At 31.9% G+C, this 112,191-nt stretch overlaps 5 protein-coding genes and 1 pseudogene across 8 annotated transcripts; 4 read left to right on the forward strand and 2 right to left on the reverse strand.

Moving 5' to 3' along the window:
• Positions 1-4,577: 4,577 nt before the first annotated feature.
• On the reverse strand, positions 4,578-13,911 carry LOC123214253 (annotated as a pseudogene).
• Positions 13,912-24,697: 10,786 nt separating this feature from the next.
• Positions 24,698-37,593, forward strand: LOC123214646 (2-carboxy-1,4-naphthoquinone phytyltransferase, chloroplastic). Of its 2 annotated transcripts, none has more exons than XM_044634557.1 (12): positions 24,698-24,855; positions 24,944-25,053; positions 26,129-26,384; positions 34,278-34,381; positions 35,194-35,265; positions 35,376-35,514; positions 36,166-36,272; positions 36,354-36,453; positions 36,547-36,585; positions 36,679-36,789; positions 36,887-36,952; positions 37,191-37,593. In XM_044634557.1, the coding sequence occupies exons 2-12, from the start codon at positions 24,956-24,958 to the stop codon at positions 37,323-37,325; spliced, it is 1,227 nt and encodes a 408-aa protein (XP_044490492.1). In that variant the 5' UTR covers positions 24,698-24,855; positions 24,944-24,955; the 3' UTR covers positions 37,326-37,593. The 2 variants fall into 2 exon arrangements, with proteins under 2 accessions (XP_044490492.1, XP_044490491.1); XM_044634556.1 differs by having other exon boundaries at positions 24,703-24,855; positions 24,951-25,053.
• An 8,109-nt stretch (positions 37,594-45,702) lies between these two features.
• Positions 45,703-48,308, forward strand: LOC123215136 (40S ribosomal protein S6-like). Its single transcript, XM_044635207.1, has 6 exons — positions 45,703-45,850; positions 45,976-46,040; positions 46,448-46,505; positions 46,598-46,706; positions 47,165-47,437; positions 47,824-48,308. Exons 1-6 carry the CDS (start codon positions 45,845-45,847, stop codon positions 48,060-48,062), a joined length of 750 nt encoding a protein of 249 aa, XP_044491142.1. The 5' UTR covers positions 45,703-45,844; the 3' UTR covers positions 48,063-48,308.
• Positions 48,309-59,863: 11,555 nt separating this feature from the next.
• On the forward strand, positions 59,864-62,452 carry LOC123214934 (14-3-3 protein 6-like). Its single transcript, XM_044634962.1, has 4 exons — positions 59,864-60,424; positions 61,519-61,641; positions 61,843-61,959; positions 62,070-62,452. Exons 1-4 carry the CDS (start codon positions 59,939-59,941, stop codon positions 62,127-62,129), a joined length of 786 nt encoding a protein of 261 aa, XP_044490897.1. The 5' UTR covers positions 59,864-59,938; the 3' UTR covers positions 62,130-62,452.
• A 24,989-nt stretch (positions 62,453-87,441) lies between these two features.
• On the forward strand, positions 87,442-88,362 carry LOC123214947 (vacuolar iron transporter homolog 4-like). Its single transcript, XM_044634978.1, has one exon. The coding sequence runs from the start codon at positions 87,500-87,502 to the stop codon at positions 88,175-88,177; it is 678 nt and encodes a 225-aa protein (XP_044490913.1). The 5' UTR covers positions 87,442-87,499; the 3' UTR covers positions 88,178-88,362.
• Positions 88,363-101,954: 13,592 nt separating this feature from the next.
• LOC123214209 (dicarboxylate transporter 2.1, chloroplastic-like) lies at positions 101,955-107,540 on the reverse strand. Of its 3 annotated transcripts, none has more exons than XM_044633980.1 (5): positions 106,620-107,540; positions 105,790-106,103; positions 102,998-103,446; positions 102,502-102,629; positions 101,955-102,307 (listed from the first exon to the last, which is right to left on the reverse strand). In XM_044633980.1, exons 1-4 carry the CDS (start codon positions 107,442-107,444, stop codon positions 102,514-102,516), a joined length of 1,704 nt encoding a protein of 567 aa, XP_044489915.1. In that variant the 5' UTR covers positions 107,445-107,540; the 3' UTR covers positions 101,955-102,307; positions 102,502-102,513. The 3 variants fall into 3 exon arrangements, with proteins under 3 accessions (XP_044489915.1, XP_044489916.1, XP_044489914.1); XM_044633981.1 differs by having other exon boundaries at positions 101,955-102,332; XM_044633979.1 differs by lacking the exon at positions 101,955-102,307 and having other exon boundaries at positions 102,374-102,629.
• Positions 107,541-112,191: the final 4,651 nt, after the last annotated feature.

Below are 112,191 nucleotides of genomic sequence, written 5' to 3' on the forward strand. Positions count from 1 at the left end.
GTATAAACATGAATGATTACATTCAATTAATTTTTTTCCTTGTCAATCAATATATATAATCAACAAATATACACTTACCTGGAATGCAAGAGGGAATCTGTAGATGTCATATTTAAGCATGTCAGGCATTTGACAGAAGCAAATCCTATCACTCGCTTGAGACATCAATTTGAACATCATTTCTTACACCGAAACACCTCATGGGTAAGAATTAAACCTTCTAAGTGATCAACCAACTGAAGATACTTCAGAGATACCTTCTTTTGTCATTGATTTCCCAGTAACACCATATATAGACAAATAACAATACCATTTTGATAGCATCGATATCGTTATCCTCCCATGGCCTAGTAAGGCAAACACACTCTAAATCATAATATTGCACCTTCTGACATCCCTAAAAATAGGTATCTCGAATCCTATCTCTGGATTTGCATGGGATATATGATGAAAGTGCAGTGATCTAACTAAATGACAAGTCGGTCATGAGAGCAAACTCAAATTGGCTGAATCTCACATCAACCTTATTAATCCTAAACCAAAACTCATCTCTGCCTAAGCCTCGATATAACTATCGAAGCAGAAATAAGTGCACCAACATTTCACTGAACCTGGTGTCTAATAATCGAAGGAGATAACCAAAGCATGTCCTCTCAAACAACCGTAGTTGCTCCAATGTTAATGTAGATCTAATATTTGATATGGTGGTTTGTTGGACACGACATGTAACCTCTGCTTGAAAGAGTCGTGCCTCATCCCGAATACTTAATTCGTTATCGTAATTTTTTTTTATAAGAAATTTCCTGTTAAAAAAATTTGAAGTTTATAAGAATTTCACAAAAAAATTGATATAAAATCAGAGACAAAAAAATGGTACATAAAATTCAAAAACTACATATTGAAATACCCAAGAATAAAAAAAATAAAAAAAGCGATCTTAAATTGTAAAATTAAATGGCGAAATACCCTAAAACGATAAAAATAAAAAAGCTAAACTAAAATTTAAAAAATACATATCCAAAAGCCTTAAAATGAAAATTTTCAAAAAATATATCTGAAATTAAAAAACTACATATTGAAATACCTTAGAATGACAAAAAACCAAAAGATCGATCGAAATTTCAAAAATTACAAGTCAAAATATCCTAAAATGACAAAAATAAAAAAAGAAACTTGAATTTTGAAAACTAAACGTTGAAATACCTTAGAATGATAAAAATTGATAAATCAATCTAAAATTCAAAAATTTCATGTCGAAATATTCTAGAATAACAAAAATAAAAAAATTGAACAAAAATTTGGAAACTACATGTCCAAAAACTTTAAAATGATAAATATTTAAAAACAAACCAGAAATTCAAAAGCTACATGTTGAAATACTTTAGAATAACAAAAACCACAAAATCGATGAAAATTTCAAAAATTACAAATTGAAATACCTTAAAATGACAAAAATAAAAAAGGGGGACCTAAATTTTAAAAATTAAATGTTGAAATAACGTAGAATGACAAAAACTGATAAATTGATTTGAAATTCAAAAATTACATGTTGAAATAACCTAGAATAACAAAAGTTGAAAGGTGAATAAAAATTTGAAAATTGCATGTCCAAAAACCTTAAAATGACAAATATCGAAATACAGATCTAAAATTCGAAAACTATACGTTGAAATACTTTATAATTATAGAAATCAAAAAATCGATCGAAAATTACAAATTGAAATACCCTAAAATGACAAAAATAAAAAAATGGACCTGAATTTTGAAAACTAAATGCTGAAACAGTTTTAAATGGTAAAAATTGAAAAATCGACTTCAAATTCGAAAAGTATATCAAAAAATAGGCCTAGAAAGCACAAAAATCAATAAACAAACCTGAAATTTGAAAACTGCATTTTGAACCCTAAAACGATAAAAACATACATGAAATTCAAAAACTAAAGGATGAAATAACTTAAAATGATAAAAACCGAAAAATAGATATGAAATTCAAAAAATATATCGAAAATCAGCCTAGAAAGCACAAAAATAAGGAAATTGACCTGAAATTTAAAAACTACATATTGAAGTACCCTAAAACAGAAAAAAATGGATATGAAATTTGAAAATTAAACGTTTAAACAACTTAGAATGGTAAAAACTGAAAAATTGATCTAAAATTCAAAAATTACATCAAGAAAAGGCTTCGAAAGCACAAATATCAATAAGCAAACCTGAAATTCAAAAACTACACATCGAAGAACCCTAAAATAGAAAAAACGATCGTAAAATTCAAAAACTACACGTTCATAAACCCTATGATTGAAAAATATCAATTTTCCCTCTTATATATTTTTTACTCTCTCACAGGTCCTATATTTTTTCTTTGACCCCTCATCAATTTTCTTATCCCTCATAGGTATTATAGTTTAAAAAAAATTATTTTCCCCCACCCCTCAAATTCCCTTAGGTTCCCCTAGCACCGCCCGAGTTTACTATTTAAAATACCTCCTCCCCTGTGGTTTCCCCCGATTCCTTACTGTTTCAAAAATTGCATTCTCTCCTTTCTCATGTGGCATCATTCAAACACAGTGTCCCTTGGGGTGGATCTTCGACAAATCTAAGCTATGTTCTAAACAAAAATTGTCATTTCAGCCTCAAATTTCAAGAAAAATCGAATCTACACATCCTATAATACAATAGCTCTTAAACAATTCAATCAAAACAAGCAAAAATCAACGCATTTTCTGCATTGTTCAAAACCAAACCCTAAACATTCAACACTCAAAATCTTCATCAAATCGAAATAATTCTAGCAATAAAATGATTCAAACAAAAATATAGATGATGTACTAACCTTCTTTGCCATTTTCGTCATTAGAAAATACGAAAAATGTCAAAAAATTTCCTAAGAAGAGGAACGATGCTGAACCCATGGGAGACTCGAGATTTTTTCTGAATTTTAATAGTGAATTCGAGGGAAATAGGGAGGAAATAAAATTTTTTTGGTTATATATAGGGGCATTTTGGTCATTACAACGAAATAGGACATTTTTTGCTAAATCTAAATTTTTTGGACACTTTTACTTAGACTCCTATTGTTTAGTCGGATTGATTTTATTTCCCTTCTTTAATAGAAAGGTAATAATAATATCTAAATCGGTTGTCTCCTGCTATGAGATGTAAAACCTCTCTCCAATAGGGTGGTTGTACTTGAAAAACATATTTTAAACGTATATTATTAAAACTTTAAGCATTTCATTTCCTCATCCAATAATTAAATCCAACCAGTAAATTTCAAATCCAAACTTTAACAAAATCAGCAGAAATGTTTAAAAAAATTTCTCAAACATGACAATAAAATAGTGTTTAAAACATCTAGTGTTTCTTTGTGAAATCTAACAATATGATTGTCATTCAAACATCAAATATTCTTAAGACATAATTTAGTCCCTTCTTGCCCTCGTTTGCATCTCATAACCTTCACTTGCTTATTACCCACAAAACTAAGAACAAATGGATGAGTACTAATCACTTGATAAGTAGTTGATTATTTTGAACCTTAAGTCATAGACAATATCTAACCTTAATCTTAAAACATAAACATGATTATACATTTTTACATCACATCTAACCAGTATGTCATTCTAGCATTTAAACATACATGATGTGATGCAATGCAGGTGATGTGGGAAAATATTTTTCTTTTTCAAAATTCTTTTCTATCCATCAATCGGATTGAATTGAAGCACGTATTCAAAACCAAGTGGCCAAACGAGCTACAATTTGCTAGCGGTATTGGCATTTACGTGATGTCTCACAATTGTATCCATTCATTCAATCCTTCATGATCATGTCTGCACATCATCACTGCCCCTCTTAAACTAGAGGCGTGCACATAACTTAATTTATTCCTAGACTACATCAAACCTATAAAATTATATATTTAGCAATCACTTTTTACTTCTATTAACAATATAATTAATAAATAGATTTTAATTAAACTAAATTAATAATTTTTTTATTAATGATTAATAATTAATCACTCGCTTATTTATCCTCCAATTATTAAAACTAATTATAAATTGTTAATGTTTGATAGATGACAGGGAGTTAAGAGTTATTTTGCACATCATAAACGCTTTATGTTATTTATGAAAAACATTAAGAGGTTTAAGGAGATTCTCTTATCCATTATATATAACACCATAAAATTAATATAAATTCAAGAATAGTAAACAAATCCTTAATTTCAGTCGATGAAGTCAACAGATTTGGCCGCTTTAAAAAATTTGAATATATAAGAACTACGAAAAATTCTTTATGGACATACTGAAAGTCAGTCAACTTCAGAAATTTTATGTGGAAGATGTAAGAAGCTAAAATCACTTGTCACGGTGAAACTTAGTACACCATTTCATAAACACACTTATCACTAAGTTAAATCTTGAAAGAAGGAACAGTTCTACCTCAATAAATACTAGTGTAAAGCTTGCAGAGTGATATTAACTTTTTAGCCTCCGGTAATAATGAATTCAAAATTGAAGTACATTGACAAATTTTAAAATATATATGCATTTGATCAAGTGTATTGATGATTAGTTTATTGCAGAGCATACTCTGCGAATTTCCCCGTTATTGCTTGCCTTGATACCAATGTTGCTCATCTTCACCATGGATCTTCCAAACTCCACATTGGATCTTGATCCTTGTGAGAAGCATTGAACATGATTTCTAGTTGAAGCATCAGTCCATAACTTTTGATCAGACTCTGGTACACCTCTACCATTCCTCAAATTTCCAAAGAAAGATGTATCCAATCTGGCAGGACTGCCAGTGTCTAATGCAACGCGTGTAGAGGCATCACCATTTTCTGGACAGAGAGCTCGAAGTTGAGGGATAAATGTTGGATTACTTGAGGGATCAGCATTGTAACAACCCTGGTCTAATAACCCGACCCACTGTTAAGATATTGTCCACTTTGGACATACAGTCCATCATGGGTTTGCTTCTGGGCTTTGCAACCCAAAACGCGTCTTAACAGTTAAGGAGCTCACAGGCTATTTAACCAATCAAATTCTCCCACCACTAACCAATGTGGATACATAAACAGACCCAACATCTCTCCCGTGCTTTATCGATGTGGGATTCACCTAAGGGTATCACATACACCCCCCTTACAAGACTCAGCATCTTCGCTGAGGTTTACCCCACCATCGCTCAAGAGGACACGCAGAGCTGCTCTAATACCATTTGTAACAACTTTGGTCTAATAACCCGGCCCACTGTCAAGATATTGTCCACTTTGGACACACAGTCTATCATGGGTTTGCTTTTGGGCTTTGCAACCCAAAACGCGTCTTAACAGTTAAGGGGCTCATAGGCTATTTAACCAATCAAATTCTCCCACCACTAACCAATGTGGGATATATAAATAGAACCAGCATCTCTCCCGTGCTTTGTCGATGTGGGATTCGCCTAAGGGTATCACAAGCACCATTTCCAATTGTAGTGAAATTGTAGAGTCTATAACGGAAGAGTAGGCCACCTGAACTACCTATGGTGTGCCCTCCTATTAATTATTAGCAAGAAAAAAGTATAACTAATACGTTAATTATTTGCATGAATTGGATTAATTAATGTTAAAGGGTAAAATGAAAACGTAAGACAAAACACACCATTTAACTATTGGCGATATTTTGATAACAAAAGTCGAGGGCTTGACTTCTGGAAGGCAATACTTGCTTCACTTTTCTTTCAGTTCTTCGATTCAGACTTCTTCCACTTCACTTTATGTACAGTGATCGAACGGTAGGCACAATTTGAGGAAGTTAGAGATCAATGACAATTATTACAGTTAGTTAGTTGATCTTTGCTTGTATAAATATTGTTGTAAAGACTTATTCTTTTCTTGAATGAAAAACTTGAGGTATTCCAATTAGGGTTTGAAGCTTTTCTTTAGTTTTTGTTTCGATTCAGTTGTTTTCTCATGGTATCAGAGCTCTTTGGCTCACGTCAGATGACTAATCCATTTTTTACTCCTGTTTTAACGACTTATGGTGATTAGGAGAAAGATCTTGGCTCTTATTCACGATGTTATGGTGGACATCTAACTCATGGTGGTTATGAGTTTCAAATGTCATGGAGTACAAGTTATCCAATCTCCAGTCTTTAACCAATCAGCCTGAAACTCTCAAAAAATAACTACAAACATTGGAGAGTACATGTTCTTCACTCGGTGGGTGCTCATGACCTAGAAGAACACCTCATAAGTCTAGTTTCTTGCCCTTCATTCTTCATTATGGAAAAATCTTTGGATGTATTAAGTGAAATAAGGAAACGAAATGAAAAATACTCTATATGGAAGAGGTTTGACAAAATTTTGCTAAGCCAGTTAATGGCTTTTATTTCAGAGTCAATGTTTTCCCATGTGGCTAGTTATAGAATAGCTCATAAGGTTTGGCTTACTGTTAAACATTACTTTGTTACAAAATCTAAAGCTAGGTTGCTGAGTCTTAGGACTACACTGCAAACATTGAAAAAAAGGAGCCTCAGTGTTCATGAGTACATTAGGAGAAAGAAAGATATCTTTGATGCCTTAGTGTCTAGTGGGCAAAGTATTGTAGAAGAAGAGCTGGTGAATTACATAATAAAAGGCCTACGTCTAGAATTTGAACCAATTGTCATGCATATAATGGCAAAGATGGATGGATTAGTGGAGAAATTGAGTTTACAAGAACTTAAACTGATTCTGCAAAATTATGAAAACAAACTCAGTAAAATTCCTTATGATTTTAGTCTTCGTTTTGCTAACTTGGTAAATCAGCATGCTAAAAGCTTTAATGAAGGTACCAATGCAGGCTCTTCCTTTATGAAAAGGGGTGTGAGTGGTCAATTTTTAAATAGAGATGGTAGTAATGTTGTAACTTTTGGTGGGGCTCTGGGGTGTGAGACCTGGTGGGCCTATGAAAGGATATCCTGGTCTAGGAAGAGGTAAAGGTCAGTTTAGCAACAAGTTTATATCTATCAATTTCATAGTAAGCCAGGGCATGTGGTGTTGCAATGCTACCATAAGTTTGACATTACCTATATAGGTCACCCTTAATCCTACACTGGATAGTCACAAGGTTATAATCAATACCTTGTTATAGCCCTTCAATTCAGTCAAGCATCATATAGCTATACCAATCACACACACAATTTTCTCAGTTTTTTCCTACTTCACAGAATCACTTTAGCCCTTCATTTCACTCTCCTTCCCAATCTTCATCCTTTATTGCTTAACCCACTACTTAGTTAGTGTTTAGGATTTTTAGAGTGTCGATAATCGGTAACACAACAGAAGTTAAAAATTTTTCAAATCAAACAATCTTAAAAACTCTAACCAAGATACCTGTTAAACATATATTTTTGAACATATAAAATACTCATAGGGTATTTTAGAATTTATACCTACATTGATGACTCTTCCAAATTTTCATGTAACCTGAGATTGAACGTTATACAACCCTCAAAAGGCAGCATCTTAGTATCCACACAGAGTACAAACACAAGAGAGGCAATCCAAGTAAAGAGGATACTAATGCTCTTTCTTTGGACCAATGTGTTCATGAGAAAATGAGAGAAAAAACGAAAAACTTGCGACTAGGGTTTTCTATCTTTTTAATTTTATGTCATTGTTTTATTTAAAGCATGTTTTATATATGTGCAGGTGTCCATGTATGGCAAGAATTTCAACCAAGCCCGACACTTTCAACACACATATGCAAGGGTGGTAACACAAATAGGTTGTTGAACATATCTTTAAGTCTTGCATGGTTGGACAAAAAGGACAATCTTTTGTCCAACCATGACATGCTTTTTATTTTCTATGGTGCTAGTCAACACCATGCACACCAAGTTTACCTTGGTCAAAACACAGTCAATTAGGTTCTTTAGCCCAAATGGGTTTTTCAATAATTTCTCTCTCTCTCCCTAAATACCAAGATTACCACCAAATAATCTCATCTTTGGGTGCAAATCAACCCTTATATGCATGTAACCTATAAGTTCTCTATTAAACCACTAGTCTCTAGATTTAGATTGAATTCAGACATAAACCAAGTTAGGTCTAGCAAAGTATCATAGCCACTTGGATGATAGAATGTCGAAGAACATCTCTTCAGTTTTTACAACATCACAGTTACTTACAATTTAATCCTTTTATCAATCAATATCTCTAAAAATTGAGACATAGAAAAGTATTTATCTCATTAGTTTCCTTGATATGAACCGATATATATCAATGATTAACATGAATTAGACTACAACCTCATCTCACTATGGGCACAGATTCAAGCTGTCATGGATACCATTCAGTATTCTCATATGAGATATTTTCTCTTGTGCTCATGAGTGACAAATCTTTTATTGATCAACCATAGTTTTCATGTATCTCACGATATGGTCGATTACTATATTTATAGTTACCTCAATTACAATGACATAGTAGATAGCGTCAAACCATATTGATTCTTACATAAGATAGTTTGGCGACCTCAAATCAAATGATCACATGCACTTGTGGTGTTCAGAGAATTTATTCCATAGACACTAGAACAACCATTTATATGGATATTTTCTTGTCGAGTCAATCCAATGAACACTCTACAATATGCACCTATATATTGCATCAAGTTATTTATAACAACTTTGATATATGAGAATTGTTGTCTCTTTGGTGGAGTCATTTAATACTATGATAATCTAATCATCATCACATGTGCCCTCATTCATGGTAATGTCTAAATTATAAACGTTTCTAGAATGACCACTTAATATGTACATAGGGTTCTCATGATTAGTTGTTTGATCTCTTTATCACAGTTTTACCATTCTAAAGACATTATTTGTATAGTCATATAAATAGTCAACATATGAATTGAATAACAATTAATCCTTTTATTAATTATTAATATAAAATTACATCAACAAATGTTAAATTCAATTGGCTCTAAGGCACCTACCCTAATATAGTGAATCCCCACTCTAGTGTACAATGGTCAATTGTCAAACCTAGTTTACAAGCTCTTGTTGCAAATCTAAACACTATTGAACACATGAGCTAGTATATGGATTCATGACCTCTGATCATGTGACTTCCCAAATAGAGTTGCTTGTTGTCAAGGAAGACTACACAAAAAATCAACAACTTCAAGTTAGAAGTGATGAGTGCTAAAGGATATCTCATAAAGGTTTTACCCTTTTAACTACCTTTTTAGCCAATAAATACCTATATTTGAAAGATATCTTATGTGTGCCTAGAATCACTAAAAACTTGCTTAGTATTTCTAAATTTACCCATGATAATATTGTAATTGTTGAGTTTATAAGTGATTGTTGTCTTGTCAAGGATAAGGACACTAAGGTAGTATTGTTGCAAAGGATTCTTAAGGAAGGGTTATATCAGCTTCAACCTGTTTTTATTGTTCCCAAAGCTATCAATTTTCTGTCAAGTAGGGTTTGCGGATTTTCAAATAATTACTCTACTATTTTGAATAAGCTTCCACATTGTATAAACTTGGCTATGCATGTTGATAAAACTAATGTTTGTCTTTGGCATAAAAGACAGGGTCACCCTTATGAAAGAGTCATGCAATTTGTCTTGAATGCCATGCATATCAAAGCTAATTTCTCTAATTCTCTTTTTTGTAAAGACTACCATTTTAGCAAGCACAAACAGAGTCATTTTTCTAATTCTAATGCAAGAGCCTATAGAGTTTTAAAGTTAATTCATAGTGATTTATGGGGCCCTACTCTTATGATATCAAAGGAAAGGTTTAAATACTACTTGCATTTTCTTGAAGATCATTCCAAGTGTACTTGACTGTTTCCCTTAAGAAGTAAGAGTGAAGTAGGTCAGGTTTTTAAATATTTTCATAAACTTGATGAGAATCAGGTTGAGAAAAGACTTAAAACCATTTAGATTGACTTGGAGGGGTAGAGTTAAGAGCTCTTGTACTTTATTTTCAGGAGAATGACATCCATTTTAGAGTTTCTTGTCCTCATACTCATCAACAAAATGAGAGGGCTAAATATAAACATAGACATATAGTTACGTTAGGCCTAGTGTTAATATCCCAAGCTAGTTTACCTTTGTCTTACTAGTGGGACTATTTCCAAACTTTTGTTTGTCTAATTAACAAGATGCCTACTCCTATTCTGATCAATGCCAATCCTTATCAAATCCTATTTAATAAAAATTCATATTATTCTTTTCTAAAGGTTTTTGGGTATGTTTGTTTCCCTTTTCTTATGCCCTATAATAAGCATAAGTTTGATTTCCCTACCCAAAAGTATGTGTTTTTAGGTCATAGTTTACATCACAAGGGTTATAAATGTCTTAGTAAATCTAGAAAGATTTTCATTTTTGCATCTATCAAATTCAATGAAACAAATTTCCCTTTTAAAACAAACAAAGGTTTTGCTAGTGTCTCTTTTTAATTTTTTCTTACAAAATGACTTAAGCAGTACTGTTAATAGCCTTGATTTTTCAGTTATTGCTAACTCAATCACTACAAGTACTCATAATTCTCAATAACTAGTTTCATTCACTAAGCAACCTTCCTTCTATTAATATCTCACATACTTTCACCTATGAATCTATATCTACACATGTTCCTATTCTTCCATAATCAAATTTGCCTATCCTTTCATAGCCTTTTATTCAAGCCATACCATCTCATACATTTTCACACACAAGTCCAACTTTATCACTACCCATACCATCCTCACATAAACATGCCACTTTTTAGTCAGAGGTTATTGTTCTTGCTAGTCCAACTTACACAACTACTATATCTAGGCATATTTCAGTGCATCCTATGTTAACAAGGGCCAAGATAGGTCATCTACCACCCTATAGGACATTTTCCTTTGTTTTTGATTTTGTCATAAAAGAGCTTACTTCAGTCTCTAAGGCCCTTAGTTATCCTAGTTGGTTTGAAGCCATGTAGGCAGAATATGAAGTTTTGGTCATAAATCAAAGCAACATTTAGTAAGGCATAAGTGGGTTTATAAGACAAAGTTAAATGTAGATAACGGTGTGTAGAAATTAAAGCTAGACTAGTGGCCAAAAGGTTCTAACAAATTGTTGGCATTGATTATTTGGATACTTTCAGTCCAATGGCGAAGGCAATGACCATTCGGGTGATTCTCATACTAGTTATGACTTATAAATAGACAATGCATCAAATAGATATCAATAATGTTTTCCTTAATAGAGAGTTGTAAGAGGAGATTTATATGAGCCAAGCTCAAAGCTTTGTAGACAATAGCAAACCACAGTATGTATACAGGTTGAAAAAGGTTGTATATGGCCTAAAACAGGCTCTCAAGGCCTGATATGATAAGTTGAAACAAGCTCTACTTGGCAGAGGTTTTGTGAACACTATATCTGATTCGAGCCTTTTTAAGTTAAGTACTAAACATGTGATTGTGTTTGTGCTTATATATGTGGATCACATCCTATTGACAAGATTAAAGTTTGCTTATATTCAACCACTAATTAGGGACCTTAATAGTTAGTTTTCATTAAAGGATTTGGAGGAGTTAAATTTCTTTTTAGGCATTGAAGCTCATAAGACTGAGCATGGGTTACACTTATGTCAAGCCAAGTGTGCCATTGAGTTATTAGTCAAAACTTAGATGTTAGATGTTGATAGCTGGTTCAAACAGTGCACAGGGGATAGTAAACCCTTTTGTAATCCCACATTGTATAAAAGTAACATTAGAGCCTTATAATATTTTACTATTACAAGGCCTAAGCTTTCATTTGTGGTTAACAAGCTGAGCTAGTATATGAAGGATCCTACTCTAATGTAATGGCAAACATGTAAGAGGGTGTTAAGATACATCAAAAGAACCTCTAATTATGGGCTACTTATTAAACCTATTTTTGTTTTTACATTAAAAGCTTATGCAGATGCAAATTAGGCAAGTAACATAGGTGACAAGAGGTCTAAAAGTAAGTATGCTATGTTCTTTAACTCCAATATGATTCAATAGGGCTTAAAAAAGTAGAAGGTAGTGGCTCTCACTTCCATAGAGGCAGAGAACAAATTAGTAAGTTAGGTGGCTATTGAAATAGCATGGTTAAAAAGTCCTCTGTAAGAGATTAAAGTTTCTTGGTTCAATACACCTATAGTGTGGTGTAATAATACAAGTGCAGGGCATTAAGCTTACAATACTATTTTTCACAGCAGAACAAAACATATAAAAATAGATGTACACTATGTTAAGGAACAAGTAGCTTGGAGTGGAAAAGGTGGAAACACAAACTTTCCAAACCATGATGTGTTATGTAACATCAGTATGAGATTATTTAGCTCAGGGAGGATTTATTAAGTTTTCACATGATTGAAGAATAGTGTACTAATTGGAGTTGTCAAAAGTAGTTACTGATAGAAGGAGGTGGTGGTATTGAGAATATTAAGGAAGGAGAAGATTGGTGGCCAATCAAGCGTTGAGGTGTTTGCCATCTTCCTTCTCAATTTCTTATCTTATTTCTTCTTTTCTATTTATGCTTTATTATATGATTGGGTGTGGAAATCTTACATGTTAAATGAATATTACCAATATGGTATCTGAGAGAGGAAGCCTCTAAAATGACTATGTTGACTCTTTAGAGAGTTCAAAATTGAGGGAGGAATTGTTTGAGTGTTGTTTTTTCCTTTTTGTTATGAATGGTTGCAATGACGGCATTATTGAGGTAAAGTATTGGTGATTTGTACATGTAGATGCAATAAGTGGTAGTTTGTAGTTTAGTTTGTGTTTTGATACTTGTTGTGAGCAAGCCAAGCACACTGTACCAAAGTGCTAGCCTTGAGGGAGGATATTAAAGGGTAAATGAAAACGTTGCGTTTTGTTAACTATTGGCCATATTTTGATAACAAAAGTCGAGGGGTTGACTTCTGGAATGTTGTTTTTGCTTCACTTCTCCTTCAGTTCTTCCGTTCAAACTTCTTCCACTTCAATTTATACATAGTGAGTGAACGACAAGCAAGATTTGAGGAAGTTGGAGATCAACTATGGTTATTTAAGTTGACAGTGTTGTAAAGACTTATTCTTTTCTTAAATGAAAAACTTGAGGTATTCTAGTTAGGGTTTGAAGCTTCTCTCTAGTTTTCGTTCCGATTCAATTGTTTTCTCACTTAAGTTACCTTTAAATAATTTATGAATGAACATAAATTCTTACCAACAAGGGTAACAAGGTATTGGGTATTCAGACCAAAAGCTGAAAACTTTGCTTTTTGCACTTCAATGGAGTTTGTGGCACCTGGCAAATTAGCAGTATTAGAAGCAAATGAGACCCGCCCATCTTTGTGGCCAGTAGGTACTTGCCAACTTGGTCCATTTGTCTGCATTAAATAGTAAGAGCTTAGTGAGTTTTCGTTCAAACAAAAGAAGGAAATCCACAACCACAAACAAAAAGTTACATGGTAATTAAGTTACGAGAACCACAGAATCTCGGGCAGCTAATGTAAGAATATCAGCACAAGAGACAGCATCAGGACATACAGCCTCAAGTTGTGCCTTGGCATCATCAATAACTTCGTATCCTCTCAATGGGCTATTTGGTGGGGCAGTTCTTTCAGTATTAGGTCCATCAATAAGAATGGAAGCATCACAACCTTCAACAAAGCAATCATGGAAGTGCATTATCAACAATCCAGGTGCAATTGTTGGATTTGATCAAACATGAGCTTCGACCTTCGACCTCACAATTGACTCAGCTTGAGGACATGTACTCGTGTAAAATCCCACTCTTGCGCTTTGTCTTTGGGCTAAGGTAGCAGCCATGGTGAGAATGACAAAAATAATGAAATAACATGTTTCCACAGTTGTTGAGTGTGGATGCCATAGTCGCCGGCGATTACAAAATGTCTTCTGCATTTAATGAAGGATGAAAGGTTCATAATATGCATGCTAACTATTTCAAAGAAGAATGAGTCTCTGCCATTTAAATCAAATGCATGTTTTCTTTTGAATTACAAATTATTATGCGTGATGAGATTTATCTGCACCATCTTGTGCATAGAATTTAGAGCTTTGAATAAAATAAATTACAATTAGGACAATGAGAATTAGTTAATCAATAATTTTTTTATAACACCAAAATCTTAACGTGACAAACATAATTTATATTTCTAGCAATAATCAATATATCGCCAATGTAAATAAGAAAATAAATGCAATAGCAATCATTTAGAATTTTAAAGTACACATAATAGTCATACTCACAACCGATAAAACTAATAGTTAACATTAAAGAGTCAAACCTCTTGTACTATAATATATGAGACTACTTCAAACCATAAAGTGACTTCTTTAATTTGCAAATTATATGTTCTTCTCCAACTCACTATGCAGGATAAAAGCTTAAACACCCAACTTCAATGTTGATAAAACTCTAATTGTTCTATGTCTTGTTCACCAGTTTTGCTAAGCCCATATATTATTTTTTATTTTTTTTTCTCTTTGGTTAATATTGTCATGGTTTTGTAGAATCTTTGGTAGTGATTTTCTTTTGTACATTAAATCAAACAGTTTGTTTGTATATATTACTGGTAATTTGTCTTATAACTTTTATTTTTATTTTTATTGATTTTTCGTTTAATCTTGTTAGTCTTTCTTTTTTCTTTTTTCTATTTTTTTCCTTCTTCTTTTATTTAATCTAGGGTAAATCTAGAACTCAATATTCTGATGATTTTTATGCATTTTGATATATTTGATATTGTTTAAAATTGAAATTTTTTTTTTTTTTTGGGTTACAATATAAATTGATTTGTTTCAATTATTTTCTTCTATCATCTATTGACATTTTTTTAAGGTTATATAATTTGAATTGATTGATCATTTAGAGTTGCATTTCTTCAACCTTTTCATTGAGTTTATTATGATTAAAAGTTACAAGTTTTTTTTTTTTTTCCATTCATGTACGTTTGTATATAAATTCTAATTAATTAATTAAATATATGTTTTGAAAGAACCTAAACTCATGTATATTTCTGATTTTGTAAATTTTTTTTATTTTCAATGAAAATATAAAAAATGATTAATATATATATATATATATATATATATATATATATATATATATATATATATATATGTAGGTATCATCAACAATTAAAATAAAATAAAAAGTTATTATTGAAAATACCATAATAATTTATTGATTAATTTATTTGGAGCTTTTGTGTTATTTGCAATTGTCATTATAAACAATATTATTTAATAAAAATATGATTTTTTTGAGGTTTTAGTGGCAATCGCAAATGACAGTATAAGTTATATTCCAAGAAAAAAAATTATTTTCATGTTAATTTTAAATATCATAAATAATTGTCTTTATATTATTTAACTTTTAGTATTAATTATTTTATACTCATACTGTCGTTGCAAATAATTGTTGTTAAAATTTACAATGACATAAAGTACAACAACATTTATTTATTTGCCAATAAAAATATTAACATTATTTATAATACAACTAAAATTCCAAAAAACAAGTCATAAAATGGCTATCATATTGTAGAGTAACTAGAAGATTAAAATATTTTATAAAATAAATATTAAAATTACATATATATTTGTGTGTGTGTGTGTGTGTGTGTGTGTTTGTAAATTAAAATTTTAATTATATTTTTTTTTAAGAAGAAAGATGATTTGTCCTAATAATAATATAAGAATGGTGGTTTGAGAGATTTTTTTATCACTCTACATCTATTTTTATTTGTTAGAACACATGATCGACAGTTGGATGTTAAACCTACATACTTATCTTTCGTTTGACAACCTTGCTTAACTCTTTATATGGCTAAGGATTCTTCAATAATCTACCTTCCAATAGTAGGCAATACTCCAATTCCAATCTCTTAAGTTCTTTCTCTCATTGATTAAATTTGTGTATTATGAAAGTTGTGTGAAAAAGCCTTCTGCTGAAAATGTGATTCTTTACATAAGTTTTTAATGATAATTGCCATGAATAGACATACACCCTTCATGCATGATCATTCAAAGTAGTTTATCCACTTTAAATCGTGTTCCTTTTTCTCCAGAGCCAAGATTGATCCAATAACTAACAATCATGAACAGTCATATGTCTTACATGCGTGGTGCAATATCCACAACTATGTCCAAAGGTATTTTAGTGTTTTGACCTTTCTTGTGCCCATTTGTGATTAATTGATTAAGTATTTGTAGAAATTGAGATGCACGGTCGTGTAAGTAAGCCTTACACTCGTGTATGTATTGACAAGGGCAAAATGGTTTTTTCCCTTGTGATTTGTGAAATTTGCTTAAATTTAGAAGGTATGCACACCCTTACATAGCCAGCACGTTTGAATATTGGATAAGGAGCAATTTTGCAATGATTTCGAAAACTACCATTTTTGCATAATAGTATACATGACTATGTATGAAAAGTACACACTTGTGTATTGCTAATTACAGTGAAAATAAAATGAATTCATATGTTTTTTGGTTCACATTCTCATCAAATTTTCTAGAAAAAGTGAGAGAGTCGTGAGAGAGCCAAGGAAGGATTTCAACCAAGGAAAACCATTAGAGGTTTGTTAGGGAAAGTTCTTACCCTGTAAAGACTTTTGCACCATTGAAAGAGAGCTAAGTTCAATGTCTCTCTTCTCTCACAAATTCTGGACATTTTGTTCGAATTCTAATGATTTTGGATTCATATGGATATTTTGGTGTTATTAGTATTGTGTGTATGTGTGTGTATTTATCATCGATTGGTATTCTTAGTATAAGTTTGTATATATTCATGATTATTATTGGAATTGATGAATTTGGATAACAAGATGTTGATGAAAACTATGAACATAATGATTTATGAATGGCTAGTGATCTAATTTGTCAATAAAGATACGTTAAGTAAAAGATCAAAATTTAAGTATGGCTAGAAGTTAGAATTCTTATCATCTATGATTATGGTGTTAGGTGAGACTATGTAATTTATTATTTTATGAGTTGTTGGTTGAATAATATTGTTTGATGTGTCTACATATGTTTTAGTCAGATTCAGAGACTTTGATTTGTGTTTGGATGATTTGAAATACAGTTGTAAGTAAATTCGTAATTTTGGAAAAACAGTGCTACAAGTACACATGGTGGTGTGGAATTGGGAAAAATAGTTCTTGTGTGTGGCTAATTCAAGTTTGTGTACTAGGAGAGAGAATACCCCTATGTGAGAGGAATACCACCCTTGTACAATTAGGGAAAAATGAGAATGAGGTTATATGAGATAGAGACATGTAGATACGATTATGGTAATGACTCTTTTACTTCTGTGAGGGATGAATGTGAGGAAAATAAATTATAAGACCCTAATGAAAATAGGTTATGATAGAAACCATTGTAGGGGTGCTAGACTATGTGGACGAGGACATGAGCCCTGATCGAAGTGATTTTGAGTCAAAAATATCAATGATGTACCATCTGATTTTTACCACCAAGTTGTGTGTGGAGTGTGTGTTCTACCAAGCTTAGTGCAACGTGGATTCGTTACTAAGTTATGTGTACTTGTTACTAAGCTAATAGGAGTGTGACAGTGTGATTATGTCACCGAACTGTGTGTTATATGGCAATGAGAGCAATAGGGTTAGTTTGTGTGATCATTTATGTGACCTTAACCCTAAGCCCAACCAGCACCTATATAAGGTACACTATATAGATGACTTCGAGGATTTCACATGCTTCTATCAAGTGTTTGGGATGTCAACATACATGTTGGGTATGAGTCATCAACGATGATGCTAATTGTGAAATTAGCCATAGGATGCCAAATTACTAAGATGGGCGTTTAGGATACTCGGGAAATATCTATAACACTGCAACATAAATGAATACAAGACACTCAGGAAATATTATATGATATTATGTTATATGTTTACCTACTTATTGAGTGTGTTTAACTCACTGTGTTCTCTTTTGATTGTGCAAGTAGATTTGTTAAATAGTAAAGTGGTGAAGGAGGCAAGGGTTATCTTAAGACATTGCATAAGGCTAAGGGCACCTTCGTCATTTACATTTATGAGATTTACTTATGTTTGTCTATGCATTAACCTTGGGATTTGGACCATTATGCATTTATCATTGTAAACTTGATTTCAAATACATTGATTGAGTTTGGATTATTTAGTGATATTTATTTAAATGCACTTTTGGGGTTGTGGTTTTATTTATAATAGGTGTTATGCATTTAATTATCACTACAAATGTTTTAGAAATGTTTAAAATAATGTGTCTCTTGGGGTACATATTCTGGGTAGGAATATGTATCGGGAAAGGGTTGTTACATATGATGATTTTTCAAGCCAAATCATAAACTTGTCTCTTTCACAATTATTCACTTGACATGAACGACTCCTAATTGATAAACCTACATTCCAAAATCATGCTTGACCATTCATCTTCTTAAAATTTCATATTTATATATATTAAGATCTATATTTATTTGAAGAAAAATACACATGGTAGCCATGAAGTGGAGCAGGTGGTAGTTTCAAAGTCTCCTAGCCTACCACAAATAGAATAAACTGATGGAACTGATGGCAATAATGGAGTTGAAGTAATGCTAGAAGAAGACAAAATAAAAGAGAGTGGAAGGGCAACAGTGGAGGAGCAGAAGAATTTGAAGAATTTGGAGGGGAGTTACAAGTCTCATAAAAATCTACATGGTAGCTTATTGTTTTATTTGGTGTGTTTTTGTGTGAGCTAGTTATAGTCTTTTGATATACTTTGTGTGAGGGAGTTGTGGTATTTTGGTGTGTAATTTGTGTGAGGCAATTTATGTTGCTATTACCTAAAAAGTTTACATTAAATCTTAGATGTAAACTTGTTTTCATTGTATAAAGTTAATAAATTTATATTTACATAAGCCATTTTAAATTACAATTCCAATGTATATTTCTACTATATACATTATTGTGATTAATTAAGTAGTGTTGTTGCTATTTTGTTGTGATCATTCATGTTGGGTTGAGTGGACTATTAGGTGGAAGCGTTTTTAGAAAATAAAGTTGAGTTATTGCTAGAATTATATGTTTGATTGTTAGAGTTGTTAAAGAAATCCTAGGTACGTATCAATTGGTATCAAAGCCAATGACAAGAATGAAGGTGAGGGTGGATGAAATGGAGAAAGAGCTAGACATTGTGAGAGAAAAGTTGGATGGACTTAACAGGAGACTAAGGAAGGTGAACGAAAAAATAAAAGGCATCCACAATAGACTAGAAAATGTTGAGAACAACTTAGAAATGTTAAAGGGTTATATATGCAAAGTGATGAAATTATTAGTGTTTAAAGAATCTAAAATGACCACCAAGGTGAAAGCACCGATAGAGCCCCAACCATTACCATCCTAAACAATGCCAATGGGAGAAAACATCCCTCCATCGTCCATGAATATTAACCAAATGAGGTAAATTGCCTTCAAGAGGACATGATCGACAAACAATTTAGTAAAAATCAATGTTACTTTATTTATCAAAAGTTAGAATTATCGATGTTTTTGGGGGAAAATCTGACAAGTTATACTTTCAAGGTAGAGAGATATTTTTTAGTAAACTAATTAACTAAACAAGAGAAGCTAGCTGTAACGATGGTGTGCATAGATGACAAGGCCTTGAGTTGGCTTCAATAGAAGGAGAATAAACAACTGTTTAGAGATTAGAATGACATGAAAGATGACCTACTTTTGTATTTCCAATCGATGCACGATAACTTTGTTTTGGAGGAGCTAATGTTGTTAAAACAAACTGATAACATAAGGATTGAGGGGATGAGAGCTAAGGTCAAGCTTTTCTGGCCAGCCACATTAGAGGAAGCCATGTCTAGAGTAGAAAAGATTGAAGGGAAGAATTATGTCTTAGAAGCACAACTTGGATTGTTTCTAGGTTGCCTATACTCACGAGCCTAAGTCATGGACCTATTCCATCCAACCCACTTAGTAGCCACTCCAAATCCAACCCTAAACTAGGTTATTTCATAGAACTAATCAATTGGCCCAAACACTAAACATTCACTACCCATGACCTAGATTAATGTTGTGCCCATTTCATCAAACCCAAGAGGCCCAACCCGAACTAAACCCAATATTTTAATACATAACACATAACTTTCTCTATTCTAGAAATGAAAATTGTTGGTCTACTAGTATGAACCACCCAACTATGCTGCTAATAGCTTGGGCATGTCAATGACTACTCTTTCGAGAGACAAAAACATTTGATGACTATTCGATAAGGAGTTTCGATCAAGGTTGGAGAAAAGTATATGTTTTAAATGTGATGAAAGATACACACTAGGACACTGGTGCAAGTTTCAACAGTTTTGGATTATGGTGGCATTGGAGAAAGAAAAAGAAGGGGGTGAACTAAAAGGCAAAAAAGATGAAATCATTCCCACCAAAAAGAAGGAATTAGAACTCACCCTAAACACAAATTTTGTAGTTGGTCTAGACTCCCCTAAAACCATGAAATTTGTAGGAGATATAAAAGGAAAAACAAATGGTAATCTTACTAGACAATGGCATAACTCACAATTTTATCTCTCGAAAGCTAGTGGAGAAATTGGGTCTATGCAGAGGATGTTTTCGTATCTAAATTAGGAACCTCTCTGAAGTCTATAGTTAGTTTTCTAAAGATAAGGGAAGAAGCGTTTTAGGTAAAATTAGAAGAGTGAAGTGGCACTGAGGAAATTTCTAAACGCTTGTTAGAACAAAAAATAAGCATATCACTAGAAGAATTCAATGATTTTTTCAAAGAGCCAAAAGGTCTTCTACCCAACAGAACCCTACAGATATCCATATTATCAAAGTAATGATATAGAAAAGATAGTATAAGAAATACTCATCATAGGGATTATTCAACCAAGCATAAGCTCATTCTCCATTTTGGTTTTGGTAGTAAGAAAAAATGATGGTAGGTGGAGGTTTTTTGTGAATTATCAAGCCTTAAATAAGGTGACCATACTAGAAAATTTTCCAATTCCAACAATCAATGAATTAGTGGGAGTCATTATTTTCAACAAGTTAGATTTAAAATTAGGGTACTATCAAATTCGTGTTAAAGGGAGGATTTGGAAAAGACAGTGTTCAAAACTCATAAAGGCCATTACAAATTTCTTGTCATGCCATTTGAGCTCTTGAATGCTCTTGCAACCTTTTAGAGTTTGATGAATGAACTATTTAGACCATATCTACACAAGTTCATGTTAATTTTCTTTGATAACATTTTGGTTTACAATAGACAACTTGACAAGCACTTGGGGCATTTACAAATGATCTTTAGTTTATTGAGGGATAAAAAATTAGCAATAAATTTTAAGAAATGTACTTTTGGATAAGACCGAATCAACTATTTGGGACATATAGTTTCAGCTTATGAGGTGGAAGCCGATCTTAGGAAAATTCAGATAATGAGGGAATGGTTAATATCAATAAATTTATCAGAATTGAAAGGATTTCTAAGCTTAATAGGTTACTACCAAAGGTTTCTCAAGGGATATAAAAAAATTGTTGAATTGCTCACTAGACTACTTAAAAGGAATTATTTTAATTGGGATGAGGGAGCCACAGATACTTTTGAGAAATTAAAGAAGGTTATGACAATTGTACTGATACTACGAATGCCAAATTTTTTGAAAGAATTTATGGTTGAGATGGACACCTACAGTTTGGGTTTGGGGGTTGTACTGATGCAAGAAGGATGTTGCATCATTTTCATCAACAAGACACTTTCCAGAAATGGCAACATTATTTATTGGGTCATCATTTCAAGGTAAGAACCAACCAAACGAGTTTGAGATTTTTGAAAGATAAGACAATTTTAGGGAATGATCAATAGAAATAGGTAATGAAGATGTTCTGGTATGACTTTGAGATTCAGTATAAACCTAGATGTGAAAACAAAGTCATCGATACTTTGTCACACAATCCTAACTTTGAGAGGGAGATAAGAGCACTATCAACCACAAGAATAGTGGGTCTAGAAGAGATCGATCAGGAAGTAACCAAAGAGATAAGCTTAGAGGAGTAATTTAAGACCTACTAAGTAACTTGTTAGCTCATGAGGGGTATGAATTAAGGAAGGGCAGGTTGTTATACAAAGGTAAGGTAGTTTTGTCAAAAAATTCAGTGTACTTTCTGAGATTTTTAACTAAGTTCTATTCGTCACCATTTGAGGAGCATTCAGAGTTTTATCACACTTATAAAAGAATATCATCAATATAGTACTAAAAGGGGAAGAAGATCAGAAGACCAATATTAAGAAATTTGTGGCAAAGTGCAATACTTATAAACAAGTAAAATATCAGGTTGTTACACCAAAAAGGCTGCACCAACCATTACCAATACCCGACAAGGTGTAGGAAAACATTTCAATGGACTTTGTAATAGGTTTACCAAAAATACGCATAATGAACACTACATCGGTGATTGTTGTTAGGTTAATGAAATACAATCATTTTTTTCCCTTAAAACACCCCTTTACAATTAGAGAAATAGTGTTATTATTTGTGTGTGAGATAATGAAATTGCATGGGTACCCCCGTTTAGTTGTGATAGATCAAGATAAAGTGTTTTTGAGTTTATTTTGGACTAAAATATTTAAAGCAAAAAACACTATTCTTAAATTCAATTCAGCATATCACTCTCAGACTAATAAGCAAACAAAGGTGTTGAATAAGTGCTTAGAAATGTATCTATGGTGCTTTTGTTTTAGGCAGCCTCGAAAGTGGCCAAAATGACTCACTTGGGTTGAATATTGGTAGAACACTACCTACTATAATTCTACAGGAATGACTTCGTTCAAAGCATTATATAGGAGAAATCCACTGGTATTGCTAATGTTGGTGGAAGAACAGTCTAAAGTGGAAGAAGTCAACGAGCTCATTCGTAAAAGGAATGAGGTACTTGATGAATTAAAAGAAAATCTCCACAAAGCCTAAGAAAGGATGAAAAAAATTAGTGGATAGGCATAGAAAGGAAGTACAGTTTGAAGTTAGGGATTCAGTATTCTAAAAAATTCAGCCATACTGTTTTAGGTCCTCGGCTATACATCCAAATGAAAAACTCAACCCACGTTTCTATGGGCCTATGAAATTATAGAAAAAGTCGAAATGATAGCCTACAAATTGGCCCTGCTTCCATACGCTCAAATTCATCATGTCTATCACGTATCTCAATTAAAGAAAAAAATTGGACCAACAATTTGTAGTCATCCCTTACTTGATTGCTTAAATGAAGAGCGTGAGCTTGAGTTAAAACCATCTGCATTATTAGACTACTGTTACTCCACGAAAAAGGAGCTAGAAATCTTGGTCAAATGGAGGAACTTGCTGGATTTTGAAAATTTATGGGAGGCCTTCACATCATTTAAATAACTCTTCTGTCACTTTCACCTTAAGGACAAGATGTCTTCTATAGGAGGGATAATGTTAGGACCCATATACATGTGAAGAAAAATAAGAGAAATTAATTATTTTACTAGACATATAACAAACTTGGAGTAGAGTAGGTAACAGTTTCGAAGTCACTTAACATACCACAAACAGAAGAAACTATGGTAATAATGAGGGAGCTAAAGCAGTGCTAGAAGAGGACGAAATAAAAGAGAGTGGAAGGACAGCAGTGGCGGAGCTGAAGAATTTGGACGGGAGTTACAGGTCTCATAAAAATCTGCATAGTAGCTTATTGTCTTCTTTGGTGTGTTCTTGTGTGAGCTAATTTGTAGTCTTTTGATATACTTTATGTGAGGCAGTTGTGGTACTTTGGTGTGTAATTCATGTGAGGCAGTTTGCATTGCAAGTACCCAAAAAGTTTGCACTAAAACTTGCATAAAAACTTGTTTTCATTGTTTAAAGTTAATAAAGTTTACATTTACACAAACTATTTGGAATTATAATTCGAATGTTTGTTTTTGCTAATACATTGTTATGATTGATTGAGTAGTGTGGTTGCTATTTTGCTGTGATCATCCATGCTGGGTTAAGTGGAATGTTGGGTGGAAGTGTTGTTGGAAAACAGAGTTGAGTTGCTGCTAGAAATCTGTGTTTAATTGTTGGAGTTGTTGAGGAAATTCCAAGTGCGCATCAATATAATTTAAAATAAAAAATGATCAAAATACCTTTGTAACATACCTGTGGTGTTACATCCACCTTGCATAGAGGTTGTGTGTCACAATTCAAAAAAGCCAAGGGTCAGCCTTAGTTTGTGTATAATCTAATGGGTTTCCCAGAACTTTAGTAGGTATCAATCTCTCATGTACATTTTTTATTATTATAAAATTTCAAAAGGTTTTTTCTTTTTAAATTGACTATGTACCATTGATTTTAGATAGAGAAGTCTGAATTTAATAAGGTTAAGCGGTGTTAGGGCTTTCATATGAAAATAAAATTGTGTTTAATTAAATTAATTAACCGTACTTAATAGTCATTAGTTTCTCAACTAATTTTTTATAACCCCAAAAATTAGTTAGGTTAATAAATGTCCTTATTATTATGGTATTAAAAATTTAAAACATGGTGTGATTAATTTTTATTATCCCTTAATTAACATTAATAACTTTTGTCCTACACCATTAAGGTTCCTTACATTTTGTAACTATTTCATAATTATGAAGTTGTTGACATTCATTAAAAGGAGGTTATTTTAGTAAAGTTGCAAACCGATTTGGATAGGATTTAGTGCAGATTCTGTCTGCAGATTACAGTTGCCTTTAGACAGATAACAAGCTCCATGACCCTTGCCTTTGCCCGCTACTCTTATGTCTTCAGTTAAACCACTCCTTCTATGGGAACAACTTTAATCCTCCTTCAAGGTAAGTTTTTTGCGCATTATTGCCTTCGTAAATGCTTTTTCTCTTCGTATACAGTTTCATTTTGTTCATTTTTTGGTTTGTTTCATAGATAACAGTAAATATGTTGCTTCCATTGGCTACTTCCTTCTCTTTCTTTGGCCATGGGGCTGCTCCCAACAAGCTCCATCACTTCTTCATGAACCAGAATTACATTGAAAGGTGGGTATAGTTTCTTTCTTGCAATTATAGAAAATGTAGCATGTACTTGTTCTTTCTTATTAGAAAATTAAATTATCTGCAATTAATTGGGACAAACTGGTCATAGTTCAAAAAAGTTAGTTGGAATTTCCAAAGGGACTGATAGGTCATTGTACAAATATGACATTAGTGTTCAAATAGTTTTCTTTTTTTTCTAATTGCAGTTGGATGGCATGAAAGGAAATACAGAATTCACTGAAAAAAATTATTTAATTCCAAATTGAAGAAATATAGACTATAGTATGGCGAAACAAGGGAAATGATATGAGAAATCAAATGCGCATGAAAATGCTCATAGAAGTCCCTATTTTATGCATTTGGTTGGGATGATGGAGGATTTGTGTGTGAACTTGTTCCTTTGTGATCCAAGCTCTCTTCTGTCCACTTTAAAAGAAAGTTCTGCTATAGAAATTCTAGCATGTTTCATTGTAGGTGATAATCCTGAAAAAACTTAGTTGATAATGTTCATATATCATTGAAATGGTTTTTCAGTATGAAAAATTAATATTATTCTTCTAGAGCAGTTGTTTTGGGTTCTTTGGTCAAAATGATTACCCAGAAATATGTGCTGAGCATACTACCAACGTTGAGAATAATTTTTTTTTTTTAAATAAAAAGAGAGTTTACTACCAACCTTTGTTTGCAGAGAACTTTATATTATGACTTCAGACCTCCCAATTAGGAAAATTGATTTTGTGATAGTTAGGCAAAATTTTATTAATATATTGTAGTGGTATAATGAACTGTTTCCAAAAGTGGGAACGCTGCCTAAACAAAAGGGTTCTGTCCAAAACATTTAGATATTTTAAATTTAGCTTGTATAAAATCATCTCATTCATTTGGATTTTGATAATGCCAATTGTTTAATAAATTTAACATGATGATGGTTATATGCTACTGATACATGCAAGAGTCCTTGGACTTTGAAAATTCTTATTCTTATTCTAGGCATACTAAAATTACATGTGTAGCTGTAGAGAGACAAGGGTTTTTATTGCCTGTGTTTCTTTGTTCACTTGAATTGTTTATTTTGCAGGCATCCAATACCTCATTTTTCTTCTAAACAATCTTTACAGTCCTGTTTTAGTACTCAAAAGTTTTTCCAAGAGACTCATATAACGCAAGGAAAATTCAAGCAGCTTGGCCGTCATCTACAATATCATTCCCAGAGTCAAGGGGATTACTCAGGCAATATCCAAAATGAGGAAAAAGAAGAGGATGTCTCGAGAGCAACCTTGATATGGAGGGCAATTAAGTTGCCTATTTATTCTGTCGCCTTGGTTCCACTTACAGTGAGTTTTCTCAACACTTTTAAGTGCTCTCTACTTAGAATTTGCTTTTAAATTGCTTAATGGTATGAGTTTGACATCACAATATTTACTAATGTTACCAAGTTAGTCAATGATGGCTTTGCTGTAGATAAGAAAAAAGACTATTAGTGAAGTCCATGGTTATGCCAGTGAACACTCCACTAGGAATAGGTGGTGGTTAGAGCAGACCTGTGAAAACCACATTTTCTGGTTTATACCTCTAACAGACCTGACAATTCCTTATGTAATTTCTCATTTCCTTCCACATGCATTTCCAATAGACCATTGCCGTAAGCTTCTTAATAGTTCAAGGAAACTCAAGTTGTAACACCTCAAAACTAATATAAATTTACAATAAAAATTAGAAATTTCTTAACCAAATAAAGTCCTAAATACACCATTTTTCTTTTTCAACCTCGAAACATTATGGCAAAATAATCGTCCTCAAAAGAAAACATACAACCAAATGGATACTAATTTTCTTTTATTCAGTCTCCTCAATTCTTTTTAACTCCTTAATCCTCAATCTCTAAATAGTCACTTACACTCTATGTCAAAATCTACTCTACAAAAAGTAATGACAAAGAGGTGAGTCATTAACTAAACGTAATATATATATATATATATATATATATATGCAAAAACATTTAATTCAAATACTAACAAATAAAGTCAAACGAAATTAGATATTTTAATCATGTAAAACTATGTATAGATACAAAATATATCTGAACTTTTCATATACCAATCTCAAAAAATATTTTAAGACTCATGTCATGTAGTGTCCCCTGTAATCTTGGTGACTCAGTTAAAATTTCAGAATCAAATATCACCTATAATTCCAGTGACTTGGCCGAAATTTCAGAATCAGATGTCACCTATAATCCCAATGACTTGGCCAAAATTAAAAAGTGTGCACAACATAACAGATAATCCAACTAAATCAAACTTATAGTTTCAGATTTTGGAGCAAATATTCAAAAATTATGGACAATGAGTCAAAACTTACATAAATAAAAAATTCCAAATCATAAATGAAAAATAAGTTTTTGTTCTCTTTTTGAAAATGTATAAAAAAAAAAAAATTCTATCTTGGTTGTTGCAAAAAAAAATTTATAAATCAATATCTAATAAAGTAAAATTTGGGTAAAATCAAAACATTTACAGAAATATTATATGACTTACGAAAACACTTGGACCTAAATAAAATAAAATATCTATATAACTTACGAAAATATTTATATAAATTTTTGGTTTAAAAGAAACATTTACGAAAATAGATTATAATTTATAAAAACCTTTATATACACATAAAACGATATATTTATATAACTTACAAAAATATTTATATAAATCTTTTGGTTTAAAAGAAATGTTCACAAAAATATTTTTTTCTTTATGAAAGCATTTGTATATAAACAAAACAAAATATTTATATAACTTACAAAAACATTTATATAAAAACAAAATGAATTATTTATACAACTTACGAAAATATATACATATTCAAAAAACGAAATATTCATATAACTTATGAATTTATATATAAACGAAACAAACTATTCATATAGCTTACAAAAACATTTATATATACACAACGAAATATTTATATAAGTTATGAAAACATTTATATATAAACAAAATGGAATATTTATATAAGCTACGAAAACATTTGTATTAATGTTTGGGTTTAATAGAAAATGTGTGTAAAAATATTTTATAACTTACGGAAACCGAAATTTTCATATTTGACTATCATGTCCAAACATATAAGGTCAAAAATTAAACATTTATACACATACAAAACGAATAGTTTATACTTATCTCCATTAAGAGTAAAGATCTACGCAACTCTTATATGTTCTAAGCTATCACGCATAACCTTTTCGAATCCTAATCCTAATCACAATTAATAAATTGAGCTTGTATCAATAACTCTTAAAAATCTTCTTAGATTCCATTGAAAACCTCAATTCAAAACTAATTTCGCAAATTTTAAAAGCACCCAAATGAACAACCCTAGACCTAACTAACCCATATCTACATTGTATAACTTTTGTTTCATGAATTTTATAAATTTTTATACAGACTAAAATATTACAAAACTTGCTAAGGACAATAAATACATATAAATAGTTTACCAGAAAAATATTCAACTTTAAGGATATAAAAACTTCTCAAGAATTTACTTTCTTCTACAGTTAATGAACATGTAAACAATTTTCAAATTTGATAGCTCAAGCTTTTAGTAATTTTATAAAATTCTATATAACTCAAACAATTACGAAATTTTGCAAAAATAAACTTAAAATATTGATGGTTTAAATAAAAAAAATCAACCTAAAAATAATTTAAAAAGCCATGTAAAACGAATTTCTTTCACAAATCTTTAACACTGTAAAAAATGTTCCAGATTGGATACATAATCTTGTAACAATTTTAATAAATAGCATATAATTTGTAAAATTGTGAAAATTTCCAGAATTGAAATAGACATGATAATTTATTTATAAAAAAATTATTCAAGTGAAAAATAATTTAGAAAGCTCTAAAAACTAAATTGTTTTTACAAGTCACAAACTCTACCAAATAAATTTCAGGTTTAACACTCAATTTTGTAGCAATTTCATAAATCATATTTAATTAGTAAAATTATAAAAAATTCCAGAATAGAACTAAACATATTAATTTTTATTAAAAAATATTCAACTTGAAAATGTTTAAGAAAGCTATAAAAATTCTAAATTCTTTTATAGATCACAAACTCTACCAAAAATTCCAGGTTTAACACCTTAAGATTCTAACTAATTTTATGTAATTTTTAAAACCTTGTAAAATCATTAAAAATTCATAAAATGGTTAATAATACTCTATAACATGTTAGATAAAACTTTTGGAAATTTTTTAAAATACTCTAAACCAGTAATTTAAATTCACAAATTTAGTATATAAACAAACTACTAAAAATTCCAGCTTTTTTATAAAATTTAATTGAGCAATGCTATGTATACCTATTTTTGGTACACAATTATATACACAGTGATGTGTTATTATGTAATTAGGTGATTTTAAAACATGTGTCATCATATGATAAAGAAACATCCAATCACATGATAACACCTCATCTGTGTACACAAATTGTGTACCAAAAATGGATATACATAGTTTTATTGAATTTAATTAATATATAAAATAAAACTGAACAAAATATATATGAAACTTTTTTTTTTAACAAATAGATAAATTCAAAGGTAACATAAACATTATCAATAAAAATCAAAAAATATTATATATATTTTCTTTTGTTTATTTTACAAACTAATATACCACTATCATGAAACAAATAATGTACAATGCAAACTAGGACATATTATATTCTACAATAATACAATTGAAATTAGATTCTAAAATAAGACTCTAATCCTCGAATCAAATATTACATATTCACATGAACAATGAAAATACAGAGATTTAGTACGAGAAATTATTCCGACAGAATTGTTTCACTATTTCAATCCCTTTTTCAACATTTTTTTTTATAAATTAACACTCACAATCTCTCTTTACTCTTCCAGAATGCTTGAATTGGTTGAAATAATAATTTTCTTTTTTTTTTTACATAAGTTTTCAAAAGGTCACTTAATCTCCCATTCAATGACAAATATTTGGTAAGTTGACCCTTATCCTCCTAATTAATTAAAAAAATATCTTAAAAAAAATTCAAAACTTATGTTATCTCCTTTTAAAATTCAAATTTTTCTTCCAAATAGAAATCCTTAATTTTTCAAATCTTTAATATTAAAAAATATCTCAAATCCTTAATATTCAAAATATCTCAAATCCTTATACCAAACAACATTTATCATCTAAAAAAAATGAAATAACAATAATAAATAATAATGGCAAATATTGGATATTACATGAGTGCCCTCCTACTTTTGAGCCATGGAATAAGGCCATAAGTTCTTGCTTAGTTCTACATTCTTTCCCACTATATACTTACCTTGTCTTTTTAATTTCTTGTGATGCCAAGTGTAGAAGTTGCGGGAAGTGGGGCCTTTTTTCTTAGCTGCAATGATTATAAAGTAGGTGATTGTCACAAGACCAAGTATCTTCAATTCCTTGCAGCAAATCAGAAGGTAGTATCATAGTAATTAGATTGTTGAATTCATGGTCAGGAAGCCTTGAGAGGGCATCAATTACAATGTTCTCTTTGCCTTTCTTCTATATGATTTCATAGTCAAATTGCATAAGTTTTGCAATCCAGGTTTGTTGAGAGAGAGTTGTAAGCTTTTGTTTCAACAAGTATTTAAGACTTTAGTGATCAATCTTTATAACAAAGTGTTGGCTTATTAAGTGTGGCTTCCACTTCTTAATTGCAAACAAAATAGCCAGCATTTCTTTTTCATAACACAAAGAGCAGTTGATTTTTTGGAGAAAGAGCCTTCTAAATCCTCCTTGCATAAGGATGGCTTCTATACCTCCTCCTAAAGCATTAGTCTCTATCAAGAACTCCTTGACAAGTTTGGTAGAGCTAATACTGGAGTAATAGCCATGGCTCCTTTGAGTTTCTCAAAAGCAGACAGAGTTGAGTCATCTCACTTGAAAGAATTCTAGTTGAGTCATCTCACTTGAAAGAATTCTAGTTGAGTCATCTCACTTGAAAGAATTCTAGTTGAGTCATCTCACTTGAAAGAATTCTTCTTGAGTAGCTTAGTTAAGGTTCTTGCAAGTTGTCTGTACCCTTTGGAAAATCTTATGTAATATCCCTGTGATGAAAAAATGTTAATAATTAATTATGTATATAAATATAAAATCCAATTTACAAAACAGTGAAACACAGCCGTAGATTTTTACATATACTGATAAACAATAGCTTCAAAAACTACACATTGCACAAGATTTTTACATATACAATTAAAAAAAAATTACACTCTACACAAGAGATAAGAATAGAAAGATTAATCAAATTATACTCTGCACAATACTGTACAGTGTATAGTGCATTCAATACTTTATTACATCTTATAGGCTTACAATTAAAATTGTACATTGAACAAGTCAAAAGGATTACACTCTGCACAGTACTATGCAGTGTACTGTGCATTCAGGCTCAACACATTATTACACTTTATAAGATTACACAGTACACAATATTAAAAGGAATGGAAATAACAGGGTAGATATATATATATATAAAATCACAATAAATTTTACATACATACTATTACACAACAGGCAGCAACAAATATATTACTAAATATTACAAGCTCAATGATAGACATTGTTTGTATTTCACCGATGAAAAATTTTCAATCCTGAAAATTGTCGAAGACTTGCTGGAAAATGTTTAATGTTAACGAAAAATATGTATAGTTGTCGGATTAATGTAGCAATCCACCGGAGAAACACTAAAGCACTGGAATATTACAAAAATTTGTTGAAATCTTGTTCAGTTGATAGAGATTTAACAGGGGAAATGGATGAAAAAACACAAGGTTAGCTGCCACAATGAATAAACTGTATATAAGAGTGATATAATTTTTTTTTAACTTATATTATATAATATTAGGGCAAGTTACGAAGCGTGCTTTGTAACCACTTTTTCCATCTTCTAAAATGCCAAAAAGCAGTGCTTAAGCTTGGCTTCTGAATTTCCTGTCACCTTGCACCTTTAGAAACACTGAACCTGTTGCCTTGAGCTGCTTCACACTTAAGCGCACTTTTAACAACTATGCTTTCAATGCATGCTTCTAACCTTCAATTGTGAACAACATTCTAAACTAATCAAAGTTCCATAAATTATCACCTTATGTAGCTAACCAGTGACACCTAGTATCAAATCATAAGTTTTAAGAGGTAATATGTAAGCATCAGTGTGGAAAGTTTGCTCTCGCACTCTCCATTTAAACTCTTTACATAAGAACTTGCATTGTGGATTGTTACAGTCCACAAACATTTCCTCAAATGCAGACAAGTATGACAAAATATTTTGCCCATAAGACTTGGTCTCTCCAGTGTAAGTAAACATGAAGAAGTTGTGCAATCTCCTTGCCAACTCTCCTCGTTTTGTTGAAGACTAGACTTAGTCCACAAAGCAAATTGGTTATCTTCAAATTAGTTTTGCTACAGACTTGGTCATTCAAGATTGTAGGACTCGGTTGATATTTTAGTTTATCCTTTTTGTACCGTTGCCTTGCATGCTTATGTAAGGGGGCAAGACCTATGAATAAAGCGATGTTTTTCCATTCCATTTTATTTACTTACAATAGATGTAACTACTACGTTTCCCTTTCCACAGCAGATATAACCACTACACTTCCTTTCTCCATTCCAAGATAGCTCGTTGACGATTTGCTAGAGTCATAGGGAGAGGCCGAGGTGGTCAATTCGATAGTGACCATACAGTGTGGTATCAAAGCCGAGCATGGCCAACAACATGCAAAATTCTGATTTTCACCGATTGGAGCAACAAATAGCAAGCTTAAGTGCAGGATTGGAGCAAGTAATGAAGCAAGTGGCAGAAATATCTGTAGTCAAGGAGGAAGCTTCCACTAGTAAGCCTAGGCCTGGCCAAGGGTCTTCCAATAGAGGAAGACCTCACAGAAACTTTGCTCCTAAATTCGTATACCAGAAACAAATCTCTTTTGCTCTTTTCTCGTCAAAATCCCAATTGGTCATGGTCCCAGTGGTCTTGTCAGGTGGAGTATAAGATAATTTGTGTATACTTTATGAAGGAAGAAGTCCTGCTTTGGAATTTAATTTGCTGCCTTGAAGGTTGGTGACAATGTTGGGGTTGAAACTAGTGTAGAGTCTTGAGAAGCTAGGCAAGGTTATTGTTTTGGCTAGGGGTTTGAGTTGATCCTTAATTGCAGCTATATTAATTTGTTGGAGTTTTGCAAGAGAATAAGCTTTAGTTGAGGACTTGGGTTAGAACATCATAACAAGCATTTGGAGTGCATCTATAAATCCAAAAAGAAAAAAACTAGGGTTTGGTGTTCACGAATTCTAGCTCTTGGATACAATTCATCAAATGCATCAAGGTATTCTTGGAGGGAACTTAATTGTCTTAAGTTTCTAAAATCTGACAAAGGATCGTCATATGCATGTGATTCAAAATGGGAGCTCAACATCTGTATATATTCTTTCCGCTGCAGAGAGGTATATCCCCTGGTCTTCATGAAGCCTTGATTCCATTGAATTGTCTTCCCTTCCAAATGCAGTGCAACCAGATTGACCCAATTCCCCTTTGCGGGGCCATTAACTTCAAAGAAGTACTCAGCTCTTAAGAGCCAATTGTTAAATCCTTTTCCATTAAATCGTGAGAACTCAATCTTAGTGCACCTTTGCCATGGCATTTTCTGGTTACAGATCTCAACTGTGGGGTCATCTTCAATCAATTCTGCAACCCTTTTTCAGAAAGCAGTTCAGTGTATTGAAGGCTTAGGCCTCAAAATTAAGTTCTTGATTTCTCTAATAGATTCCATTCCTGGAGTGATTGTCGTCATGCCCTAGTCACAAAGCAATTCAAGCTTAAAAACTAAGTAGACTAACTAATTGCTAAATGAAATCATCTTATTATAAATTGAAAGCATTAAGAGTAACGTTTTGCTAATGCCTCTCATTCTCCTGTCAACCCACCCAGTTGTTTTCCTTTTTCAATTCAGTCTGCAACATTGATGTGTTAAAAGATATATTTGTGTAATTCCAAATTTAAAACTACTGTTGTTTGAGCATGACTGGAAGCAAACTCAAGGAATTTTTCATTTTTCATTCTATCTAGTCAATATTTTGTAATGTCTCTTATCCTGTGTCATCTGGGTGATTCCACCCAAAAGAAAAAAAATTATGGTTCCATAATTTTTTCTTGGACAGGTAGGTGGTGCAGCTGCTTATTTACAGACAGGCATATTTTCAGCCAGGCGTTATTTTGTTCTCTTGGCTTCTTCTGTTCTTATCATAACTTGGCTCAATTTAAGGTGACCTTTTCTAATTATTTCAAAGTAGATATATGATGGTTTAAATCTGATCAGGTTTTACCTTGCATCTGAGACTGAGAAGCTAATTTATGTGTAATGGATGCATGTTGATGATTCATTTGTGTTAATAAAACAGAGATTTTTGCTGGTAGACCTAGGAATGTCACAGTATATCTTGCACGAGTTACTATTTAGGTTGAGAGGCCAGGCTAACAGGCATGGAGTATAGTAGATTTTAGGAGTCATACGTTGTTATTGTCAGCTCAAACAACTGTTTTTGGGTCTACTGTGTCTCTTAAGTGGAGATCAAGTTATGGCTGCTTATATGAACAACCATCCATTAATTAGGAGCTTCATTCCTCTAATATCCACAATGGCTTACATAACTCTTCCTAGGAACCAGGTGACATAATTGTATTCCAAGACAGAGCTAGATCCTCTGGGACCTCAACTCATAATATTTTCAACGTTTTGTTTTGGAACTTGGTGAGAGGATGTAATAAGCCAAGAAATGCTTGCATTGAGGATACTCACATGACCATCCATTTGTTGCTAGCACCTTGTCATATTTTCCTCATTTTCTTTCCTTTGTTGTATCTTCCTCCTTCTAGACCAGCCACATTTCTAAAGTTTTTTCACTTTAATAAAATAAGTGCATTACAACTTGAAGATCAGCTAGGGGACTTCTGCTCTGGTTCATCCTATATCTTTTATTGCAGCTTTGCCTAAATTTTCTCCTTGTCTTTATGGCAGAACTGTTTCACTATTTTTCTATAAGCCATTAAATTTGGTGATATGTGAACCATTGGCAGCAATGATGTTTATGATTTCGATACTGGAGCAGATAAGCATAAGAAAGAATCAGTCGTAAACTTGGTTGGCAGGTAAATCTTTTAAACATGTCGTTATGTGGTGTATAACAATTTTCCCCAACAGCTACTTTGATTAAAATTACTAACATTTGGCCATTTCTGATCTTTAATTTATGCAAAAGCCGCATATGGACCCTTCTCGCTGCATATTCACTCCTTGTCCTTGGCTTTTTTGGGCTCACATGGACATCTCTGGACGCAGGAAACATGCGCTCCATATTATTGCTGACTTCTTCAATTATTTGCGGTTATATCTATCAGGTACACAAACATATTTTGGCATTGGGTAAAATTGAATATCTTTAAATTTATACTTATCTGATTGTGCAGTATAAATCTTAACAACATTACTTCTGGAGAACTGAATCTCAGATCTGTTATAATTTTCTGACACCTGAAATGTCTGATTTGTTTTTTGGGTTGTACACTTCCTCCTGATAGTGATTGAATGATAGAAGTTGTTTTTATCATAAATTTAGATTTGTGCCAACTTTTTGTTCATATGAAATTAGACTTTTTTTCTGAGTATCATTCTCTATTGTTTAATTATTCAGTTTTGTGACCCCGAAATTATTTTTTATTTCTATTATTAGCAAACATTTTGTTAAGCTGTATTTTGCCCTTGATCATCCTTATTATGCTGCTTGAATCTTCTGCAGATATCTCAGAAGCTGCATGCTCTTTTTAAGTTCACCTCTTATGCTGAGTTAATGTGTTACATTTGGCTTCCCAAATAGTTTGACGTTGAACAAATTGGATGAAACAAATTGATAGTTTCTATTTGAGTCACTATCCTAGCTTTTAAAGCTTTCATGTCAGTGAAAAGAAAAAAAAATCTTGACAGTCAAACTAATGCAACTATCCATGAAAAAGACCAGACTTTCATAACTTAAAACGTTGTTCTTGTTGCAGTGCCCACCATTTCGGTTAGGTTATCAAGGACTGGGAGAGCCCTTATGCTTTGCTGCCTTCGGCCCATTTGCGACATGTGCTTTTTACTTATTGCTGGGGAGCACAAGGTCAAATAGTTTTTTGATAACATGACTATAATCACAGATTTATTTTCTCATATTGGATATTGATCTGGGTAGTTTTGACAGCGAGATTCACAGTATTCCCTTAACTGGCACCATTCTTTCAGCATCAATCCTTGTTGGTCTAACAACTACCCTGATTCTTTTTTGTAGTCACTTTCATCAGGTAGTTCAGTTTCTTTTGGTTTTCCAAATTTCCCTTCCTAACTCTAGACTCCTTTGATTACTGATATCAAATGACATGAATTTTGTAGCTCAGATTGAAGGAGATGCGGCCATAGGAAAAATTTCCCCCTTGGTGTGTGCGCTTAACTGTCTCAATGATTTTGAAAGTGAACAGAAGAAAAATATGAGTTCTGTTTATTTGATTTGTACTTCTATTTGTATGCAGGTGAGGCTGGGCACTGAAACAGGCTCAAGAGTGGTGAAAGTGGCAATTCTAATGCTTTATTCTCTTTCTTTTGTTCTTGGTCTAAGCAGAGCTCTTCCTTGGACTTGCATGGTAAGTTAACATGGAAATTGGTGAAATGTCTCTCTAGTGCATTTAGTTGTATTTCTTTCCGTGGTTTTGAATCTGACCTTTTTTTTTTTTCTCCCAGCTTCTATGTGCCATGACCTTACCCATGGGGAAACTGGTAGTCAATTATGTGCAACAGAACCACAAGGTGAGAAGTAAACTTGTGCAATGATACTGGAAGGTTGAGTTTTCAAAACCACTTTCGCATTCATCCTTAATCAATTACAAATCACTCTTGTGAATATGCACACCTCTCCCACTAGAGGCACAAATATGTGGTGCTATGATCAGAAAGCATATGTACAGTGACATCTGAACTAGAAATCATAAAGATGTCATTTGTTGCTCTGCATTTTCCTCTTGTTTATAAGAACTCATATTTGCAGGACAAGGGGAAGATGTTCATGGCAAAGTATTACTGTGTACGATTACATGCTTTATTTGGAGCTGCCTTAGCTGCTGGGCTGGTGGCAGGTAGAATGCTCATAAAAACACAGGTACCAAAGCTTGCATTGCCATGAGTTATGGTAGATTCCTCAAACGTTTTGATGAAGGAACCTGAATAATTAAAAGTCAGAACGTTAGTGAAGTAACAAGCTAGGTAGCTGGGTGTCTACAGCAATAATCCTCTGCATATCAATTGAATGGTGAGGGAAATGAATGAGTTAAAAAAATGTTATTGGGTATTTTAGGGAACATGATATGTTGACGATTACTTAAATGTATTATATGAATTCATTTAATATTTCAACTTAGATATGATTTATTGTATATTAGTTAATTAACTCATAATGATGCCCCACCGTTTCGCTTGTACAAACACCTTCATCTTCTCAGTCTTCAAACTCCTGGTACGCATTTCCATTTTCATCTCATTAATTTTAATATCCAGAAAGAATATAAACAGAAAAGGTGCTTTAACAATGTCCAAAGAAGAGTGACTAGACAGTAACTTCACATTTGTATTAAATATTAAGCACAGATTTGTGTTTATATTGAAATCAAACGGTTTATTCTAGTAAAATTAATAGATTGATAGAAAAATAAACTTTTCAAATTTAAAGAGTGAAAATATTTTGTCTCATCAAAGTTTCATTTGGCCTATATTTCTTGTTATTGTTGTTATTGTTATAGTGTGAAGTTGTTGATTCTTTACCTTGTGTGAAATTGTTATATTAACTTTTTTGAATTATATCCAATAGGAAAAAAAGGATTCTATGTAGCCCTTATCTCACATACAATGGGTTTCAATCCTTATTTTGTAAACAATTTTAAGGGAATATATGCAGAAAACTAGGTATGTTTGTCACTTATTTTGTAAAAATAAGTAACACACAAATAAAAAAGTTAATTACACATAACCCGTCTTTCAATAACAATATATAAAAACAAAAAAAAAAGAAAAATATTCGGGGTTTCATAAAAGTTTATCAAAAATTCAAAACACCCTTTATATGTTTATTGAATACAAAAATATTCGGGGTTTCACGGCCAAACCATCCAAATGGAGGTTGTGGATACCAAATAGAAACCCCAGAACAAGAAAATGCTTCTTTTTCTATTCAAAGATACCTGTAGATTACAAAACAACTATTTATATATGAAAATAGAATTTATAGCTGGCAATAATCCTAATGAAAAATAACACTTACTGTAAAATTTTCATTTCATCACCGTTGGATTGATGTCTCTGAGTTGAGAGTTGTTATTGAAGAAGATAAATAGAAGAAATCTCCAAATCTTCCTTTGTATTCATTCACAGCACTTGAGAGAAGACATGTTACCAAAATGGTGAGTTTTGGTAACTCATTTTCAAATAGAGTACGTTTTTAGTTTATGAACTCACATCCTCCCTCAAGTCTGAACATAGTGATTGACTGACTTGCAAGAAGAGCATAAACACTGAACTAAAGATTGTTATCACAAAAAGAAATATTACTAGATTTTAATCTTGTAAGGTACATTAAGGCTTCTTGTGGTCCTCCCTTAATTTGATAGATCATTTCTTTTACCAGATGCTGCTGTTTTTTTAATTGCCAGTGACATGCAGATCACTATAGTAGTTGAAACTCTTCCCTCAATTGTTGAGTTTATATCTTAGAAACTTAGATCTTGTTGTTGATAATAGTTGTGTCAAAATGTCAGCGAACTGAAGCTTCATATTTGGTAACTTCTCAACAATTGTCGCTTTAATGTAATTAATGTACATTTATTTTGATGTGGTTTGTTCAACTATGAAATACAAGATTAAATGCGAGGGAAGCAACACTCTTGATTATCACACCATACCCCAACTTTGTCTATCCAATAAAATTTAACTTCTTTAAAAACAAGTTATTCGACTCTATATTCAATGGAAGAAAGTGCTACCACGACTTACTTTCTTTAAGTCCACTAAATAAAGATTACCACCAAAGTAAACACAATGGCTACTGGAGGACTTTCTATCACCCACATTTCCTGCCGAATCAGCATCACTATAGGCTTCAAGTTTTGGTAAAGATCAAGATTTTAAGATAAGACCATGCTGTAAAGTTCCTTTAATATATCATAATCCCTTTTTTACAAACTTTCCACTGTAGCTTAATGGGAACCTTGAGAAATTTACTTAATTTATTCACAGCAAATGAGATATTTGACCTAATCATAGTCAAATATTGTGATGCTCCTATTGGGTTTCAATATAAATTGGCGTTGTCAAACAATTCACTATCCTCAACATATAATTCAACTTACGTAACCAGTGGTTTGGCATAAGGTCATGCATCCTAGGTTTAACTAACAAATCTTATGCATATTTGGACTGCCCCCAAGTGTAAACAATTCCCAATTCTATAAGCCTCGAACCTAAAGAAATAGTTCAACTCACAAAGATTCTTTAGGGAAAATTAGAATTCAAATCAGTCACCAATTCTTGTATAAAACTAGAATTTGGTCTTAAGAATAATATATCATTTACATAGCTAAGAACATAAACCACACACTCTTTCTCCTTTTAAGATAAACAAACTAGAATCAAATGTTTAGGATTCAAAACCTCAATCATTTACAAACTTCTTAAGCTTTTCAAACTAGGCCCTTAGCTTTTGTCTTAAGTCATAAAGTGTCTAAGTAAACTTGCACACAAAATTAGGTTTCTCCTTATCTATAAAATCTTCATGTTGTGACATATAAACATGTACTTTTAATTCACCTTTTAAGAAAGCATTGTCGACACCAATTTGGTGTATCTTCCAATTGAATGAGATTGCTAAAGAGATGGTGATTCTAATAATGTTCAGTTTGATTAAAGGGTGAAAGTTTCTATATAAAATGGGTGTTTATTGGAACCTTTTAACTACTAATATAGCATTTGATTTATGTACCAAACCATTAACATTATATTTTATCCTAAACTCGCATTTGTGACCCACTACATTTGTAACCTTGGTAAATGGCACTAACTCCCAAGTTTTATTATTAATCAAAAAATATATTGTTCTAATTGATGACTAGTTAGAGCTTCTTTTACAATTTTTGGATCATCTAACCATTCAATCAAGCTAAAATTATAAAGCTCTTAGGAAGTGGTAAGTTTCATGTTTTAGATATTGCATGTTTGGGAAATTTTTTTTTTTTATAACAAAAAACTCTATCTGGGCCAGACCACCCTTTCGAAGTGGAACCAACCATACCAAGTAGGTTAAACTCAGGTTTAGTAATCAACCTCACAACCACTAAACCAAGTAAGTCAAAAATTTAATTTTGAAATGTTACCAGAGGACACTTGAACATATATCTTATTGTGCATGAAGTGTTATCTTTTATCACTCAAACTAACTTTTGCGTGCACATGCTTGAGAATGATTATTATGTAATTAATAATGCATATATGATCAAAGTGAGTAGCATCTTCCCTTGGAGGGCAGAACCCCAAGATAAGGTGTTACAAATGTGTTCTTGTAGTTACACATGTGGGATTCAATCATATGAGTTTTAAAGTTTTATGAGACCCACGAAAACATGATTTCTCATGAGATTTTAAGGATATGTTTTCTATAAGGTTGTTACAAGGGAGCACATGTGAGATACTTTATACACATGCCCAAAATAAGGCACACCCTTAATTGTGATGTTATGACAATCAAATACTATTGTGTATATGAAAAGGAAGACTACGAGAGCTATGTTACTCATGTGGCTAGGGTGTTAAATCTTTGTCTCAACCTAGTCTAATCAACATAGTTATCATAGTTTTTAGCAAATGTTTTATGATAAAGCTTTCACTGAATTCTAAAATGTTTTTTAAGTCATGCATTACATTTCATATCATTGTAGTTTGGGTCCATAAATGCACTCTAGATGAGGATTTCATAAGATATGAATGTAAGATGATATGTAAGAAAATGAAATAAGAGAAAATGAATGTAAGGTCTAAGGTCTCCTACTTAATGAGTGTTTATTACTTACCCCATTTTCTTTAATGTTTTGTAGGTAATAAGTAAATAACGATTGTAATAATATGAATTAGCAAAGGTTTAGAATGAGAGGATTGTCTAAATTAATAAGATTTAGTTCCTATTATGTTATGACTCTTAGTACATTTATGCTACACACACATTATGAATGTTTTCAATGTTTGGGACATTTTCTGTGCACTTCTATTTATGTGAATATTAATGATGTTGATGTTATGATTTCAATAAATAAAGACTATTTCTATTTCTGCAAATTAAGTTTTATTCATGCTAAGTAGTTAAGAGTGCTAAAAATTAATGTCTCTCTTCAAAGTTTAGTCATCTAGAAAGGGGCGTTATGACTTGATTATCCTATTTGACCAAAACTTTTTCTCATAAGCCATAAGGACCACCAGGAGAGAAAAAAAAAGAGATAAATATACATATATACAAAAAGAGATCTACAAGAAACACACAATCGCTAACATTATCTCTTGTAACCATCTTTTACAAGATACACTAAACATCAATTAAGAACTACATTAACATTTCGATCATTGGGTTAAACTATATTAAAAATCTTGAATTTCATCTATTTATTTTCTTGTTTCATATATATCTCATCATAATAGACATCATGTCTTATCATATCCTAATAGCTTATGATGTAACCTAACTTAAGCAAGACTATGAATTACATACTTTAGTTGATGATCAACAATGCCACTTATTGATAACTTAGACATCTAAAAAGAGTTGATTCAAAAATATATATCTTTTGAAGCTTGCACCATGGCACAACATCAGGGCACCATGCATGTTGGCACACACCTTCTGTGCCACTGCCCAGGCACCATGTGCAGCAGCCATGGCACGGCATCAAGCCACCATGAAGGCACACCGTGGCACCACCATGGGGGCGGCTGGCGGTGGTCATGGTGGCGGCAGGTGGTCGTGGCCGTGGTGGTGGATGGTTGGCCATGTGGCGGTGGCAGCAGCAGGTGGTGGCTGTCGTGGTGGCCGCAAGGTGGTGGGTGCGTGGCGGCAGGTGGTCATGGCCGTGGTGGTGGAAGGTTGGTCATGTGGGTGGTGGCAGCACATGGCGGTGGAGGGTTGGCCATGTGGGCGGCGGTGGGTGTGTGGCGGAAGGGTGGCGGGTGCGTGGCGGGAGGTGGCCGTGGTGGCCGTGGTGGTGGAAGGTGGTGGCGGTGGAACGTTGGCCATGGTGGTTGTGGTGGGTGCGTGGCGGGAGGTGGTGGCGAGCAGGGTGTTCCTGCACGTGGGTGCTTGGGTGCTGGATTTTCCCACCTTGTGAAGCAATCTTTAGCGACCTTTGAAGAAATAAATTTGGGTGGTGCATTAAATGTAAAGACAATGGAGGGGTGGTGGAAATGCCTATGTAAACATTGCTTTCTACATTTGATACTTACACACCCTTCTCTCATTTTGATACAAGGAATCCTCATCTTTCACTTATTATTGAAAATTTCTCCTCCATTTCTTATACTTCATCTTTCTCTTTTCACGTTTCGATTCTTAGTTATTTAATAACTTTTACAACATGTTATCGGCATCATCTACTCATGTGTCTCTTAATACCATTAAAATTTAAATTATGTTGTTGTCATGTTTGTTAAATGTAAACATGGACATTATTGTCCAGTTTACAAATTACAAACCGTAAATGTTTAAATTATATTGTTATCTCATTTGTGTGATGTAAATATAGATATTTCAATTATGATATTGTCATTTTTTCAAAATACGAACCATAGATATTTCAATTATGTCATTGTTTCATTTGTATAATGTAAATATAGATATTTTAATTATGATATTGTCTTATTTACAAAATACAAACCATAAATGTCTCTATTATTATTATTATTTTATTTTTTATTTTCCCATTTGCGAAAAGCAAATTATGATTCTTTATATTTATATAATTATTATCCTATTTAATTTTTATTTTCTCGTTTGCAAAAAATAAATTATGATTATTTACTTTTATGTTATTATTATAATCTTAATTAATTTTTATCTTCCCATTTGCTAAAAATAAATTGTGGTTATTAACATTTAAGTTATTATTATTATTCTATTTAATTTTTATTTTTCCGTTTACAAAAAACAAATTGTGGTTATTTACATTTATATTATCTTTATAGTTATTTCACACAAATTATAATTGTATCCTATATACAATCTAAAGTTTGCAAAATTTTAGAAAAATATGGATACAAAGTCTCAAACATCCTCAAAACTAAGGTTTTAAATGTTATAATTTAAAACTCAATGTTCTAAATATTAATTAAAAAACTAAAAGTTGTACAAATATGTGACAAATATGAATCTAAAGTTCTGACACAATAATTTTTGTTTAATTTCATTATTTTCATATCATAATTATAACTGTATTTCAGTATCTCATTTTGATATTGCAATCTATATGGAACTCCCTGAAATATTTAAATTGCATAAAACAAAAGGAGTCAATTCAAAAGGTATATACCCATTCAAGTTACAAAGATTATTACACAATTAAAATAATTTAAAAGAATGTGAAACATTTGACTCAATGAATACTTGATAAAAGAGAGTTATGTGAATAACTTTATATATTCATATGTTTTTATAAAAAGGTAATAATCGAGATTTGTTATTGTAACAGTATATATTAATAATATGAATTTAATTAAGGCTCTTAAAGAGCTCTAAAAAACAGTTGAACACTTCAAAAAGAAAATTTAGATTAAGGATTTAAGATAAATAAAATATTGTCTTGATCAATAGATTTAGCATAATTCAAATAGAATGTTTATTTGTCAATCAACGTATATTGAAAAATTGTTAAAATACTTTAATATGGATAAGATTTATCCTTTGAGCACCCTAATAGTTGTTTGGTATCTTGATCCAAAAAATGACTTATTTCATCCTAAAGAAGAAGATGAAAAATACTCAATTTTGAAATATTATATCTTAAAGTCATTGGTATCTTATTATGTTTGGTCAAATGTACTAGACTATATATATCCTTCAAAATAAATTTATTAACCCGATTTAGCTCTACACCAATTTGTTGCCACTGGAACAAAATCAAGTATATACTCTGTTACTTATATGAAACTAGAGATTTGAGATTATTTTATTCTATCAGTTTTCCTAAAAATCCTAGTTTGATTAGATATTTAAATATTGGTTAGGCCCACTCATAGATAAGATATGTTTACATATAATGACATAACAATATTAAGACATTCCACTAAACAAACTTTAGTTATAACATCTTTGAATTATTAAGAAATTTTAGCTTTCTGTAAAGTCAGTCAAGAATTCATAAATGGTTATAGTTTGTCATCCATCACATTCGAAATACATACAGTTTTCCTTCCACAACAAACACTTCTTCTATTATATAAAGATAATGTAGCTTGTATTACCCAAATTAGAGGATGATACATTAAAGGAGACAAAACCAAACGTCAAAGTTCTTTTACACTTATGAGTTCTAATAAAGTCAAAATATTGATGTCAAACAAATGTGATGTAATGATAGTCTTACAGATTTATTCACCAAGACATTATCGACATAAAAAGGGCGAGTATTCATCAAAAGGGGAAAATTTTTTAAATGTATATTATATTGGACAAAATATGTACTATATTGATAGTTTAAATATGTTCAACCCAATTTTACATAACATTAAATAATTATATTTTTCTACTTTGGTATTTTATCCCATTGGGGTTTTTTCCACCCTTGAAGAAATAAATTTGCGTAGTGCATTCAATGTAAAGACAGTGGATAGGCGGTGAAAATACCTATATAAACACCCCCCTTTGCATTTGATACTTACACACCCTTCTCTCATTTAATACAAGGCATGCCCACCCTTCACTTATTATTGAAACTTTCTCATTTGTTTCTTATACTTCGCAGATTTAGTGATCGATCTCACAACTATTGAACTAAATAAGTTAAGAGTTTAATCTTCATATGTCATTAAAAAAAACCTGAATCTATGTTCTCTTATATATAAAATGTCTTCTTTTGTCACTCAAACTATCCATTAGAGGGAACATCACTCTTATTAGTCATTACTTATTATCAATTTATTACAAGTTTGTGCTTGGTAGCCATCTAATAAAATCGACCCTATGTGTTAGTTTGAGTGGTTTGAAGCGAAAAAGTCCTCTTGTGAAAAATCAAGGTTTAAATAATATGAGTTTCATTCCTTATGTGAAAATATTTTAGCCTAACTAGCTAAGATCTGAATAGTTAGACACAACATAATGAAACCCTAATTTATCCAATATAGTAATTATGAATCTAATTACTGTATATTAAAGGGTTTTTTTGCCTTGACAAAATCGGGCAGGTTTATATAAATAAAAAAAGAAAAAAGAGCCATCTAATAAAATCTAGGGGCCTTTGGTAAGCGTCATAATGGAAGATATAGACCGCCCAGTAGTGAAGGCCCATGAGCCCAGAAATCCATCTATAAAAATTCATATCAAAAACCCTAATTTTACTCTAGAGGTAGCGCTCGCTGCAGCACCACACCAATACCAACACCAAGAGCACATTGAGTTGATGCAATATGAAGGTTCTTTTTTCACTTCAAATCAGCCTTTGTTTCTCACCCCCAATCTCTGCTATCTTTTTTTTCCTGCTTTTAGTTTTTCAAAATTTAAGATGTTTAACATTAAAAATCGTCTGTAATCTCTGCAGTTTAATATTGCAAACCCCACCACTGGCTGCCAGAAGAAGCTGGAGATTGATGACGACCAGAAGCTGTGAGTTTCATGCCTTTATACCCTTTTTTAATTTTTCATCTTGTTATTTGTAGTGGCTTATTTCTGTGTTTCCGAGTAAGAAAACTTTGCTTTATAATGATGATTGTAGCCCCATGTGTACACTCAATAGTTTAATTAAGGGCAAATCATGTATAAGCCCTATTTTATGTTCATTCAATTGTTGAAAATGGATAACGTCAAGTATTTTAAGATTTTATATCTCATGTTGTGGAGCGTTTAAATGCTATTTTGGCATTTAATCAATGGGTTGGTGATGAGGCCCTTATATTTTCTTCTTAACGTATGGGTTTCCTAATAAACTTTGACACACTTTACGAATAATTTATGTAGTAATTGATTGGAGAAAATTGATACTGATATTAATTGAGTGAAATTTTGATCTTCAGCCGAGCTTTTTTTGACAAGAGAATCTCCCAGGAGGTCAGTGGAGATGCTCTGGGCGAGGTATGCACTTAATATTGTTCATTCAGTTGTTTAAATTTGGAAATATATCCATAATGGATGTGTTCACCCATACAAAATTTCCTGTTTGACAGGAATTCAAGGGCTATGTTTTCAAAATCATGGGTGGTTGTGACAAACAAGGATTTCCAATGAAGCAGGGAGTGCTGACTCCTGGTCGTGTTAGACTCTTGCTTCAGAGAGGTGTGTAGACAGGGGAATACCTTGTTTGGTTGGGTTGAATTTGATCATAACATTGGCTAAGTTTGTCAAATAATGTAGAGCATTTAATCACTAATATGATATAAGATCTTTTGTTGTAATTGTTTTTCATTTGTCTACAATTAATTTTCTTGATATGGCTTCTGGAATTTTATTTCTGCATTATTTATTATTTTTCTTGTACTAGTGCATGCTGCTCAACTTTTTTGAACCATTCATTTAGATCTGAAAGATATTTTATAATAATGTGAGAACTTTATTTCCATGACCTGATTATTTCCTATTGTTCTTCAAAAATTAACATGTTTGAATTTCTTTGTTATAACCCTATTACATCCTTAAGTTCTTGTGGTCTAGCTTGGGTATGAGTATTTTGCTCTGTTTCTTTGGGTTGAAATTTACTGTTGAATGAGCTGATTTACCTCCTTCAATTTAAACAGGAACCCCATGCTTTAGAGGGTATGGAAGGCGCAATGGAGAGCGTAGGAGAAAATCTGTTCGTGGATGCATCGTTAGTCAGGATCTCTCTGTCTTGAACTTGGTTATTGTTAAGAAAGGCGAGAATGATCTACCTGGATTAACAGATAGTGAAAAGCCAAGGATGAGGGGTCCAAAGAGGGCATCCAAGATTCGCAAGCTTTTCAACCTCTCTAAGGACGATGATGTTCGCAAGTATGTGAACACCTACCGAAGAACCTTCACAACAAAAGCTGGTAATGTTCATTATTTTATTTATTGTATTTTTTTAATAAAAAGATTCTAGATAGAATGGTTGTTAGCTTTTTTTCTTTTTACCTTGAAATTAGCTTTTACTGCATAAAAATAATAATATTTCTGTAGTAATGGTAAATCTACATTGCATTTGAATCATTTAAACACTGTCAAGACTGATGGTTAATGTGTGGATAAATTTGAGGTTCTATATTTTTGGTTCTTTTTCATTTTGAAATAGTGATGGCCATGCAATGACGTGTATGGTAGCTGTTTTCTTGTAATATTATTTTGTTGATAGTTGTGGAGCTGAGTTTTGATAGTGTGAATTAAGTGATGTGGTCTCTAACATGAACTGATTGTTATTTTCATTTGTTTGGTTTGGCAGGGAAGGAAGTCAGTAAAGCTCCAAAGATACAGAGGCTGGTTACTCCGTTGACACTTCAGAGGAAGCGTGCTAGAATTGCTGAGAAGAAGAAGAGAATCGCAAAGTCTAAGGCTGATGCAGCTGAGTATCAGAAACTTCTGGCCACTAGGTTGAAGGAGCAGAGGGAGCGTCGTAGTGAGAGCTTGGCAAAAAGAAGATCCAAGCTTTCTGCTGCTTCAAAGCCATCTGTTGCTGCATAAACCGATTTTATGCTTTCGGTGATCGTATATGTCACTATTCAGTTTTTGGTAGTTTTCCAGCTTGCTCTGAAAGTATTTTAGCAAATGTTGGCATTAATTTTATGTTTCAGAAGTCAAATGTTGGTTCAAATATTTTGTGCTTGCTATTAGGTTAACCTCTAGTATACCACCTTTTGGTTTGGAGTTTAGTGCTTTGGGGGTACCTTTTGGTTCTACAAAATTGATATATCTGTTTTTGGTGACCAACATTTGATCTGTTTGGATATGAGCCTTTGATTGCAATATTTAGCTTATGAATATGAAAGATGAATGTGAGGATTATGAATGATACCAACTCGACCTAATTCCGACAAAGACTGGGTGATTGGCTGTGTAGAGTAATGTTATGCCTCTAAAATTCTTGTTGAGATTAACTGATGTATATGTTGTGTGTTTGTTTACTACGTATGTATGTATATTCTTGTATGGAGGCTTTGGTAGTAGTTATTTTTATCAATAAAATTATATGAATAAATAAGTTGTATGCACATATTTATACAAATCGGGATAGATGATTGGTTTCTTGCAGAGGTGTCAATGAGCCGGCCCAGCTAAGTTAGCTCTGGCTCGGCCCATTAGGCTAATGAGTTGGGCCTGAAGCCCAAACAGAAATAGGTTTTTGGGTTAGGTTGGCTCATTAATATATAAAAGTCTAAGGCTCGACTTATATAATAATGAGCCTTAAATCGGATTAGGCTTGAAGTTGGTCGAGCTGGGTTTTAAATAGGTAGGCTTGACCCATTTAATCAATATTTAAAAAAATTTATTTAAAATTTTTAAATACAAAATTATTTTTCAATTATTAAAATCAATGATAGTATTTCGAATATTTTATTTATAATCTCTCATTTATGGTAGAGGAATGTTATGATTACATGATGAAAAATATTATAAATTGATAACATAATATAAATAAATTAATTTACATATTGTATAAATTATAAAACATAAATAAATATATAATATGATAATATACAAATAAATTGAATTCATTTGATACTTAATCCATTTGTAATATTTTGTAATGATAAAATAAAAATAAAATTATAAACATAAAAAATTATTATTTTTGAATTCAGATATTTTTTTAAAGAGAGTTGATGAAAGAAAATGAGATTGAAAATATAATGAAATAATTGAGATTGAGAGATTTGTAAATAAAAGTAAAAATGAAGAAAAATTAAATAGATTTATAAAGACAAAAAAAAATTAATTAATTAAATTTTTTTTTTAAAATAATTAAAGAGGCCAAGGTTTTTGCCACATGGCAGAAGGAAGCACACAAGGTAAAAATAAGAAAAAAAGATTTATTTTTATTTTAAAATAGTATTGGGTCAAGTCAGATCAGTCTATAGACTTAATATTAAAGCTAGAGGTCTGACCCAATAAGCCCATGGGCCTAGTGCGGCACGTTACAGTATCATATCGAGTCTTTTTGTGTCGTGTTTTTTTTTTATGCTTCGTGTTTAGCCTCAATTTGATCTGGCTCAATTTACGCGTCTAGTTTTTTGTATAAGTTTTTATTCAGCTAATGGAGATGGATGAATAAGAATTTTTATGCTTTTAAAATAAATAATATCTACTGAAATAATTCCAGTGGAGGTTTCCATGAAATAAGCAGCTCAAGCAAGACGACTTCTGATTGTACCCACCCAAGCATAGGATTTTAGGGAGGAAAATCAAAATGAAAAAAAAAAAATGATAGAAGAAATATATCACGAAAATTTGAATGGAGGTTTATTTAAGTAAGAGATTCTTTTAGAATAAAAAAAGTAGGAAAGTTATAACTTCACTGGTAAAACTACGTATAAACCATATGTATCAATTTGTATATAAAAGGTATTATATTACTATATAATTAAATAATTTTAAATTAAAAATAAAATAATATTCGATCATATGACGATTTGTCATCGCCTTTAAAAGAATTAAAGCTATTACATTCTCGATTTCAAAGGATAAGTGCATAGGCAATGGATGAGCCATCTCTTCTTCACCATAGGAGTATGATGTTAGAGTAAATGCTCTAAAGTCAATTGTCAAAGACTAATTTTTTACTTCCATCCAAATAATGTATCATCTTTAATTAATAATAAAGTTTTCAATTCGTCATTAATTATTGCATATATATATACACACACACGTATACTTAAATATTTATGATGAATGTCCTTAGATAAACGAGGTGATTAACATATAACTTAATTGTAATATGTTCTATCAAGAAGTGTATGCAGCCGTAGTATTATAAAAATCAAGAGCACAAATAAACCTAATTGAGTGGTAGCGAAAAATCTTTTTGATGTCACCCTAGTGTAACACATAGGTGTAATTGATTACATGTTTACTAGATTGACATGTTAGAGGATTCCACATAGATCATAACCTTAGTGTTCTTGAAATAAATCATTTAATAGATAGTAATGCATATAATCCTTAGGTTTGAGATCATTAAAATGATTTGTTTACCAATCAGTATAGTTTGACACTAACCTAACGTAACTTTTTTCTTAGGGTTATCAAAGCAGTAGTTCACTATCGAGAATTATAGTAAGGTGTGGTAGATCAAAAAATGATTTATCACTCCTAAGTATGGGAGAAGATTTTTTGTGTTGTTATTTAACAAATGACTACAATCAATTAAATATGTGGTTACAATGGGATTAAGGTCGATGCCCGAATCAAATAATACCTAGTGTTGCTTCAAAAGTCAAATCATGAAGTCAAGGAAATTAAGGTAGACATTATTGATGTGTGTCAGTCTTGATGAGATACTAATATGATGAAAAGATTGATTGCATAATAATTATGCCATTGAAAGGTGTAATCATTTTAATATTAATTTTTATTTAGTGAGGTGACCATAATGTCTTATTAGAAACTATTTATAGTTCATAAATAAAAATATGATTAATTGTAGATTAATCGAGATTTTATTCACTAGTAACTTACGAGAGAATCTATGGGTCAAACACAATAATAAATTGTTTGTTATGACTCATGAGGTTAGCATTTATTACATAAAGAGTGAGTCATCTCGGGTTTTTCTTGAATGTGGTGAATTTAGGTATATGTTGATGTGTCATAATATTTGGGAAAAAATATTAGACATATTGTTAAGTCTAACTGAAAGAATTCAAAAGTTTAAGGGCCAAAATGCAAGTACCCAAATGTTAAGGGTGGAATCGAAATGATTTTATAGCATCCAAAAACATATAAAAAACGGAAAATTATAAATTTCTAGATTAAAACCTCATTGCCCTTGGATCAAGGGTATTATTATACGTATGATTTAAGGAGAGATTACGTAATACCTATATTGAAAGACTTCATCAGGTTGACACATAATTGAAGGAGAGATTACGTGATACTTATACTTATCCAATTTTGCTTCCTAAGTCAAAATAACAAGGCCCTACTCCAATAATATCTAGGATTAGGTTGGATCAAGTCCAATAATAAATGATCATTACTTTGGAAGTTAAATTATAAGGGCAAGAGGATTTAAGATTGACACTAATTCTGAGTCTTAACCTTAATGAGATATTAGTTAATAAAAAGATTCAATTGTATAGTAATAGTACTATTAAAAGGCAAAATTCATTTTACGATAAGTCTCTATTATTTAGGTAGACATATGGTTTTGTTAAAGGTCGTTTATGGTTTATGAACAAAAGGATGGTTAGTTGTAGGTTAATCGTAAATCTATTCATTACTAATATAATAAACCCCTTATGGGCCACACATGATTGAAGGTTATTTGTCAAGATTAAAAGTTTTGTGTTGTTATAAATAAAGTGAATCACATCTTGTATGATATGATGTTGACCTCTATTAATGGGTGTTACATGTTCATTTCCTCATGAATGGATTTAGAACACATTATTGGATCTAGTTGTAAGAAATTATGATATAAGGCCAAATGGTAATAACTTAAAAGTTAGGGGCTGAAAGAAATTGACCTATAGTTGACAAACTAAATTTTTCATATAAATCAAATTTTTGTTATTAAACTAAAATGCCTAACCAACCAAGTGATTGAAAGAAATAATATTCTCTCTAACTTTTCATCAAATTCATTCAACCTAGGCAACAAACTATCATTTGTGCAAACCCCATTCAACTTTACTATTGTTTGTGGAGTCTTGGCACCTATGTATGGATGAATAGGAGCCTCGTTATTTTGTGGAGAAAGTGTGAATTTATTTGGGAAAGATCTCAAAGAGGCAGGGCCTCCAATCAAAGGTTTGTCCTAAATCTTTTTCATTTTAAGGTTTCTTTATTTAATCTTTCATCCTAATCAATAAGAATTCGGAATTTATAATATTATAGCCCTTTATTCTATTGTAATTTTTGTCATTTGGGCTTATGGGATTCCTACACTAACTTATGAAGGTGTCAACATATCCATGTATGTGCTCCCTAAACATTGCAAAAGTATGATGCAAACCCTCAAAAGGTGGTAGGCTCATACTGTTGTTGATGGAGCAAGGTCTGTCTTAACCTTGTATGTGGGTGGTAAATCATTATCACCAATAGAAAGACCCGTATTCAGAGATGATGGTAAAGATGTCAAATGGGCCTTGACCATGCCCATTTAGTTTATGGTGCATGTGTACCACTGTTTGCCCTTGTCTAACAAAGTAGCTGCCAACAAAAAGTTAACATTTTTTTGTTCATAGTTATCCATTAGTTAAAATTTTAATATTGACCTATAAAATAAAAATAAATTACTCATGTGGAGTCATTTATGACATCTTCTTTGAATATGATGTTGACATCATCCCAATCTAGAACATCTTTAGTGTGCCACTTTAACATTTAAGGTATCACCATAAGCAACCTCATTTTTGCCAAGTCTTCCAAGGATTCAGTTGTCTTGTAAGTCCAATCCTACAATAAAAAAATATTGTTAATAAGAGAAACTTAACATATTATTACATAAATATACATTAACAGAAATAAACAACACAATTACTTGGAAGGTTAGTGAAAACCCTATTAAACTATACGAATGCATGAGGGGGATCTTCCTTTGGATAGGTTTTACCTTCTTGAACAAACAACTAACTGAATCATTGACGGATTTATATATCATTTTCCATACTCGTACACCTAGCAAGTAGAAGTTAAATTGTTACATCCCCCTTCAAAAGGTTTTACCCTCCAAAAAGAAGTATGACTAATATTGATTATAAGAGCAATCTTTTAAATAAAAATGAAAACAATAAATTAAATTTATTAATAAAAAGACCAAAATACCATTTTTTTAAACACTGCAGAAAACGTTCAAAAAATGTCTCTATTACAAATAAATGAAACACTCACAATTCATTGTAAATCATCAAATATAAAATATGTTGAAAAACATGAAATAGATAAAAATATAAATTGATATAAACACCCTCAGCTACCCACACCCATCAAAACCTTACACTACATGCATCACTCAGTCTTATTTCTTGCAAAACAAACAAAATAGAAAAATGTCAGTGATAAACACTTAGTTTGTAATAACATGAAATAAACTTTTATAGTTCCTATTTTGTCTTTAGCCTCGATCCACGATCTACAAAGTCAACATTTATAATTACAAATAAATATTTTACCCTCAATGATACATGTGGGTCTTACATAAATCTATGTGATCGATGAGTTGTAGCACCTCCTTAGTAATCATCCCATGGTTATCTATACCCAATAATTTGATGTGTATGAAATAAATAAAGTCATTTTAATAGTGTCGATATAATTGACTGATGCATTATTATTGAAATATGTTTTCCATATCTTTTGTCGGCTAAAGCAAAAGGATAATGTTGCATCTCGATTTGATGGTTGAATTAAAGTCCCATCATAAGGACAACTTGTATGGTTTGAATTTGACATCAACCTGGTTCAATCTAAACCAAAACTTCTAACTAGAGTTTTTCTTGACAATCTCTCTCAACCAATCGGAATATACTACTACATTATTGAATTGGGTCTCGAATAAATCTAAAAACTTTATAAAACACATAATTTTGAAAAGTTTCTTCTACACATTTGTCAAGGTCAATCAAATCTTAACCATCACATCACGATGGCCCTTTGTCATCACTTGCACTTTAAACTAATGCAATGCTAGAAATCTCTTAATTCCAATGAGTAATTCATGTTTTCTTTTATGATTGGAAGCTACATTATATACCAAAAATATAATAAATCGATTAAAAAAGGACCAAAAATTTGAAAAAAAAATTACAAAATACTTATGCGAAAAATATTAATTACCCTCAAACAGAAAAACATCAATAACCCCTTATAAAAGAAAATATAAAAAAAGTCCCACCATGCACATCATACATACGTGTAATTACATGTTGAAAAAAATCACTAACCTTTAATATGTGTATTACCCATACTTGAAAAATATAAAATAATAATTATAATTAAAGGGTGCGTGCATGCATAAAGGCATGTGTGAAATCTTAAAATGGTGCATCAGCTTCTAAAAAGGGTTCATGAAAGGGTACAATAATGCTGAAAGGGTGCGTGAAAGGGTGCAGCAACGCTAAAGGGGTGTGTCAAAAAGTGCGGCAATGCTAAAGGGGTGCATCAAAGGGTGTGTGTTTTTTCGAAAGGGTGCATTTTTCTGAAAGGATGCGAAAATGTATGAAAGTGTAAAAGGGTGAGTGAAAATGTGAAGGAGTGCGTAAAACTATGAAGGGGTGTGTAAAAATGTGAAGGGGTACTTAAAAATGTGAAAGGGTGTGTGAAACAGGTACATAAAAATACAAACGGATACGTGAAAATACAAACGGGTGCATAAGAATACAAACAGGTGCATAAAAATACAAACGGGTGCATAAAAATACAAATGAGGGGGGCGTAAAAATACAAACGGTTGTGTAAAAATATAAAATAGGTACGTGAAAATACAAATGGGTGCGTGAAAATATAAATAGATACGTAAAAATACAAACGGGTGTGTCAAAATACAAACGGGTGCATTAAAATATAAACGGGTACGTGAAAATATAAAAATAGTGTGTAAAATATAAAAGGGGTGCGTAGATTATAAAAAGATGTGTGAGAATATAAAAAATATATATTATATTATATTAATAATATAATATAATATATATTATATTATATAATAATAATAATTATTATTATTATTATGCACCTCTTCATAGTTTTACGCACCCCTTCAGAGGTTAACGCACCCCTTTCAGAAGCTGACACACTCTTTTAAGATTTCACAAACCCTTTTTTGCATGCACACACCCCTTAAGAGAATGACACACCATTTTACGATTTCACGCATCCCTTTGGAGTTGACGCACCCCTTCAAAGTTGATGCACCTTTTTACGATTTTACACATCCCTTTACGATTTCACGCATCCTTTTCATATTTTCATGCACCCCTTCAGAGTTTCATGCGCCCCTTCGCATTTTCACGCACCTTTTACATTTTCGCACATTTTTGCATCAGCTCAAAAAAACACACCGTTTTATGGTCATCATTTTGTAAAGGTATAAAAGTATATAAATATAAATTATTATATCCTAAATTAATTTATTTTTCATCTGTAAATCTTATTTATTACGGAAAAATTAAGCTTAATCCGTATACTCTGAAATATAAAAGTTTAATATGTGAAAACTGCTATAAATGAAAAGAAATAAGATGAAAGGTATTTTTGGAATAAAAAATTTCATTTACTTAAAAAGGTAAAAGTTGATAAATCTTGCCAAAAAAGGTTTAGACGGCAAATTCGGTGCCAATTTTAATTAATTTCCCGGTAAATTATGGTTAAATTTATATATTAAAGAAACGCATGTTAATATTTAGACTTAATAGTTCGTATCATGTCAATTTAAGTTTTATATCATAGATCTTTAACTCTAATTTGATCCGATTTAAAAATGTGTCAAAATGTTTTAATCCTACCCCAACTCTTTAATATTTGAAACAATTCGATCTGACCCAAATTGACTCAATATTATCTCTTATTTTCACTCTTAAAAGTATTTTATGGTATTAATTATTTTACCAATTACTCAAACTTACTATTAATAAAACACATAATATAACATTTTGTCTTATTAACAAATATCTAAAAACTTACATACTAAGACTTTTAAAATACGTTAATAATTTGATTAACTAAATCAAATTCTTACTATTTAATAATAAAATGAAATATTTAAATACAAATAAAAAATAATATAAGCAATTATAATTATACAAAGATACAACTATATGTAATATATAAATATTTCAAATTCTTATTATAAAGATACAATGTGTAATTATAATATGAGTAAATACTTTAAAATACATCTAACTAATCAAATCAAATTCTTATTATTTAATAATAAAATAAAATATTTAAATAAAAATAAATAATAAAATGAGTAACCATAATTATATAAAGATATAATTATATGTAATATATAAAACTTTTAGTTGTTATTGATATTGTTTTTTAACAGTTCAATAATTTATCTCTAATAAATTTTATTAAAACAACATTTCTTTAAAATATTCAAATCAATTTGTGTTATATTGAGTTACTTTCATAGAAATTCTAATACTAAATAATTTAATTTCGCGTCATGTTAGATTGATTTAAAATAAATTTTGTGTTAAAAAATTTTAATTTTAATCTGATATTTTTTTTGTATTATATTATATTAGATTAATGAATCAAATTGAAAATTATACGTTCTATTAATATTTATGGATAATTGATTGGTTTTTATACGAGCAAAGAAGTCAACACATCACATTTGATTAATCAATTCCAAACGAGAAACTTTTTAGCGTCCGAAATCTAAAATGTCACTATAAATTAAATAAACAAGTCACCGTCATATCATGTCTAATAGTCACCAAATCTTATTGAACTACTTGCGTCCATAATATTTTAAATTAGTTATATATAACTAGAAATGTCCGTAGGTAAGGGTGTAGTGATTACTACTAAGACTCATAAGTTATCCTGGTTCATTGGGATGGTAAGAGCCACAATCACAATTCAAAGTCCCCTGGGTGGCTCCTATAGGTCTTCAATAGGTCAATCCACTGCATTATATAATTATTCAGTTTTCGAATTAAACTAAACTAAAAAATTACGATTTGATCTAGTTTAATTTACGATTTGGGCTTATAAAAATAAAACAAAGCATAATGAAAAATGTGTTTGTCAATGTATGATATAGGAAAATTTTAAATCTTGGTTTGTAATGACATACTTTTTATATTCAATTTTTATTAATATGTTTTTTATAATTAAGTAAGAATATATTCCTTTCTTTTTCTTTGATAACAAATACATTATATTTTGATGTCATGTTTATGTAGAGGTACGCAAACTAATTGTAAATTTTTAACTTTGAATTAATTATTTTATTTTTTTAATGTAAAATTTTCTGATAGTAAAAATATTTTGTATTATTATTATTATGTTTTAATATAATTTTATGTAAGAATTATTTTTGCGTAAACTTAATAAAATCATGTAACCTTAGTTTCACATCATCTACATATAAGTTATAAAAATTACTAAATTAAAGTTTAAAGATATAAGAATAATTGAAATAATATGCAATTTTAATATCAAAAACCTTTAAGAATCATCTAAACATGAAAGTTTATTATGACTAGTTTTTTATTCTTGAAGCCTCTTTTATGATCATTTTCAATAGATAAAGCTGTAATAATGAGATTTTGGAATAGATACCTAACCAATCTATAAAACAAATTACTTGAGCCTCTTATCAAAGGTCTAATACCCTAAAGATTCATACTAAAATGTTCATCCAAGTTATAATTTTTAAATATATTAGATTTATTTTTATTGATTATTTAAGTTTATTTACATACTAGCATGAACTATTCAATTATCGAGTTTTATTAAATAAAAAATATAATCAATGTTAGTTTATATAAGAAAATTTCTAATAGTTTATACACTACCATACAAATTATTCTTACATAAAAATAAATTAGAAAATATATTGTTATTGATGATTTATATTTTAAATAAAATATAATTTATGTCAATCATGCAAAATATGTTCCGCTAAGACACACACACACACACACACTAATTTTTTAACCTAAACCACCATAAAACTCGAATTCAAATGGTTTGATTTGGTTTTACAATTTAAATCATTTTATGTATACCTCTAGTTATGCAAATTATAATTCAAAAACATTGCCCAAAGGACTATTTTCCACCCAAGTTTTAATAGAAAGAAAAATACACACCCGTGGGGTTTGAAAAACTCAAATACTCACTCATGAGCTAATTTTTATTAAAATTTTTTGATAGAGTGAAAGGTAAAATCGTTATTTTAATAATAATATTAAAAAAATATAATTCATTTATTTCCCTCCTAGGTTTTAAAAACTAACAACTTTATCTTTATGTAAAGTTTTCTTACTTTGAAAAGTTACATCCCCCAAATCTAAGTTTCATCTTTTTTCCATTTCAGTCATGCCCCTAAACTTCTAAAAACTTCAATGTAACCGCCCTTTTCAACTTCATATTATTCAAAAAACCAACAGCCTCTTCCTCTGTCGGTCATTGCTTCTCTTTGGCGCTTAAGCTACCCTTTGGCAACTGAGCTCACGTCGATCGTTTCTCCTTTGTTGCGCGATGTCCTAGAGATCTCCCAAAGGGTATCTTTGAGACATTGCTTGATGGAGGAGAAACGGTCGATGTCAGTTTGATCCTTGGAGGGTAGCTCGAGCGCTAGAGAAAAGCAACAATCGACAAAGGGAGAGGTCACCGATTTTTTGAATAATATGAAGTTGAAGAGGACGGTTGAAATGAAAAAAAATGGAAACCTTATGTCGGGGGGGGGGGGGGGGGGAGGGTGGAATGTGATTCTTCAAAATTAAAAAATTTTAGATAAAGGTAAAGTTATTAGTTTTTAAAACAAAATAATAATTTTATCCTTCACTTTAACTGAAAATTTTAATAAATATTGACTTATGAGTAGGTATTTAGGTCTTTCAAATTCATAACTATATATTTATCTTTGCATTAAAATTTGAGTGAAAAATAGTTCTTTAACCCAAAAAAAAAATTCTATAGAACTTATGTAATTGTATTTAATTTAATTTGATTTAAAATATTCACTTATTTAAAACATAGATTTCAATTGTTACATATTATATTATAGAAATGACGGTGGGTTGTGCTGATCCAACTTTGGTGCAACCCATTATATCTAGGGATTAGACCCGTTAATTGATGAGTCAAGTGGATTGAGCCAGAATGTGTATTTTTGCAAACCAACTCATAAAATTATAATATATTTTTTTAATTGTTAAAAATATTTTATTAATTTTTTTATTATTGTTATTTTTTAATATTTTTTTTAGAGGTCAAACAATAGACTTTGTCCTAAAGCTCCGATATGACCCGTTACAATTATGGGTCTAAGCCGCGAAACAAGCCAACCCGACCTCTTTTAAGATATGTATTATATTGGTTTAAATTGAAAATTGAAAATTTTAAAATTTTATTTTATTAGTAGATATTTGTTAAAAATGGACGAAAATGACTCTTTAGCTGCTACCAAGAAGAATTTATGCCTAACTAAAAAAAAAAAAAAAAACTCAATAGGGCGTGGGTGGGTTAGAACAGAACCAAAGTCAAAAGTAATTGTACGTCTCTTGTGATACATGTAATTAGGTGGGGTCCATTGCTTAGATGTCTCCACCGTTACCCTGCCTCCTATAAATCCCTAATTCTCTTTAACCCATTCTTACCCCCCCGTTATAACTCTCTCTTTCTTTCCCACAAATTCCCAAACAACTTTAACGACAAAAATGGCTGCCCCATCTCCCCGCGACGAAAACGTCTACATGGCCAAGCTCGCCGAGCAGGCCGAGCGCTATGAGGAGATGGTTCAATACATGGAAAAGGTTGTCGATTCCGTTGCCTCCACTGAAGAACTCACCGTCGAGGAGCGTAATCTCCTCTCCGTCGCCTACAAGAACGTCATCGGGGCTCGACGTGCCTCCTGGCGCATCGTCTCCTCCATTGAGCAGAAGGAGGAGTCGCGTGGCAACCAGGACCATGTGTCGCTCATTCGTGATTACAGATCCAAGATTGAGGCTGAATTGACGGAGATCTGTGGTGGGATCTTGAAATTGTTGGATGATAAATTGGTTCCATCAGCATCTTCTTCCGATTCTAAGGTGTTTTATTTGAAGATGAAGGGAGATTATCATCGCTACTTGGCCGAATTTAAGACTGCCGATGATAGGAAAGTCGCCGCTGAGAATACTCTCAACGCCTATAAAGCCGCGCAGGTGTTTGTTGTCTTTTGATCCGCTTTTTATTTTCGAATTTGTCTTTTGTTTGTTTTTTCAATTATTATTATTGAACTGTTGTGGACATTGCATTTCGGTTTTTTTCTTTGTGAATTGTTTTGAATGATGATTGAGGACTAGCTTTCTTCTTGATTTAACCTCTGCAAACCCTTTTTCTGGTCTCTTATTTTTTTGCGGATAAATGATGGGTGGATGCTATTTAAATGTTTGTTACTTATTTTATTGCTTATTTTATTGGAATAATTTTGAAGATTGAATTTACTTGAGTTTCTATTTGATTAGTACGTTTACTGGTTTTATAGTTGACGAGGAAGAACATAGGCTGGGAATAGAAGACTAATAGTGCTGTGTATGATAGAATATTGGGGGAAAAAAAAGGAAATGAAAAAATGGGTGGTATTAGGCACAAATGTAGTAGAATCTTATTCCGTGCTCATGATTGAGTTTTTTGGTTTGATGAGATATGAGCCATAAAATTTAGTGATATTATATATTTCTCATCAGTTTTCAAGTCTAGTATCTTGCATTGATTTGTATCGGTTTGCTTTTGCTGGAAAAACATGTATATTGTTTTTTTTTAATTTGTTTTTAATGTAGAATACTTTTTTCGACATATTCAGTTGAGGATGAATTTATTCAGTCCTACTATTATTGCACCTCTTTATAATAAATAATCCAAGGCGGGTTCCCTGCTTTTTTATTTTGTTTGAGAAATCTATGATATTCTCTACTTCTTCTGAATGTTAGGTAATTTACATCAAATTGTGTAGTGTGATGATGACAATATTTGTGAGTTTTTTTTTTCTCTTTTGTTTAATTGGTGCTTTTTGAGTGTCTGAAGCCTTCCTGTTATTTTATTTATTTTCACTTACATTACTATGTTTGGAGTGTAGTTGCATTATGTATTATTTCCATATAAGTTATTGATTATTTTGAAATTATGTGTTTATCACTCTCTGATCTTGACATATAATTTTAAAGTAAGAAACGTAGTGTAGGATATATTTATTGGATTTTTTTTCTGATTTGTTTCTGAAATTGAATTCTGCCTTTATTGAATTTCACATTTGCAGGATATTGCTAATGCTGAACTGCCTCCAACTCATCCTATCCGGTTAGGACTGGCTCTGAACTTTTCTGTGTTCTACTATGAGATTCTGAATTCTCCTGATAGAGCTTGTAACCTTGCAAAACAGGTGAGGAAATTTGAAGTTTGAAAATAAGTTTCCTTGTGTTTTATCTCATGCTACAAAGAATTTCGAGCCTCGTTCTACAAGCAATGAATAGATTAGAATAGCTCTTGATCTACAATGTTGTACAAGCAAAATATGGAATAGTTTAATGGTTAGATCTAAAGAAAAATAATAATATTTTACATTGTTTCATGTTGGCGTTAGGCCTTTGATGAAGCAATTTCAGAGTTGGATACACTTGGAGAAGATTCATACAAGGATAGCACTTTGATAATGCAACTTCTTCGTGATAATCTCACTTTGTGGACCTCAGACATGCAGGTGTTAACCTTGTTCTTCTATTATTATTGCTCTATTTATTTTCCCTTTGCCATTTGCCCCATCTGTTTCAGTGTGCATATTTTACTCATAATTTGCTCTCATTTGAATAGGATGATGGAACTGATGAGATCAAAGAAGCAACCAAACCTGAGGAGGAGAAGCAGCAGTGAAGTCGTTATTCTTATAACAGTATTTCACTTCTCTGTTTTTGTTTGGAGAAGTTGCTTGGTCCCACTGCCGGTTCGATTATGACTTTTAGGAGTTCATCCCTTGATATGAATCTTGGAATAGTTGTGGAATTTATTGGTATTTAAGTGATTGTACTTTGGGAGTTCTTTCTTTTTTTTTTTTGGTTTTAATTGCAACTAGGGTGCTTACTCTTGTATTGTTTTCTTGGCAATAAAGGAACTAATGACCAAGCTATTTATTATCTCAGCATTTGGATGATGCGTGCTTGTACCTAAGGTTGATGCAAGTTGAAGTTTACACATAATTTGCGCTGCGAATTATTCCGCCTTTATTTCCTTTTATTTTTGTAAACGGGGTTGTGTTTTGAGTTGATCTGTTTCTGGATTGATGAAGCAGGATGGGCAAACACCATTAAGTCACAATAATATACTAAATTGTGGCCAAATGGAGAATGGTTTTGATGACTGCATTTGTATTGTGTTGGAAAATTGGCGTAGGTGGAAAGTTGGATAAGGTGGATGTAGATATTAGAATTGTGTTTTCTTGGTAAGTATGGTTGAAAGAATTTGAGAAATGCCAGCCAAATAAGTATAAAGAGATAAATAAGTATGGGTAAATGGCAATTGCGGATGTTTTGTGAAGTGCTCAAGGTTTGTGACTTACTGAGTTTCAGTTACAAGCATCAAGTTAATAGCCAAGAGAAAAGGAGATTCATGAGTCAACTTAATGTTTTTCATATTTGAAAAAAATTTTGTGAATCATTTCTTTGCTTCGCATGATAAGTTTGACCATAATGAAACTTTTGACCAGTTGAGGACCCCCCAGGTTTTACTTTGTCCCTTTCAACCTTCATTATCATTGCAGTGTGGGAGTAACAGCTTTTGGTTGAAGTGGGGCGGCGATTTAGGTTCCTTTTGTTGTATTTTCTTAGCTAAACATTCGATGCTTATCCAAAGAATGACGTGTATGGGAAAAAGGTTATATCTTATGTTTTATTGATGATCGCTAATGGCCTATTCATCTTTAGAAGATGCACTTCTAACTGAGTACCAAGGATATCTAATATTTTAGGTCTACTATTAAAAGTACCCGATTAATAATTTGAATATGTACTACAATAATAGTTAAAAAAACAAAAAGGGAATAAGCAGAATGCTGTAATCCCAAAATAAGGTTTTATCGACACAAATCTAAGAATTTTTGTGGTTGTGGCTAAACATTGTCTTGTGACAACAATGGCCACTTCAGATGAATGTTGATGTGGTTGCAATGATGGGTACAAGGAGGGGCCATTTGTTAATTGTGTATAAAGTCTTTCTTAACTGTATATAGAAAAGAATCTATAATCAAATCGACAGACATTTTTCAATTTTTATTGGTTGACTGAGGAAATTATCTGTTTTTATTGAATAGAATCCTGAAACAAAACAAAGATATTTATTGGTTGATTATTAGTCATTTTGGGTTCTTAATTAAAAAAAAAAATAGTAATTTGATGTAGCAATACTGAAATTTTAAAGTCGGTGAAGCCTTTTGGACAAGCTTCAAACAAAGAGGTTGGGCAGTTCATTTCACTGATTTGACTTCACTTTACTTAGGATTAAAGGAAGGATAGGGCCCGGACGGACAATAAAAGTTTTGTTTAGTAGACACCTACTTCCAACTGAATGACACACTCACAAAAAGGGTTACATGTTCTGATTTGTTACGTAATGGGCGGTTTTCTACATGTGTACTCAATTAATATTTATTGGATTGTGCAAGATTTTTCTTGCTTGGGCGTCGGAGGACGTCTATACAAAGCATCACCTCCCTTTGTATTAAGATATACTCATATTATTCTCTCTTTCAATTTAATTTGCTTCTTCCGTTTCTTCCCTTTTAATATTATAAAATTTTATATATTTTTTCTTTCTATTTACAATTATAAATTATTATAATTATATTTATAATATATTATCAGCATAATTTATTTAGTTTCTAAAATTATAAATCTAAATTCGAACTCTTAAATATCATTTAAATATTTATTTATATTATAGTGATTGTATTCAATTTACAACTTAAAATTTATAAAATCACAAGAATATATATTTGTATATATATGAGCACAATGTTTCAAATTTTATCAAAATATTTATTTGTTTAATAATATCTATATTTTATTTAAAACCTGAAACTTGTATAAATTATGAAAAAAATATGAACTTGAAGTTCATATTTTTGAAATCTAAAAATCCTATAATATTTTCAATACTAATTACAAAACTAAAAATTTTGTAAATACAAGATAATATTTTAACCTAAAGTTTCAAAGATTATGTTGAATCTTAATGTTTTGATGATGATAAAAATATAAATTTAATTTACTAACATGTCCAAAAAATGCATTAATGTATTACAAGATGAACAACATGTGAAATTTGTAAATAAATCTTAAGCAAGAAAATATTAGTCGTACCTCTCCCCGTGACCAAGTCATGCATTAATCCTTCAGTGCTCTGGAAATAAAAATAACTCAGAAAAGAGCATAGGTCTAGCCGTGACATTCATCTTGAGTAAAGTTGTCCGACCATGATATAAATTAAATATTTTCAACTCATTCATTTAATGCCTCAGTCATGACCATTAAGTATTTTCAACATGCCACATGTCATGCATTTAATGTCTTAGCCATGACCATTAAATATTTTCAAGTCACATGTATTAAATGTCCTAGTTGGGACACTTGAAAAATGTCCCAACTATAACATTTTCCTTCACAAATTGCTATCAAGTGTCTCCTCCAAGCAATGCCTCACCACCATGTGTCCTAGGAAGTTGCCAATCTATTGCTGATTGCCATATGTCCAGTTGCATTAAATGTCCCAGCTCAGGCACTAGAAAAAAGTCCCCCAACCATAACATTCTTTCATCTAGATTGACATGGATTAGATAGGTAGGGCCCAATTGAAATGAGTTGAGTTTGTTTTATATGCATCAAAAGATATGAGTTGAATAAATGTTTGTTGAGCTATCCTTTACCTTAGTTGGGGCTTAATAAAGATTTGTTTCTAACTTTGAGCTTGAATTCACATCATCCTCCTTGAGTTGAAGAGGATTTGCTCTTAAATCCACAAAAAGAACTAAAATTGCCTTATGCCCTTGAATTGTTCCCTCATTTTGGTTTCCACTTTAAAATAGATTATCCTTCTTAATTTGTACTCTTTTAAGAGTTGGATGTAGTTATGAAGGGCTAAAAGGAGCTAAGGTTATGAATTTTTCCCTAAACCTAAAGGAATATGTATTCTTTCTCCCATCATGTTTTACACTTCTATCAAATTGTCAAAGTCTACCAACAATACATGACAAGGATCCATAGGGATAACATCCCACAAAATTTGATCAACATAATGTTTTCCTATAAAGAATGATAAGAGTACTTGCCTTGTAACATGTAAACCATTCCCATTACTTAGCCATTGTAACTTGTAAGGTTGGGGGTATAGTGAGGATGGTAAATTTAACTTCTTCACAAGTTTGATTGAAGCAACATTAGCACAACTTCCATCATCCACTATGACTAAACAACCTTGCCATTGATGATGCATCTAGTTTGAAATATGTTGAGCCTTTGGTCTTCGTAGGGGTTGCTTTGAATATGTAAGGCTTGATGAAGCACTAACATATTTCCATTATCTGTGGTATGCCTCTTCAATCTCTTGATTCTTTTAGGTTTCATTACCCTCCTATTTGGACAATTTGTTTGAAAATGCTCATAAACATGGCATTTAAAACATTTCTTATCATTTTGGTTGGATTTCATAGGATTGAGTTTGTCCTTATCCTTAGCCTTGTCTTTAGAAGTGACTTTGGGTTGGGAATAAGATGTGGAGTCCTTGATAAAAATGGTCCCCTTTGTGAAAGTGCTAGTGGGCGAATTCTTCATACTCCTCTTTTGTTTCTCCATTTTGATGGCAAACATCTTCAAATAAACAATATGGTTGTAATTCCACCATATTGGTTATATCTTCCCATAAGCCACCAAGGAACCTAGCTATGGTTTATTCATTCAACTCGGGTACTTCACTTCTTATTAATTTTTCAAACTCTTGAATGTATTCTTCAACACTATCATCTCTTTGCTTAATGTTATTTGAGGTAGAGTTCTTGTTTATGGTTTTTGGGTAGAAATCTCCTCTTGAGAAGTTTCTTCAATTTCTCCTAAGAATTAACTATATTTTTCCCTTTTTTACTCCTTTATTTCTTTACATTCTCCCATAATAATGAGGCATAGTCCTTGAATTTAAGGATAGCCACTTTGCACTTCTTCTCATCAGAATATCCTTTTTACTTAAACACCTTTTCAATGGCATGCAACCAATTGACAATGTCATCTGGTTTAATGTTTCCTTCAAATTTTGGAATTTCAATTCTTAATCCTTGATCATCATTCATGGATTTTCTCCTTTTTCTAGTCATCTTGTTGTCACTTGAGTCACTAGATAAGAGGATTTCTTCTGCATAATGGTGAGGTTAGGGTGGGTGTCTTTGATGATGTGGGTGTTTTCTTTGGTGAAAATTTGGTTCATGGTTGGATGGTGTGTGAGCTTGGTTAGTTTGGGTTTGGGTTTGATTTTTCAAGAGCTAGAAAACTTCAGCTAATTGTTCTCTAAGTTCATTAACCTCTAAATGAAGTCTTCTTGTAGCAAACTCTCATGGTAGAGGTGGAGACTAGGAATGGCTATTATAAGACATGTTGAAGGTGGAGAATAGGTGCAATGAAGTAGTTTTAGTGTTTGGGTAAAATTTAGCTAGGGTGGAGTTTGTGTTTGGTATGATTTTTTATTTTTTGTTTTCGATTATGTAAATGTATGGTTTAGTGTATGTGTAGGTTTGGCTATGGAAAATATTGAGCTTAGGATGTCTCTGGTTAGGTTGAAAACGTTTAGCTAAAGAAATAATAAACTTTGGCTAAAATGAAATTTTCCAGTGAATAAACAGTAAATTGGAAAGTGAATAGCGACTTTGACCAATAATAAAAATGAAATCACAAGCAAACTCACTCACACAACCCAAGCTTTGATACAAAATGATGTGATTCCAATCAATTTAGGATGAGTTTTCAACATACAATCTCTTTGTGAGAGAATTTGATCAAGCAAAAGGAGAAGAAATGCAATAAACGAACAAGTGGAAAATGCCAAAAAATCCAAGTCTAAAGGCAAGACCACCAACTTGGTTGTCCACCACCAAACCTAGGCAAAGATTTAGATAAAAGAAATAAAACTCCTTTAAGAGCAATTTAGAAGTTTCATTCAAATAACATTCAAGTCTAAAGATTACGAGTAAAGACAAGACCATATATATAAGCTAAATACAAAGTGGTACAATAAAATATTTTGACCATTGGGATAAACCCATGATTCAAGTAGGAAACCTTAAAATTAGTACAAAGGATGAGTCTTAATTCAAATTCAAATATTTTGCCACAAATAGAGTATATAAGTAGTTGGCTATGAAAGTCATCCTTGTCTTTGCCCAAAATGCAAGTCAAACCAAATTTAGATACTTTGCTATAAAAAGAGTGAACAAATAATAGGTTCGAAAAAAAACTTTGTCTTTAACCAATATGAAGTTCCCATTTAATGTTTTGTCTCTCATATGTTTTTTCCACGTAAGTAGCATAATTTTGTCCCATTTAAGCATGTTATAACCCAAAGTTAGAGTTGGGCTATTTGGCCTACCCAAGACTTGGATTAGATAGGTAAGGTTCAATTAAAATGAGTTGGGTTTGTCTTGTATGCATTGAAAGATATAGGTTAAATAAGTATTTGTAGTACTATCTTTCACCTTAGTTTAGGCCCAATAAAGATTTGTTGCTAACTTTGGGCTTGAATTCACATCACTATGGGTTGCACACAATAGAGGTAGATCTAAATTTTGGAAGTCTTGAGTTGATTAGGATGAATTGGGTTTAGTATCTAGATATCCAGTTTTGAGTCTTGTAGAATTATTGGACTTGAAGTATAAGTTCTTATGCTTAAATCACTGCATCACATGGCATGTAAGATTATCTCTATTTAATTAGATTATAAAATATCCAACATACTATTAAATATTCAATCTATTTTAAAGTAAAATTAGGTAGAATTGAAGTTTCAAATGGAGATTATTTTCTTAATTAATCTCTAAATAATGAAATGATGTACATAAACTTTTGAATACACTATTAAATACATACTTAATATATCATTATGTAATTGAATGATTTTGAATTAATGACGAAATAATACCTAATCACATGATGACATATTATATGTGTATCTAATTATGTACTCAAAAGTATATACAAATAGTATTGCTCATCTCGAAAAACTTGAGTACCATATTTGATCATTATTATTTTTAATTTGAACTTGCAACAATGTTTTAATTTAGTCCTCTTTTACAAAGGTTTGGGTTTGATCTCATAAAAACAAAAAACCAAAATTTTCTTTTAATATTTAAGTTTCGCTAGCCGTTTCTTAGAATCCATTTATTATCTGTTCGGAAGCATTATCGTCAGTGGAAAGTGCTAAATACTGGAATGTTATGGTAATGATGAAGATTTACTCACAACATCTGAAGAAAGATATAATAGGAGAGAAATGACCGATGAAGAATGGAGCTTATAAGCGTAAAATGGATGAGCATTGGATCAAATTGTAGTGTTTCTCATGCATTGTTAGTAATTATATATAGCGTTTATATACTTTTGTTTTAAGCAATTAATTTGACAATTGCAATATAGTTTTACAATATCATTCATTTTGATGTATTTAATTTATTATTGAAATCATAATTTTAAGTGATTAATTTTTATTTCATGTTACATGCTAATAAAATCCCTATTTTACAAATACATGATTAGATATATCGGTTGTCATAAACACACTAATTTAAAAAATGTTTAGCATTTTTATAACAATAAAACTCCACCAAATTCTAGCAATTTATGGAATGGAATCTTGTGGGCAGTTTGTTTGTTTGTTAATTGAGATAGCAAAAGAGATATTTATACAAAATAATATATAGTTGATGAATGCAATAATATATATAGTTGGTGCCAATCATTTCATAAATTTAATTTATTGATTGTAACAACTTCTGTTGAACTTGAAATACACACGTAACAGAGAGATTCTACTTACAAGATCAAATACAATGAACGTTTAATAAAAAAATCATGTTACAACAAGAATCGGTATAAGCATAAAATGTTTTAATCAACAAACTGAAACGTTTATAAATGCAACAATTAATACCTCAATAGTTTTAGCAACGTGGATTTGAAATCTTAATATAATGACCCATCAACAGCATATGGTGGTAAAGTGACGAAGAGCAACCATGGATGCGTAATATGTCTTATGCTTCGATTGTAGATAAACTAATGTACACAATACTATGTACAAAACTTGATATAATCTATGCTGTAAGTGTTATAAGCAGGTATTAAGTTAATTTAAAGGAAAAAATTGGTTAATTGTAAAATTAATCTTTAAATATTTGAACAGAACTAAAAATTTAATTTTGAGTTATAGATATTCAAAATTAAATATTTATGATTACTTGATTCTGATTTTTAGTCAGATATTAATGATAGAAAGTTTATGTTAAGATTCATTTTTATATATAATGGAAATGTGGTTAGTTGGAAGAGTTCTAAACAGTCCATCACAACTAACTCTACTACAGAGACTAAATATATTGTTGCTTCATATCCATACAAGATAGCTAAAGTCCAGCAACCATACGATGGGTCAAAGGTCCCAAAGATGTGAAATGTTGAGCGTTTGCGTCGATGCTATCATTGATTCAAGAATCAAGTTGTCTTCAAAAAAACATTATTGTACCCATTGATCGCCATTACTCAGCTTTGTAGCGCCCACGTAACAAATTTTTGTTTTGAAGTTGACTCCAAAACCTAGGCATGTTACAATTAGAGTAGACACTGTTCATGCAAAGGTACAATCCGCATTTGAAGTTTTGCTTTGAAATTAACTCAAAAACCTAATGCACGAGTACAACTTCGTGCAACTATAGCTCACTACTTTCATTAACTAGATTCATAAACTGTTAGAATTTTTCAGAGTTGATATACATTTCAAAGCGCTATTCACTACAATACAAATCAAATCGATACAAAGGCACAAAGTAGAAGAATACAACAAGCAACAGTAAATATATATAAAATATAAATGTATATATATTTGTGTATTGTATTCATTTACATAGGAAATTGATCACATGTAACATCCATTTTCGGAAACATACCTCTAGCGATAATTATCATGAAGTGATGTGTCACATGTAAATAAATGTTTGAAAAAACACCCATTTAATGCACATGAATAAGCAACGACATATATTTATTGATATTAAATTAGCACGCCAAAAGGCATTCTAAAAATAAATTTAAAAATTACAAATAAAATTATTAATCCTAACATACATAATTTCATAAAAAATTAACTAAGACAATAAGATTATAGTAGCCAAATATGTAGCTCAGCGTGCTGATCCATTTGTGTCTCCGCCTATCTTGTCGTCTCTCATACCTGCAAATATAGAATAAAAAATGGGTAAATATAAATACTCAGTAGGTACTCAAGATTTCAATAGTATTCCCTATTAACTATTCCTTGACAAAGTTTCATTGTCGAATGTGCCTCGGGTGCAATGACTTGACACTCCTCTCAAGTACCTCTTATAGACATCTGTCTTAGATGCACATTGAACAGAACACCCATCTTAGGTACCTCTTAAAACAATAACTGGGATAGACACCTATCTCAGGTGCCACTTACCTCCCATTAAAAGAACAAATTATTCTCATTCCACTTCCAAAGATCAAGATGTCTTATCAATCGGCCCATGTGTTTTCAATATCAAGATGTCTCATCAATTGGCTTGTGTGTTTCCAATACCAAGACATCTCATCAATTGGCCTTCGACATAACTCACCTATAGTTTCACACAATTATACCACGTTTTCGAACCTGACCCCTTACAATCCCATTATGAATATCCTCGATGAAGTCTCACCATCTCATGCGTCATTGACACACCTGATTAGGCACTTGTCTCAGGTGCTTCCTACGCCTTCATATTGGATAGGGCATCCATCTCAGATACTTCTTATGTCCATATTCATCAAATTTGAATATCAATCTCAAGTGTCATTCACATCATCATTACATATTAAATTAATTTCGCTTTCCCCTAATTTAGAAGCGAGACTTTTCATCAATTGGCCTAGGTATACTCATGATCAGGATGTCTCATCAACTAGTTTTTAACTCGTAGGCGCTTATACACATATTTATTAATATATGCAATTTTATCAGTTGAATTTTAGGGACGACCCACTCAAGAAAGCACTATTCAAGGCAGTCAATCCAACCACCAAAATTCATGCATGCAGCCATACCAAAATCACATATCAAGCCACATTATTTACTTAATAAATAAATTCAAAAAAATCAAAATATTAGCACATGCCGACCGTATTCATAATCATACAATCAAAGTCATGTTAACCATTCATTCACGGAAATAACACATGCTAAAATCCATTAAATATTACGCAGGAATTTCTCTTAATTCTTCACGTTTTCATAGCATATCAAGCATTGTTGGCTGCTGAAGCTTCAAATGGTGCAGGTGCACACAAGCCATAGCAACTTAAAATTATACCACTGACATGCCACTGTCCACAGATAAACTAAAGATCACACATTAACGAAAAGGAAGGCTACCAGAGATTCTCACCCCGCCAGGCGTGTACGCCTCACGGCTGGCGTGCACGTGGGACGGCTGGGCGGAGGGCCAACCTGACGAGAGAAACACACAACGGTGCTCAAATGGACATTGATCATGCACCTTGCTACGAATCCAGTTACTGGTGACATAGACGGTGATCCACCAAAGAAATCCTCGTGCAACTCCACTAGATGAATCTTCTTGGTGGCCGTCGTCACGTGTAGGAGATTAAAATTTCACATATAATAAAGACAATATAAGTTAATGGTATATAAGTGTGGCGGATTGAATTTTAACACAAACCAATTGATTTTGTGTAATATGAGTTTCAATCTCTACACTTGTAGGCTTAATATGTATTCCAATATGTTATCATAGCAGGAGCCAAAACGGTGGGTCTAATAGTCTAAAACCCGTCCAAAAATAGACTCAATCAAATGACAAGCCTAACAGCCTACGATGGTTGCATTTGAGAGAAGGTGTTAGAGACTAAAGTCTCAAATCTAATAAATATAATATAAGTGAGTGACAAATAAGTATAGTAGATTAGACTTTAACATAAGCTAATTAGTTTTGTGTAATACGAGTTTCAATCTCTATATTTATAGACCCAATATATATTCCGACATTTTCTGATTTTGAAAGCCATGTGCACAGATTTTGAAAGTCCCATATTTAAAGGTTTTGAAAGCCATGTTTATAGATTTTGAAAGCCCCATACTTACAGATCCACCCATTTTTCTTTATATAAACGTTTAATCACAACACCACCATATTTAATCCTCATGGTAGCCAACGAATCATCCAAGCATGTGAGTTACAATTCGTCCGCATACATGATCATCTGATATTAAATATACTCATACCCAGATGCGAGAAGCACCAAGTCCTCATGTCAAATATACACACAAAAACATATATATATAAAACATCATACAGCGGAGTGTATACAAACATATATATGGAAGTTCAAACTACAATAATTGGGGCAAGAAGAAACCATAATTGAAAACCTACCTCTCCTCCAGCGATCACGATGGTCTTTTATATTTGGGTGAAAATAATTGGGGCACGATGATAATTATAACTTGGGTGAAAATAACGTTGAGGTAGATGTCAATTGTGTAGAAATAATTTACCACATATGGCCGTTGAGATGCCTTCAAATATATCAAGTGAAAACAACATAGACAATGATTCAAATTTTGATGACACTAATTGGGATTGGATGGATGCTACTGGATGATTATATTTGTTTTTTCGGTAATGATGTCTTCATTGACTTATTAAAAGTTTAAACAACATTAGTTTTTAATTGCCTATTATTATTTTTTGTTTGTATAAATTAATTTTTTTGTCTGTTTCTAATTGCCCAATGCATGGTTTACTTAGTGTTATCTAAATGAGACTATTTTTTAGGCATATGAGCACAATTTTGTAACTTGAGTTTCTTGGTTTTGTAGGCACTCATATTTTGAAGTTGCCCACTGTGAAAAGACTCGAAAGAAAGCTCTATCATTCAAAGGTGTTAATTTTTTTTTTTTTTAATCTTCTTTGTGTTGCACTCATTCTATTTAATTCATTTTTAGTTAACAACCTGGTATGATTTTTTTGATAAATATTTATGGATATAGTGCAATGAAAAAGGAAAAGCAAGAGGCACAAAAAAGAAAATACATACCAGCAGGTGCTATGGCCTCTTATTTGAGAAAAGATAAACAAAAACACCACAAGTCACAACAATCAGTTGAAGAGCAACAAGTTTCAATTAGTCGTCGCCAAAAGTGTAAGAAACCACCAGCAGCACCAGTTGGACAATCACAAAGGCCAAAGGTCAATCAGAAAAAAGCAAGGAACGTCCTAAAAGTTCAGTTATATGACAACAAATTATGCAACAACAGTTCATCAATCACCGTATAAATATATATTCTCAACAATAGACATATGACTTAGTGGTGGAGTAACAAGTTGAAAAGCATAATCAATTGTCTGAAAGTCCAATTCAGGCAAAAACTACATTAGAGATTGCATGGTGTTTATGTTAGTCTTTCTTGTTTTTTACTATATATATCTTTTTTTTTGCAATATTAATTATATAATACTATTTTCTTCCTTTTCTACCTATTATATTATATATTGTTGAATGTTTTCTTTAGCTTCTAGTTTCTAATTATTGTGTTATTTTATTAATCTTTTCATATGCATAAATAAGGAGAGAGAGAAGCAACCAAGTCCAAAGAAGAATAGGCAAAGAATAACATTATGTCTAGCTGGATCATTGTCAAGTTAATTCAGATAGAAAAGTCGCAAAGAAGTTCAAGGGCAACAATCATGCGAACATCAAGAAAATGAAGAGCATTTGGAAGAAGTGATTAGGGATCAAGAACGAACTCCTCCTAATGATCATTCTTTTCATAATGAGCATCACCAAGAGAGTGTGATGGAGATTAATGAAGGCTACTCCTATGATACTATAATTCAATTTGACGATAACCAAGGTAAATTATCATTGTATATTCTTCATTTTTTACTTCTTAAGTTATAATGAAAAACACTATTGATGCATGTTTTTCCACATAGTTCCTGTTAAGAGGAAGACTAAGGGTCCAACTCTCATGAAAGAGATCTGACTTAGGAAATTTGAAGATCGCAAGCCAATTATGCTAAATTTTCACAACCAACCCATAGGCCCTGATGAAGAAACATTAACTGAATTCAGAAATTTTCTTGGTACAGTGGCATGAAATCAACAACTTGCTCCATTAAATCATACTAATTGGTCGAAGATGCCATCAAAGGATCAAATTTGGGAATATGTTAATGTAAGACCTAATAACCTTTTTTTTCCATTTAATGTTTATGACTTATGTTGTTAATTTTGATACATTTGTTCTTAATACAGAGAATATATATTCTTCCAATAGCAAGTAAGAAATGGGTGATGAATGAGATTGAAGATGCATGGCGAACACACAAATGCAGAGTAAAGAAGGCTTACTTTAAAAAATATGCAACTGATGAAGAAAAAATGAAAAACCGTCCACCAAGGATTTCAAAACTAATTTTTAAGGAGCTTCTTCAATATTGGAATGATGAAGATGTGCAGGTCAAATTCTTTTGGACATGTATATAAATGAATATTTATTGAGATGTCATTTGCTAATTTGAGATTTTATGCAAAAAATAGCTAACATCAATATTGAAAATCGCAAAAAACAAAATGATATGCACACTACTGGTCCAAAAAGTTTTGCCAGTATCTACCATAATTTGGTAAGTTTTGTAAAATTTGTTATTGATTCACTTGAATTTAAGTTTCAATGTGTTGCTTGTAACTTGTTTTTGTTATTACATCTTAGCAAAATTCCAAGGAGAACAAAGAACCTCCTACCAAAGTTGAAATGTATCTAGCTACTCAAAAAAGAAAAGAAGGACATGTATATCAAGACGATGGCAGTACTAGAGAAAAAATAATATGTTTAGCATAAAACAAATTGTTAGAGCAACCTTTTTATTTTATTTACAAACATAAGTTATTATAACACTAGCAATTTCACTTTTTTATGGTTTATAGGCTCAAATTGAAGAGTTGCAATCCCGAGGAGAAAATGGTGAAATGTTAAAAGAAGTTATAACTAAACTGGGGCAAGAACGACTTGGTCGTGTGTTATTAATTGGGAGAGGTGTTACACCAATTGACTTGAGAGGAAAATGACCATCAAAGGATAACTATAAACTTCCAGAGGAGTGCATTGAATCCATAAAATTAACATTGAAAAACGAAGTGGAGGAGAAGTTAGAAGCAGAGAGGGCAATAATTGCTCAAATGAAAGAAGAATTAGAAGTTTAGAAGGAAAAAATGGCTAAAGAAATTATTGAAATGAAAGAAAATATGGAAGCTGAAAGTGCAACAATGGCACAATAGATCTTGTCAATGCTTGCGAATCAAATAGCACAAGTTAACCCAACTATGAATGTGGATGCACTTGGTTCATTGATTGCAGGACTTAATTCACTTCAAGGTGGTTCAACTATACAAAACAACAAAAGGTAAAAATGTTATTTTCTTTAAAAGTTAATATCATTTATCTTATAGAATAATTATGATAAACTTGTTTGACAGTTATTTAGACACTTTAATATAAATTTTTTTCCAACTGCAATTTAACTTGTTTTTACTAATGGGAAGTTGTAATGTAATTATTTTTTCTTCAATTTTGTTGGTTGTTGTAGTGGAGTTTGACCACAGTGGATCATATTTACAAGCTTTTAGTTCAGATATAAGGTGGGTTATAGATTTTATGATATGTGAGCATATAATAGTTTGTTAATTTATATTCTAATATTTGGTTAAATAATAATTTATTTGTTTTTTTTTTTTTTGTTAAGGATGGTGATTGATGATGGTAGAAAAAGAGTAAACATTTTATGATTATGGAGGAGGCTTGTGATTTAGGCTTCTTTTGAGGACGTCTTTTATCTAAGGACATAAATTCTCTTTATTGATTATGATGAGATATGTTAAATGTGTTTATGTTAAGTACTTATTATACAAATTTGAATTTCTTGACTTTGAATTAAAAATTCTTTTGTTACAATACATGATTTTGTGTTATATTCTTCTATTTCTTATTTGATTACTTAGTTTATTATCTTTAGGTCATATATTATTTATTTAAAATAGGGCAAAAGGAAAAAAACATATAAAAATACCATTGCATCATGTACACAAACTATTGTATTAAATACATATAGCTAATGCAACAACAAATATATAACTGTTGCTTAACCATTAAAATTGTTGCCTTTACAGTATTACAAATTGTTTTGATAACTAAATAGTCATTGCTTAAGCATGACACAATCTGTTGTTTAAAATATTTGAAACTGTTGCTTAATGGTTTTAAATAATCGTTGTATTAGCTTAATAGTTGTTGCTTAAAAACAATAGAATCTGTTACTTAAAGTAGCATATAATCGTCACCTAATCTCCCTAATAATTGTTGCTTTAGTAAAATAGCCATTGCTTAAAAATGATATAATCTGTTGTTTAAAATAACTTATAATGGTTGTCTAAAGTTCTTTAAAATTGTTGCCTTTGGTAACTGAAACCGTTGCATTTAGGACTAAGCAAACTGTTAACTCAAATGCAACGGTTATTTTTACTGTTGGCTAAACGGATATAAACCGTTGCCTTTTACCTAATGCAACGGAGGCATTTGTGGCGGCTATGATTTCGTTGTCTAGAGTCTAAAGCTACTGTTTTATGGGCTTTTAACAACGAAATTCAATTGTTACATTAGACCTTTTATGGTGTAGAATGAAAATTTTATCACATTATCAAAAAAATTTTGGCACCAAAATTTCCCCCCAAAAGTTTGGAGGAATCAATGTGATAAACAATTTTATGACAAATGTAATTACGAATATTCGTCATAATTTATCACAATCCAAATAATCAAATTGCTAAATAAATGTAATAACAAATATTTAATATTTATAACAATGACCTATCTTATAATGACAAAATATATTTTCTAAAATTTTTTTTTCTTACAATAAGAAAATGTTTTGTGAAAAAATCTGCTAATAAACTTTGATGATATGTTTTGTTACATTATCCATTTTATTTTGACACCAAAATTTCCCTTGTTTGTATTTTATATATATATATATATATATATATATATATATATATATATATATATATATATATATATATATATATATCTTATCATGACAACATCAATTTTATTATTTTAATTATATTTTTATGAGTAATATGATAAATTATTTTAACACAACATCAACTTAGACGGTTTAGTCTTTGTCTAACGTATTGTAAATATCCTAGTTTTTTTTGTAAGACTACTCAAATTGTTGTCACAATAAATATTATTATAGTGACCAAAAAATTTGTCACATCACTATTCTTTTTTGGCTAAAATTTCTCTATATTAAAAATAAATCTATCTTATTGTAACGATATTGATTTTATCACTTTAATTTTATTGTCACATTTTAATATGATGTATCATCTTGTCACAACATGTTTTTACCTAAATTGTTCATCTATTGTTTAGTATATTGTGATCACGCAAAGTTATAATCATAATAAATATTATTATAATGACAAGTTTACAATTATCGTCAATATATTTGTCATAATAATTGAATGTTGATGAGAAGTGTCATCACATTACTAATTTTACTTCGGCACCAAAATTTTCCACTTTTCATATAAACATGTATTATTATGACCACATCAATTTTATCATTTTAACTATATTATCACCACTTAATATGATGAATTATCTTGTTACAATATGTTTCAACTCACACGGTTTAGTCAAAGTCTAACATACTGTGATTATATAAGTTGTTATCACAATAAATATTATTATGGTGACAAGTTTATAATGGTTATCAATTAATTAGTCATAATAACATTATTGTAACGAAACTTTAATCACATTATCAAAAATTTTTTGGTGCTAAAATTTTTCACTAAAATATTATTGATGAAACCATTGTGACAAAGAATGTTTGTCACTATTATACTATTATGACAACATGTAGTGACAAACATGTGACATAACTTATTATAGTATAAATAATCACACTGCTCAATACATGTGGTGACAAACATTCAATTATTGACATAAAAAAAATATATCTTATAGTGATAAGTTTACAATTGTCATTATTTAATTAGTCATAATATAATTCTGGTGATGAAAATGTTATTATATTATCAAAAAACTTTTGATGCAAAATTTTCCCACAAAAAAACTATGGATGAAAAAATTGTGACAATCAACTTTTGTCACTATTATATTATTATGACAAATGTAATTACAAAAATTTGTCACAATTTATTACAATCTAAATAATCATACTGTTTATTAAATGTAGTGACAAATATTCAATTTTTGCTACAATAACTTATTTTATAATAACAAAATATATTTGTAATATCCTCAGGTACGTTTCAGGGGCATTTATGTCTTTTAACTATGTTTTGAGATATTTTCAATTTTAAATATATATATATATATATATATATATATATATATATATATAAATACAAAAAGAGAAAGAGATAAAGATGTATATAAAGGAAAAAAAAGACAAAACAAAGAAACTTCAAGGCTTTTCCATCATCTTCCCATCCATTCCAGCAGCCACCATTTCTCATGCTATTTTCCCTTGTTTTGTGAAGATAAAAGAAGGAATTGAAGGGGTTTTGGAAGACAAAATAAGAAAAGGAAACAAAAAAGCACTTTGGAAGCCTTGGTAACCAAAATATCTCCTTCCTTTCCCTTTACCTATGATTATATATATATTTGATACATGTTATATGAATATGTTAGTGTATTTTGGTGTTGATTTAAGGTGATTTTGGTGATAAAGGAAGCAAGACAAGGAAGAGGAAGCCGACTTGCAAAGATTAGCTTGAAACAAGATAAGGGGTATCATCCTTAATATGTTGCATGTTTTAGGCTTTTGGTTTCTTGGATCTATGTTATAAATGATGATTTTGAAGTTGAGAAATGTTGTTTTGTCATTTGGGGTATCTATGTGTGTGATTTTGTTGATGACAGAGAGTTGGATAGTATTTACAGTTTTGCCACTGATTTCGTCCCACATTTTGACTGTCTTATATAATGAGTTATGAGTTCTATTATATCTTGTTGGAAAGCTCTTTGAATTCTCTTTTCAGTGATATATAGCGTGTATGAATTAGAGACCGTTTGTACTATTAAATGGTATGAACAAAAAACCTGTCTTACCACATAAACAGTGAAGACAGTTTTTTGCCACTAACTTCATCCCATGTTTTGGTTGCCTTATCTGATGAATCATGGGTGCTATTATATCTTGTTGGAAAGATCTTTGAATTATATTTCAAATGATATATATCTTGTATGAATTAGAGATCATTTGGACTGTTAAATATTGTATGAACCATAAGGACTGCTTTACCAAATAAACAGAGAAGACAATTTTTTTGCCACTGATTTCATCTCATGTTTTGACTGTCTTATCTAATGAATTATGAGTGCTATTATAGCTTGTTGAAAATATCTTTGAATCCTCCTTTCAATGATATATAGCTTGTATGAATTAGAAACCGTTTGGACTATTAAATTATATGAAAAAAAAGGCTGCCCTGTCAAATGAACAGGTTTGTGAAAACAATTTCACAGTTTTTGGAAAGAAAGAAAGAAAGAAAAGGAGAAAAAGGAAAGGAAGAAAGAAAGGAAAGAAATGAGAGAAAAAGAAAAGAAGAAGAAAAGAAAGAAAAGCAAGAAAGGAATTTGGGGCTCAAGATTCAGGGGTCGTCCCAAGAGTATGGTCTGATGAGTTATGAATAGATTTAGATGAAAGCAAAATTAGTAAGATATAAGACCCGCATGCATGCTATGAACTATAAAGGGGCACTTTACACTACACTGCCCGCAGTAGGGCACGTCCGTAGTAGGACATAGACCCCTAGTAGGGTCTACTCGCAGTAGAGCATGCTCATAGTAGAACTCAATTCAGATTTAAAAATGGTGTAGTGAGAGAAAGAAAGAGAGCTCGAGCTTAGAAAAGTGCCAAATCCCTATAGTCAGCTTCCAAAAAGTATCAAATAGACATCAGATGGGACAAAGTATGACCTAAATAATAAAGAATGAACTAGATTATCCCTTCGATTTCTTATGGAGGTTATGATGTGAGGTTGAGTCCGGAGACTGAGTTAGAACAGGAAAAAAGATAATTTACTTAATTTTTTCCCCTTACTGAGTGTTCTTATCTCTCACTTCCTTTCCTTTCATGATTACAGGTACGGGTGATCGAGGTAGCTGTGAGACAAGGTTAACTCAGTGAAGATAGATTCGACTGGAGCAAGTTATCTCTATTTTATATTACATGCCTACAGTCGCATGTTCTTATTGACTTTTGACCTTTTTAAGATGATTGTACAGTTGTATAAGATTACTCCATATTTTCATATGCTTTCAGATGAGTTTTTATATGAGTATATACATCTTTTGTTCGCTTCCAGATTTTCAGTTTTTTTTGAATAATTTGTAAATATTTTTAGTAATGAGTTGAGTTCAAAGTAGTTTTTAAAGTATTTTTAAAAAATTAAAAATAGACATTCCGAATATTAATTCGTAACATTTCTTCTTTAATGGGTAGTACTTCTGGGGAGGGATGTTACAAGTTAGTATCAGAGCATGAATTTGGGAACCCAAAAGATGTTTTCTAATCCAAAATAGAGTAATCCAAAGTAATACAGAGATGGAATACCCTCCAACCATGCTGAGCACCCTCGCAGCCGATCACTGTAAGTTAAGTTTTCACTTATACCTGTTGAGTTTTATAGGACTAATGTGTTCATTTTCAGGACCTATGAGTCGATCACCAGTAGATCCCTCTCAAAGGAGCCAGAGTGAAGGAGCAGTTCCCCAGGTACCCCAAGGGGCATTCAGTGCACATGATATGCGAGAGATTTTCAAAGAGATGATGAGAGAGCATAGAGGTGCTCCTACACAGGGAAGTGAGACGATGCATACGCCACCAACCCAGGGACATGATATAAGGGAGGTTACTTTAGCATTTACAGCAGCCCCAATGAGGACTCAGTTGCATCATATTTTCAACCTCCCTAGTATGCACCAACCTCAAAATTTTGATGGTGCAAAGGACCCAATAGCAGCTGAAGAGTGGTTGGAATCAGTAGAGAGTGCAATGACCCTATTTGATATGACCGATCAGGAGAGAGTGAGATATGCCACCTATCTTTTCAAGTTAGGGGCAAGAATATGGTGGAACTTAGTCAGGGAGATGATTAATGTCTCAGAGATGACATGGTCCGAGTTCAGGCACCGATTTGAGGGAGAGTATAGAGGTGTCGATGTTCCTTGCATTAGGGCCTAGAAGTTTATTAATCTAGTATAGGGGACAGATTCAGTAAATGAATATTCCACGAAGTTTAAACAGTTATCCCAGTATGCCCTCGAGATAGCTAGTACAGAGATAGGGCATATGCAAAAGTTTATGTACGAGCTAGATCCGGAGATAGCTCGTGATGGGGTATCTATGTGTGTGATTTTGTTGATGGCAGAGAGTTGAATAATATTTACAGTTTTGCCACTAATTTCGTCCCACGTTTTGACTGTCTTATCTAATGAATTATGAGTCCTATTATATCTTGTTGGAAATCTCTTTGAATTCTCTTTTCAGTGATATATAGCTTGTATGAATTAGAGACCGTTTAGACTATTAAATGGCATAAACAAAAAACCTGTCTTACCAAATAAACAGTGAAGACAGTTTTTTGCCACTAACTTCATCCCATGTTTTGACTGTCTTATCTGATGAATCATGAGTGCTATTATAGCTTTTTGGAAAGCTATTTGAATCCTATTTCCAATGATTTATAGCTTGTATGAATTAGAGATCATTTGGACTGTTAAATATTGTATGAACCACAAGGACTGTTTTACCAAATAAACAGAGAAGACAATTTTTTGCCACTCACTTCATCTCACATTTTGACTGCCTTATCTAATGAATTATGAGTGTTGTTATAGCTTTTTGTAAAGCTCTGTGAATCCTCGTTTCAATGATATATAGCTTGTATGAATTAGAAACCATTTGAACTATTAAATTGTATGAAAAAGAAGGCTACCCTGTCAAATAAACAGGTTTGTGAACAATATTTCACAGGTTTTGGAAAGAAAGAAAGAAAGAAAAGGAGGAGAAAAAGGAAAGGAAAAAAGAAAGAAAAGAAAGGAAAGGAAATGAAAGAAAAAGAAAAAAAGAAGAAAAGAAAGAAAAGCAAGAAAAGAAATTTGGGGCTCAAGATTCAAGGATCGTCCCAAGAGTATGGTATGGTGAGTTATGAATAGATTTAGATGGAAGCAAAATTAGTAAGTTATAAGACCCGCATGCATGCTATGAACTATGAAGGGGCACTTTACACTACACCGCCTATAGTAGGGTATGTCCATAGTAAGGCACGTCCGTAGTAGAACATAGACCCTTAGTAAGGTCCTCTCACAGTAGAGCATGCTCGTAGTAGAGCTCAATACAGATTCAAAAATGGTGTAATGAGAGAAAGAAAGAGAGCTTGAGCTTAGAAAAGTGTCAAATCCCTATAGTCAGCTTCTAGAAAGTATCAAATAGACACCAGATGGGACAAAGTATGACCTAAATAGTAAAGAATGAACTAGATTATCCCCTCGATTTCTTATGGAGGTTATGATGTGAGGTTGAGTCTCGAGAGTGAGTTAGAACAGGAAATAAGATAGTTTACTTAATTCTTTCCCCTTACTGAGTGTTTTTATCTCTCACTTCCTTTCCTTTCATGATTGCAGGTATGGGTGATTGAGGTAGCTGCGAGGCAAGGTCAGGTCAGCAAAGATAGAACCGACTGGAGTAAGTTATCTCTAGTTTATATTACATGCATACAGTCGCATGTTCTTGTTGACTTTTGACCTTTTTGAGATGATTGTACAATTGTATAGGATTACTCTATATTTTCAGATGCTTTCAGATGAGTTTTTATATGAGTATATACATCTTTTGTTTGCTTCCAGATTTTCAGTTTTTTTTGAATAATTTCTAAATAATTTCTAAATACTTTCAGTAATGAGTTGAGTTCAAAGTAGTTTTTAAAGTATTTTAAAAAAATTAAAAAAATAGACGCTCTGGATATTAATTCGTAACATTTCTTCTTCAGTGGGTAGTACTTCTGGGGAGGGATGTTAAAATATTTTATTTCTTGTAATGTTTTTTAGAGATATAAGCTTATGTACCCAAAGTGGTAAATCGTTTGTTGATCTATTACAACCTTTATGCATCACTCAATATGGTCAATCACCACTATTTCAACAATTTGTTCTTAAGGATTACATTAGGTTGGTATTAAATTATATCGATCCTTGTATAAAACAATTTGATGACTTCAAGTCAAAAAATCATATGTTTAACCGTTTGTTAGATAATGTGTTTCATTGACACTGAAGAAGCAGTCCATATAAAATCCTCCTAGTTGGTCTGTCTGATAGACACGTCTACACAATATACACCCATGTGTTATATCAAGTTATTGGTAAATAGTTTTAATACGTGAGATTTGCAATCATCACCTTTCGGTGGGTTATTCAACACTATGATAATTATAATCATATTATTTAGTCATGTTATATGTGCTCTTAGTTAGGATAATATCGAAACTATGAATGATTTTAGAATTATCATCATGTGTTAACATAAAGTTCTCAAAATCAGTTGATATGGCATAACTCCCTGATCATGGTTCTATTATTTTAAGGGCATTTATTTTGACATACATATGTATTTACAAATAAAGAGTGCTACTAGAAGTTGAATAAATATCACTTAATCATGAACTTGTATTATCAAGAAGATTGATTTTAAAACACCAACTTCATCAATAATGAACCAATCATGAGAATGTCAATAATAAAATATAGATTATCGGAGTATTTACAAATTACCTCAAACCAAACGTCCTCCAAATATAATCTAGTGTGAAAAATGAACGTTTTACCGGATATTCTAAAACATTTTCCATATCATTGTATAAGACAATATAATATTGTATATTACAATTTGCTTAAGGTCGCATGACACCTACTAGATTACAGAAATCCTCCAGATAAAAATTTTAAGCATTACCAAACTTAATGAAAAGGAAAATAATAATTTTAAATGAAAAAAGTTTTAAAGTACTGCGTCCAGGTTCGTTTAATCCTAATAATAAGTCCAGTGGGTTGTGATTGCTGATAAAAGCAATAAATTAAAGAATACTGGTTTGTTTTAATAGTGAGAATACAGTGGCTTTCGTGTGGAGTGCACACCCTTTAGCATTTTAATATAACCATAATGCATTTCCCACATTGCACTGAGAATCATTAAATTAGGATGTACCTAATTAGAAGTTGCAATAAATCTCATTCCCGTTATTGTAAATTATTTGGTGATAAGAAATTAGGCATTGATCCACACTGTTAAAAGAAGAATGACAAAATTATGCTTTCGTGTGGAATCAACACTTTTTATTAATTGTTAACATTTTCGGTGATCCATGATGAAAATCATTTCCTATAATTTGAATGTTAAGGAAGTTATAACGTCCATCTAACCATTCATGCTTGATGCATGAATATTGCTACCTATTTTTATTTGGCTTTTTTTTCTAACTCAACTGGTATGCTTTGATTAGATAGGTAAATTCCAAGGTATAATAATCAAACTCACAATCATTATATAAATCAGAATCTTATAGATATGATATATGTTCAAACTCAAACATTTTCTCTAAAAATTATAATATTCTACTAATTTTAATAACTTTTAATATCTAATTTGATTATTTTTTTCCATATAAAATCATGCTGGTATATTTATTCATGATTTGACAAGAACCAAAAGGTACATCAGAAATTTTGGTTTTAGATTTTTGAAACTCAAAATGCATTCTGAACCATGGCCGAAGCGTATAAATTTTGTTTGGCGGGCAATTTCAAAGCTGTAATAATAAATCGTTCTCTCTTCGGTATGAAAATAATAATCTGTTTCTCGCACTTGTAAGGGTTACAAGCTAGAGCCTCTATTTTTTATTCTAATTTGCAGCAGAAATACCATTTCCATTTTCTCATAGTTGGAGTTGTAAGATATATTTTGTATGATATTAATAAAATAAATTAATCAACATAATTTCAAGATTTATGTATAAATTATAAAATATTGAATTAAATTTTTTAGGTTTATAAAAATATTTGGATCACCATGCAATGTGAATTCGTGAAGTTGTAGAGATTACCTCTCAACATGACTTGGTCTTCTACTCTAGAATCCTCTTTGAATAACAATTTTCAATGAGATGAATTATACTACAGTTATCTTACACCAAGTTTTAGAATAAAGACTTAGCCAATATATAATAGGTTAATTAACCTCAAGGCACATACTAATGTTATCCACCTAAATCATAACCTTTAAGTGTATTAGGGTTAATTTTATTGATCATTCAAACCAATTTATAAATTGACATTGGACTATTTAATTATTTAATTTTATTAAACTAAAATCATAATTAATATTAGCCCACATCAAAAAATTTCTAACAACAGTATCCAGTACAGTAATACACGCATTATAATTAAAGAATAATATTAAATGTACAAACAAATTTTACTGATTTATCCATACAATCTACTGTAAAAGTATGTAATTCAGTGATTTTAAAGTTAAAAAAAAAGTAAACAATGCATCATTCAATCACATATTGTTATCTCAGTTTGTATAAATAAATTAATAAGATTTATTTATATATATATAATTTTATTCCTAATTAATTTGAGAGTTCATAGTAAAATAGAGACACGGAGGGAATCATTTAATAAATCAATGTACTTATATCGTATATCACATAGATTTATATTCAGTTTCGGAATGACTGAATATGTTGATTTTTATGGATAAACAGGGGAGAGAATATAAAATAAACATGTTGTATGAATTGAATTGATAGTTATTACAATGATAATAATACATTTGAATGAAACGATTGGTCGAATGGCCATAACTTCCGATGAAACTACGATTTCACACATTTTAAATTTATTAAGTTTATTTGTCAATGCAATATCTACTTTTATTAATGAAAGTCATTATGTAGAAGGATATGAATGCTATTTTATTCCAAAACTTTTTAATCTTTTCCCAAAATTATTGCCCAAACCTTCCGCATGTCTATATCCTTCATTACACCATCACCACATCTCCATCACTATCACCATGACCATTTCTATCACTAGCACTGTCACTAACTCATTTTCCATGGAAGCTCTTTGCTTCCCACTATCGACATCACCAACATACTCTTATCACAACTAGAGGTGCCAATAGATGAAGATGATGTCGACACGACTTATCAAACCTAAGGCTCACACAGTAATAGGCTTTATGGGTTGGGTCGGTCCGATAAAAGTATAAGGTTAACAGTTCAATCCCATATATATTGCACGTAAATTTTTTAATTAAAAATATTTTTTAAATTATATTTTTTTTAATCGTTTACAACAACAGGTTGTGTCAGGCCAACCCATAGGCTTATTGCCTAGGCCCATAGCCCAATCCGAACAAGCCAATTGATGCCTCTAACCATAACTATTACCACCACAGTGCTGTCACCTCCTTTACAAGCCACCCTCCCTCCTACACCCCCAATTCCTCCATTTTATATGACTTCTCATCAAAGTTCGGGTGGAAAATAGTTAGTCGTCCTTTTTTAAAATTTTTTCAGCAATGAGCACACTCATTAAAGTAACAATTTTTTAACTAATTCAGAGAAGGAGCCTTCTTTTCTCCCACTATCTTTTCGTTTCTGCCTTATTATATGCTAGTGTTTGTGTCCACAACATCAACACCACTCAGAAACCCTATAAATTCCCCGATTTGATGCGTGTCAAGCACAAGCCAACATTAATTTTCTCTTCATATCTTGTTCACTTATTAATCCTTGTTTCTCCTTTCAATCATGGCTTCCCAAACAGCACTTGACCACCGACAATGTCCATCCCTGGAAATATCATCCATCCATGTGAGCGATCCTGAGAAAAACCAACACCAATTACTGGCTCTAGAAAATGAGGTTGACTATTCCCAAAGGGCACAGTGGCTTCGAGCTGCTTTATTGGGAGCCAATGATGGGCTCGTTTCTGTCGCCTCACTGATGATGGGTATTGGAGCTGTTAAAACAGAAGTGAAGTCCATGCTTCTTGCTGGTTTTGCAGGCTTAGTCGCCGGGGCATGCAGTATGGCTATTGGAGAGTTCGTCTCTGTGTACACTCAGAGGGACATAGAAGTGGCTCAAATGAAGAGAGTTCAAGCAAGAGCAGATGGGAGTGATGAAGAGACTGAAAGGGCGGAGATTCCAAATCCTGCACAGGCTGCAATGGCATCGGCTCTTGCGTTTTCAGCTGGAGCAGTTGTGCCATTAGTGGGGTCTGCGTTTATAAGAAACTACAGAGTGAGGCTTGGGGTGGTGGTTGCGCTGGTGAGCATGATGCTGGTGGCGTTCGGAGTAGCAGGAGCAGTGCTTGGTAGGACTCCGGTGGTGAAGTCATGCGCTAGGGTGGTGATCGGAGGCTGGATGGCTATGGCCCTCACCTTCGGGCTCACTAAGTTGATTGTCTCCGGTGGTCTAGAAATGTGATCGATTGCTATAATATACATAAGTTCTTCGTTTTCGCAATTTTATCATGCATCTTTTGGTTTTGAATAACAGTGTGAATGGTTTTGCTTGAGTAAAATTTTATGTTTCAGTATATGGATCAAATTAAAATAAAAAAATGAAGTATATATGCTGGGAAAAAAAAATTCGAGACCATATTTACTTCATGGAATTGAAGCTAATGCACATACTACATGAATTTCTTGTTATATATATACATATAAACACAGTTTTTCAAAGAGGGTATTAATTATGTATACGTTTTACTAATAAAATGACCATGATTAATAATTATATGCATAGTGAATTCTTATGCCGGTAGGATTCACCTCTTAACTATTATATTTTGGCCAACACAATTTATCAAGTGGTAATTCCTTGATATATGTCTAACAATTCAGTCGACAACTCACGCCAGGATCTTGTAGATAACACACACCATCTAGACATATATTCACATAATATGGATATGTAGATTAATTACCACCTCGATCTAGCAAGAAGGGATAGTCCTCTCCAAGTAAAGAGAATGTTCAAGCAATTCGACCATCACCACCTGTTCACCATTAAAAAAGATATTCAAATTGTTAGAATACGCAACTAGATATAATCATCATCTTGCTGGCTAAACTAGTTGTATCACATTTAATACAAAAGAGATATATCATTCCAGTGACATGTTAAATTCAAAGCAACTAAACTGATCAAATAACATGTATCATATTATATAAAAAATGGTGGCATTACACTCAACCTTTTTCAACCTGTAATGATCAAGATGTTACAAGTATTTTCTTAATCGAAGGGATATGCAAGCCTTGTGAAACCCCATACACCACGAGTCCTTAGGTGATGAAGCCATTGTCTCCCTCTGAGAGTATAAACAATGAAAAAAAAAAACCAAGTGGAATCTTAATTTTGGCTTTTACTATGAGATTTCTTGTTAGGCTAAAAGACTTAGTACCACCTAAGGTTTAGTCAATTATTAAAATGATACCTACTAACTTTTTAAAATCTAAATACCCACCTGTCATACAATATCTATTAATTTTTCTATCAATTATAAGGATAAAAACGTTATTTAACAAGCAATATTAAAAAAATAATAATAAAATTTAACCCTCTTTTCCCACCATAGTTTTCAAAAGTGACAATTTTCCCTTTGCCTCATATTTTCCAATTTTAAAAAGTGACTTCCCCTTAGTTCTAGGGTTTCATCTCTTTCAATTTTAAACTTTTCAGTTGCCCCCTCCCCCCTAAATTTTTTGAAAACTTTGTTTCACCCCCAACTCTAGGGTTTCATCTCTTTTAGCTTTAAAGAAACCAACTACCAAACTATCTTCTCCATCAACACTCTTCTTCTCTCATGATGCATCTTCCATCTTCATCAACCCACTATTTTCATCGGCTCTCCTTCTTTGAATCCAGTCGAATAATCTTCGTTGGCTACTTAGAATCCAAATATTATGGTAAATTACATGATTGAACTTGATGAGAATGAAACACAAAAAACCAACGAACTATAATGGGTTAACAAAGTTGTTTCAGCCAGATTCAGAAAAGGAGAGCCAATGTAGATGGAAGATGAATCGTGAGTGAAGGAGACTATCAATGATAAAGATCGACTAGCTATCGGATTCCCTAGAGTTGAAAGAGATGAAACCCTAGAGCTAGGGGGTGAAACACAATTTTTAAAAAATTTAGGGGGTGACTACAAAAATAGAAAACTGAAAAAGATGAAACCCTAGAGCTGAAAGAAAAAGCCACTTTTTAAAATTAAAATAGATGAGGCTAGAGAGAAATTTTTAGTCTTCAAAACTAAGGTGGGAAAAGAGTATTAATTTTTTTTTTTTAATATTATTAATTAAAGACTAACTTTTTTCCCTTATAACTAACAGAAATTTTAACAAAAGTTGGATGATGGGTAGATATTTAAATTTTTAAAAGTTAGCTAATATCACTTTGGTAATAGACTAAACCTTGGGTAGGAATAAGTCTTTTGGCCTTCGTGTTATTTCATTCTCATATAATATTCCTAAGCCAAAACAAAATAATTTTTTCTTAAACTATTTGCAACTGTTAACAGAGAATACATCATGAAAAAAAAGTAATATTACTATAGTGAACATAGGTTTTTCTTATGCAACTAAACAATTTGAAAAAATCATTCTTCTTAAACTATTTTACTATTTTTGCTAATTATAGGAGCAGGAGCACTCTTGAACTCAAATTACAACTTCACATAATATTTCTAGAAAGTTACATTATTATGTAATCTAATTTCTCGAATCAACAAGAATAATTTATAAATAGAAGGGTAAAAGACTATTTCCCACCCAAGTTTTAGCTCAATCTCAATAATACATTTGTGACGGATGAAAAACTCAAACATCCACTCATCCCTAAATAACTATTAAATTTTTCGTTAAATATATAGGTAAAACTATCATTTAATAATAATATTTAAAAAATATAATTTTATTTTATTTTTCCCTTCAGGTTTTAAAAATTAACATTTAATCTCATACCTAAACTTTGAAAAGTGACTTCCCTGCCCCCAAATCCCTAACTTTTTTCTTTGCCCTTCCCTCCAACCACCAATGACTGGCACGATGCATTGCTAGATGATGAGCATCGTCTAGATCTGGACAATGATTGTCATCCTTCATTGGACAACGAAGCATCGTCAACAATGCTTATCATCCATTCTGGACAACGAAGCGTTGTCTAGTCTGGATGATGAAATGTCATCTAGATCTAGACGACTCTATCTTATTCTTTTATTGTTGGTCCACTGCTTGCGCGGAGAAAGTAGCTATATTTCAAGTTTCATATCCTAGGGGAAAAAGTGTATTTTTGAAAATTTAATTAAGGGGGGAAATGTTAGTTTTCCAAACCAAGGGAGGAAAATGAGATATAAATTTAATTATTTTAATATTACTAATAAAATAATGATTTTACCCTTTACCTTTAACAGAAATTTTGTGGGTGTCCTAACAGATTAAAACTTGGGTGAGTATTTATGTTTTTCGTCTACTGCGGATATATATTTGTCATTTAACGAAAACTTGAATGGGAAATTGTCCTTTTCTCTAAATAGAACAACTTTACCAGATACAATGATATTTTTCTTAATTCTACCTAAATTCTATCCATTTCAAGGGAATAAATTCAATAATAAAATAATAACAACAAACTGATTAAACTTAATTATAGGAGTTGGATTTGATGAGATTTGTAACTTATGGATTTGGGCAAATATGGTATGATAAGGGAAAATGATTTTTCACCTTTAACCTCTTGTTTCGTTAGCCATCATGTAAATATTTTTTTTCCTTAATTCTACCTAAATTCTTTCCTTTTCAAGGGAATAAATTCCATAATAAAACAATAACAATAAACTAATTTAGCTTAATTGTAGGAGCTGGATTTGATAAAGATTTGTAACTTAGGATATGGGTGAATATGAGTATGGTCATGGAAAATGATTTTTCACCTCCCACCTCCTATATCGTTAGCCATCATGTAAAGATACATTTTTCGTATTTCACAAATTTAATATTAAAAATATACAAGAAAAAAAAAAGAAACATAATGAAAGGTGGAAATTAACAATTGTAAATAAAAGATAGCTAGTTAACCTGAATCTCCAAGGATGACCATAAATTCCCATGTGACAATCAATAACGCATGAGCCATCAGTTACTTATGAAGTTCTAACAAATCAGAACCCTCAGCGAGGCACAGCTTCGAAATTATTTGAATCCTAATTAGCACATTAACTCCCCCACACGGTGGAAGATCCTCTGATTCTGTACACTCGTAATGTAACAATATGATTTACAACAATTATAGGAGTACAATCAGAAGTTGGAAAGAATACTCTAAACAATGATTTAACAAAAACTTAATATCAATACTATTTTCTTACCAGAATCAAAAGGTGTATCACATTTGACCAATTACTTCAAGCTCCCAAGGGACTAAGAAAGGGAAAAGTTAATGTAAATTATTACATCTTTCCTTCATTTCTAAAAATATTCATATTCCGACATACCTATTGGGCTGTTGTTCCATGGTTATGCATTACTACTAGCGCATGTAAAAAGATTCTCATAGGTGTCTCTCATAACAACCCTCATGAAAACATATCTGGAAATTGTTATGAAAAAACAAGCTTTCATAGATGGTTTGAAACCTTGTATGAAATTTGTCTCACATATATCTATAAAATACTAAGTCCTCATGTGTCTAATGGTATCGGGTCTCACATATGTACTGTAAATCGCTAGTTACACGTGTCCTACAAGATGAGTTTTAAAGCATGGCTACACCCGAAGTTAAGAAAACATGTGTAAACTTGTCTCACAGAAAAACTTATGCAATGATATGTTCTCATGTAAACTATGTGATGCACTCGAGCCACTATCATAACTTATGCTCATATCTCATTTTCACCCTTAACATAACTTTCTTTCATGCCTTATCTCATATGTACACTCTCTTGGCATGATTTAGTACTACTACGTAAGTTGTTCATCCCTATAAATTATTAGGATGTTGCTATGAATAGATGAACATGAGAAATGTACATTCATTCAACTTTTATTTTGATACATAACCATAGGTGGCATCCTTTTGTCTTTATGCATGACTTCTTGTTAAAATGTCACCCTTTAGTCATAGCTTCATGCACTATTGTACATGTCTTATATACAGTCATTCATGCCTTAGTCACACACGACTTAACATTTAATAGTCACATTTTCTTATGATATCATGCACAACCATACTTGTCTTCTATATGGTCATTCATGCTTCGATATGAATGACTTGGCTTTGATGCTCATGTTCATACACCAACCTAGGGAAATAATTATCTTTTCATGTATTGAAATGGTCATACAATCATTTGCACAATCATTCATTATGACTAAGTCTACTTGTCACAAGTAGTCATACATGTCCTATGTATAATCACTTATTAGTTGTTAGCATCTCTATTCTTTTCAATAAACAATTATGCATAAACAGTCATTCATGGCATAGGAAAACTACATTGTATGTTCATCATGGTCATGTTAGTCCTTGGGATGGTCATGCATTAGCTTCTAGAATGCAATATAGTGACTATTTTTTGTTTAGATTTCATACCAAGATCGTAAAGAAAGATTCCAAGAATTAGTATAAATCAAAGTAGCCGTACAAGAAAAAAAATAGAGCAATTACTGAATGTTCCTCCACACTTTTTCATTAATTCGATTTAGGTATTTACACAAAATTTATACAACAAATCAACTGCCAGGTTGGCCATCTAAATCAGCCTATTAGACTTGTCAATCCTTTACTCTTTTTCCTTCTCTCTTCCAGTTCTCTCCCTTTACTTTATTTGACAGGGGCGGAGAATACCACTCTATCAATAACAAGAATAAAGTAGCAATTCAGTTTCAAATGGTTTGAGCTTGGAAGCCACCTGCTATCTATCAATAGGCGATTGAAACATAACTTCTAGCGAGACCTAAACTTTGGAACACCGTTTGATCTTTATCAAAACTAAGACACTTTGAAGTGAGAAGAAGTAGAAGAAAAAAGAAACGAAGTGTCTAGAAGAAGCTTCATTCTTTGCCCATATAGTGCACTTTTGGTTTAATGAGTTTAAACCAAAATGCACAGCATTTGTTAAAAGTTAATATGGGCTGCAACTTTACATTTGGACTGCTTCATCTCAACAGTTTCTGCTCACTTCTGGTTGGGCTTTTAAACATCAGCAGAAATAGGCTTCAAGGAGACTCAATTATATTTCTAGTTTAACATCTTCCCTAAAGTCAATGTAGCTAAAAGCAGCAGTAGACTTGTAAACATTTTAAACATAAAGAGTCAAACTTTCAGTTGCATTCTCCACTATACGACTAAACACCTTCAACTACTCATTTGCATAAATAACTTTCTCATCAGGCTTTATATAACACACATCAATGTCTGAGGACTATCTCCTGTACCATCTTCACATTCTTTAGCAAAATTTACCCATTCCAGTAAATGCAGTTTTTCTCTAAGAAACTCAAATTTGCATATAGGCAAGGGTTTTGTAAGGATATCAAAAACCTGATGTTCTGTAAGTACATATTGCACTTTCAAATTTTTGGCTGCAACTTGTTCCCTCACAAAGTGCACATCTATCTTTATATGCTTGATCTTGCTATGGAAGACAACATTGGAAGCAAGTGAACCTGCACTTATATTATCACACCAAATTATTGGCACAACATAATAAGCAACCTTGATTTCACAGAACAGACTTTTTATCCATGTTATCTCCCTTGAAGCCTGACTAACTGCCCTATATTCTGCCTCAGTAGACGATAATGCAATAACTTTTTATTTTCTGGATGCTCATTGCATTAGATTCCTACCAAAAAATACATTGTACCCACTAGTGGATCTTTTATCCTCTAGTCTTCCCGCCCAATTAGCATCAACAAATGCCTCTATAGTAAGTAATGTTATAGGTTTAATCAGTAAACCAAGAAATTTGGTTCTCTGGATATATCCGAGTACCCTCTTGCATGTCTGCCATTGAAGCATAGTAGGCTCTTTAAAAAACTGACTCAACTTATTAACTACATAAGCCAAGTCAGGTCTTGTAAGAGTGAGATACTACAGAGCCCCTATTGTACTTCTGTATTGGGTTGGATCTCCATATAGTTCACTGTATCCAACAAACAACTTCACCCTAACAGATATTGGGTTGTTGGTTGCTTTTGAATCTTGCATGTTTGTCTATACCAATAGTTCTTCTACATATTTAGCCTGACAAAGATGCATACCATTACTGTTTCTGTGAACTTCAACCCCTAAGAAAAAAACTTAGAGCACTTAAGTTTTTTAATGAAAATTGATTGTTAAGATCATCAATTAACCTGTGTATATAATCAATATCAGGACTAGTTAGCAATATGTCATCTACATATATCATAATAAACACTCTGATTTTACTATCTCCTAAAATGAAAAGACTTGAATCTGAAACAGTATTAACAAAGCCTCTCTACAGCAATGCATGCTTCAACTTATCATACCAGGCTCTAAGAGCCTGTTTAAGGCCAGAGAGAGTCTTTCTCAACCTGTATATATAGTGTGGCCTCTCTAGATCAACAAAACCTTAAGGCTGGCTCATGTAAACTTCCTCTTGCAACTTACCATTCAAAAAAGCATTATTAATATCAATCTGATGCACAGGCCAATTATGAGAGACTGGTAGGGTCAATATCACTCTAATGGTCACCATTTTCACAACAGGGCTGAAAGTATCGAAATAGTCTACTCTTGGGGTCTACTGGAACCCCTTTGCCACTAGTCTGGCTTTTAATTTCTACACAGATCCATCGGCATTTAATTTCACCTCATATACCCACTTATGTCATACTAAGTGTTGTTCAACCATAGGAGGCACCAGTTCCCAAGTTTTATTTTTAATCAGTGCATCATACTCAATCACCATTGCTTTATACCAAGCTGGATTATTCAAGGCCTCAGTGACACTAGTTGGTTCTTTTATAGTAGATACAAACATGTAAGAGAAGTTCCTTGGTGGAGGAAGATGCCTTGTCTTACCTTTGGTTAGCATAAGGTGAACTGATTGGTTTGAAGGTATCTCACTTGCTACATTTGGACTATATGGGAGTACAACCTCTAATGGAACAGAATTGAAAGTGTCTGAGGTCTGTAAAGTTCATGGAGATAAGTTACCAAGTGAATGGTTACTTAAGCTTTTGTTTTGAACTGAAAAATCAGGAGAAGTAACAACGTTTGGTGTATTGTATGATCTGGTTGGTTTAGGCTGTGACATGTCATTAATATTCTGAGATGCAATAATTGTATTTTCAGAACTTGACTCTACAGATGTGAGATCTATTGGAACACTTAGTCTAGGAGACTGTTCAAGAGGGATAGAGTTAGCTTTTGAAGGCACAAATACTCTAAGAGGCGATTGATAAAATTGTTTGGAAATATGGTGAGATTGACTAGCAAACACAGGATCATTTTTGAAGGGATAATCAATTTCATCAAACTTAACAGAGGCAGAGATATAGACTTTTCCAACACTACTAAGACATTTATAGCTTTTATGTTTTAGGCTATATCCCAAGAAGACACATTTTTGGGTGTGAAAGTTAAATTTATGATGGCTATAAGGTCTCAAATAAGGGTAGCAAGCACACCCAAAAGTTCTAAGTGAATAATCTGGTTTGTGAAGGAAAGTAATTCATATGGAGTGTTATTTGATAGAACAACAAAAGACATCCTATTGATCAGAAAAACTAAAGTTTGAAAGGCTTCCTACCAAAAATTCAGAGGCATACTGGCTTGAGACAGTAAAACTAAACCTAATTCTACTATATGTCTATGTTTTCTCTCTACTCTCTCATGTTGTTGATGAGTATGAGGACATGACACCCTATAATCTATACCTGTTTCTTGAAAATATGGAACTAATGCTCTATACTCACCACCCCGGTCTATTTGCATGGATTTTAGTTTGTAATCAAACTGATTTTCTACAATTTATGAAAAAATTTAAACACATTTACAATTTCAGCTTTTGATTTAAGAGGAAATATCCAAGTGTATTTTGTGTAACATCAAGGAAGTGGATATAATATCTAAAACCTTCCCTAGACAGCACAGGAGCTGGACCCCACACATTACTATGCACTAACTCTAATGGCTTAGTGACTCTAAAATGAGAAATAGAGAAATGTCCTTAATGATGTTTACCAAAATGATAATCCTTGCAAAAATTAAAATTCTAAAAATCAGTATGCAAATTTAAAGAATTGAAAACATTTTTCATAGTTTTCTCATAAGAGTGACCAAGCCTTTTATGCCAAATTTCAATATCAATTTTATTTACTGTAAAACTATTATTCTTACAGCCATAATCCTCTACATTTTTTGTGGTTTTGTTGCCTAGAATTTGACATTGAGAGCTGAAACTTGTAGAATAGCAAGTTAAAGACCTGTTTGAGTGCAATTGAAGTGGTACAGTCCATTCCTAAGTGTTCCTTGGAGCAGCACAACCTTGGAGTCCTTGTCCTTGACAAAACAACAATTGCTCATGAACTCAACAATAACATTGTTACCCCTAGTGAATTTAGAGATACTAAGGAGATTTTTTGTAATTTTTGGGACACATAGAATGTTTCTAAGGTAAAGATATTTATTTGATAAGGAAGTTGGTAAAGAAGCAAAACCTGTGTGGGATATTTTCAGGCGTTCTCTACTGCCCACTCGGAGTTGTTTTCCCCCCACATAGTCCTCTTTGATAACTAGTTGATCAACCTTAGAAACAACATGATCTGAAGCCCCTGAGTCCATTTACCAACTCAAGTCTTTAATAGTATTAGGGCAAGCTAACTAAGGCTGTGGTGTATTCCCAATACTCAGATAGGATTTAGAATCATTAGTTATACCAGTGTTTACAGAGTTTGTCTGTACCAACTGAGCAGTAGTTTGGAAATAAGTTAAAGATGGTTGAGTACTTGAATGTTGCTGATTCGACAAACTTATGTGAGATGGATTATACTAAAGATGGAAAGAAGTTGGAGATGTACAAGTAGCATGAGTAGGCACATAAGGTAGTGTATGATGCGCATAGGGATTATACTGAGCATAGGGATTTGAGGTTAAAGTTTGAGTAGCTACATAAGCTGTACTAATTGAACCATGACTATTTGACTCTTGGTTCTGACGTTGGCCAAGATAGGTGATATCAAACCTATGGTAACACTGCAAGGTCGTGTGTCCTACGTTACCACAGAGTTGGCAAATAACCTGGGGTTTATTAGTATATTTGCCTCTGCCTCTAACTTGAGAAAAACTAGTTATCTCCCTAGCTTCAGGTCTAACAGTCTTTTGACTCATTCACTCAATGCTACTATTTTGTCTTGAGTGAATATTAGAGTAAAATACATTTGCATGTTCACTAGCTACACCTTTACTGACCAAATTCACAATGCTACCACCATAGTCAAAACCGTAAACTGAGATCTTAGTAAGTCTCTGCTCATACTTCTGTAGACTAAGTTTCACATCAGTAAGACTTAATTTTCCATCAAAAGAGCACATATTTGTCATAATAATGGCTATTATTGGCTCAAATTCGGGACCAAGGTCATCGACAACATAGTTAATCAACTCTTCTTCAGTAATTTGTTGACCATAGGTAACTAGGTATCATACATTTCTTTAAGCCTCCTTATGTACTCCTAAACACTCAGATTCCCTTTCTTAAAATTTTGTAAGGCATTTTTCAGGTTTATAAACCTGATTTTCGACTCAGAGACAAAATAGTATTCTAAAGAATTCCAAACATCATTAGTAGTTAAGCAATTTGCCACATTATTAAACATTTCTTCTGATATAGAGGTTAGAAGCCAGCTCATTAACAACTCATCAAATCTTTTCCAAACAAAATACTCAGGATTAGGTTGTTTTTCCTCATGCAAAGCATTCTCAAATTTTACATTGACGAATGAAGGAGGGTAGGAAACAAAACCTATGAGATGTTCACAAAGACCGTGGGCATCTACTGTATATAAGGCTTGTGCTCTCCAGTAGTGGTAATTACTCTCACATAACTTTAGGCTGATGGCTTACAGACTTGAAATAGGAAAAAAGTTGAGATTAATTGAAGCTACTTTTCCAAAATCTACCCCGATCGATCTTTGTTCCAATGTCCAAGAATTGTCTGAGCCAAGAATACCAGAATCATGAGTCATATCGACGCTAGTCAATAGCTCTGATACCAAGAAAGATTCCAAGAATTAGTAGAAATCAAAGTAACCAAACAAGAAAAAAAATAGAGCAATTACTGAATATTCCTCCATACTTTTTCATTAATTCGATTTAGGCATTTATATAGAATTTATACAATAAATCAACTGTCAGGCTGGCCATTTAAATCAGCACCATTGAAACATAACTGCTTTAACTAACGAGACCTAAACTTTGGAACACTATTTGATCTTTATCAAAACTAAGACACTTTGAAATGAGAAGAAGTAGAAGAAAGAAAAAACAAAGTGTCCAGAAAAAGCTTCATTTTCTACCCATACAGTGCACTTTTGGTTTAATGAATTTAAACCAAAACGCATAGCATTTGTTAAAAGTTAATATGGGCTGCAACTTTACATTTGGACTATTACACCTCAACAGCTCCTGCTTACTTCTAGTTGGGCTTTCGAACATCAGTAGAAATGGGCTTCAAGGAGACTCAACTACATTTCTAGTTTAACACATAGCAACTCAATTCTAAAGGTCTCTATAGTGTTCTTATTTGCAAAAACTCACACAAACATAATTGAATAACAGAATCATTACACAAATATTATGTTAATATAGTTCATTCATCGCAAAAGTCATTCACAATAACAAGCAATTTACTGAAGACATATTGATCGATAAGAGGCTTGCGAAATCACTATAACATAATCATGTTCAAATATTGAATTCGCATTTCAAACAACATATATCTTAACCCTTATGTTTGTCTTACTTTCGTAGCAATATGAAAACTAAAATCTCCTTTATGCATTCAATGTAAATAATATCCATCTAGAAAAAAGATTTTATCCAGTAAACACATAATCTATGTTAAACTTGCAATTCATCTCATATTAATTAAGAATTCATAAATAAGATTTCTCCTCCTATTTTCTTGATTCCTAGCAAGAATAATATTTTGTTGTCGAACTTTTCCTTTTTATACGTCGGAATCATGCCTTTTGATCACTACAAATTCTTTTTACAAATGGATAAACACAAACTGTTTGAATAAACATGTATGATATGGGATAAAGAATTATTACTATGATAACATATCTTATATAATTTTTTTCAAACTAAAAACTGTATACATGAGCATGCACTCACCATGCATAGTTTTTTGTCTAGTAAAACTTTCACACATGGCACCTTATTCTCTTATCTTACATAGTGTCACCTGAACAGACATGCACCCATCATACATAATTCTATCAGCTTAAAAACTCTTTTTTAACACTTGGTCATATTCTTAACTTATGTCATATTCAATATTAGACTCAAAATAATCATAAATGATAAAATTACCCTTGAGATATACTTGTGGATGTTACACCTTGGCTCTAGATCTTGTTCATCATGTTGGTGCTAAGCACATTGAGATAGATATTTACTATATAAGAGAACAAGTCGCAAGGAAATATCTTACCATTTAATATGTGCTCTTTAAACAACAAAAAGTTGATTTCTTACAAAAGCTTTAGCTATTGTACATTTTGCTAGGTTAAGAGATAAACTTTGTGTTTTCTCTAAAGAATATTACTCGCAATTGTTTTCCTCATCAGTTGCAGTCATAGCAATTGTCTAAACTTTCAAATTAGTTCTCGACATAGAAAATTGTTGAGTATCAATTGAAATTAATAAATTAACTGAAGAATTGATGCATTAATAATTGGAGATGTTAAGAAGTACTAGAATGTTAAAGTAGGTGCTCTAGAGCTTATCATTTTAGTTGTATATATTCATATTGTATCATGTTTATATATCAATAGAATTAAACTTTTTTTTATCTATTTATCTATATTTTAACCTATGTTAAGATAATTGTCCTTGAAATTATAGAATCGTGGCAAGGAGACCAAATACTTCTTGATTGTAAGCACCACATGAGCATAAGGTAGCAATTATAGAAATGTTTGTAACCCTAATATCATTTTAACTAAGGCAACATATAATATTTTAAAATTATCATTATGTTGCAAGACCATACTAAGAGGCATTGACAAATCTCACATGTCAATCTTTTTTTATTAACAACTTAGTATAACACATGAATGTTTGTTATATGTAAGTTTATTAATTTGATCCTCTACAAGATTTTATATGGATAGTAACTTCAAATGTCTATCAACAAAATATCTAATGAATGTTGGTATATATGATTTTTAAACTTAAAATCATCATAGCACCTATTGCACTAATCGGTATAGTTTGATGCTACTTAACATAGTCTTTAAACTAGAGCTATCAAAATAATAGTTATTGGTTATGTAGCTAAGTTGGCCTTTGATTAATAAGATTTTCGTTTGTTTATTAATATAAATGAATCATGTTTTTTTTTTTTTTAATGATGTCTTCTAATTGATAAAACACAATTCATTTATATCAATAAACAAACGAAAACCTTATTAATCAAAGGCCAACTTAGCAACATAACCAATAACTATTATTTTGATATCAAACCTAATTTTTATTTAAACTTTGACCCAAATAAAGCCAGTCTTGTCAAGTGCAGTTCTTACCATTAGTTTGTGACCCTTCTTATTGTGTGGTGGGGTTGAAAATGTGGTAATATTTTTTTATAACAAAACTATGTAAGCTTATTGTGTTATTATGTGATTCAATGGTTTTAAATTAAAGATATCATAATACTTAATCACATAATGATATATTATTTTAGTATTATTTTTATATGCAAATTGAATTTCTTAGCCTTTTTATGTGTAACTCAGGTTTGTGATTGTGTAGGTGTGGGACCTAGAGAGATTCTGTAGGGATGAAGGTACAGGAGATTGTTGCCATCCAGAGAGCATACAAATGGGTTTGTGATTGAATGATCTGAGTCTTTCACTATCACTGGTAATGTCTCGGCCCATGGCACTGGGGCTGTTAAATACAATCACATACAAGTCATCCCAAAAATTACGAATAAATATTAACCTGAATCATTTTTAACAATCGAATCTTGTATAAATCTATATCATGTCATTTCCATTTAAACCTATCGATTACAGTCTTAATCAATAAGAAAGCATATTGATCAAATGGTTCAAATACCAACTGATCCTAGTCCAAATTTCAGTATCCACCCACCCTCCCCATCACAACCTTAATTCTTTTATTCTTCAGACCTCACATGCTGTGTGTAAAACTCTTGCAGAATCCATTTCTTCAAAGCCATAACCCAAACTTATTCACCAACCATACTAACAAAGCTTCCAGTTTAGCATTTCGTGGAAGCATGCTTCAACTTTAAAAAACAACTTCAACCACTCTTTTCTTTTGTTTCTGTTTATGTGCAAAATAGAAAAAACTTGACAGAACCCCAAAATAAAAGAGTTAATGAACATTAAGTGACAACAATATCGATTTCAAATTTTGATTCCCAGGAAAAAGAAAAAAATATATATATTTCATCCCAAGTGCGATGTTAATGAAAATTTCTTTGACAAAAAATGAGCTCTCAAGTTTTCATTACTTACACGGATTCAGAATTAATAGAGTCCTAAAAATTTCCACCAGATAGTTCCAACCACTCCCCAGATGAGAGCATTGATGACAGCCATAATGAAACCCATTTTGAATACATCAGGAAGATCTACGTAACCAGCTGTTACATTAAAGCAGTGAACTATTTCAGTCTCCAAAACACGATACCATCATGATGAAGAAAAATAAAAGAGAATCTTCCAACTAAAAATCTAGATTATCAGTCCACATGTCATGATGAAGCAGAATGTAGTTTTTATATGGAAGTAAATGCTCCTTAAAAAGACTCTGAAATTGCACTTCTTTTTTCTCCAGAGCATCAACCAAATAAGAGCAATAATTAACATCCACTCCTCCCAGCAAAACAAAAAGGAAAAACAATAAACCCCTCAAATTGGTATAAGCATAATGAAGTCATAATGATTCAGATTTATAACTAATCATGATGAAACAAAAATTTGCAAATAAAATGTGGGAACAAAGACTCACCTCCATAGTATACAGCAGCTTGTCCACTACTATAATGCGTCAGAGCACCAAAAAGACTTGTATTATAAGCCAAAGCCAGTGCTGCTAACACACCTGGCACACCTGCAGCCAAGTGCATGGCCAGAAACGCAGAGTATAATGCTCCCACATGAGCAGTTTGACTTGCAAACATGTAGTGGATTATAAAGTAAGATGCCTGAAGAACACCAAATGCAGTTGGCCAGCTGAAAGAGAAAGACTGAAGAGACTTGGCCACACAATCAGACATCCAGTTTACTACACCAAGATTAGTCAATTGGCCGGCCATACCTACCAAAACAGCGAACCAAGCCAAGGTATCCCACGCTGATGTCTCACTTAGGCAATCATCCCAATTAAGGACTCCCAATAGAAGGAGTATTGACAGACCAATCATTGCAGCTACAACACTTGGTATACCAAGAGCATCTCTACATATTGACCATGCACCATAGTTTGTCACAAAACAGAGTTAATACATTCAGTAAAAATAACTAATTACAGGTATCACAGTATGCAACTTTAAGACAATCACTGCCAACTAGAATAAAATTTTGAGCATATTTTTCATAATAAATGTGATGAATTTTTGCACAAGGATATCAACTTGTCCATCCTCTGTTAACGAGGAATGACTTACAAGTCCCACAAAGTACTAGAGTTCATTTTTTTGCAATTTACGGTCAAGATCAAGGTGATTCAGGGTAACATCAATAAAAGAGGGAGTGAAAGAGTTATTCAACATAATCTAGTGAAAATTAAGCATAATATGTGACAACAAATGAAGCCTTTGGAGAATTCACAAAACCAATTTGAACAGAAAATTGTGTCCTTGAAGGATGGTCAGCAATAAATTTCAACTGAAATTTTGATTCAAAGTAACCACACAAGTTATCCATTTAGAGTGATGGTTAAACCAAATAAGTCGCAAAATACAAGCTGTTCTAGCCAAGGAACTCTGAAAATATTTAAGTCAAGGAAAGACTATCAGACAAATTCAAAATGAACATCTAATCTGGACACTGTTTTATATAAAGTAAACAAGCAAATACAGGAACTCCAAATTGTTCAGAGAAAGTAAAACAAGTTCATTTTTCTTGGTTTATGGAAAGAACAATAATAGACTTCTTAATTTTACAGAAAAGAATAGAAGTATTATCTTTTTGTTTACAGATTACAGAAAAAATAGCTGCTAATAGATTACCGAAACCATTGCCCTAGTGCAAGTGTATAAACTATTTATAAGGTTCAAATGAAGCAGCATGAGAGCTTTAACACTCAACCAATTTTGGAGCCTATGGATTGTTCTAATAACAGTAAACACAAGAATTCTAATGTGTTACAAAAAGAAATCCTCACATGTTGTTCACGTCAAATGTCATAAAAGAAAGCTATGAAACACAAATGGTCATGCTTAATGGATGACACATAAATGTGCTTCCATTCAAATCATGTCCTACATTGGTGAACACACAATCCAAAGCTACAACTCGTAGAACCTACAGAAACAAGACACATGGAATACTTCTCTATCATACAGGACAGGAAAAAGAAAAAGGATCAAAAATTGAGAATTTCTTATAAGATCGCCTCAAAACAACTATTTCTAAAGGAGTGTTAGTTAGAGCCATGGGTGTGACAGTCACTAGCTGTCCCCATGAACTTTGAATTAAAGAAAACATATATTGTAATTGTGTTGAACACACGGCACAAGGAGGCTGGTGACTATCATACCCGTGACTGTCAGTAGCACTTGTCTTATTTTAAAGCCATTGCACAACCCTAGACCAATAAATTGCAAAAGATAGCAAGTGACCCCCTACAGTTTGATTTTGTATAAAAAACACTTCATGTAATTTCAAAAACATCTGCCAGAACCCAGCAAAAGGAATAACCCAGTGTGTTATAACCACTGACTTGATTTAACAGGATAAAGTCCTAGAATACCCCTTCTATTCATACTAATATGATATTTTATTCAACCAAGTTCCCAAAGTAAGAAATATTATTGGAATTTCATCAGTCAAAACAAGTCAAGAGTTAAAACAATTATAACTTAATGGCAGGAGAGTCACTAAATTTTTTAAACTACAAAGGTTTTTATTATATTAGCCAAAACCTCAAGGGTCTAGGTATATATGCCTTGTGTTGTAACAGATTCCTATTCCAGATTTACTTGTTATATACTTCCGAAACAAACTTAGTATGAAGACCACAGATATTAACATTTGCTTCCTCCAACATGATAGAACTCATATTCAGGAATTTATCAGAAAAAATATTAATATGTAGCATACATAAGCCAGTTAACCACTAAAACTTCAGTTAAAAGCAACTATTAGTTTTCTTGTTATATATTACGATTTCTAAAGGACAAGAAGAAAAGCAGGGACAATACAAAATTAGGTTCGACCTATTTAAATCATAACAGTTTTGTAGAGCAGAAATATCAGCTGCTGTAAATGGTAAAATATGAATAAACATACTACAATATACAATTTGCATCACATTGCACACTATATCTTTAATATCCACATAAAAGAAGTATAACACAAACACCACAGCAGTCCATCCTCAAATCCAATTGCCAACAAATCCATGGCTATCAAAAGCATAAGAAAAAGAGTGGGAATTACAAAAACTCTCAAATTTTCTTTCTGGTTCATGACAATCAATTTTCCAGCTACATCATCTATGTAGCATATTGGAGACTCTAACTGTTATTTATTAAGAACACTGTGAGTAATTCATGAGATTTTAAGAGAAATACTTACCCACCAACCCACAAAGAAACTGCAAGAAGCATTGTCCCCACCATGATCCATTCACTTCTTGTGACAGGGCCCATACTTTTCAGCTTCTTCGCAGCTATAGCAGGAGCCTCTGGTGTGTCTTTGATTTCAGGAGGATAGAGGTTGTATAAGACAAGCGGAGTGGCTAATAGACAAACAATAGCAGGTAAACTAGCAGCCTTAAACCAAGACACCCAAGGACTTGAAATTATAACTCCAAGTTCCTCGGCCAATTTGAGGCACAGTAAATTTTGAGCAGCAGCAGTCAGGAATAGAGCACTAGAGTTTCCAGAAGACTGTTTTACATCACACAGAATCGTTTGTTAAATATAATTATCATCCACAACATGTATCCAAAAAAAAAAAAAAAAAGAAAGAAATCTACTCAATAAACATCTTTTCTTCCTTTGAAAACACAGACAATTGTTCACGGATCCAAGCCAACATCAGCTTAAACATCAACAGCACCCAAACGCATGGCCCCTCCAATTGAACGAAAGATAAATGTGTGAATAGCATAAGAATAAAGAAACAGATAATAAGTAATACCAATCCACCAAATACCGCTTAACATAATACAGCAACACTAACCCATAATACAACAGATTAACAGGGTTTTGCATCTCATCACTGGGATGGTTTTAGTAGCACAAGTACTTGCATTTTCCACACCAAATAATTAGAAAGTAATTAATTGTAACAGAAAGATATTTTAGAAATTTACTAAATGTTACCAACTTTACTTTATTTGAATCGCAAATTTGATAAAGCCCGCAAAAATAATATTAAATTAAGATTAGAAAATTACTAACCTGAAACTGAGACTGAGCAAGATAAGAGCCAAGCTTCCTTGAAGAAGAATCGCCGGGCTTACTCCCAGCTGACAACGACAATGACTTGATAATCGGCAAGAAAACACCCCCAGCTCTTGCCGTTGTACTGGGCATAGCCGGCGCAATAAGCGCCTCGCTGAAAGTCAAACCATACGACAATCCCAATGTACTCTTCCCCAACCACTTCACAAAATACGTCGCTATTCTATCACCCAACCCCGTCTTCACAAACCCACGTGCGAAAAAGAATGAAATCACGATCAGCCATATAACCTCACTGGTGAAAGCACTGAATGCCGTCGAAAACGTAAGCGTTTTGGTGACAATTGACGTCGTTAATCCCAGAAAAGCCCATGCACCCACCGGTAATGGGCTCAAGACCAGGCCCGCGATTGTAGAGACAAAGATGGAGAGGAGTTGCCAGCCCTGGTGGCTGACTTCAACCGGCTTAGGGACGACAAAGCGTACAATGAGACCAATTGAAATTGAGATAATTAAAGGGAGGATCTTTGCTCCTTGTGGAGGAGGTGGGGGTGGGGCTCGAGTTGGGGGGACAGTAGAGGGCGTGTCGTTTGGGGAGGAGTGGAGTGTGAAGTGGGGTGATGAATTGCGACTGTGGGATTTAGAAAGTGGAGTGAAGAGAAGGGGATTGGAAAGTGATCGGAGGGCGGGAGATGGGAAAATGGAGGGTGGTGATTTGAGGATGGGTTTGGGAGATGAAAGATGGAAAAGTGAGGAGCGAGAGAGAAGAGAGAAGGAGGAAGTGGTGGTGATGGAAAGAGAATGGAGGGCAAAGCTCTCCATTGCGAATCGTGCTTGCGTTTCGGAGAGAAATCACAGAAAATGTGCGGGAAGTATGAAAGAGACCGTGGGTTTTCCGGGGCAGCGGAAATCACGAAGGGTGGACAGATTTTTTTTTGGATTTTTAATAACCTCCTCTACTTCAAGTTTTCAATTACGTCCTAGTAGTTCTAAAAGTAACAATTGCACCCAAAAAGACAGTGGAATTCCTTAGTTTACTACCGTGCATTAGGGTTGGACTCGAGCTTGGCTCGGCTCGAGCTCGGTTCGAGCCTGAAACGAGTCAGGCTCTGCTCAGCTCGATCGAGCTCGAGCCGAGCTTGAGTTGGCTCGGTAGATTTTTTTTTTAATTTTTTATATAAAACGACATCGTTTTGATCCATATATATATATACAAAACGATGCCGTTTTGATATGAAAAATGAGTCGAACCAAGCCATAAATGAGCCGAGCCGAACTCGAGTCTGCCATAAAAAAACCGAGCCGAGCCCGAACTGGCTGCGAGCCGAGCTCGGCTCAGCTCGAATCCAGCCCTACAGTGCATTGTGTTATTTCTACACTAAAGTTAGATTCAAGCTCAAACTTGCCTAAGTTTGAGTTTAACTAATTTTAGAAGAGCCAAGCTTGAACTCGTCAAACTTATTTCATAAGTGTTTAAACTTGAAACGAATTTTAAATTTAGTTTGATATTAAAATAACAAACACAATTTATAATAATCGAGCTTTGAACTCGATTCATTGGAGCTGAACTCAAATTTGAGTTCAAACAAATTCAGTTTGAATTCAATTCATACGAAAACCATGTAATGTTGTTTGTTTAATACTAATTATTTCTAATTTTATTTTAACTATGTAAACAGTTATTCCTATTAAAAAATTATAAAATAAGCATTTAGATAGTTGATTTAATTTTTTATTTTACACAATTAAAACCTAAAATTATTAATATTATCTACTTAAAAATAAATAAAATATGAGAGAAAAGCATGAACAGATACAGCTATTAAATTTTATTTGAGACAAATTTTCAATTATTTTAGTTTTAGTTGTTTATTTTTTTATTTTAAGAATATAATATTGAAAAAATGAAAAATATTAATACAAAATTAAATAAAGAGTATCTTGTAGTTTTTATTTAGTAGAGTATTGAATCCGAATGAAGTTTCGGTTCATTTGTCACTTTATGAAATGCTTAGTTGCATTTAGACTTCTCTCAAAGCTTGGGGAGGATTTGGTTATAAAAGACACTTTTATTTTGTCTGCATATTAACGAGGAAACTAACCGAACGGATTTCACAAAGTTTGGCTGAAATCCTATGCGCATAACAATTCATTTTTAACGTGGAACCACATATTATTATTATTATTATTATTATTTTATTTTGTTTTTTATTTTGTGAATCATGTTGGAGGTGCAATGTTATGTGGCCACCGGCCTTTCAACATTGTCAATTACAATGTGTCGCATTCAATGGTTTCTACGGATGCTTTCCTTATCTTACGAATATTTGTTTATATAATTAAGGTTTATTAATTAATTAAATAGTATACTTAGGGCTATATAAAATCAACTGAAACCGTAAGAATAATACTATTTGTGTATATCTATTTTATATACAAAAAATATATATATATATTTATATATATCATTATATGATTAATTTTTATTTTACTCTTATTTTAAAATCACACAATCGTATGATAATATATATAAATGTATATATATATTTATATATTTAAAATAAATAAATATAATTTTATTAAAGAAAGTAAAGAGTAAATCAATATAGTAAGCATATTATAAATTGACAAAAAAACCCCTATATAAAAATTAAAATTTCAATCCACTATCTGTCATTTTAAAATTTTAACATATTATAAATTGTGAGTTTGTTTAAGATCCATAGGATTTAGAGTGCGTTTTAAATAAATTAAGTAATGAACAACTTTTGAGTAAATTAAACCGATTTTTTGTTTAAAAATCAAAGTTTAACATATCTTATACTTCTTCGAAGACAGCTTAACATGTACGCAAAACTTTGAAATGAAGCTACAGAGTTTTATAGTAGTTGTCGTGTAACAATACAATGTATAACTTGGGGTGTATGTGAAAATAGTATAAGCTAAGAGGGCTACATAAATTTTGTATTACTTTTTTTCAAATAACATAACCCAAGTTTTCTGCAAAACTCCAAAGAAAGTTCAGATGAAGTACGTCTCAATGAAGTACATCCGTGGTTGAACAACTGTTAACAAATGTTGTTGAGGAAGACATGGCTAGGGCCTTTCCTCGGTCATGACGCCAGAAAATTCAACAATAATGGGCTAACATATTTAGGGCGTTTGATTATGAGTTTTAAAGATTATATTGGTAATCTATCTTTTATTTTTTTATTTAGTTTGTCAGTAATAAAATATTATAGTAATCTTTTATGACCTATACTGATGTGGTAAGTAATATAGATGGTAATCTGATTATCACCTTCACTTAAAGTATTTAAAGATTATCAAGGTAATCTTGATTTTATTATAATTATATTAGTATTTATTAATTTTTTAAGACAAAAATAAATTTATTTTTAATTAATATGACAAATAATATGAAAAATATTTAAAAATAATTATATTCAAGGGCATTTAAGTAAAATAATTTACTAGTAATCTTTTATTTCATTTAATCAATCACAATAATTATTTATACCTATCAAATTTTATCAAACATAATAATCATTTATACTTAGCAATCTTTTAAGTAATCTATCTTTAAAGTAATCTTTCTATTTTGATAATAAAATATTACCTAAACTAAATACCCCTTAGTATTGTTGAAGGAGATCCACAAGGGAACCCACCCCGAAGGACAAGTTATGGCTCATACTTAAAGGGGGTTGACATTCGTTTTAATTGCAGTTAAGCCATAAGATGGACGTGTCGGGATAGAGGAGAGGATAAAAATATATATCTTCTAAATAAATTGATTGAAAGGCATGGTGACTTGACTTTATGTGTATCAACCCCCTCCAGTTGGGTATCCTCTAGGTGTCCCTTTACAACAAACCTTAAAAGATTCACGCTTTTGGGGTATGTAATGATTTAAAACATTTGTTTTCTAAATAATATTCAATCTACGCCCATACACCGAATAAAGTTTTCATTTCCTTATTTTTAACTAACTTCACATGCATAATCTTTCTCGCGGAAAGTTTTTAAGAATGGGAAAAGCATTTTAAACTTGTAACGAATAGGCCTGCTAAAATTTGTTAATCCAATATGATATGAAAAAAACAAAGTTAGAATTATTATTTTTGACATTAAAAATAGTTTGAATTAGATTTGGATTGACCGTAAAAATTTGGGTTATGTTTTAATTGACATGAAACCAACCTAAATTAACCGTAAACTAGTCCAAAAATTTTATACAAAATATTACATACTATCATAATAGAAAGAGTTTTAATTCACAAAATCATTATTTTCTAATTCAAATCAACAAAGACACTGACATTACATCACCAAACATAAATCTACATCTCCCAAAGACATTCATTTTAATTTATTAACTATTTTTGACAGACTTATAAAAAATTATTTATAGTTTATTTTTTTTATTTGGTGTGTTATAAATATTATTGATTTGAATTGATTATGTTTAATGTGTCATATTCATATATTTGTTAATAGTTTTAATATTTATGATAGTCACATTCATCATATAGATTGTAAATTAAATTTCTTAAATATTTGACAAATAATTATTAATCTCATTAGTTATCAATTGTATTATTTTTATGTTAAAATTGAACACTTATTTGAGTTCTTGATTATGATATTTTCTTTGTTTGTCCCTATTGTTAATCATATAAATAGACAATAAGCAAACTATTAGTACTAAATTAAAATAGAACAATTTTGTTTTAACAAAATTTCATTTGTGTTAAAATGCTTTTTGTGTATTATTTTGTAATAAATTGTGTTATTCTTTAACATTTAACAAAATGTATTGTTCCATAACAAATCATGTCTTTATATGTTATATTATGACTTGACTTTACATGTTACATAGATTGAGCTAATTCATATAGGATCACATCAACCCAAAAATATTTCAATTTGGTTTAGAGTTAAGAAATTTTGACATGATTTTATTTTAGGTCAAGTTAGTGTTTAGGGTCTTTAATCCAAAACCTAAATTATCATAATATGAATATGACTCAATGACATGAACTATCAGGTCTAATAAGGAAAGACATGTAAAAGTGTTTTTTACACTTAAACTAGTCAATTGTTATTACATAAACTCATGCAGAAAATAAAACTAAATTACCTAATTCTTATTCTCTAGAGTTCTTCTCCCTCTCACTACACCATCCTAACCATGTCCCTCAGCCATTGCTTACTTGTAACTTTCAAAATATAAAAAATAGTGGAATGACCGCTAAGTACTCAATAAGTGGTCAATCATCTAAACCACTATCATCAAGATCATTCACACATTTTAGTCATGTCAATCGTCAACTTGAATCTCATAGTCTCTTAACATGCTCTTATGACTTTCTAGACAAATGCAATGCATAAATGAAAAGAAATTTTTGTCAAAATATTCTCTTTTCTTGGCTTTAAACATCTCAACAAATATGATTTGGTTATTGCATGGACTTAGAATCCTAGTTAGGTTGAGCAATATATAATCTTACAATGCTCTTATATATACAAACAAACTTTGGGGACTACTTTACTTTACAACCCTATA

Source organism: Mangifera indica, chromosome 4, assembly GCF_011075055.1.
Source record: "Mangifera indica cultivar Alphonso chromosome 4, CATAS_Mindica_2.1, whole genome shotgun sequence".
NCBI lineage: Eukaryota > Viridiplantae > Streptophyta > Magnoliopsida > Sapindales > Anacardiaceae > Mangifera > Mangifera indica.

Excerpts from the sequence above, each read along its gene's own strand:
- LOC123214646 (XM_044634556.1), top strand. The coding sequence starts at position 24,828 with ATGGGAACAACTTTAATCCTCCTTCAAG. Across the intron at positions 36,273-36,353 it reads TTATTGCTGGGGAGCACAAG|CGAGATTCACAGTATTCCCT; the intron begins GTCAAATAGTTT and ends TAGTTTTGACAG. Across the intron at positions 36,790-36,886 it reads CTCTTCCTTGGACTTGCATG|CTTCTATGTGCCATGACCTT; the intron begins GTAAGTTAACAT and ends TTTTTCTCCCAG.
- LOC123215136 (XM_044635207.1), top strand. Across the intron at positions 46,041-46,447 it reads ATTGATGACGACCAGAAGCT|CCGAGCTTTTTTTGACAAGA; the intron begins GTGAGTTTCATG and ends TTTGATCTTCAG. Across the intron at positions 46,707-47,164 it reads TAGACTCTTGCTTCAGAGAG|GAACCCCATGCTTTAGAGGG; the intron begins GTGTGTAGACAG and ends CAATTTAAACAG.
- LOC123214934 (XM_044634962.1), top strand. The coding sequence starts at position 59,939 with ATGGCTGCCCCATCTCCCCGCGACGAAAACGTCTACATGGCCAAGCTC. Across the intron at positions 60,425-61,518 it reads ACGCCTATAAAGCCGCGCAG|GATATTGCTAATGCTGAACT; the intron begins GTGTTTGTTGTC and ends TCACATTTGCAG. Across the intron at positions 61,960-62,069 it reads TGTGGACCTCAGACATGCAG|GATGATGGAACTGATGAGAT; the intron begins GTGTTAACCTTG and ends TCATTTGAATAG.
- LOC123214947 (XM_044634978.1), top strand. The coding sequence starts at position 87,500 with ATGGCTTCCCAAACAGCACTTGACCACCGACAATGTCCATCCCTGGAA.
- LOC123214209 (XM_044633980.1), bottom strand. The coding sequence starts at position 107,444 with ATGGAGAGCTTTGCCCTCCATTCTCTTTCCATCACCACCACTTCCTCC. Across the intron at positions 103,447-105,789 it reads GTTTCTTTGTGGGTTGGTGG|AGATGCTCTTGGTATACCAA; the intron begins GTAAGTATTTCT and ends GTCAATATGTAG. Across the intron at positions 102,630-102,997 it reads AGCTGCTGTATACTATGGAG|CTGGTTACGTAGATCTTCCT; the intron begins GTGAGTCTTTGT and ends TTAATGTAACAG.